This window comes from Sarcophilus harrisii, chromosome 1 (assembly GCF_902635505.1).
Source record: "Sarcophilus harrisii chromosome 1, mSarHar1.11, whole genome shotgun sequence".
NCBI lineage: Eukaryota > Metazoa > Chordata > Mammalia > Dasyuromorphia > Dasyuridae > Sarcophilus > Sarcophilus harrisii.
This window is the reverse complement of record NC_045426.1, coordinates 132,451,575-132,595,753: the sequence shown is the minus strand read 5'-3', so window position 1 is coordinate 132,595,753 and position 144,179 is coordinate 132,451,575. Positions and strand designations below refer to the sequence as shown.

The 144,179-nt window shown below is 34.5% G+C and overlaps 2 protein-coding genes across 4 annotated transcripts; both read left to right on the top strand.

Moving 5' to 3' along the window:
• Nucleotides 1-23,274: 23,274 nt before the first annotated feature.
• Nucleotides 23,275-91,806, top strand: PRKAA1 (protein kinase AMP-activated catalytic subunit alpha 1). Of its 2 annotated transcripts, XM_031964485.1 has the most exons (10): nucleotides 23,359-23,444; nucleotides 24,780-24,900; nucleotides 39,865-40,006; nucleotides 41,359-41,452; nucleotides 54,543-54,687; nucleotides 59,081-59,168; nucleotides 61,542-61,766; nucleotides 79,239-79,725; nucleotides 80,569-80,695; nucleotides 88,798-91,806. In XM_031964485.1, the coding sequence occupies exons 4-10, from the start codon at nucleotides 41,393-41,395 to the stop codon at nucleotides 89,040-89,042; spliced, it is 1,377 nt and encodes a 458-aa protein (XP_031820345.1). In that variant the 5' UTR covers nucleotides 23,359-23,444; nucleotides 24,780-24,900; nucleotides 39,865-40,006; nucleotides 41,359-41,392; the 3' UTR covers nucleotides 89,043-91,806. The 2 variants fall into 2 exon arrangements, with proteins under 2 accessions (XP_003759964.1, XP_031820345.1); XM_003759916.4 differs by lacking the exon at nucleotides 24,780-24,900 and having other exon boundaries at nucleotides 23,275-23,444.
• Nucleotides 91,807-110,258: 18,452 nt separating this feature from the next.
• TTC33 (tetratricopeptide repeat domain 33) lies at nucleotides 110,259-143,666 on the top strand. Of its 2 annotated transcripts, none has more exons than XM_012541420.3 (5): nucleotides 110,259-110,356; nucleotides 112,772-112,993; nucleotides 130,171-130,252; nucleotides 133,950-134,081; nucleotides 141,621-143,666. In XM_012541420.3, exons 2-5 carry the CDS (start codon nucleotides 112,773-112,775, stop codon nucleotides 141,972-141,974), a joined length of 789 nt encoding a protein of 262 aa, XP_012396874.1. In that variant the 5' UTR covers nucleotides 110,259-110,356; nucleotide 112,772; the 3' UTR covers nucleotides 141,975-143,666. The 2 variants fall into 2 exon arrangements, with proteins under 2 accessions (XP_012396874.1, XP_003759966.1); XM_003759918.4 differs by having other exon boundaries at nucleotides 110,286-110,382.
• Nucleotides 143,667-144,179: the final 513 nt, after the last annotated feature.

The window sequence follows — 144,179 nt, the reverse complement described above, 5'->3', positions numbered from 1 at the left end:
TTCATTTAAAACGAACAAAGGAATTATTTATAATGAGTTGGATTGATCAAAAATACATTTTAGAGAAAAGCATTCTTTTTTAATTAGTTCATGTGAATTGTATTAGTAATATTCTCTTATTAAATTAATGTACAGCTCAAGTCATTAACAGAAGAATTGGAGCAGAAAATCAGGAGTAATCTCTGTAACCAATAACAGAAGCAGCAAAAGGAAAATTGTAAGCAGTACAATAACATATTGTCAAGATGACTTGAACACTAAGGGAAGGCAATATACTTATTAAGCACTCTTTCAGCTTTAACTCTTAATCCTTCAAAGTTAAATTAATAATTCTTTTACATACAGAAAATATGGAAATTACTAAGCTTACTGAATGATTTCCTATGATCTAATGATACCTCCTTAACAAACTAGGAGGTAGGAGAGCTGGGAGGGTAGAAAAACTCCTTTTTAATAAAGACAGCCTGGATGTGAAGGAGGTTGAAGGAAGTTACTATCCTTAGTGCTAAGTTGGAAGAGTAACAGTTGAGAAGAGAAAGAAATGGAATTGCCTCAGAAATAACTAACAAGCAGTGCAACCAGGTGGCACAGTGGATAGAGTGCCCAGTCCTAATTTAGGAAGACTCATCTTTCTGAAGTCAAATTTGGTTTCAGATCTTAGCTATGTGATCCCAGGAAAGTCCCTTATCCCTGTTTGCTTCTATTTCCTCATTTGTAAATTGAGATGGAGAAATAAATGGCAAACCACTTCAATATCCTTGCCAAGAAAACTCCTGATCAGTAACAACACAATATCACAGTCTTAACATCACAGGAATGATGGTGTATTATTTTTTCCTTCCTCCTGGAAGATGGGTGGTAGATTTTGGGTACAAAATAAGTTATTTGATGTCAGATATGGCCAATATTTATTTATTTTGATTAACTATACTTTTTTGTTACAAAGGAGGTTTGTTTGTTGTTGTTGTTGTTGTTTTTTTAATTAGAAAGAGGCATTGGAAAGTGATACTTTTATTACTTTAAGAAAACATAATAAAACACTGACTTTAAAAAAAAAAAAAAAGAGAAAGGCTGCTGCTTTCCTCTTCCAGGTATATAGCCTTTCTACCTGAATAATGACCTTTATTCCTGATAACAAAGCTCATTTTCCCTTTCATTTCTACTCCATTTCTTAAACCTTTTCCAAGTTCTTTTACAATAGCAGTTTCTCCTTGCCTGATCAACAATGGTAAATTAATTTTTCTAGTGCCTGATCCACTATCTCTTTTCCTTTGATTTAATCCTTCTGAAGCCTCTTTTATTCTAAGCAAGTTTCTGTGGAACCTGCCTTTCATCCTCTTATTCAAGAACAAGCTCCATTTGTTATCTTTTTAGATAAAGTCAGCTAAGAATTTCAGCTTTCAAAGTGCTTCAGGAGAAATTCCTGTTTACTGTGCCTACAAATTTTTTTTTTTTTTTTTAAAGTTTATTAGCTGAGGCTTGGTTCTTGTTCCACATTTATTACCACAATCAGCACTACTGGGAATAATAGAGTTCCTCTGACTTCAGTTAAACCTGCCACGATTTTACAAAAAGGAAAAAGGGATGATTTAAGTGTCTGCATAAGAGTTCAATCACCATATGGGACTTGGGAAAATACCAGAAGGCAACACTGGATACCATGCTTCATAATCTTCATGGCTTATAATTCCTCTAAATGCCACCTCCTACATGAAGCCTTTCTTAATCCTCAGTTACAAATGCCTCCTCCACAAATGAACTACTTTTTATTTGTTTCTTATATATATTTTATGTATACTGTTATGCTCACATTTCCCCAATATAATACAAGCTAAAATTTTTATAAGGGTGGCTTTTTGGAAGGAAAATTAGAGGGAAGATTTGGGGGCAATGTATAAAAAAAAAAATCAATAAAAATTTGTTTTACAGAAAGGAATAAGCATTTCTATAGTGCGTGCCATGTACCAGGGTCACACAGCTAGTAGATGACCGAAGTTGCATTGAAATAGGTCTTCCTCATTATATATGGCAATAGCAAGATTATATGATGATCAATTCCGTGGACATTGCTTTTGTGAACAATGAGGTTATTCAGGTCAGTTACAATGGTTTTGTGATGAAGAAAGTCATCTGAACCCAGAAAGAGGACAGTGGGAACTAAATATGAATCACAACATAATATTCTCACTCTTTATTGTTGTTTGCTTGCATTTTGTTTTTTTTTTCTCATTTTTTTTCTTTTGAATCTGATTTTTCTTGTGCAGCATGATATTTATGGAAATATATAAAGAGGAATCTCACATTTAATATACATTGGATCACTTGCCATCTGGGAAAGGGGTGAAGGGAAGGGATGGGGAAAAAATAGAACATAGAGTTTTGTAGGGATGAATGTTGAAAATTATCCATGTATATATTTTGAAAATAAAAAGCTTTAATTAAAAGAAAGAAATATAGGTCTTCTTAATTCTGGGGCTAATATTCTGAACAACAAGATTGTAAACTCTTTGTCAAAACTTCAAAATGTGAAGTAACTTTAAGAGTTACATTTTTGTCTCTTAGTACCTAAGATAATGCCAGCACATAATAGAGACTTAATAAGTATTTATTGATTGCTTCAGAAATAAACAAAAGATCCTCATCATAGCCTTAGACTTTTCTTTACCAGTCCTTGACTATACTTTCCATGATTTCACTGGTATCTCCCTCTCCTTCTGGTTGTAATTCTCAAGAATTATTCACTCTATACTTTTTTACATGTAACATTTTTGGAGATTTTTTTTTTTTTTTTAGAAATTGTATGCAACTTAAATGATATCAAGTTCTTTTCCATTCATTGGTCTTTGTTTAGATAACAATTTTAAAAATAGCTTGATAGTATACGAATTCCAAAGAAATATTTTATAGTTCATTATTTAAAAAATAATATCTATTTTCAAGAAATGGGAAAATGCAAATTTTGCTGATAAGGAGAAAGTATTTATATTAAAGCTTTATTTATATCAAAGGTAAACGATTTGATAAGTGACTTCACACTAATGGTTTTTGCACAGAGTTCTCAAAGTTTCAGTCCTTCCTCTACCAATACAGATTGAAAGTACTAGAAAGAGCAGTGATTTTAATCGAATATGGGTTAAAATTCCAGTCCTACTATTTTCTAGCTGTGGGTCCTTTGACAGGTCACTTTATGTAAGCCTTGATTTCCTCATCTTGCAAAATTAGGAGTTAAGATCCTGCTTTCCAGTTATAAATCCTGTTAGTTTACTGTATTGCCTTAGTGGAAAGTTTCCTTTCACCAGAGATGTTTAAACAAAGAATGAATAACTACTTATCAATGTAAACAGGACTGATTATTTGAATAGGACTTTATTTGAATTAAATAAGCTATGAGGTCCTTTCCAACTATAAAATTCTTAATAGGACCAACTCAACCTCTATATGCCTCAGTTTTCTCAGATGTAAAAAAGGGATTAACAATATTTAAACCACCTTGTAAGACTGAGGTGAGGAACAGTAGAAAAGCTGCATAGTGGAAGTGGAAGAAAGAAAGGCTTAGAGAAAAGATTATGCTCTAAAGGCGACTCAGAAGAGGAAAATCATCTATGGCCAAAATTACTTTATTGAAGCCCTTAAATTAGCCATACAGTATAGTAAGTACATTACTTCAGTGTCCCTATCCTTAACTAACTTTGACCTTCACCGTATCCTAAACCCTCAACCTCTACCCTTGAAGAGGGAAAGTCAAAATGAGGGGGAATGGACAATGCCAGGAGAGCCTGCCTAATTCGGAAAGGCAAAACAGCAGCCCTTATCTGAAAAGTTAAGGATCAATTTGTAATTGTTTCTGCAACCAATATGGAAAAGGGATTGCAGGCATTTCAGAGGGGATGTGACTAATCCTGGGAGCATGTCAAAGCCTGAGAGCATCAGTGATCTGGACAATGATTCTGGACAGGTCTTTCCTATATATCACTCCAGCTGCTCTGGGTTTTGAAGCTAGGTTGGAGGAATATGGGAAATGCAAATACTTTTTTTTATTATTATTATTATAGTAACTTTTTATTGACAGAATCCATGCCAGGGTAATTTTTTTACAACATTATCTCTTGCACTTACTTCTGTTCCGATTTTTCCCTCCCACCCTCCACCCTCTCCCCTAGATGGCAAGCTGTCCTATATATGTTGAATATGTCCTAGTATATCCTATACAATATATGTGTGCAGATCCAAACAGTTTTCTTGTTGCACAGGGAGAATTGGATTCAGAAGGTAAAAATAACCCAGGAAGAAAAACAATGTAAACAGTTTACATTCATTTCCCAGTGTTTTTTTTTCTTTGGGTGTAGCTGCTTCTGTCCATCATTGATCAATTGAAACTGAATTAGGTCTCTTTGTCAAAGAAATCCACTTCCATCAGATTACATCTTCATACAGTATCGTTGTTGACATATATAATGATCTCTTGGTTCTGCTCATTTCACTTAGCATCAGTTCATGTAAGTTTCACCAATCCTCTCTGTATTCATCCTGCTGGTCATTTCTTACAGAACAATAACATTCCATAACATCATATACCACAATTTACCCAACCATTCTCCAACTGATGGGCATCCATTCAGTTTCCAGCTTCTAGCCACTACAAACAGGGCTGCCACAAACATTTTGGCACATACTGGTCCCTTTCCTTTCTTTAGTATCTCCTTGGGGTATAAGCCCAGTAGAAACACTGCTGGATCAAAGGGCATGCACAGTTTGATAACTTTTGGGGCGTAATTCCAGATATGCAAATACTTTTAGAAGGAAGACTTTCTTCCTAGATCCCCTCTATGGTTTCATATTTACATAATTCTTTATTCTTATTCTCCCACTCTCTTCCCTCCCCTTTAACTCCTCCTTCTCCACATTCCTCTTTCTCTTTCTTTCTCTCCTTTATCATTTTTCTTCTATCTTCCAGTGTCTATGGCTGAATTCTCCTATTAAATTTACACATAATGTAACTACACTATGAAGAGCAACATCACTACCGGCATCATTCTTTATTGGATAGGGAATTGACTTTGGAGTCAGGTGACCATAGTTGTGTTAATCCTGGGCAAATTACCCATTAGACTCCCTAAATATATATTATACCCCTCTTCTAAAAAAAGAAAAAAACCCCACCACTTTGTTTATGGGAAAAAAAAAATTCCACAAGCCTGTTTCATATCATAGTGAATGGTCCTAAACAGTTGTTTAGACAATAAATTCCTCATCTGTTCATTGACATTGGTAATGAACCTTTCCAATTTTAAATAGATTGATCTACAAACTACCAACTATGATCTATCATCTAGTCTGGGCTTGAAGACTTTCTGGCAGATAAGATCTGTCAGCGACTATGTTGGTATAGCCTTTGGAAATCCAAGGTCACTTCAAATAGTGATGAACCAGAAAAATAAGAATTTTATGCCGTATCAGATGAAAAACAATTTGGCTATTCCATTATTACGCGCACACACACACACACACACACACACACTAACTTTCCAACATTATAAAAAAGAGAAAGTTTTCCTACAATATATTTCACTAGTTTTGCGGCTCAACCCAATCTTTTCAAAAAACAAACAACTGACATCTTTTTTTTCCCTATCACCTACATTTCTCAAGGTGTCCCACTGACCTTTGCTTTTCCGAGGGGGTATAGTGTGTGTTCAGGGAACTGGGGTGAGGGCTGAGCCATTTACAGAGCTGCTTTCTATTTTTGGTGTCCACCTAATCTACCTGTCACCTATGGCTCTAAGAAGTTGTAGCATGAACAGAACTGCACTCTAGTAAGCCATTTTGCCTGCTGGAGTAAATTGGGTCTCAAAATCTATGGTGAGTTAGGGGGTATCTACACCAAGCTTGTAAAGACTTCTTCTAATGGAATGAGTGGATGAAAACAATGGGTGGATGAGAATAATGGCCATGAAGTCAAGTAAAGCAGGTGCTGTGGGGTTCTTAGAGCTTGGGTTAGACACTGAAGACACCAAGCCATCCACTGCATCTTGAATAATCACCAGTTGTCTCTGGTCTTGTCACTGGACAGTTATGACTCTGGAAGATTTAAATCCAATTTGCACACAAATTAAAAGAAATTATCATACCTTTTTATCATTTCTATCCTCAAATCCCTGTGACTACAGGTGAATGAAAAAGCAACAGGGGGCTTTCCTAACAACCCTGCACATAGGTAGCCTAAGCTATATGGTCATCTTCTCACTGGAAGCAGCACAGCAGAGGGATTTGGCAAACCTCTGGATATCTGAGCAGCCTTTTGAGGATCACACTGCTCACCTCCATGTTGAGGAAGGAGCTAGAAAAGGTGCTCTAAAATTGCTTACTTAGCCCTGGCCTGATGGGGATTTGACTCTGTAGCCAAACCACAAAAATATACAAAAACTTCTGCAAAGTTGCTTCTGCTCAACATGGAATGTGCACTCACTTATAGAAGCACAAAATCTAGTAGACCTGAGAGAAGAAAGCTCTTGTTGCTGAGAACTCAACAGATATCACATCCAAATAGCAGTCCTGCTTGAAACAAGGCTGGCAAATGAAGGCCAACTTACTGAAGTAGGAGTTGGATTTTTTTTTTTCTGCAGTGCCTGAAATGAAATGGAGCACCATGAAGCTGGTGTAGGTATTGCCATCAAAACTAATCTAGTATTGACTCAAATTTATAAGAAATCAAGCCATTCTCCAATTGATAAATGGTCAAAGGATATGAACAATTTTCAGATGATGAAAATGAAACTATTTTTACTCATATGAAAGGGTGCTCCAAATTACTGATCAGAGAAATGCAAATTAAGACAACTCTGAAATACCACTACACACCTCTCAGACTGTCTAAGATGACAGGAAAAGATAATGATGAATGTTCTAGGGGATGTGGGAAAACTGGAACACTGATGCATTGTGGCTGGAACTATGAACAAATCTAACCATTCTGGAGAGCAATTTTGAACTATGCTCAAACAGTTATCAAACTGTGCATACCCTTTGATCCAGCAGTGTTTCTACTGGGCTTATATCCCAAAGAGATCTTAAAAGAAGGGAAAGGGACCTGTATTTGCCAAAATGTTTGTGGCAGCCCTTTTTGTAGTGGCTAGAAACTGGAAATTAAATAGATGCCCATCAATTGGAGAATGGCTGAATAAATTATGGTACATGAATGTTATGGAATATTATTGTTCTGTAAGAAATGACCAGCAGGATGAATACAGAAAGTCCTGGAGAGACTTGCATGAACTGATGCTAAGTGAAATGAGCAGAACCAGGAGATCATTATATACTTCAATTCTGATGGATGTGACTCTCTTCAACAATGAGATGATGTGATGAAAAGAATCAGCTACACCCAGAAAGAGAACTATGGGAAATGAGTGTGGACCACAATATAACATTTCCACTCTTTCTGTTATTGTTTGCTTGCATTTTTATTTTCCTTCTCAGGTTTTTTTTTTTTTTTTAACATTCTTTCTAGATCCAATTTTTCTTGAGCAGCAAGATAACTATAAATATGTATACATATATTGTATTTAACACATACTTTAACACATTTAACATGTATTGGACTACCTGCCATCTAAGAGAAGGGGTGGGGAAAAGAGGGAAAAAGTTGGAATAGAAGATTTTGCAAGGGTCACTGTTGAAAAACTACCATGCATATGTTTTGTAAATAAAAAGCTATAATAAAAAAAAGAAAAAAAAACTAATTGAGTAAACAAGTTCATATGCCTTCTAAAAGGAGCGAATGACAGGCTCATGACAATGCAATTGCCACTCATAGGAAAATCCATGCCATAATTGTCAATGCCTAAGCTCTTACCATGACAAATCCTGATGAAGTCAAAGAAAATTTTTATGAAAACCTGGAGACCCTTATAGTTAATTGTCATACGAGGACAAGCTTATAATTCTGGCTGACTTTAAGACTAGAGTAGGTTCAGACTACCAAACATATCAGGAAGTCCTTGGGAGGAATGGAGTTGGAAACAGCAACAGCAATGATTATTTACTATTGAAAACTTGTGTATCTCATGACCTGAGTCAGAACACAAACATATATCTATACTGGCTTGATGAAAATGATGGGGAAATTCAGAAATTGCTAAATGATAAATGATAACTCTATAGGGTGTATTAGTAGAATAGTTCATCTCTAAGAAGGTAGTATTTAATTCCATCAAAAACAAAATACAAGGAACACTTAGAGAGATACAGGATTCTTGATTCAGTAAGAAGGCAGATGAAATTCAGTTTGATGATGATGATAACAATCCAAAGCATTTTTCTGATGCACTGAAGGCTATTCATAGGCCTATGATGCACTAAAGGATATTAATGGGTCAAAGACTTGTGGTTGATCTCAACTACTCAATGCTGACGGTGATAAGGACATGATTCTAGAGAGATTGACTGAACACTTTCATAGTATTCTCAACACACCATCATCAATCAATGCTGAGCTATTGGTGTTTACCTCAAGCTGAAATCACTCCCTAGCTGAAATTCCAGCTGAGGAAGAGATTTTGAAGGCCGTTAGACAACTTTTGTGTGGCAAAGCATCCGGTACTGATTCTATTTCAACTAAAATTTACAAGGTGGAAGGTACATTGTTCATATAAAAGCTAATTAAAAATTTCCAGATTATGTGGCAATTTTCCAGATTATGTGCCCTGGAAGTTTAAGGATGCCTCCATTGTCCATCTTTATAAAGATAAAAGGAATATTTTATTCTGTGATAGACCAAAGGGAAAAATCTCAATCTCTCTCTCTCTGTCTGTCTCTCTGTCTATCTCTGGCAAAATTCTCACCAGAGTCCTTCTCTGGTCCTTCTTAAAGAATAAATACAGGGAATCCTGTACCTGGAAAAAGGTCACCTACCTGAAAACCAATGCAGCTTCAGAACTGGCCAAGGAACAGTCAATATGCTACTTACTACCTGGCAACTCCAGAAGAAATGCCAGGAGCAGAATAGAAGTCAGCATACTAACATTTGTAGATCTGGCCAAGGCTTTTGATACCGTCAGTAGTGGGAGCTTATGAAAAATTATGTCAAAATTTGGTTGCCTGGAGAAGTTTATCAGCATAGTATGCCAATTCCATGCTAGCATGCTTGCCCAGGTTCTGGAAAATGGACAATGCTCTCAATCTTTCCCAGTCACCAAGGGAGTGAAACAAGGCTGTATGCTTGCTCCCATGCTTTGTCAACACCTTTTATGTTGTCAAACACCTTTAATGAGGACAAACATGGAATCAAAGTCAACTACCGTACTGATGGTAAATTCTTCAACTTGAAAAGGCTACAAGCCAAAACTAAAGTGGAGGGAGTGTTAATTCTTGATTTTTTTGTTTGCTCATGATTGTGCACTCAATGCAGCCTCCAAAACTGAGATACTGAATGGATTCTCTGCTGCTTGTGCTAATTTTGTCCTAACAATTAACACTATGAAAACCTTGGAATAACATCCGCTTGCACCAAACCATCCATATGTGGAACCATGAATTAAAGTAAATGGTGAAGTTTTGAGGTTGTGAATGCTATGGATAAGTTCACTTACCTTCCAGGTCTGTCACACACACATTACCAGAGCTAGTTCATTATTTGAGAGGCTCAGAAGGAAAGTGTGGGAAAGGAGAGGTATTAGACTAACTACCAAACTTAAGTCTACAGAGATGTTGAGCTGACTTTTTTGTTATAGGCTTCTGAAACCTGGACAGTATATACCAGTGACATGCCAGGAAACTGAATTGTTTTTCATTTGAATTATCTTAGGAAGATTCTGAAGATCACCTGGCACGACAAGTTAACAGACACTGAGATCCTTTTCTTTCTTTTTTTATGGTAGTAAGTTTATTTTTAATATACATTGCTTTATGAATCATTTTGGGAGAGAAAAATCAGAACCAAAGGGAAAAACCATGGGAAAGACAAAAAAAAAAAAAAAAAAAATACAGAAAAAAGAAGTGAACATAGCATGTGTTTGTTGATTTATTTATATTCTGTCTCAGTTCTTTTTCTGGATGCAAATGGCATTTCCTGCTCAAAGTCTATTGGTATTGTTTTGGATCACTGAACTACAAAGAAGCAAGTCTTTCATAGTTGATCATCACATATTCTTCACCTCCCTCTCCCCCTCCAGCAATTGGGGTTAAGTGACTTGCCAGGGTCACACAGCTAGGAAGTGTCTGAAGCCAGATTTGAACCTGACTTCAGGGCTGGTGTTCTATCCACTGCGCCACCTTAGCTGCCCCTGATCATCACACATTCTTGCTGTTACTGTGTACAATGTATTCCTGGTTCTGCTTGTTTCACTCAGCATCAGTTCATGTAAATCTTTCCAGGACTTTCTATGATCAGCTTCTTCATAATTTTTAATAGAACAATAATATTTCATTACCTTCATGTACCACAACTTGTTTAGCCATTTCCAATTGATGGGTATCTCCTTTTCCAATTCTTTGCTACCACAAAAAGAGCTGCTACAAGCATTTTTGCACACATGGGTCCTTTTTTCCACCTTGATGATTTTCTTGGGGTACAGATCCAGTAATGGCACTGTTGGATCAAAGGGTATGCACAGTTTTATAGCTCTTTGGGCATAGTTCCAGATTGCTCTCCAGAATGGCTGGATCATTTCACAACTCCACCAACAATGTATCAGTATCCCAGTTTTCCCACATCCCTTCCAAAATTTGTCATTATCTTTTCCTCTCATCTTATTCAATCTGATGAATTGATATTAGGTGCAGTGATTAGAACCAAGAGATCATTGACACAGCAACAAGATTATGTCATGATCAACTGATGGACTTGGCTCTTTTCAACAATGAGATGATTCAGGCCAGTTCCAATATACTTGTGACGGAGACAGCCATTTGCATCCAGAGAAAGAACTATGGGGACCAAATGTGGATCACAAAAGTATTTTTACCTTTTGTTGTTTGAATGGTTTTTTTTCTTTCTCATTTTTTCCCCTCTGGATCTGAGTTTTCTTGTGCAACATGATTACTGTGGAAATGTATTTAGAAGAATTGCATATGTTCAGCTTATAGTGAATTACTTGCTGTCTAGTGGAGGAGGGGAAGAAGGGAGAAAAATTTGGAATACAAGGTTTTGTAAGGGGGAATGTTGAAAATTATCTTTGCATGTATTTTGAAAAATAAAAGCTATTATAAAAAAAACATGCTTTACAAAGAATGAAAAAAAATGAGTTAGATAATATAATTGTTTGTTGTTAATGAATCTGAAAACAATCATTCTAAATGTCTTCCAGTATTTTTTCATATCCACATTGTGGTATGTTGGGAAAAGTACTGAATTTGGAACCAAAAGTATCCAGCTTCTCCAACCTACTGCCTGTGTGACCTTGAACAAATCACTTAAACTTTGTGGGCCTCAGTTTACTCAGCTGTAAAATGTTGGGAATAGACTAGATGATATTTAAGGTCCCTTCCAATTCTAAATCTATGATCCTTGATCTAGCAATCACTACGGTATACAAATGGCCAATGTAAACAATATAGTTAGGGAAAAGAATCAAAAGCCCTCATCTTATTTTGAATTAATTATTTGTACTATCGTATGAAGAAGGTTCTTCAAATGAAGGAATACATAAATGTAGAAAAATATAACTTCTTACTACAGCAGAGAAGTGACTTAGATTCTCAAAGGCAATGCTAACACTGCAGAACTATGCCTGGAATGTTCTCTTTTTTAGTCTTATCTTCTTGGTTTCCCTGACTTTCTACAAGAGCCAGTTAAAATCCCACCTTCTACTATTTTTTCCTGAATTTTGCTTGTTTGCTCATAGCTGTTGACAAGTTGACTCTTTCATTAGATTGTTAAGTGACTAAATGAAACTGGGGGGCTAGTTATAGCTTTTTAAGAAAGGGAAAACATAGTTAATGGTGCTTTAAGTTTATGATGTAGAGAGACACTGGAACCCTGAGGGACAATATGGCTTTTGAGTCTCTCAAAGATATACTCACTACACTTGCATTCTCATGCATGAATCTCACCGGGGCAGCTAGGTGGCTCAATGGATAGAGTACCAGCCCTCACCTGAGTTCAAATATCACCTTGGACACTTAACACTTACTTCCTAGCTGTGTGACCCTAGAGAAGTCACTTAACCCCAATTGCCTCAGCAAAAAACTTACATTCTCCACTAGAAATCCACTTAATATTCTTGATGAGATCTAAATTTTGGGGTTCCTGGTCAGGGAACCAAATGATGATATTAGGGTTCCTGGTGGTCAGGGAGTTAAATGATGAGCTAAGTGGCAGGTTTGGGGTTCAGGGAACCAAATAAAGATGTCTGGTTCCCCTAAATCCCCTTAGGATTTGGCACAAGATAGGGAGTTGTGGGAACCCCCCTTCTGGTGGCACAGAGATCCTTTGTAAAGGAATTTACAAAACCGAAAAGCTAGACTGGTAAAAAGAAGTTTATTATTGGCATTGGGAAGTCAGCCTTTGCAATGCATGAATAGAAAGACTGAATTTCTTAGTGTCAAGGTCCTGACAAAGAAGGAAAGTTTCTAGTGGAGAAATCCCAACAGAGAGGTATAAAGTCTTGTTAGGGAAATAGGTGAGGAAGATAAAGAGAGGGTAATGCTGAAAGAGAATATCATTTCATCAGGCAGTGGTTGCTGCTATGCCAGGAAGAGAGATTCCTTGGCATATTAGAACCTTTGCAAGGACTAAGTTTAAAATTGGCTCTTTTTATAATAGAAGCCTTGGCTACAAGCTAGGGTATGCTCTTGATGGGGGCTGGTTTCAGCTTGAGCTGGAATTTGAAGAGAATGTTAGAATTGAGTGTTTCTCACCAAATCTCCAACTCCATGGAGTTAGAATCCCCAACTCCTCAAGTCAACTAGCCCCACCTAGATAACAGAATGAAGCTGTTTGTCCTATTTCCCTTAGGCGGGTTCTTTTACAGAGGCCAGGATTCAAGGAGAATCTGTCCTTCAAGGACTTTTAGAGAGTTTCAGGGTCTCCCCTCATCATTCTGAGTATCTTTTTAAAGAACACTTGTCATTGTGTACTCTGTTTGTTATCCTTAGTCTTGTTACATGACCAGCCCATTTGCTTTTTGGGTCAAAAATTTTTTTTATTTTATTCCATTTCTGATGTTCATTTATTGATGTTAACTTGTTGCAGTCTATTTATGCCCACCAATGTGTTTCTCCTTTGTTTTTTGAGTTATTCATAACTTTAATGTTTTGAAATTCTAGTATTCCATTCCTCACAATCATATAATGCTGCCAAAAAAAAATATTTCTACTAAAAGAAATGGACCTTTGTTTCAGAGAGAAGCTTGGAACTCATTAAAAAGTGCTAGTTTCCCAAAAATGGAATTCAGCTTGCCTTTTGCCTCCTTTCAATTCTAGGTCCAATTCATTGTTCATCAGCAAAGTTTGTCCAAGATATATGCACTAATGGAACATTATATGCTGTCCATCCAACTGTAGAGCAGAATCAAAACAATATGTACTTTTTATCCATTTGATTTTCCTGTGTTTACTCTTCAGACTTTTAAAAGTGCATGTGCATTTTACTTAGGTTTTTTTTAAATTCAATCAATACAAAGTAATCTGAAAAAAGGAATATCTAGAAGATCTTACCAGAAGAAGGATCCTTCTACTAGAACATGTTCCATATTATTGTTAAACATTTTGGGGCAACATATTTTCATCTTTTGCTTTGCTTGATGGTAATGACTAGAATGGTAGATGGTAATGATTATTAATCTCTATTATTACATCATTCAAAGCATATTACAAGATATATGATATGATATGGATATGAATGGATGATGTATGGAAATGCATTTGTGCATCTAATAGGGCAATTAAGTGGTGCAGTCAGTAGAGGGCCAGGCCTGGACTCAGAAAGACTCATATTCCTGAGTTCTCATCTGGCTTTAGACATTAGCTGTGTGACCCTGAGCAAGTCTACTTAATCCTGTTTGTCTCAGTTTTTTAATGTATAAAATAAGTTGGAGAGTCGTGAAGAGTTGGATATGAATGATAAACTACTGAACAGTGGAAAATACCTTGTAGCACTTTGCTCTACCAAATTAAAAAAAAAGTATAGTCAGTAAACAATAAGTATAATGTGACCCTCTATTCTCCACACCTGTCAGTAAATTGTGATTGCAAAAGACACATTTTGCCACATAACATCATTTGCCAAAATCTGCTTGTCGTTTTCCTGTCATACCTTTATCGATGCTATATAGAGGTTATTCTCATAAAGATTTTGTAGAGATGAGAAAGTAAGAATATGGGTTTAGATTTTTCATTGACTTTTTTCCCTTCTGCATGTTTTCTGAAGCAATGTCTGATTTTTTCCCCAGGCATTTCACCTTTTTCCCTTCTTTGAGATTATTTGAAATACCCTAAAAATCTTATTGTGCCCTAAAGTTATATCACTTCCAATACAGTTTCTGTGCAAACTTGATTTGAAACAATAACTCTTCCCACCTTTATTTTCATTAATGCCATTTCTATTTCCATACAATGCAGCCAGCACTTTGAGTTTAGAATTCAAATGTGGTTGGGTGCTGGAGTGTGTGGGTTCCATCATCATTTACAAAGAAAACAACTTGTTAGAAAAATTTTGAGAGGGTTTTTTTTTTTTTTTTTTGTCTGATTGTTTTTCCATTTTCGTACTTAAATACTCTTAGGATGGCTTAATTGTGTTTCATGTCTAGATTTAGATGGAACCTGAAAGCTGTCTTCAAGTATTTGAAGGGCTGTTAAAGAAAAGAGGAATGAGACTTGTTCTGCTTAGTCCCAGAGGGGCAGAATTAAGTGATGGTTAAAAGTTACAAATTTAGGCTGAAGGTAGGAAAAATGTTCCTAACAATTAGAATTGTATGAAAGTAGAATGAACTGTCTTTGGAAGTCATTGGTTTTTTCCTCCCCCAACTCTATCCCCAGCAATGGAAGTTTTCAGGCAGAGGTTAGATAAGCACTTTGGGGGTATGTTGTAGAGATTAAGAAACTGCAGCAAAAAAAGCTACAGTGACTTGCCAAAAGTTACACAGTTATGGTTTCAAAGAAGACCTCACCCTCCTTTGTGGGTTTTTTTTTTTTTTTTTTTTTTTTTGCCTTTGCTTGTTTTTTTGGAAATCAGCAGTGTTGACATTCTGCTGCTGAAAGAATTATTAGCTGGAAGAATAGATTCTTTCACTTTTCATCCTTTACACAAAGCGAATCTCATTATTAAGTTTAATCATTGTTAAATGATCTCTCTAACCCCACACTTAAAAAATTTAACAGAAAATAATCAGCTATGTAGATTTTTAAAATAATTTTATTCTTAGCATTTGGTTATTCAGTCATGTCTGACTCTTCATGATCTCATGAACTATACTGTTCATGGGGTTTTCTTGGCAAAGATAATGGAGTGGTTTGCTATTTTCTTCTCCAATTTCAACTTACTTATTGTCATTATATATCTTCTCCCTACTCAACCAAAAGGTACATGAGTGCAGGGACCATGACTTATCTAAACTTTGTATCATCTTCAGGGCCTTGGAGAGGGCTTTATACACAACAGGTCCTTAATGTTTGTTGAATATTGTAGAGTATTTGCTTTTTCATACAGCTTCAGAAATGATCTTTTTAATGCATAGTTACTAACATATCACTAACTTCAACTGTTTCACATTCTCCTCTCCCTCTCCACCAATAGCCCCCAAACCAAAACCAAAATTCAACTCTTACAGAGTTTCAACCCTTACAGAATTTCTATTGACTATCAGATAAAACATAAACTCCATAGTCTGAAATTAAAGCTCTCCATAATTTTGCTCCAGTTACTTTTCCATTCTTATTTCACATTACTTCCATTCATGTAGTGCATGGAAATTGATAGTTTCTTGTTCTTTAACTTAGCCATCCTCCACGTATGAGATGCATGCCTTTCTCTTCTCAGAAAATCTTTTTCCTTCCATGTTTAATTTCAATGTCACCTTCAGTGTGGTGTTCCTTTCCCCCCCAAGTAGTTCATAGGATTTAGAGTTTAAAATAACTTAGATAGCATTTAGGTCCCTCATTTTACAGATTAGGAAATTGAGGTAAAAGTGATCTTGCTTTTCTCATATTTCCCTATATGTCTCCCTTGTTCCATAACACTTTCATTAAACATGTCAAGATAATAGGTCAATGGCATTTAATAAGTTCCTACTATGTGCCAAGCATTGCACTAAACACTGGGAATGCAAAGAAAGGGAAAAAAAAAACAGTACTTGTTCTCAAAGAACCCATAATTTAATGAGAGAGACAACATGTAAATAACTATGTACAAATAAGATGGATATAGGATAAATTGGAGATAATCTAAAAAAAAAAAAAAAAAAGATAAGATTAAGGATCCCTGAGAAAGACTTCTAGTAAAAAAGAAGAAATTTGTTGTTGTTGGAGGAAGGAAGAAAGGAAAGAAGGAAGGAAGAAAAGTTTCCCAACTGACCAGTTCCAGTTTGTGGGCCAACCCTACTCACAAAGGTTGTTGTTTGTCTTTTGTTCTCAAAGAGAAACATGATACCAGGGAGTTGATGCCATGACACGCAAGTGAATTGGATTTAAGGAAAAGAAGTGCTGTACACATCACTCCCCCTTACATTCCCCTCCAGAGCCATTTGAGTCCAGTGGCCAGATATAGATCAGAATAACTGGAGATAGCTGTGGATGCAATGGGAGACCTTGACTGTTGTGATATGGGAGCCACCTGCCAGTGGCTGCTGGAAGTCTAACTCAGACCTGGTTTCTTATCCCTTTCTTTCCCCGAGGGTTACCCGAAGGAACTCTGGGAGGATTCTACTCGTGAACACTCTTGGGCACTGCTGCTTCTTTGTTTCTTGTGCCCCACATTGGGTGCCATATGTTGTGATATGGGAGCCACCTGCCAGTGCCTGCTTATTTTGTGATACAGGAGCCACCTGACAGGTCTAATTCAGACCTGTAGAATGGATCTCTTCATATGAGAGAATGATGATGATACAAGGAGCCTGAGAGGCAGTTGCTGTTCTCTGACCTCCCTCTCTCCTCTTCCCTCTTGCCTCCAATTTATTTCATTCCCAATCCACAAGGAACATCTGCATTAGTAAAGGCTGCTTAGCAACTCCTTCAAGTGTTATGATTCACAGCTGCAGAGACTCTCAGAGAATTGACCTGCCTCTTCACCTAGGCATGGTCCTTAATACTTGACCTTTTTAAGCTAGCAGGGGTCCTCAAACTTTTTAATAGGGGGCTAGTTCACTGTCCCTCAGCCTGTTGGAGGGCTGGACTATAGTAAAAACAAAAACTTTGTTTTGTGGGCCTTTAAATAAAGGAATTTCATAGCCCTGGATGAGGAGGATAAATGTCCTCAGCTGCTGCATCTGGCCCCCCGGGCTGTAGTTTGAGGACCTCTGATGCTAAAGTCTACAACAGGTCTGAGTTTGACTGAGATTGCACTTATTCAGTTATTAAGGTTAGTTAGCAAATGAGTCAAAGAATCTGCTCTTTCACCTAATTAAAAAAAAAAAAAAGTTAAGAAAGAAGAAATTTAATTAAAAGTGTGAAGGCAGTCAGGAAAGCCAGAAGACAGAGAAGGAGAGAATTCTAAGCATGAGGAAGAGCAGGAAAAAATACCGGTAGTAGAGATGGATTGATCCTGTTGGTGATAGGGAGCCACTGGAGTTTGTTAAATAGGGGAGGAAAGAAATGATCAGGAATGCTTTAAAATCATTTTGACAGCTGAGTAAAGTATGGACTTAAGTAGAAAAGACTTGAAGCAGGGAGACCAGGGGGGAATATCATGGTCAAACGTGCTTTAGGAAGATCACTTTGACAGCTATGTAGAGGATAGACTTAAATGGAAGAGTTAGAGCAGGAAGATCAGCCAAAAGTTTACTGCAATAGTCCAGGCAAGAGGTGATGAGCATAGGCACCAAAATAGTAGTAGTGTCAGAGAGAAGGGGAAATCAAACATTTACTGATTTCCAGTTTTCTTAAAGATAGAATTCATTTGTTGGGGATGTGGAAGTTGGCAACGAGATAAGAAATGGTTGAAACACAATAGGAAGTAGGATTACTTAGTACCAGTACAGTTTCAGATGAGTCTATTTTCCATAAAGGTATTATGTACCTCATATTTGGAGTACTCTCCCTCCTCATCTCCACCTATTAGCTTCCCTGATTTCTTTTAAGTTCTACAAAATTCCAACTTATACAGCCCAGCTTCTAAAACTGTGGCTCGCAACCCCATATGGGATGTCATAACTGAATGTGGAGGTAGCAAAATTATGGTTCATAATCAGTAAATATTTGATTTATACTCACATTTTATATATCTACATGCCTAGGGTCATGTAAAAATTTCTTAAGTGGCAAGAGGTTGTGAATGGAAAAAGTTTAAGCAGTCCTGTTCTACAGAAAACCTTTCCCAATTCCTCTTAATTTTAGAATCTTCCATCTTTTAGTTATTCCTTATTTATCCTCTATATAATTTTTTGTATATATTTGTTGCTTTCTCCATAAGATTATGAGTTCCTTGTGGACTGGGATTATCTTTTATCTCTTTTTATCTTGACAATGTGCCTGGCACATACATTGTTTAATGATAAAGGTATTCTAGGATTGTATCTACTATCTCATTCTAGTGGCAGGGCACAGGTTGTCTTGAGGTATTTAAAAGATTATTATGCAGAAGATGTTTATGCTATAGACTCCAAGAAGATAGCAGTTACAAGGATGCAGGCTTCAGTTCCTCATCAAGAATGAGCTTCCATTATAGCAATCAGAGCTGTTCCACAATGAATTTGATAATGCTATAGATACTTCATTGGAAATATTCAAGCTGCAAGCAGAAGTTCAATGAGCCCCTGTCATGGATCCTATAGATGAAAACCTATGCATTTTGTTGTACTAAATCAGGACTTAAACTTTTTCCACTCTCAATCTCTTTTCACCCCTTGATATAGATATATGGGATTGCAATACAAAGTTGAAGAAGCTTTGGACCAAATGAGCTCTCTAATGAGTATGTAACTTAGTTTTTGATCTTTGTTTTCACAAAATTCTTAGTGGCCATCAGAAAAATATAATTTCAAATGATATCCTGAACTTTTATAAGAGAAATATTAAAAACCTGATTAAATTCTAATTATGAAGGAAAATTTAAGAGGTTATTTCTTCTTCAGGAAGACCAGCTGTAGAAACAAATTAAAAAAAAAAAAACTAGGGAGAAAAGAGAACAGGTAAATTATTTATTTTTTTTACAATTTTGATATATTTTAACACAACAGGTACCCAAATAGACTTTTTAATGATATACTTTCTCTAAAAAAGTTTCTCACTTGTGATAGGACTTATCTTTTAATTCTGACTGTATAGTGATAACATTGCTTGTTGTACTTGTCTAGTTTTGTTTTTATTTTTAGGCCCTTTCCTCATTTCCCCATGTTGATCTTTTGGTGAACTGGTTCAACTTTACACTGTCCTCTTGAGTCCCTTGCTCCAAACATCAGCCTCACTCCCAACATCTGCCATCTTTGTCCAACATACATGCTGCTCAAGAAAACCTCCAATGTCTTCTTCAAACCCTCTTCAAACCTCCCATGTCTTCTTCTCACTCTCTTACTTGAGACCCTTGCCTCATTATTTTATTTACAATTGTAATGGGCTGAGGTTTGAGTTGATGCACTGAGGTCCCAAGTACGTGAGGCTAAATAGTAATTGGGCTATACTCTATTAATATACATGATTGGATAAAGAATGGTTCCTGCCCACTCTCCGTGCAAGTCCTGATGTGTTGTATAGGAAATGACGATTTTGGTGGGTGGAGGCAGAGAGAGAGACAGGAAGAGAAGCTGGGGGAGATTGGGCCTGGGTTCGAGACTCCGAGCTGCTGGTCGTGTGGCTGCTGGTCTGGCTAGCTTCTTGACTCAGCTGCACACATTGCTATCGCCGATTCTCTTCCACCTCCGATCCTTCTTCACTGAGAATAAAGACTACGATTTTCCCCTAACCTGAATTCCTGACTCCTGCCGATTTAAAAATACACGATCCTCACAACAATAAACAACAATAAAACAATAAAAAAAAAATTAAAAAAAATTGAGATCCCTTTCTCCCTTCCTCATTTCATCTGACCCAGATATCTTCAGTCACCATCCCCTCCTTTATTTGCTCATCAGAGGCTGCCCTTACTCAGGCAAACACTAAACTTTTTATATATAAAAGCGATCCATTTCATCTTTCTTTCTTCAGTTTTGTTCCACACTCTCACTTATCTTCAATCTCTGTCTACTGGTTGCTTCCCTGCTGCACACAAAGTCTCCTAAGTCTCTTCCATTTTCCAAAAACAAAAAACCCCAAATAATAATTTGATCCATTCCTATTAGCTATTATCCTGTAACTCCCTCAGTTTTGGCAGTGAACTCCCAGAGTAGGCTATCTATATAACAGATACCTTCACTTCCTTTACTCTCTTCTTAAATGTTTCCAGTTTTATTCCATCAAAAATGCTCCTTGCTGTTACTGACAATCTCTTAAATGCCAAATCTAATGGTCTTTTCTCAATCCTCATCCCTCTTGATCTCTCTGCAATTTTTGACACTTCAATCACTCTTTTTTTAAATTTTCTTCTCTGTGACATTATTCTTTCCTTTTTTTTTTTTAAATACTTGTCTAGTCTCTTTAGCTTCACTAACCAAGAGTGTAACACAGGTTCTGTCCAGGCCCTTCTTCTTTTCTCCCTCTATGCTACTTAAGTTAATTATTTCAAAGATCCACTTATCTTTCTGCAGTAGATTCTCAAATTTACTTATCCTGTCCTAAACCCTCTATTGACTTACAATCTGCATCTCCAACTATCCAATAAACAACTTGAATTGGAAGTCTCATAGATACCTTAAACTCAACGTATCTAACACTAAATTCATTATTCCCTCCAAATCTTCTCCTGTAACTTTCCTTTTTACTGTTGAGAGTACCACCATCATCTCCAATCACCGCGGCTCTCAAGTGAGCATTATCCAGGCCTCAACTTCTTCTCAACTATTCCCCCTTCCCCCCATCCGATAATGTTGCCAAAGTCTGTTATCTCTACATCATATTTCTCAAATACACTTAGTTCTCATTTTTCATACTGCCACCACCCTGCGCTTATCACCTCGTGCCTGCACTACTTTTTTGTTCAGCCTGTCACAAGTCTCTCTGCTCCAGTCCATCTGCTCCACTCCATTCCTATAGTATAATTCTATTAAAACCCCCTTCTATTCCCCATCCTCAAACTCCAGTAGCTCTTTATGACCTCCAAGCATAAAGAAAATTCTCTGATCCGAATTCCTTTTTATTCTGTTGTTCCTTGCCCTTCCTATCTTCTTACATTCCCTGGATTCCTTATTTTTCTCCAAATGAATACTCCACCACCCAACTCTGGGTATTTTCACTAGCTCTTTCTCCTCCACACACTACATTCCCCGTCACCTTACCCCTCCCTTCTCCCCCTGCCCCCACCTCTCATTCCAGCCTTTCAATGCTTTCTAGCCTCAAGGCTTCTAAGTCCCAGTTAATACCCTAACTGCATCAGAAAGCTTTCTCCCATTCCCCTTAATCTAGTCCCTTCCCTCGGTTGATCATTTACAATTTTATCTTATTTAGAGTTTGTGCATAGTTGTTTGAATGCTGCTTCCCCCATTAGATAGAGCTCTTTGAAAAAAAAAGGGAACTTTTTTTTCTGCATTTAAAAAAAAAAAAGTTCGGCGTTCAGCAAAGTATCTGAGCGCGAATGTTTCACTAATATGAACATTCTTGTACAGATAGGGTTGGGTCTTTTTGTTTTTCAGTCAATAACCTTTTTGGAATAATAGTCTCAATAGTGGCATCCCTTTAGGTATCGAAAGATATGACTTGTTCTTGAGTAGCGCGAATCTGTTTTTCAGTGTTTGAATCAATTCATTTTTCCACTAGCAATGAAGTAGCTTAGGGTGCCTGACTTCCCACAGCTGGTTTTTTTTTTTTTTTTTTTTTTTGCATCTTTGATAACTTGTTGATACCTCTGGCTATACCCATTCCTCCCCCACCTTTTAACAGAAATAATTATTTCCTTTCCCTTGTTTTGGATTCTTTCAGCAATTATACGCAATCTTTATTGGAACTGAAGTTCAAATGTTGACTTAAATTTTTTCCTGTAGTTCTACATGTATATTCCGTCATTGCTTTGATAGAAATATTTGCGTTCTTCAGAGATGGTATAATATATATTAAGTTAAATAGCAAATCAAAACTCTACTCAACAAAATGTCAAAAGCAGTGTGGCGTTATTTGCAGTAGGATCTGCTTTTTCGACGGCTTTGAAAGAGGCTCGAGGTGGAAGCTAGGGGGTTTGGCCAGACCATTCCGGTGGGAGAAAAGTTTTCAAAGGATGGGAAAGGAGAGCTTCCACGAGAGACGCCCAGGGGCATTCACCGAAGCTTCTAGACCTCCTGGGGAGAAGGAGACGGGAGGGCTGGGGACGGGAATATGGGTGACTTGAGTACCACCCTCACCCACCCCACCTCCACTCGTCTCCACCCACTCAGACTCAGTTCACTGCAGTTTCAAGCCTATATCCAGATATCTGCAGACGCGCGCGCCGGGAGACTGACCGCTTCCCCTCGCTCCGAGGAGCGCCGCCCGGCCTAGCACCCGGCGGCCCGGCCCCAGCTTCGGGGCGAACCAGTCCGGGGCGCCCTCCCGAGCAGCGAGGAAGGGGCTCCGCCCGGTTACCTGGGCGTGCAACCTCGGGGCTACGCGAGCGGTGGCGGGGGGACTCGTCCATCCCAGAGCCCTCTCGAGCCGCCCTCGCCAGGCCGAGAGTGGTTGGGGCCAGACGGCTGCGACGTGGACGCCCGAGAGGAGGGGACCGACCGCAAAAGGACTCGCGAAAACCCGGGCCGAGCGAACTCCGGCTTCCGAGGGCGGCGCTGACCGCGGCTCACCCGCCGCTTAGCCCCTCCTCTGTCTTCTGCGTTCTTGGGGCGCCGCCTCTCTCTCTCTCTTCCACTCCTCCCCGTCTCTCCCTCCCCACCGGTCCCCCCTTTCTTTCTCTTTCTCCTTCTCCTTCTCCTTCTCCCTCCCCTTCCTTCCGCCACCTTGCCTCCCCTCCCGCTCCTTCGCTCTTCCCCTCCTCCCTCTTGCTTGCCCCTCCCCCTGGATCCTCTCCTCCCTTTCTTTCCCCGCCCTCTCCTTCCTCTCCTTATTTTCTCCTCCCCCTCCCTCCCCTCGCTCTCTCCCTCCCCCCCTCTCGGGCACCATGCGCAGGCTCAGTACCTGGAGGAAGATGGCGGCGGCGGAGAAGCAGAAACACGACGGGCGAGTGAAGATTGGCCACTACATCCTGGGGGACACGCTGGGGGTCGGCACCTTCGGCAAAGTGAAGGGTGAGCGTCCCTAGGGCCGGGCCTTCCCGCTGCCGCGGAGCTGGGAACGCCCCCGCCGCCCCTCCGCGCCGCTTCCCCCTGTTCCTTCGCATCTCTTCATCCCGCTACTCTCCTCTTCCCTCTTCCCCCTTCCCCCTCTCTCCCTCGCGCGCCGGGACCCGGGAACTCCCAGCCGGGGCTGAGGGACATCCCGGGAGGGTCGCCATGGCAACGGGGCGGGGGGAGGGGGCGTAGAGGCGCCCCTTGCTGGTGCTGCTGGCCGGCTCTGCGCGACTGGAACCCGGGTCTTGCCCCTGGGAAGCGAGGCCAGCAGATGCTCGCCGCCCGGCCGGAGGTCCGAGCTGTGGTCTTGGAACGGGTCCCTTTCCCTTCAGGAAGTGAGAGCCCCGGCAAGGTGGGGTCCTCCCGGCTCCCACTGCTTCCTCTTCTGGACCGGGGCCAGCCCGTTGCTCCTCCGGATGCTTAGCTTTGACTGTATCTTCGTCCTCTTAACGAAGCGAACGCATTTGGCTGTGGCCCAACTAATTAGTTAAGGTGACACGAGCCCGACCCCCAGCCTGTCAAGCTCTGGAGGTGCCATATAGCACACGCTACCTGATCTTATTGGAGTGCTGCTCATCTTCGGTGGGGGGTGGGGGTTGAACCGCTCCTCCCATTCTGATGTATTTCAGAGATCTGTGCTTTGACTGTATATTCTATGCCTTTTCACTATTTTTGGACAATCAGTAAGTGTCCTTTATTCCTTGTATGCCATATGTGTTAGCTGGCATGCTTACCCCAAATAAGGCTTTGAGTTTATTGGTAGGTGCTGTTGACAGCATTTACCATATATGATGATACTCACTTTTTTTGAGAAACAAAAATAAAACAAATTATTTCACAACTGATCAGAAAGAAAAACTTACAGGGTTTTCTCCCCAGCTCTCCTGTTTCAACACGATGTTTATGATATGAATTACTAAGGAACTTTCTGTCTCCTATTTTTAACCAAATGCTCAAACATTGCAAAATGGGTGCTGTTTAAACATTTAACATGAGCCACTAGATAGAGTGATAGATAAAACAAGCATGGCATTTATGATAAGTTATAATAGGACATTTGTTTTCCTTTCCTTTAATTTTTGTTATGTTAATTTTCTATCTGTAACATACCTGGTGCATAAGTGCTTAGTATTTGTTTTGATTTGAAAGGGATATAAAAGTTTATATGTAACATACCTGGTGCATAAGTGCTCAGTATTTGTTTTGATTTGAAAGGGATATAAAAGTTTGGTGAAATAACTAAATAATACTTGCTCTTTCAGAGCTAAATAAACATTTTCTGATTTTATCTAGGGATGGGAGAGGAGAACCCTCCTTTCTCTTGCCCTTTCTGAGTCATAGAAGTGGAAAATTGCTGTGTAGCTCACAGGGAGAAACTGCCTAACACTACTTGTGAAAATCAGCAAGGCCAACAGTAAGTTGAATAAATGTAAGGAATTTAAGCACAGTGACAGAATAGGTTAATAATACTTATTAGGGTGGGTCCCTACTAGTTTAGGATTTGTGTGATCTTGATAATAGAGCCTTTGAGTTTATTATTTATTTATTTATTATTTGGGGGAAAAAAATTGTTAGCATTCTAAAAGGATATTAAACTATCCTTGATTATTTTGCCCTGAAATTCTACTTGAATTAAAACTAGGATTATTTACCTAATATTAACATCATATTTCATTTTGTCATTGTTGACAGTTTTCTCTCCCTTCCCCCCAAAAGATTTCAAATTTATTAATATTCACTTAAGATTTGAAAACACCTAAAGTTGAAAGGAAGAAAGAACAAATTGCTTAAACAATTTATTGTAAATTAAGTGAAATCTTTTTGTTTGCTGCTATGGCAGAGGAAAAAAAAGAATCCTTTGGTAACTTTAACTGTATCATTTTGTGAGAAAATACCCTATAGAACATCATTATTAGTGGAAGAGAACTTCTTGCATATAGTAGGTAGATGTTAAATGAATGGATTGTTAAGGATTTCAGACTTTTTTTCCCCTCTCTAACTAATAGGTTGCTTACTTTATTTTTAAATTTTTAATACAGCTAGAACTATTGGAAAAGCATTTTCGTTTTGATATTTTCTTTTATATAAAACTTCATAGTTCACGCAAAGTACTTTTTTTGTTGTTTGATTGCTTAAATTACTATCTCAGATAAGTAGTGCTAGTAATTATTCCTGTTTTACCTATTTATAGGTGAGAAAAACTGAGATTTAGGATTGTTATGGACCTTATTCCAGATTACCGATAGTATCTTAGTAATGACATTTAGCCCTGACACCAGCATAGACCTTCTCAGATATCTAAGTCTTATATAAGTCATTTTCCTCCAAATACCACAGTATTGAATCAATTATTCCTTGAAATTATAATGGCTCCTTTTTGTTCTTGGTTGTTCAGCCATTAATACCAGTAAGAGACAGTCTTTTAATATTGTATGTGTGAGACAGTTATGTGTTATTTCCTGTATTTATATTATTAAAATTTTAATTTCAAGCATTTGAAATTAGGATTAATTCTTAGTTAATGGCATTTTGCCTGAAATGATTAATGTTTCCAAATAAAACCAGTTTCTTAACTTAGGTTAAAATGGATTGCTATAGAAAAATTTTAAATATTTTATTTTAAAATTTATATTTACTAATTCTCTTAAAGTACTCCCTCCCCTCTTTACCCTTAGCATAACTGGGTCACTATCTTATTGTCATTTAGAGCAAGTAGAAGCATTGTAAAATGGAGAGAAGACACATTTTTAGAACAAGTACTAGACAAAAAACTATCTGATATTCTATTTAGAGTCACATTCTGTCAGATTTTAATCTGCTTAAAAATCAAGATTATTCATCTGATCTGGATGTGAAAGCATTTATGAAAGTGTTCTAATGCGTTTAGACATAGTTACTTGTGGAAGAGCTAGAGATAACTTGGTCTTGCTAGTTATTCAGTTGATAGTTTTGCATTTTTGGAAATAGGAAAATTTGAGCTTCAAGACCTTTGTTATGACTTGCAAAACTATCTATGACTGAATAAATATATGCTTTTATCTTTCTTGTTTGGACTCCAAGCCGAGTATTCCAGCTGAGCATTGTCATAAATAAAACCCTTGGGAGCTTTTGGGGATGAGATTTTCAAGTATTGAATAAAATGGGGAGTGCTTAGTGATGCAAATTTCAGATAAAAGTTTTTTCTTAAGTAAGTCTGGGGAGTAGAGCCTTTTAGTCTACTATTTAGTCTACTATTAGTGTGTTATAGATGATTAGAAAAAATTTTAAGCTCACTTTTTATAAAAGTTTGTTTTGATTTGCAATAAAATAACATTGCACTTGTCAGAAAACTTGTATTTAAATCTTGACTTTAAAGCTATGTGAGTTTAGAAAATCAAAGAACTACTCTGGATCTCAGTTTCTTTATCTGTAAATTGAGTATTAGATGACTTATAAGCAAGGAAACAAACATGTGTTAAACACCTATTATGTGTGAGGCCCAGTGATAAGTGCCCTACAAATATTATTTCATTCAGTCTTCATCACAGCCCTGCAGATGCTCTTATTATCTTCTTTTAATAGTTGAGATACTAGAATTTGAATTTAGATCTTCTCCACTCCAGATTGGGTGCTCTATTTACCACAGAGCCACCTGCCTTATCTTATAATAACTCTTCCAGCTTTAAATTGTGGTGACAATGATAAAAGGACCTCCGAGGCCATCTTTTCCCTTCATTGAAGAATTATTATTTATATATTTTGTTTTTATTGCTTATTTTCCCCAGTTTCTCTAATCCTCCCCCCTCCTGAAGACCCATTTCATATAACAGAATATTTTAAGGAAAAAAGATTGAAAAGAAATAAACAAATCAGAAAAGATGTTATGTCAATTGAAAACATTTGTAAATTTATGCAGGGAAAATTATACCTCTGACTGTGTAAAATAGGGGGGAATGACTACTCATCTCTCATCTTTTGGGTCCTTGTTCTTTATAATTTTACAAAATTCATTTTCTATTGGTTGTATCAGCTCCCTTGTTTGCTACAGAAGCCCAGTTAACTAAGTTGCCATTTCTCCAACATAGCGAATAAAATAATAGAACTAGGATTTGAACTAATTTGTAACTCTAACTTCAAATCTAGTGCCTATCATTGGAGAGGCACCATGGCCTGTACTCTAAGTACCTTAGTACTCTAAGCCTCATTTTCTTCTTATGTATTGTTCTAAAATACCTGGTTATCAGATTTCCCATTCCTCAGACAGTGAAAGAAAAAATAATAGTGTCTGTTAAAAGCATAGTTTGAGATGTCCAACAAACAGCTGATGAAAAGGGAGATAGAGGGACAAAAGTTCAGTGGGGCTCTCAAATTTACCATTTAGTACTTTAGAATTTAGCGAGTTCTAAAACAGAACTTTAGCTTTTCTTGCCTCTTCTGACCTTGTGTTATTAATAGTCCAGAGTTGCCTTCTTGCTCAGTTAAATTTTCAACTTCTCCATCATTTTCTCTTCATTATTCTTACTCATGTTATGCGTCATGTCCCAAAAGTCTTAATGCAGTTTATTTGTTTATTCATTCATTTATTTATTTTTGCAGCTAGGAAGTATTAAATGTCTGAGGCCATATTTGAACTCAGGTCCTCCTGAGTTCAGGGCTGGTGTTCTAACCACTATACCACCTAGCTGCCCCTTAATGTAATTTTAATTTATAAAAACTAAAAACTGTTCTGAAACTTTTGGGATATTTTGCACATCTAGTCAGTTGTCAAAATAGTCATCTAGGTGGCACGGTGGATACAGATCATTGTTATAAGAGTCAGGAACACTCACTTGAGTTTAAATCTTACCTCAAATATTAGCTCTGTGACCATGGCAAGCCATTTCCCCTCTTTGTACCTTAATAAATCATTATACTAAGTGCTAGGTACTGTAAAAGGACTGGGGATATAGAAAGAGGCAGAAGACAATTCTTGCCTTCCTAATGAAGGGGACAACATGCAAAGTAATATATAAAAAGCAAGCTATATATAGAATAAATAGGAAATAATTAATAGTATATTATTTTTCCAAATACATGTAAAGATAGTTTTAAATATACATTTTTGTAAACTTCGTGTCTTTTCTCACTCCTTGCCTTAACCTCCCCCTCCCAAAGAAAATACGCAATTTGATAAAATTTAAATATATACAATTCTTTTAAACATATTTCCATGAATAGGAAATAATTAATAGAGGGAAGATACTAGAATTAAGTTTTGGGGAATACATAGTAAATGAAGGGATTTTAGTTGAGACGGAAAGGAAGCTAGGAAGGACATTAGATAGAGTGGAGGAGGAAGAATATTCCAGGCCTGAGGGATCTAGAGAAATGATCAGAATTAAGAGATGGAACATGTTGTTTGTGGAACAGTCAGAAGGCAGTGTCATTGGATCAAAGAGAATGTTGGGGGAATAAAGTGTAAGAAGACTGGAAAGGTAGGAGGGGGCTAGGTTATAAAAGCTTTCAGCTTTGAATGCTAAATAGGGCATTCAGTATTTGAATCTGGAGGCAGTAGGAAGTTGCTGGTATTTATTGAGTAAAGATTGACATGGATAGACCTGTGCTTTAGGGAAATCACTTTGGTGCTTTATTGGAGGATGAGTTGGACTGGGGATAAACTTGAGCTGAATCGATCCCCTAGTTGGGCCATTGCAGTAGCAGTGGCAGTGTCAGAGGAAGAAAGAGCATATGGGAAGAGATGTTACAAAGGTGAAATCGACAGGCTTTGGCAACAGATGGGATGTACAGAGCTAGTGAGGAGTTGGTAATTTGTTATGTTCTGAACTTAAGATCCTGAGAATATATGGTTTTGCTCTCTTCAATATAGTGGAAAGTAGTTTAGGAGTTCGTTTTTTTTTACATTAAGTTTAAGTTGTCTGTTTGGGCATCCAAATTGAGATATCTGAAAGACATTTGGAGATAGAAGATTGGAAGTCAGCAGGGAATTTGGATCTGGATAGCATCACTAGCATAGAGTTGGTAATTAAATCTGTGGGAGCCAATGACATCACCAAGTGAAGTAGTATTGAGGGAGAAGAGGAGAGTTCCAAATAGTACCCTGAGGGACATCTCTGGTTAAACCTGTGTTCTGGAACCTGTTTCCTCATTTATGAAATAGAGTTAATAATAGTACCTACTTCCCAGGATTGTTATGAGGATTAAATGTATAAAGCGCCTTATAAAACATAACACTATCTAAATGCTATCATTATTACTAATGAATTTTGTCATTTTGGTTTTATAGTATTTCTGATATATATTCCCCCTCTTTCCATTCATTCATACAACTATTACCTCACTATAATTTGCCCTCCATGTAGCTTTCAAAGTGATTTTCCTAATGTATAGATCTGACCAAGGTCACACCCCTCTTCAGTAAACCCCATTGGTTTCCTGTTACTCCAGGATCAGATATCAAGTCCTTTGTTTGATATTTGTACTCTTCACCACCAGTACTCTTCTTGACTAAATGCTTTTCTTTATTCTTTTCCTTCCTAATGCTAATGTTCCTTGTACAAAACACTTTCATCTCCTGTCTATATGCCTTAGTACTTTATGTTCTCCATGCCTGGAATGCTGTCCCATCTTCTGTCTTTGAATTTCTGGCTTCCTTTAAGGCTCAACTTAAACATCTACTTTTAAAAAAATTATTATTATAACTTTTTATTGACAGAACCCATGCCAGGGTAATTTTTTACAACATTATCCCTTGCACTCACTTTTGTTCCGATTTTTCCCCTCTCTCCCTCCACCCCCTCCCCTAGATGGCAAGCAGTCCTTTATATGTTAAATATGTCGCAGTATATCCTAGATACAATATATGTGAAGCATCTATTTTCTATAAGAAACCTTTCTCAATCTTAGTCTAGGCAGTGATAGAGTGAGACGTGCATTCTGAAACATGGCCAGTGTTTGACAAAGCATTTTTTAAAAACGCACCCCAAAAATGAGTGGAAGGGGACACAGATGTAGCAATTTTCTTACTACTTTATTAAACTTTTAGTGTATAGTAAGCAGTTAATGCTTGTTGATTTATTTAAAGTAAATACAAAAGTACCAGAAAGAATTTCTTATATAGTTTTCTTGACTGTTCTTTGAACCTTGAAAGATTCACAATCAAAAATAAAACTTAAAAAAACTGTTAGACATGAACTTAATGTAATGATATGTCAAAGGGTAGGTTTTTTTTTTTAAGTTACCTTTTAAAAACACCATGGTCATTTCCCCAAATGCTCCTTTCATTGAATATTGCCATGCAACAAAGAAAAATAGTTGAAAGAAAATTGGCAGACAACATTACTGAGTCTGCATGCATGGTTATATAAGCAGCGTTCTTTGTCTCTAATCCCCCACTTCTACCTAGTGAACAAAGTGTAGTTTATCATATGATTCTTAGGCCTAGGATTGGTTTTTAGAGTTAATTTGGGTCTTGCTGCCTATTGTTTTCATTTATACTAATGTAGTCATTGTGTTTATTACATATTTCCCTGTTTCTCTAAATTTCACATATATTATCTTTGTGTAATGATATTAGATTATGTTTATCATAATTTGTTGTTTTCTTCAGCTGATGATCCCCATTTATTTCTAGATTTTTTGGTGTTATTAATATTGTATTATATATGGGACCACAAAAAATACTATTTTGTAAATTAGTCAAAGAAAGAACAAGTAAGGTTAAATAAAAACAGCCTAATTATATGGGACTTATTAACTCAAGAATAATTTTGTGGGTCTCTCTTAGTTAACAAGTATGTATAACACATGCATATACATTTCCTACTAAGTGAAATTTTTGTGAAATATCTGAAATTCGTGGTATTAAATAAATGAACGAAAGTTTATTATAACTTTGAAAATGACAAACTTTTGATAAAAATGAAATGCTCAGAACTACTTAATAATTCCAATATATTCAACTCCTGATTAGTTATAGACTTTGTAAGGGCTTTATTGTTGATGTAATTTATTGTTGTTGTATTATTGCACATAATAGGGACTTAAGAAATCCTGGTTTGATTGCATTGGGCAGAATTGCACTTACTGCTGACCTCTGTCATACTATAGAAATAGACCTAGCATATTACTATAGTTATTGTCTTTCTGTCACTAACTCTAATTAAGGGAAGCAGTGTATGAGTTTTTTGGATTATGTACATTTTAAAAGATTTCCCTCTGTTAGTTTTGACAGTAACCTCCCTTTGATCAGTAGAAATGTAATTTTATCTTTTGAATCCATAAGAGGAAGTAGGCAAATTACATATTGTCTGTATTTACAACCCACCAACAAGAGTAAATTGGGATTTAAATGTAGTTTGGTAAAATACAGCCAGTAAGTAATACTTTTTTTAAAAATAACTTTTTATTGACAGAACATATGCATTGGTAATTTTTTACAACATTATCCCTTGTACTCACTTCTGTTCCGATTTTTCCTTTCCCTCCCTCCATCTCCTCCCCTAGATGGCAGGCAGTCTTATACATGTTAAATATGTTATTGTATATCCTAGATACAATATATGTGTGCAGAACTATACAGTTCTCTTGTTGCACAAGAAGAGTTTCAGAAGGTAAAAATAACCTGGGAAGAAAAACAAAAATGCAAGTAGTCCACATTTATTTCCCACTATTTCTTCTCTGGGTGTAGCTGATTCTGTCTATCATTGATCAATTGGAACTGAATTAGATCTTCTCTTTGTTGAAAATATCCACTTCCATCAGAATACATCCTTATACAGTATTGTTGTTGAAGTGTATAATAATCTCCTGGTTCTGCTCATTTCACTCAGCCTCAGTTCATGTAAGTTTTTCCAAGCCTCTCTGTATTCATCCTGCTGGTCATTTCTTAAAGAACAATAATATTCCATAACATTCATATACCGAATTTGTATATTTTTTTATATACAAATTTTACCGAATCATTCTCCAATTGATGGGCATCCGGCATCCATTCATTTTCCATATCTAGTCACTACAGAAAGGGCTGCCACAAACATTTTGGCACATACTGATCCCTTTCCATTCTTCAGTATTTCTTTGGGATATAAGCCCAGTAATAACACTGCTGGATCAAAGGGTGTGCATAGTTTGATAACTTTTTGGGCATAATTCCAGATTACTTTCTAGAATGGTTGGATTTGTTCACAACTTCACCTACAATGTATCAGTGTCCCAGTTTTCCTGCATCCCCGCCAACATTCATCATTATTTTTTCCTGTCATCTTAGCCAATCTGACAGGTGTGTAGTGGTATCTCAGAGTTGTCTTAATTTGCATTTCTCTGATCAATAGTGAAATGGAACAAGAGAACTGTATAGTTCTGCACACATATATTGTATCTAGGATATACAATAACATATTTAACATGTATAAGACTGCCTGCCATCTAGGGGAGGAGATGGAGGGAGGGAAAGGAAAAATCGGAACAGAAGTGAGTACAAGGGATAATGTTGTAAAAAATTACCAATGCATATGTTCTGTCAATAAAATATCTCAGAGTTGTCTTAATTTGCATTTCTCTGATCAATAGTGAAAGGGAATACCCTTTCATATGCGTAGAAATAGTTTCAATTTCATCATCTGAAAATTGTCTGTTCATATCCTTTGACCATTTATCAATTGGAGAATGGCTTGATTTCTTATAAATTAGAGTCAATTCTCTTTATATTTTTGAAATGAGGCCTTTATCAGAACCTTTAACTGTAAAAATGTTTTCCCAGTTTGTTGCTTCCTTTCTAATCTTGTTTGCATTAGTTTGTTTGTACAAAGGCTTTTAATTTGATATAATCAAAATTTTCTGTTTTGTGATCAATAATGATCTCTAGTTCTTCTTTGGTCACAAATTCCTTCCTCTTCCACAAGTCTGAGAGGTAAACTGTCCTATGTTCCTCTAATTATTTATAATCTCGTTCTTTATGTCTCAATCATGGACCCATTTGATCTTATCTTGGTGTATGGTGTTAAGTTGGTCCATAAGTAGTACTTTTGATCATGAAAAATCATTTGATCATGATTTGTTTTTTAAATGGATAATGCATTAATCTGTATTTCTAATGAAAAGAAACTGAATTATCAGTCCTATTTGTATGAAAATAAACCCAAAAGCTATTTACAGTGTGAACCAAGGCATATTCAAAAGGTTTTGTTTTTAAGCTAATACTTTTTGCATTCCCTGAAACTTTTACAACTTTATTCCATTTTACAGTTACTACATTTTTCACTGTGACAGGCATACTTTGTTATAAGCAAATCTTGCTACTGGAAAGGTGCATTAATTGGTCAAAATGTCAGTTATTTATTTAGTACAGAAAATATAAGACATATAACATCTAAATTAGGCATGTGTTTCTTCAAAGTTTAACAAAACCTTGCTAACATCTGTACTTTAACATCTAGTGTAACATAACTACTAACTTTCTTACCAAAACTTTTGGCATTTTTCTTATATTTAAGATTGCTACATGAAATATTCATTTAGAAAATAAAAATGGGGGCAGCTAGTTGGTACAATTGATAGAGCACCAACCCTGAAGTCAGGAGGACCAGAGTTCAAATCCCACCTCAGACACTTAACGCTTACTAAGTGTGTGACCCTGGGTAAGTCACTTAACCCCAATTGCCTCACCAAAAAAGCAAATAAATAAAATAAAAATGATAGGAAAAGACCCCCCCCCAAAAAAAAAAAAAAAATTAACAGGCTACAAAACAATGCCCAATATCCCCTTTTATTTTCATGTCATTAAAATACAAAAAGTCAAATGTCCTTCATTCCATGGTTTGCTAAGCTAACCCAGCGGGTTCTGCTGGATTTGTTGGTACTCTCTCAGTGTCCTAGTAGAAAGGAAATTCGTAAGCTTGTGACCACTTTGAGACTGGTTACTTTCTCAAACAGTTACTTAGGCTGTAAAAGTACAAAAGACTAAGTTGTCATACATACAAATCACAAAATTGTGATTCATAATCAAAATATTAATTTATTTAAATAAAATTTAAGTTTATAAATATAAAACAAGGCAAATACTGTTTAATAGTAGTGGCTGGTGGGGGTGGAGGGTGAGGAGTACAACACTGGACCTAAATTATGTAAACAGAAAAAAAATCTTATAGTCAAAAAAAAAACAATAAAAGTATATTTCAATCCACCAAGTAGAAGAGTTTATAATAACTGTGTCTTCCCCCTCAAAGTGGCACTGAATCAGGCATGCAAAGTGAAGCTGGACATATGAATAGTTATTGGTTAAATTTCTGATGTTTGAAGAATGGCTAAAAAAGAAAAAAAAAAGGTAGGGAAAATGCAGTTCTATATTGCAGTTAAAAAAAGCCACTTTGTTTAAAAAAAAAAAAGTTCTCCATCTTCTAAGTAGACATTTCATGGAAAATACTAAAATCCAATATTGCTATACTATCTGCATTAGTTATAGCTGATAAGTAAACTTATTTCATTTTTGTCTTAAACTACTATCAAAGCTATATATGATAGCCAACATATCATGGCTATTATATATAGGATTACATGTTTTTTTTTTCCTTCCGCAGAGAGATTTTTAAAACAATCTGGTGGCCAACATCAGTAAAAGGCTGGTCCACGTTCTCACTTATTTTAAAAGAAAACTTTCACTATAGTAATTTGTACAACCTTTCAAGTAAACATTTCTCTATCTGTATAGAAAAGGGGGAAATGGTTATGTTCATGCCTGTTTTCTATGTTCATGGTAAGAGGTAAAGACAAATGTGGAATGGAAAATCATGGGAAAGAACAGAACCACTATGGCTCATCAGAAAAAAAGGAAAACCAATTTTGAATTATGACTAAATATTTAATTTAAACATTCAGATCATAAGCTAGTAGTAAAGTGGACTCTGAATTGACTTGCAATCAGCTGCCTTATGTGTGTGTGTGTGTGTATATGTGTGTATCTTTCAGTAGGAAGGGAAGTCATAAAATCAAAACCTCTTAAATGTCGGGTTGAGGCTGTATACTTTTTGTTATTATTTGTGTATGTTTCTTACCGTGGAGACACTCTGGATACTCACTGAAGTAAACAAAATAGCCATTTTTCTTTTAAACTGAAACTATAGCCATGGCAGGGGCTTGGGCTGCATTCTGTAGCATTACTTAGCCTTTCAACAGGCTGATGGTGGTAATGTTATTATTCTGAAAGAAACTGAAGATCACAGAGGGCATAAAGCTAAAGAAAAAAAAAAAAGGTTAATCATTTATCCTAATAAGCAGGTGATCATCACAGCTGCCTCAGCAAAAAAGAAAGAAACCCCTTGTGAATCACAAGATGATCATTCAGTAGTTATTATGTAAAGAGTAAATTTCCTAAAGAATAAAAACTGTTTGACTGGGAGAAAAATATATACAGATGTTAACAACAAAAAATTCAAATATTTGTTCATGGAAATTGGATGACTATATTAGAGTCTCATGATTGGGTCTATCAATTACATTACATGTATAATAGTCATTTTTCTAAGCATTAAAAATCTCAAATGATTTTCAAAGTCCATTGGATTGGTGGATATATAGTTTTAGAACTGAATTCACATTGCTTCCATCAGCTGAGAATAGAAACTACCATTGGAGAAATGCTGAGGCCCAACACTTAAAGTCTTCTAATTCTGAAAGACAGACTTTTTAGCTCCTGCTTCAATTGGAAAGTTACATCATGTCCTAGTATAGGCTGTATACAATATTCAAAGCAAAATAGGTATACAAGAAACAAAAAAGCATGATTAGTACGAAAAAGTAAGATCAATTTTAATCATCAAGATTATTTCAGGACAAGAGTCCTTCCTAGGGATTTCTCTTCAGAACCTATTAAATGGCCTAGTCAAGATAGTCCCAAATTTGCACACAATCCTACATACCTTTCTTTGGCAAGGGGAGGAAGCTCTATTGGGATGCTCAGCAGCAGATCATTCTTATGTGTTGAACAAACTGGGAAGTCTTGGTCTGTTGGTGCTACTGAATCCATCCTTTGAGAGTCTTGAAGTACAGAATGTAATTTTAAAACTAATTTACAGTGTTAATTTTTTCATAGTTATTCTTTTAGCAGATTCAGTCTTCAACCAAGAGCCAAATTAAAGGTCAGAAGGTCATTCTGATGCAATGATGTTTGAATTTACAAGGCAAAATTTCTCTAATTGGCAGAAGTCAGTAAGTTAGATCAGATTGGTAAATTGGGTATTTTTATCACCAAGACTGAAGAACCCCTGTCCCTTTTCCTCACAATGTAATATCTGGAAATTTTTGATTTTCTGGTGATGGCACAGTGTGAGTACAAATGCTTTTGGATTACTCTGGGCTATCAACCAAAGAGGAAAAGCCCATTCACAAACCCCTGCAATTTAATAATCCTATGGGATTTTTCCTGAGAGATCCTTCCATGAAACCAGTATTTTGTCTTATAGATCACTGTGCTTAATATAGAAGGGTGGAAGGGACTTTAGCCAAGACTTTCATCCTTGTGCTTCAGCTTTGTTTCCTCCAAATGTGGCCCACTTCCATGGCTGTGCTCTGAGCTTCAACGGAGTTCTCAAACATTTTTCCTGTTTGGCTGGAAAAGTTCATTGCTGTGAGAGAGTTCTCTGACACATTACACATTGGAGTTGAGAAGTGGAAAAGCCAGACTTTCCTCTGTAATTCTTATAGAAGAACATGCTATATTTGAGGAGCCTAAATGCTGTCATTCAGCACAGTCTGCTCGTTCATCTTCAGCACAAAGTAACTGCAGGTCTTTTGTCTCATTTCTTACTTCGTTTGGCTTGTTAAAAAATTCATAGTCTATAGAGATTGATGCTTCTTGCCTGCTATCAAAGAAAAGATATTGCTGTCTTCCAGGTCATTCAGTAACTGCAATTGCCTTGGCTCCTTTAAAGTTCCTTTGGAACAATTTGAACTTTACAAATATACATATAATTTTTTCTGGGACGTCCTGCCAAGCCCCCTTCTTCCCCAATGTTGAATTTTAGAACAACTTCTGGAGCTTAAAAAATTCTTTAAAAGTTGAGTTTGGGGAATATTGCCATTTGATTGGTAACACTATCTGTTCTGGAAAGAAATTCACAGGATTTTTGAAAAATTAATTTTGCATAATTATTTCTGAATAAAAATTACTTTCACTTCCTGTCTCACTTACCTCTTGGACCACTAACTCATAGTCTATCAAGCACCTTTCTTCTCCTAGGTGAAGATGATACTCCACTAGGGCTCAGCTTTTGTTACTCAAAAATGTCAATGAGCAGTTGGCAGAGGTCCCTGGCCTTCCTGTCTGTTAGAATCTCCACCATTTTGTTCCATCTTTACTAAAGATTTTTAACATCCAGATTATTAACTGGCTGATTCTGAGGTAAAGAGTTTGCTGTGAAAAATGGGGGAATTAGTGGGACCACCAAAGCTCAAGAAATGGATTTAGTATGGTGCACAGAGACAAGATTCTAAATTGCTGTTCTTCCTGAAGGCATCTGACTGCTAGAATGTGCATGGGTTGAGAGCACTGAACTTTGTGTTTTGGGGACACTTGCTGATGGAGGGCCCTTGTTCTTGAGATTGGCAACTGCTATTTAAATTTATTTAAAAAATAAATTACAGTTATGTTGACCTTTTTGAAGAGGAGGAGCAGTTTCTGATTGCATTGGTTCTTGCTTTTTTTCAAATTACATTTACTGTGGAAATGGACCAGTCGTGGTTTTGTCCAGTTTGATTGTTTTCTGGTTTCATTCAGTCAGGCGAGGATAGACAACCTTAATATTAGTCAAAACTGCCAGTGAGTCAGTGGGACATCTTTTCTTAGCACTGAGTTTACCCCCCAATACCATCTCAGGAAGCTCCAAACCTGTTGCTGATAGTAGGTTTGCTGCTGCCTTCCTCTTCAGCATTGTCCCTGGACCCCTTCCTCACGCACAGCTGGTTCCAGGGGTCCATCTGATTTGCACTTTCGATTGAGGGTTGTGGCAAGGTGCATTGAAGCAGGGAGAAAGACAAAAGGTGGGGTGGTTTACTTTTGGCTCAAGAAAGCAGAACTGGGGATTCACTAGTTGCCCAGTTGGTCCACAGAAGACTCGTATGTCTATGCACATACGAGTATGGAGCAAGTCTGTAACCCTGTGTTTAAAGTGATGATTTAGACAGAAGAATTGTTTTCCCTAATGTATTTTTCCATTTGGAATATAATAAAAATACTTAAGGTTTTTGTTTTGTTCTTTTTTTTCCCTCCCTTTTTTAAGGGAAAAAAAAGACATTTTGAAGGGGAATTTTTTTTTAAACATCACTGTAGTTTTTCAGTAGAATCCTCCCTTTTGATGAACAAAAGGATTTTTTACATTGTTTTCTTTGCCTTGATAGTATCTACGTCATTTTATTTCTATCTGCAGCCCTATCATCTCTTTAATGAGTGGAGAGTTACATTTTTCTATTAGCCTTCTAGAGACCATTTGATCTGATTTTTGTTGTTTAATGTGTTTTTTTTTTTTTATTGTTGTGAGCATTGAATACATGTTTTCTTGGTTAGTCTTAATTATGCTCAGCCATCAGTTCATTCAGTTCTTGTCAGATTTTTCTCAATTATTCATATGTACTGTTTCTGATAGCACAAAAATATTTTTATATTCGTTTACTATAATTTTTTCAGCTGTTCAATCATGTAATTTCTTTTTTTTTTTTTATTGTCATAAAAAGTGCTGCTATAAATATTTTCGTATATATGGGACTTTTCTTTCTGTCTGTGACCTTGGGGTAAATGTTTTCTCTTGGTATCTCTGGATCAGAGTACTGTTTAGAAACTTTTAAAACATAACTTTAAAAAAAATTGTTGAGAGACATGAGCATTTCCATATACAGAGGACAGAAAAAGAATTGTTTATGAAAATTGTGCAACTACTATGTATAGTTTGTTTTTCTTTAATAAACATAGTTTGTTAATTTTAATCTGGGGCAACTAGATGGCTCAGTAGATAGAGTGCTGGCCTGGGGTCAGGAAGACTTGAGTTCAAATACTAGGCTACTGGTTCCTTTGTTTGTGAATCTTGTTTTATGCATGAATGCATGAATTTTGCAGTGTTGGCATACTACAGTTGCTAAATTTAAGTCATAATTAGCTAATATTATTATACTAATGTATAATTTCTACCTTTTCTTCACCTATCATACTTTGAAATGAAAAGAAAATGATTTTCTTTTCTTGAGAAATGAAAGCCTTGAAGCATTTTAAAACTGATACAAAATTATTTGAGGAAGTAGGTCAATAAAAGAAGATCCTTCAGTAGTCTTTCTGACTCCTTGGTCCTTGTGGAACGTGACTAACAGAATTATTAGTTCAACTAAACCTTAATTTTCTCAAATTTTATTTTTTCTACAGTTGGCAAGCATGAGTTGACTGGGCACAAAGTTGCTGTGAAGATCTTAAATCGACAGAAAATTCGAAGTCTTGATGTGGTAGGGAAAATTCGCAGAGAAATTCAAAACCTTAAGCTTTTCAGACATCCTCATATCATTAAGCTGTAAGTAAGGATTGTGTTAAATTAGATCCACTCTTATTTGTCATTTTTTGTAATTTTTTTTATTGTTTAAAAAGTAAGAGAAATGATTAAAATTCCTTCTTTTTTGTCTTTGTTTTTTCATTCATTAATATTTTACATTTCTGTAAGACTTTTCTGGGCTCAAAGAACTTTAATATAGATTTGTGAGGAAAGCAGAACATGGATTAGGCTCATTTTACCAATGAAGAGATTGAAGCTCAGAGAATTGGGTGGATATAGATAATAAAGACCTGAAGGAGCCAGAACTTGAGGTGAAGGATATCTGATCTGAAGCCTCATGCAATGGTTTCCAGACCAGAGATCTCATTATGTTCTGGTCACATGGTTTTGTACTGGTTGTTCCACATGCCTTACCTCTGAATCTCAGAATCCTTGGCTTTGAAACTTCCAGATTCAGCTGTACTGCCAGATTCCTCACTTTTCCTGAATACCCTATCCTAGTTTCTTATCCTTTCTTAAATCACCTTGTATCAAATTTGTATATACTTACATATAGCTCTGCCAAAGTGCTACATATGCATTTCCCCAAAGCCCTGCTCTGTATCACACATTAGCAACTACAGTTTATGAGGTAAATGGGGTTTGGGGCCTAACACTCAAAAACTCTGTTGCTGACACTTAAAAAAAAAAGATAAGAATCTTTTGAATCATCATAGTTTTACACATGATAAATGGTGATAAATACACAAATACTATCATAGTGGCCTTTTCTGTGGCTTCAGGCTCCTGTTGTTCCTGGAACAAATTGGGCTGGTCTCAGACTATGGGCTTCAGGCCTAGAGACCCTGGAAGAAAGAAATAAAATTGGGACAGGCCAGCCTTACTGCATCAGAAAATATAGGATGACACTTTACAAAGATCTGAAGTTTAGTTGTGAAAGTGGTTATTGGAAGAGTTGCAACTTGTGAGTAATTATGAAGTAGTGTGATTTTCTGATTACTGTTATTGTTTATTGCAGAAAAAATTACATAGAATGCCAGCTGGAGGAAATTCACATTATACTCAAAATACTCCCTAATATATCAGCCTCATTGGAACAAATTCTCCAGCTAGATTGTAAGCTCTTTGAGAATAGGAACTATTTCACTTTTTTCTTTGTATCTCCAGTACCTACTGACACAATATGATGCTTAAGAAATGATGAACTATTTTCATCATGAAACATTATTGTGTTTTTAAAAGTGTAGTTTAGTAACTGGTAACATTAATTACTAAAAGATGCCGTTATACTGTTAAACATTTTGAAGTCTATTTTGTGAAACTTTAATTTCCTATTCGTTTTGAATTTAACGAGATAATATTTCTCTCATCAGGTACCAGGTCATTAGTACACCATCTGACATTTTCATGGTGATGGAATATGTCTCTGGGGGAGAACTATTTGATTATATCTGTAAAAATGGCAGGGTAAGTGATTCTAACTTCATACTGCAATGGCATGTTTTTTTGATTTTTTTTTTTTTTTTGGTAAATTTTTAAATTTTTTGTTAAAGCTCCACAAAACACTTTATTTACATATTATATTGTTTTTTGTTAAACCATTTATATTTAGAGTCCCAATTCTAATTACTTAGCTTGTATGTGGCACTGCTCTGCATGGGAAAAAGTTGGAATGGAAGTGGAGGGCAAGGAAAAGTAGTATATACAGCTCTACTTCCTGTGCCTTGAGTACAAGATTAACTATAGCATAGCAATGCAGCAGTTTGGGAAACTATGACTAGGATATAGTGTGTAACCCCTGTATAGTGAACAGAAGACCTCAATTTTAGTTAGTGTGAAACTGGGCAGATCACTAAAGGTCCCATATAAGACTATCCATTACAGAGCAGTTGCTATTCTATGTCAGGGAAGGGACTTTCTATACTGTAAATACTGTATTTGCTTTTTTTTTTTAAATTAAAGCTTTTTATTTTTCAGAACATATGCATGGACAATTCTTTAACATTAGCCCTTGCAAAATCTTGTGTTCCAATTTCCCCTCTCTTCCCCTACGCCTTCCCCTAGATGACAAGTAGTCCTAGTATATGTTAAATATGGTAAAAATATATGTTAAATCCAATATATGCATACATATTTATATAATTATCATGCCGCACAAAAAAATCAAATGAGTAAAAAAGGAAAAAGTGAAGCAAAAGAAAATGCAAGCAAAATAAAAAAAGTAACAAAAAGAGTGAGAATGCTATGTTGTGAACCACATTCAGTTCCCACTGTCCTTTCTCTGGGTGTAGATGGCTCTCTTCATCACTAAATGATTGGAATTGGTTTGAATCATTTCATTTTTGAGGAGAGCCACATCCATCACAATTGGTTCTCTTTTGGTCTTCTTGTTGCTGTGTATAATGATCTCCTGGTGCTGCTCATTTCACTTAGCATCAGTTCATGTAAGTCTCTCCAGGAATCTCTGAAATCATCCTGTTGTTTCTTACAGAACAGTAATATTCTATGACATCCATATACTACAATTTATTCAGCCATTCTCCAGTTGATGGGTATCCACTCAGTTTCCATTTTCTTGAATGGCACGTTTTGTAATTATACCGTAGAAGTATAAAAGTCTATTAGAGAGGGTTGGCTTTTTTGTTTGTTCACTTTTTTCATGATAGGTTGATTTAACTTGAGTACTGTATCATTTAATCTCAGCCATACCCTTTGTTGGCATCATGGTGTCATGCAGTTTTTAGAACTGGAAGGATCTTGGAATTTAGTTCTTAGCGATGCTGACTTGCCCAGGGTCTTTTATATATATAAATATATGTATATATATAATATATATATAACATAAATTATATATATATATCTTAGATCTTTATCTATAAATGTGTACACACCATTCATTAGTAGCAGAATCGGATTGTTTTCCTCCTTTCTTTCTTCCTTTATTATTATTTCCTTTTTCTTCTCATCTTCTCCTTTCTACCCTTGTGTGAGGGCCCTACTCCCAGTGCAATGCTTTTTGTCCAGTTTATTACAGATAGGTTTGAGAAATTAGAAATGAGATGGCCTACAATAAATAATAGAGGTGAGATTTGGAATCATAGAATTTTTAATTGAAGGGACCCTAGAAATCATCCTTTCTAAACACAATTTATAGATGAAGAAAGATTAAATGATTTGCGTAAAATCATACACTCATTTTGTTAATATGTATTTTTACAGGTTTCATTTTAGATTTGTTTTCAGGTCTTATCTGCATCAGTAGATTTGGGGGAGTGGAGTAAGTCTGTAATTGTTTGGGTGTGGTACTACAATAATGGTTACCACAGTGTTACAAAGTAAAATGGGCTCTAAGAATTAAATTACTTATAGGAAAGCATATTAAAAGTGAAATCATATGCAGTTTTGTATACATATATATGTGAGTGTATGTATGTGTGTGTGTGTGTATATATATATATATATATATAAATAATATGAGGTAAATATTGAAGAAATCGTCTTTCATAGAAAATAAGCAATTAAAATAAATTTTAAAACTGAATTTAAATTTTTATTTTCAAGTCAATGTTAAACTTTTGAAAGAATTTGAAATAAATAATTCCTATCAAAACTAATTTAAGATATTTAAGACATTAAAAATGTCACCAAATTCTAGAAGTAAAATTAATATTATCATGCATATTTTTCTGTTACTAACAACTTTCTTTGACTCTGGGTTAAAATAAGCAAGAAGTTGACTTTTTCATGGATTCTTTCTTGCTTTGGTGTTTCTAATCAATCCTCTCCAAGAAGAACTTGGAAATATTTCCTATTTTGTATTTTAAGCTTTAGGAAAATTCCCTTCCATTTGAGGCAGTCCAGTGACTCAGTATGAATAGAACCCTGGACCTGAAATAAGGAAGACATGAATTCAAATCTAGCTTCAGAAACTTTCTAGTTTTCATCCTGGGCAAGCCACTTAACCTTCTTTGCCTTACAGATGAGTTTCCTCATCTGTAAATTGAGCTCAGATTGCTACTATCTAAGTCTTTATTTGCTTTCTGTAACTTTTGTCTTGTTTTCCATTTGGACCAAATAGGATTAATATACTTGAATGTACTTAATGTATTTGAAAACAACTATCTTTTCTTCTCTAAATCTTTTCTTTAGGCTAAACATTTAGAATTCCTTCAACTGGAACCTATATGGAATAATTTTGAGGCCTGTTAACCTTTGATTGCCTTTGTTTAGTTACTTTCTAGTTTATTGTACTTCCTAAAATGTAGCACCTAGAACTGAACATAATCCAAATCTTGCCTGATTATGACAGAGTATAACAGGAGCATTGTTTAGTCCTGGATAGTCTCTCTTATTAGTTGCAGTCTCAGATAACATAACCTTTTGGATTGCTGTATTATAGTGTTGATTCATTGAACTTTTACTTCCACTAAATCTTCAGTAAAATCATTTTACTTTGTAACACTGTGGTAACCATTATTGTAGTACCACACCCAAACAAGAACAATCTTCTATTATTGAGTGTGAATGTGTGTATGTGTGTGTGACATTTCCAATGAGTCATATTGGGAAAGAAAAATCAGAACAAAAGGGAACTTGAGAAAGGAAAAAAAACAAAGAAAACAAGGTGAAAATAGTATCTTTTGATCTACATTCATCTCCATAGTTGTTTCTTTTTACATCCAAAGTTTATTGTAATTGCTTTCGATCACTGAATTGCTGAGAAGAGCTAAGTATATTACATTTGATCATCACACAATCTTGCTGTTGCTAGATACAGAGATTTCCTGGTTTGCTCATTTCATTCAGCATCAATTCACATAAGTCTTTCCAGGATTCTCTGAAATCAGCCTGTGCATCATTTCTTATAGAACAATAGTATTCCATTATATTCATATACCATAACTTATTCCAGTCATTCTTCAGTTGTTGGGCATGCACTCATTTTCTAATGCTTTGCAACCACAAAAAGAGTTACTACAATTACTTTTGCACATGTGAGTCTTGTGAAACTCTTTTATGATCTCTTTGGGATACAAACCCAGTAATGCCATTGCTGGATTAAAGGGTATGCCGTTTTATCATTCTTCTGGCATAGTTCCAAATTGCTCTTCAGAATGACCTGGATCAGTGCATAACTCCATGAACAATTTTCCATATTGTCTCCAAAATTTATCATTATCTTTGCCTGTTGTCTTAGCCAATCTGATAGATGTGAGATGGTACTTCAGAATGGTATTAATTTGCATTTCTCTAATCAATACTGATTTAGAGAATTCTTCACATGATTATAGATGGCTTTAATTTCTTCAACTGAAAGTTGTTCTTATCTTTTTGTCATTTATCAGTTGGAGAATGACTTGTATTTTTATAAATTTTAGAAATGAAGCCTTTATCAGAAACACTGGCTCTGAAAATTGTTTCCTTTCTAATCTTGGCTACATTAGTTTTGTTTGTGCAGAAACCTTTTAATTTAATGTAATCAAAATTATCTATTTTGTATTTCATTATGCTCTCTATTTCTTGTTTGGTTATAAATTCCTTCCTTCTCCAAAGATTTGACAGGTAAACTATCCCTTATTCTTCTAATCTGCTTATAGTATCACCTATTTTATCTAAATCTTGTAGCCATTTTGACTTTATCTTGGTATAGGGTGTGAGATGTTGTAAACTTCCCAGATTTCAGACAGACTGTTGTCTAACCATACCTTCTATATTTTATATTTTTGAAGTAAGACTTTTTTGAACCCAAGTAAGTTTTTGTGTTTATCCTTACTTAAGAGTTTCAGCCCTATATTCTGATCTATTGAGATCTTGAATTGAACCCTGATTCTTATACATTACTTTAGCTCACTATCTTAACTTTGCATTATTGGCAGCTATTTAAGCTTTGATTAAAAAATTAAATAGTCTAGAATGTATATCCTTGGGACACTGCCCTGAAGACTTGCTTCCAATTGATATTCAGCCAATTATGATAACTCTTTGGGTCAAACTACCTAAATGTATTATTGACTAGCCTGTATCTCACCTCCAATTTGCTTAAAAGAGTAGAATGAGTGAACTTTGTCAAGAGCTTTGCTAAAATCCAGGTAGAATATATCTTTAACATTCCTTTGGTTATCAGTCTAGTAACTATCAGAAAAAAAAAAATGAAGACAAGTTGAGATGATCTGTACTTGAAGAAGTCCTTTATGATAACTTTTTTCTTGGATGATCACTATTGTTGTGTTCTGCTTTCTAGGGCCCCCAAGTTGGGGTGACAAAATGTACCGTTGCTTTCTAGAGCCCCCATACCGAGGTGATCAAAATATCCTGCTTTGTAGTAGAGAAGTGATGATGTAGGACTTCTGAGGATGGTGGAAAAATGGAGTCCTTTTATTATAAGGACTTTCCTCTTTTTTATACCCTTACGCTCAGAATATACTGTACAGGTGGGATCACATAAACAACTCACTATTGTATGTAGTTTGCCAACTGGTATCACTCTGCTTCAATCACAACACAGGTTGTTACCACCCTCTGACTTCTCAGGAAGATAAAGAGCCCTTGGGGGGGAGATGGGGAGCCGAACCAGACATTGTTAGCAGATTCCCTCTGGGCTGAAGGGTCTTGTACCTCACCCAGAGTTCCCCCACTGTCTGTGACCCTCTACACACTATCTCATCAATGATACATTCTAGAATTTTACTAGGAATCAAAGTTAAGCTCACTGCTATATAGTTTATTAGTATTTCCAACCTATCCCATCCCATTCCATCCTTAAGCTGCCCTGCCTTTTCCTGTTTTCTTTCTTCCCTCCCTCTTTCTTCATTCCTCCTTTCTTTCCTGATTCTACTTGCCTCTACCCACTTTTTTCTTGGGAATTGGAAACTTTTGCCTTGGTTAGCTTCTCCCCACCTTCCTTTCTCCCCCCCCGCCCCCCAACTTAAATTGGCCTACATCAGGGTATAGTTTTTTTTTTTTTTTTTTTTAACCTTCATCCCCTTGAAGTCTGGATTAATTTTAGAGAGGCATTAACTTGGATAGGTGAAAATTACATCTTTATTTTCATTAACCTCTAACTGAAATTTAACATTTTCTTTAATTATTAATGTAGTTATTGAAACATTATAAGGAATAGATGCCATAAAAAAAAAAAAAAAAACAACCTCCCAAACCTAAGAATTTCTGGTCTTTGAATTCTCTATGTACCTACATTGATCTCTTTAGGCAGTTTTCTCTTTTTTCTTCATCAGGATTATTTCTTCAAAATTTCATTCTTTAGAACTTCCCATCCTACTGGTCTATTTCACCTGTAGAATTGGAATCCTATTACCTCTCCTCTTTCTATTTTTATAATGAAAGCAAGTATTCAGTGTCCTTGGTTATAAAGTACTTATTCTCTTTTGACCTTTACAACAACTTCATAAGCTAAGTAGTATAAACATTATCTTCATTTTCCACATGGTGAAATTGAGTTATTTAAAACTACATCTTAACTCAGTAACTTCATAATCATACAATTAGGAAATGGAAGCGTTAGGACTAAAATTCAGAATATTTAACTGCAAATCCAGTATAATTTTTACTACACCAAAGTTCCTTTCCAATCTGATGAAAATTAATCAGCAATTTAATATAATATCTGATTTGTGTATATTGTAGATAGATACATACATGCATAGTGCTTTTTACTTTACATCTCTTATCAATCCTGGGGAGTTCCTTGTAGGCAAGGACTATTTTCTTTTTTGTCTTTAAGTCCTCAGGTTTGGCTCAAAGTATGAATGCTTAATGAATTGAATCAAATTGTGTCCTTTCTAGTATCCTTTTTCTAGTATCCTTTTAATAGTGGATGGAGGTAGGTGTTTTCTGCATTTGTCATAAGAGGAAACTAAACAGATATTTGAACAATGTCAGCAAGGTAGTATTTAGATGATGAATTCAGAACTCTAGACTCTCCCTCCACCCAGTCAGTGTTCTTTTCACTGTTTTGGCAAAGTGCAAAAACGGCATTTGATTTAAATTACTATACTTATTCCAAGTTTGACAATTGGACGTACTAGCATATTTAACCAATTATATTATTTTGTTTTATCTATTTCCTTTTTAATTTCTAGGTCTGATGTCATTAAAAATTATTATGCCTACTATGTATCAGCATCCAAATGCTCCATTTCTCAGCCATCAGTTAGTTATATTTTGTCTGGATAATTTTCACATTTGTAATTTCATTGATAAAAAATTTTTGAAATGGAGAAAACATAGTGCCTCACTTCATTTTTCAGGCACCTTCTCAATTCTGTGTTAACTTTCAGAAATATAACTTTTTTTTTTTTTTTTTTAATTTAATAGCCTTTTATTTACAGGTTATATGTATGGGTAACTTTATAGCACTGACAATTGTCAAACCTCTTGTTCCAATTTTTCCCCTCCTTTCCCCCACTCCCTACCCCAGATGGCAGAATGACCACTAGATGTTAAATATATTAAAATATAAATTAGATACTCAATAAGTATACATGACCAAACCGTTATTTTGCTGTACAAAAAGAATCGGACTCTGAAATATTGTACAATTAGCCTGTGAAGGAAATCCAAAATGCAGGTAGGCAAAAATATAGGGATTGGGAATTCAATGTAATGGTTTTTAGTCATCACCCAGAGTTCTTTCACTGGGCATAGCTGGTTCAGTTCATTACTGCTCCATTGGAAATGATTTGGTTGATCTCATTGTTGATGGTGGCCAGGTCCATCAGAATTGGTCATCATATAGTATTGTTGTTGAAGTATATAATGATCTCTTGGCCCTGCTCATTTCACTCAGCATCAGTTCATGTAAGTCTCTCCAGGCCTTTCTGAAATCATCCTGTTGGTCATTTCTTACAGAACAATAATATTCCATAATATTCATATACCACAATTTATTCAGTCATTCTCCAGTTGATGGGCATCCTACTCAGTTTCCAGTTTCTAGCCACTACAAAGAGGGCTGCCACAAACATTCATGCACATACAGGTCCCTTTCCCTTCTTTATGATCTCTTTGGGATAGAGGCCCAGTAGTAACACTGCTGGATCAAAGGGTATGCACAGTTTGATAACTTTTTGAGCATAGTTCCATCTTTTGCTTCCCTACTGCCTTACTATATAATATGTATTAGATTTTTATTAAATGTTTATTGAATTGAATATTTCTTTTTCTTTTTCTTTTCTTTTGTTTTTTTTCCTTTTCTTTATGATTTTTCTTTTTCCATTGGATCATACTTTTCCTTTTATGACATAATACCTATTTTTTAATAGATATTTTTTCCTAGTTAGCTCTCTTTTGGGGAATTCTTTAATCTTTCCACCTAGATATGAGGAGAGCTTTTTCCTGTATGTTTTAAAATGGTCAATTTTTCATTTCTTAGAATGCAGTGTTACTTAAAGATAGTCTTTTTAGGAAAAAGAGATAATTCATTCTTTGTTTTCTTCTTTAAAATTAATGACCTAGTTTTATTGTTTTTTTTTTAATAATTTTTTATTTTTCAAAATACTTGCAAAGACAGTTTTCAACATTCACCCTTGCAGATTCTTGTGCTCCATATTTTTCTCCACCTCCACTCCTATATAGCAAGTAATCCAATGTAGGTTAAACATGTGCAGTTCTTCTAAACATATTTCCATTGTGCTGCACTAGAAAAACAAGCAAGCAAACAACAGTTCTTGTTTTCAAATTTCAGACGGTTTAACATGGGAAAGTCTGTATTTCAAATATTTAACATGTTGACTTATTTAAGAATATGCTTCCTGAATAGAACAGGGAGATCGCTATACATGGCAGCAAGATTATACAAAGATCAATTCTGATGGTCGTGGCTCTTTTCAACAGTGGGATAATTGAGGTTGGTTCTAATGATCTTGTGATATGTATAGAAGAATTGTACATGTTTAATATATACTGGATTACTTGCTGTCTCAGGAAGGGAGTAGGGGTCAGAGGAAGGGGGGAAAATTTGTAACACAAAGTTTTGCAAGGGTCACTGCTGAAAAATTATGTTTTGAAAATAAAAGCTTTAATTTTAAAAAATGGGGAAAAAAGGAATATACTTCGCTTGGGAAGAGGAAGCTTAATAGATTATTTATTAAATGGTACATCATAGTAGCAGTCATGATCCAGCAGTCAATATCACAGATAAATTTGTGGGGAAATTTTGGTAAACCAGGAAATGTGAATAGATGAGAAGAAATTTCCAATTAGTAACTATTTTATAATATATATTTAACATTTTCTGCATTTAGATTAGAAAGAATATACACAGATTTTTTATTATATATGTATATAATAATAATAATAATAACTATAAAGAAATAGATACTAGTGAAAAGTACCATTATAATTCTTTCTAGGTTTCCTAAAACAATTACTTAATTTTTGAATTAGTAATGTCACTTTCTAATAAGTCTTTCTATTTAAATGTTTCTATAGAGCATCTTAAAGGGGGGGGGGGGTGTTGATGCTTTAAAAAACAAACCAATGATGCTGTGATTTCCCATTTTCTACCAGTTGAACTTTCTCTTGTAACTAAGAGATAGAATTAAAAGAAATTGACACACTGACATATTGACTTGATAGAGTTTCCTATTTCATAGTCAGTGGAAAGTATGGCACAAAATAGTAAAAGTCTTGCTAATAAAATGAAGTCAGGAGATATAAAAAATTTTGAGCCTTTAAAAACATTTGCATACTTTGCACTCTTCCCTCATTGCAGTTTTTAGTCCATATTTCCCATCAGCACCCTTGTAATGTGCTATAAGTAAAGCATTCTTTAATAAGTTGGCTTAGGACTGTTTTTTCATTAAAAGGCATAATGGGAACAATTAGCAACTACAAATGTTTCCACAGTGTAAAGAAAATGCTGTTTTAATTGTCTTTTAACTTGGTATCCTTTTTTTTTTTTTTTTTTTTTTTGCTTTCAATTATATAATGAATTTATCAATTCTAGATTCTTAGTTATTCACTGTAACTGGACCATTTAAACATTGATAGTATTATTGCTGCCTTTTTTTTTTTTTTTTTAACATTGCATTCATTTATGAATATACCTCTCCTTCATCACCTCCCTGTGTAACAAAGATTAAAAAACAGTCACAAACCACTTTAGTAAGATCATCCTACATAAGATTACAATATATGAAATATTCCACATTGACATTTCCTAATTTTTTCATCAGAAAGAGAGGTACGTTTTCTTATCTCTTTTGATGCCAGATCTAATCATTCTAATTAATGTTCAGTTTCATTTTTCCCCCTATTTAGTTGTTGTCATTGTGCATATTGTTTTCCTTCTTTTGTTAATTTTGCTCCCTGTCAGTTTCCTGATGTTTCTCTGAATTTCTCATATTTGTGTCTTCTTTTGACATAGCAATATTCTATTACATTTATATCCTACAGTTTGTTTAGGCATTTCCCTCTTTGTTATCACAAAGAATGCTTTGGTGGATAGTTTTGTGTAAATGGGAATTTTCTGTCTTTACCTTGATGGAGAATATATATACCTAGCAGTTAGATCTTTGAATCAAAGGGTATTTTTTTTTTTTTTTTTTTTGCTTCTCCTCTCCCCCCATATAATTCCAGATTGTTTGCCAAAATGGAAAGAACATTTATAGCTCCAGGGGTATGTCAGTGTGCTTGTCTTCTTGCTGTCCTTCCAAGATTGACTATTTTAATCTTTTGTCATTTTTGCCAATTTGTTTGGTGTGAAATGAAAGCCCAGAGTTTTAATTTTTATTTCTGTTATTAGTGATTTGAAAAAAAAATTTGTGATTGCTAGTACTATTCAGTTTTCCTTTTGAGGATTGTTTATGTGCAATTTTTTTCCTAGTTGAGTTTTCCTTTTTATCCTAGTTTCATTGGTTTTATTTAATTTCAGGAAATTGAAATTTAGGTTTTATTTTTTCTGATTAAGAATCTATCTCTGATTAAGATTCTATTAACTATCATTTTGAAAAATAGCTTTTTCAACTTTCCTGAGCTTAAAAAAAAAGGAACTTTTATATGTGGATCTCATATCCATTTGGAACTTTTTGAGGTATGTTGTGTAGTATTTATTATCAATTTTCCCAGCACTTCTATAAAAATTAGTCCTTCCTCAATTAATTTGGTTACTTTAAAAGGATTGAGGGTTGTTTTGCTGAAAAGTATAGTTTTTTATTTTTGTGGATAATTTACATCTTATGATTTTTGTTTCTGTCTCATAATTTTGAGATAAAACATCTTAATCAAATCATTGAGTTCATTGAGATCCAGAAGGCTCTAGTGTTTATGTGACTATTTTGGCTGTAGGGTCAGTGTTATAGAGAGTTAACAGATATTTTTCCAGATTCACAAAATTCTTTCTATCAGCTTGCCTGATTCCTTGAAGAATTAATGAGTAATGTTTTATTTCCTATTTATATTTATTTTTTACTAATAAAATAAGTACAATCATCCTTTTTTATTGCTTATCACAAATTAATGCTGATCACAGACATGTGGGCAAAATAGATTACTTGGTAATATAAACTTTGTTTAGTCATTGTTATTTTGTATAAGATAGTGATATTTAAGAAATAGTCCCACTACCAAATAGGATCATAAAGAATTGCTCTTAACTAGTAAACTTATATTTTTATTTTTGGCTAATAATACTTTTCCCTTGCCAAATTCAAGGCAGTTTTATTAGCTTGTGTCTTTGAAGATAGCAACATTAAGTAATATTATAAAAGTATATGAAAAGAATATGAATAAAAGTATATGAATTTTTCCGACAGGAAAAATTTAGATTTCTTGATAATCCAAATAGTGATTCCATAGTACTGTTTTATATTTTTTATATCTTGAAACAAAAACAGCCTAATTAAATTTTTCATAACACAAATATATTGTCATTTTACATTCTTTTCTTTATTTGGGGTGGGGTTGGAGACATTTAATAATTATAACTGTTCAGTTGAATGAAATAAACAGTTGGTTTTGCTAAGTTGTATTTTTTTGGTTCTCTAAAGAAATTGTTAGAGGAGGTTCATGGGGGGGAAAGATATTTGGAAATAAGTCTTATAAAAACAATTTTTTTTTTTTTAAAGAATTAGATCTTTAATAGATTTCTGCCATGAAAAGGGCAATGTTTGAAGTGCTAGAAATACAAAGATAAAATAATTAGCTCCTTACCCTTAATGTATTCCTTTCTCATAGGAAAATGTGATATATACATAGATAGCATAAATAGAGAATAGTGATTCAAAGGAAATCTAGTTAGAAAAGTTTCAGGAAATTTTGGAGAGATTTATGGATTACTTAACATGTGAATCTTTTTTTTTTTTATTATAGCTTTTTATTTGCAAGATATATGCATGGGTAATTTTTCAGCATTGGCAATTGCAAAACCTTTTGTTTCAACTTTTCCCCTTTTTTCCTCCTACTCCTTCCCCCAAATGGCAGGTTGACCAATACATGTTAAATTGAACATGTGAATCTTGAAGTGAATGAAAGATTCTGAAAGTTAAGATATGAAGAAAGGAATGTGTTGGCCATGGGGGGGAGGAGAGAAATTGGGATTTATCAATACAAAAAGCAGGTTTGTTTTTTTTTCCTGAGGCAATTGGAGTTAAGTGACTTGCCCAGGGTCACACAGCTAGGAAGTGGTAAGTGAGATAATATTTGAACTCAGATCCTCCTGACTTCAAGGCTGGTGCTTCATCCACTGCACCACCTGGCTGCCCCAAAAAGCAGTTTTCAGTAAAGTAGGAGACAGAGTTAGCTGCTGGAGAGAAGAATGTGAGGGTTCAACTGGGAACAAGTTGATAGAAGGTTTGGAAGAGTTGCTATAGAGAGCGTGACATAGTTGAGCCTAGGTGGATATATAATTTTATTCACCAAAAATTTAGAATCTATGACTGCTAAAATGAATGTTTGTCAGATTCTTAGAGTGCTTACCTCACAGGGTTGTTGTGAAGATAAATTTATAAATTATGAATGAAAGCTGTTATTTGCTCTTTCTTTTTACATTGTAATTCATGGAGGACAAAGATAATGTCATTTTAAATCTTTTTATCCCTAACATTGGCATGATGCAATGCCTATATTAGAGGTGTTTAGTAATAAATGTTGATTGACCCTATATTTATGCACACCTGCATTTTTTGATTTTCTTCACAAGCTAATTGTACAATATTTCAGAGTCTGATTCTTTTTGTACAGCAAAATAACGTTTTGGTCATGTATGTATACTTATTGTGTATCTAATTTATATTTTAACATATTTAACATCTACTGGTCCTGGCCTTGGATCCCCCTTGGGGGGGGGGGGGGGGGGGGGGGGGGGGGTAAGAGGTAAAAAATTGGAACAAGAGGTTTGGCAATTGTTAATGCTGTAAAGTTACCCCATGCATATATCCTGTAAATAAAAGGCTATTAAATTAAAAAAAAAAAAATGTTGATTGAATTGAAATTATTTATGTGCCTGCTTCTTATTAGAAGTATATATGGAAAGAGTCATATTATTTGGTAATTTTCTTTCGGAAGTGATCCCTTAAAATGCTTTTTTCTTTTTCTTTAGCTGGATGAGAAAGAGAGTCGGCGTTTATTTCAACAAATCCTTTCTGGTGTGGATTATTGTCACAGGCACATGGTTGTCCATAGAGACTTGAAACCTGAAAATGTTTTGCTTGATGCACACATGAATGCAAAAATAGCTGATTTTGGTAAGAATGTTTTAAAATTTAAAATGTCCACTCTATTATTTATTTATGCTGTTTTAGATTACTTTTGCTCATTTGTACCATCCAAGATCATAATCTGTCTCCTCACTTGTCAACCAGTTAAGAGAGAAGTCAAAAGGAGTTTTTCTCTCCTAATGTTAAGTTTTATAATCCTTAAAAACTTGAATTTTTAAGTTGTGTATTATAAGTTTATTCTGTGACAGTCGTTTGACAGGAATTTTTATGAAATTATATTTTCAAAAAATTCAAAACTGTAAGCTAAATATATTTATTTAGTTCCTGTTTTTCTTTATAATGCTGTTATAAGAATCTTTTAAATTGAGTACTCTTATGGCATATTCAGTTATTTGTCTCACATAACCTTTTAAATAATTTCTTACTTAATAGTAGGAATTTTCTCATTCTTGATACAGAGAGCAGAAGAGATAACTCAGTTTGTTTTGATTTTATTGTTCAATATTTGATTAGAAATGTTCTGCTTAACAAACTTAACTATTTTTACTTCAATGATTTCTTATTTTAACTTTTTTTTTTTTTTTTTTTTGCAGTAAAATTTATACAGGGTATCCCAAAAGTCTTAGTGCAATTTTAAGCTATTAAAACTATTTAAGCTTAAAACTGCACCAAGATTTTTGGGACTCCCAGTATGCATCAATTTAGACAATTTGATGTATTAAAAATATTTTAAAATATATTTTGTATAGTTATCTTTTGGGTGTACTAATGTGACTTTATTTAAATTTTTTTTTTAAGTGAATTCTAAAGAGATGAAACAATAGGTACTGTACTTTTGTAACATGTTCTACCATAATATTTCTGCTGGATGTTTTCTTATAATATCTTTCATCTTTACAGAAAAAAAATTTTAAATTGCATAAATGAAGTACAACACATATTTAGAATAATAACTGTACACTGATGTTTTCTTCAGATAATTTACATGTATTCCAGTGTACATATTCTTCCTCAAGAGAATTTATAGCACTATACAACAAGCACATTATGTCCAGTGATTGTTATTGTTAACATATGTAATTCTATCTTCTCAATTCCATCTCTGTAGCATCATTGGAATTCATCTCTTCCTTCTTGATTCTCACTGTTACTACTTTTATACAAACTTTCATTACCATCTGTCTGGACTGTTATAGTAGCCTTTTAATTAGTCTTTCTGTTTCTTCTTCCCTTCTCCCACTCCATAGTCTTTTCTTCATCTTGTGAGCAACATAATTTTCTTATAGATGCATTTGGCCATAACATTTCCACTCAGATTTTCTCCCTGGCCTCCTGAGTTAGTTCAGATTCCTTTTCTGGGGATTCAACGCTTTACATATCCTGTTACCACCCTACTTTTAGTTTGAGCTATATTTATTTTCCTCCATGTTTCAGTTAATTGAGGAGGGAATCCCTTTAACCTGGAAATTAAGGGAATCATGGATTACTAGGTGTTTGAGCCTTGAATTGAGAAAGATTAATTAAGAGAAGAGGGGGGGAAAAAGCATTCTGGGCATTAGAAGGGGAAAATGGAGTTTTGTCAATACAAAAAACATGGCAATAACTCAATTTTTTGAACACTCACTGCTCTCGTATCTGTACTCAGATGTTTACTGTCTGCTTTCTTTGCTTTGTTAAATTCCCACTCATCCTTTCAAGACCCACTCAATTCCATCCCCTCTATAAAACTTCCCTTAATTACTGTTATTAGTAGCAATCTTCCTCTTCAGTTGCTACAATAGCACTTTATTTTTTAACTTTTATATACTTACTGTATCCTATTATGTATACTATAGATGGTGGGTATCTTTTCTGTCTCCTAGAGTGTAAACTTCTTGAAGACAAGGACTGTGTTTTGCAATAGTGGCCCGTGCACAATAAGTACTTGAAAATATTTTTATAAAACAGAAAGCAATATTGGTGAAGGGATGGTGTGTGTGTGTGTGTGTGTGTGTGTTATCTACTGATGCAATGAAAATAGGAAGAAGAGAGAATATATTAATGAGCAGATTTTTGAGTATTAAGTGTTATTTTTTAAACAGCCACCATTGATAACAGAAAGGAAGAAACCGTTTTTTTCCCTTTCTGTGTCTTTACTTATTGAGACCATAAAGAGAAAGGTCATAGATATAGTAGGATACAGGTCAAAATGTATGTCACCATTTTGGAGAGAATTATATTTATTGCAAAGAATACTTTGTTAGGAATAACTGAATGTATTTAAGAAAGCATTCAAATCCAAGAGCATGCTAAAGTATTTTCTTTAGTTTTGAACTGTAAAACTTTAAAAATGAAGTGAGGGTGAACCAGCATGAGTTAGTAAGAATGGAAGCACACAGGGTATTTTGGAGATAGATTGAATGAAGGGGAATGACAGGAAAAAAAGTGGGAAAGAGTGGAATAATTTGTAGAAGAACTTTGAATGCCAAGTAGAAAAGATCAGACTTTATTTGGTAAACAGTAGGCAGCTATTGAATTTTTTTTCCATAGCCAGAACTGTGGCATCAATAGGCATTGTCCTAAGTAATGGAGATGACCATTTATGTTTGTCTGGACCAGATATTCCAGAGATTTAAATTCTCCATGCCATGTAATCACATGGACATCAAGTTGGAATATAAATCATTGTTTTACAGAACTGGGCTTTAGATGAACTTAGAAAAGCAAAAAATCTAAAGAAAATATAATTGTATTCAAGTATGAAAAGGAATTGTCAAAGTAAAGGGCCCTTGGATTTCTTCTACATGGTCCTGGAATGCACTCCTAGAAATAATAGAAGAAAATTATCATGCAACTAAAGTCCAATATAACTTTAAAATATCCTAACAGCTATCCTAAAGTGGAGTGCATTTGCTTGAGAAAGTTGCATGTTCCCTCTTCAAAGAACATCTGCAAGTGGAAGCTAGATAATCATTTATTGGAAATGTTATTTATGTTCTGATTAGATGACTTCTGAGGTCCCCTTCATTTCTGAGTCTGACAATCTAGCAGTGATTTCTTGATTAATAACCTATAATTTGGGCCACTGTTACTTAATTTCCTTGTGCTTCAATTTATTTTATAAAACCATTTTATGTGTGCATAGTATGATAATTATGGTAGGAGGTAGAAATCAAATTTAGAAAAGAAAAAATCCTTGTCTTCATGGAGTTTATAGTTTAATGATGGGACAAAATAATGATATAATACAATAAAAATTATAAAGATTGCATACTAGTTAGGCTTCATGCAGAAACTTGAAATAAACTTTAAAAGGAACATTATAGAAGACAGGTGAAAAGACAGTACATTCTGAATATGAAAAATAGCCTGTGAAAAGTCAAGTAGATCAGATATTGGATATCGTTCTCTGAGAAACAGCAAGAAACTCAGTCTGGATATATTTCAGAAGACAGGAAGGAGGAATAATGCACGAGAAACCTGGAAAGGTAGATTGGAGCCAAATTGTGAAGGAATTTAAATGTCAAAACAGATCTTAGAGGTACTAGAAAGCCACTGGAGTTTATTGATCAGGGGACTGTGGTCGTAAGATCTGTGGCTTATTATTGTCAGCTGTGTAGCAGGTGGATTAGATTTGGGGGGAGATTTGAAGCAAGGATTCCAGGGGAAAGGTGATGAGGATTTGGATTAGGATGGTGTCCTTGTGGGTGAAAAGAAGGGGACAAGTTTGAAACATACTGTGAAGATAGAATTATAAGACTTGGTAACTAATTGGCTACATGAGATAAAGAATGTAGGATAACTGACCTTGTGGACCTCTGTGACTGAAGGTGGTGGTACCCCCAATAGAAATAGGAAGGTTCACAAGAGGGGTGGGTTTGTGGGGAACATAATCCATTCACTTTTGAATGTACTGAATTTGAGAAGTCTGTAGTACATCTAGTTGTTGTACTTGTTGCTTTGTGATCCCAAACTTGATATATAAATCTAGATCATTGAGATGGTAATAATAATAATAATAATGCATGGGAGCTGATGAGATCACTGAGAGAGAGATACAGTTTCTTATGAGAATTAGGAGAGTGTTAATAGATACATTTGAATTTCCATTCTTATGTTCAGCTTTTCTGGATTCCTATTTTTCTGGTCTTTTCTTGATTGATAAACTTTTTGCTTACACGGTATATACTATTAACCAAAATAACCAATAGCTTACATGTATATTATTTAAATATTAGCTTTACATTCAAGGTAAAACTATCATGTTGCATGTTGAAATGATTAAATGTTTTAAATGTTTGGGGATTGTAGTTCCAATAATTGATTTTGTTGAAGCAGAGTACAGGATGAAGCTTTAGTCATTAAATGCAAACCCTCAGTTGTTAAAAACAATTTGGTGCCACTGGGAAATCCTTGAGTAGCTGCTTTTGTGCACTTTCAGGTCTTTCAAATATGATGTCAGATGGCGAATTTTTAAGAACAAGCTGTGGCTCTCCCAACTATGCTGCACCAGAAGTAATTTCAGGAAGGTAGTGTTTCCTTTTTGTTGTTGTTGTTACAGCCCCTATCCTTTAGACTTTTGTTAGTTTACAAATGTCATATTCCCAGTGAAGGAGAAGATAGTAGTGAGAATTTTCATTTTTTTTCAAATCTGTTAACTTGAAATGCTTTTAGTTATATTGTATATAACAATATATAGTAATATGTACCTTATTTTATGATATAATAAGGCTTTATAGAATGTTTGATAAGTTTAATAATCTTATTCATGGTAATATGCATTAAGGTACAAGTTAAAATTCTGCTAATGTAAATATAGTGTGTATTTTAGTTTTCATTATTTTTCTCTAATGAAAAAACACTAAGCCATGAAGGAATGGTTATTTAAAAAAAAAATACATTGAGGCATAAGAATGATAATGCAGACCTAAATCATGTATTAGAAAAGTTTTTCTTAGTCATGATATGAAGAATCAAATAAAAATGAAGTTCAAATTCAAAGCATTTTTATGAGCATTAATTAAGCTTTATGAAACTTTACTTGATAGAGAAATTGCTTTAATTGTTGAGTAAAACTTGCAACAGTTAAAGTGCCTTTTCATTTACTTTTGAACAAATCACTTCACTTCTGTGGACCTCAGTATTGTTTATCTGTAAAATGACAGGGTTAGACTATATTATTTCTAAGGTCCATTCTAGTCTAAATCCAGTGAGCCCAAGTCCACAAGTGCCACAGCATCAAAAACAATCCCCGTTAAATATTGTTCAGGATTCTTGCTTTGTTCTTAGCAGATGAAATTGTTTTTAATAGATTAGAAGGCAGAGAACATGAAATTAAAAATGATGGATGTGAAACTAGTTTTTTTCCTGTTGATTTTTAGTAATCTTTCTAAAATATATTTTTATTTTTATAACCTTAATTGACAATTTAAACAGTCTCTTGTGTTCTAGCTCTTCAGAAATTGTTGTGGCAGTATTTTGACTTAAATCACTGAGGAAGAGTAGTTGAATGAATAATATTTATATCCCTAGTTTGTCCAGAGAAATGGTATTTGCGTGATTGCCCTTCTTTGAATATAGAAGGTGGATGTAATTTTAAACCTATCAAGCTTCATCACCTCCTCTTTATAGCAACATGATGTGCAAAATCCCCAACTCCTTTTTCCCTGGCTTTCATTTGTGTTTGTCTCTTGTCTGTTGTCTATTGCAGTTTGTTATAGTGTAACCATGTTTTGGAAGGACAGTGGTGGTTAGGACCTATTCAAAATGGACATTTAATATTAAATAATTGACTTTTATCATATTAAAAATGAGATACCTATGCTAGGAAATATTACTGGAATCTTTTCCCTCTGTCCTTGGACAGGTTCCTTCTGCCAAGCCTGAAATGAATAGTGGTTATGACTAGCAACATTTAAAAACTTGTCAATTTTTGTGAAAGAACATTTTAATAAGTGGAATAATTAAACTTAATCAGTTGAAATAGAGAGAAACCATTTTACAATGTTAATGAATTGCTCTTGGGAGGAAAAAAATTTTATGAAACTAAAAGTAGTAAAAATGACTGGTTTTAATAATTTAATAATAATGAATTTGACATGTTTATTAAATCCCTACCATATGCTAATAAAGTAGTATTCATAACAAGATATGTCATGTTTATCTTAGTCTGTTACTAATTAGCTCAAATCTTTAGAATATTAACTTGCTGATTCCAAATTCTTAGATTCAACCCCCTGTATGCTAATTAGGTTTTCTTTATTTCTTTAGCAGTGACAACACCATTAATCTTGTATAATCTGTCAAGCAGGGATGATAACAACACCTACCTCTCAGGGTGATTGTGAAGATAAAATGAGATCATTTTAAAGTACCATGTGAATGCTTATTATTAATCCTGGTCTGCTTGGCCTGGAACTCTTTGGTCACAAAGGAACTTAAGAGAGAATATGGCTATGAAAAATTCAAGAAAGTCATCATGAGTAAAAAAAAAAAAAAAATAAAGCACATTCTTTATTTTTGATGTGTCTCTAATGGCATTTTTGTTGTTGAAGGGTGAACTTTGGTGCTCTAAGTTCACTACTTTAAAGTAAAAACATTGCTGGTAAACATAATTTGTCTCAGGTTTAAAAGGCTTGTCAGATTGAGTTTATGTGAAGACAATCAGATTATTTAAACAGTTTATAAGTTTATTATATTGATATTGCTTTGTTTAAAAAAAAAAACTGAGAATATGGATAGTAATTATGTTCTTCTATTTGATGTGTGACTACAAAGATCTTTTGACTAATATATTTTTTTCCGTACAGTGCAAACTTAAAAATTATGAGTGATTCTCTTTTAGATAATAATTAAAACAAATACACCAAATTCCATATTATTTAATGGTATATTTTTTCCAGGTTATATGCAGGTCCAGAGGTAGATATTTGGAGCAGTGGTGTTATTCTTTATGCTCTGTTATGTGGCACCCTTCCATTTGATGATGATCATGTGCCAACTCTTTTTAAGAAGATATGTGATGGGATCTTTTATACTCCTCAGTACTTGAATCCTTCTGTGATTAGCCTTCTGAAACATATGCTGCAGGTGGATCCCATGAAGAGAGCCACAATCAAAGATATCAGGTAAAAAAGTAACATTTGTGTTTCCTTAACAGGTTTTAAGTTCTTTGTTAATATTTTACTGTTATTGAGTACTATCATCTTTTTTTTTTTTTTTTTTAAGAAATAAAGATAATTTTTATTATCCAGATTCTCACTTGGGATAGAGGAAGGTATCTTAAGTTGATAGTTAAATGCTACTATAATGTCCAAATACACAAGAAGTGGAATTAAAGATTTAATCCACTAAAATATTCAAAGAATTAGGAGATTGGTGGGAGTTTCACACTACCACCTTAGAGGTGAAGGCATATATTAGAAAGCTCCTCATTCCAAGTATGAAAACAGCCAGTCTTCTTTCCTTACCTTATGGTGAAAACGACTTATTTGGGTAGGCAGTTGATGATGAGATCTTGCCAGGGATGGCCAGAGGTACAAAGTTCATAGAGTAGCTCTATGAGAGACATATATTCTTTTTGTCCTTCAGCACTTCATTCCTCTGTCAGCTTCTAGACCTCTCCATTTTGAGGTGTTTTCTTGCTCCAAGCTCTCCCAATTCCTCATGAAATTTGTCAGCTTTTTGAGTCTGTCTCCTGACTTCTCTGAGCAGCAACTCTTTTTTTGTTTTCTGCATCTCTCTGATCATCATTCTTTGGACTTTGTAGCTGTTGTCAGTTTATGTAAGTAGAGACATATTTCTCTAGGATGCTGTTGATGACTGGGAACCCTTTTGACAGGGTTCCGTTCTCACGTACCATTTTCCAGTAGGGCATGAATACACAGCTTCTTGGGAGCCATTATTATCTTTAAAATAAGGACCCTGAGCTAGCTCTACTTCTTTAATTCTAAGATTCTTTTATTTTGCAAATTGACGGGAGTATGGAAGAGAATCACAAGTTTTTTTTTTTGTCTTCAAGCAAATATTGTGGCAAAATTGTGATTAGATACAACTTTACAAGAAGAATATCTATTCTTTAGTTCTAAAATTCTTTTATTTTTCAAATTGATGGGAGTTTGGAAGAGAATCACAGTTTTTTTTTTTTTTTAATCTCCAAGCAAATTGTGGCAAAATTGTGATTAGATACAGCTTTACAGGAGGCTTTCTAAGAAAAGTGTAAGTTAAATGATAGAACATTTCTTTTAATTCTTTGATTTAGTTCTTAGATCCTTGTTTTAATGGGAGAATGAATTCTGCTGATAAAGGTCTCAATTGTCACACAATTCCTATGTATGCAGTTCTTGCCCATCTATTACTTCATTATCTTTATATGATTGATGTATCTTTTTTTCTAGAGGGGTATAAATAGACATCAGGATGTTTCTAACAACTTTCACATGAGAAGTCTTTTTCAAAATATTTGAATGTATATACTGTACTTTTTTGAGACTAGATAAAAGACTGTTGGATTCTTAATTATTTAATACTAAATACTATATCCACTGATGAACTCAAGACATTAATGTGCTACCCTTCAGTAATTGACATAGTTTTATCATTTATGGTCATCTGGTAGTAAAAATAAATTGAGAGATCTACCTTCCCCAAATTTGGAAATATCATACTTAAAGTAAGACTTAAAATAGAATTGGAGTTTTAAGTTCTTAAAATGTGTATAATAAATTGAAACCAATATTTACTTTAGAATCAAAAGTTCTGGATCATGACTTTTTCCAAATAAAAGCTAGTAAAAATGTGATCATTTCTATAGCTAAAAAGGTGATGATATCACTTCTGACTTTGGAAAGGCTATGGACACCCAGCCTCAGAAGTGTATAGAGGAAGTTTTCATAGCCTTTAGAGAAAAAATGGTCAAAAGTAGAAAACAGCCAGAAATAAGATAGAGCACTGGAAGTTGAAAGGCATTAAGTCTAGGGTCACGTATAGATTTAGATTCTAACTGAACAATGAACAGCTTTATATAAATATATAATAGCCATTTGCTATCAAGGCCTCTGAGTTCACATAATTCAAGATTACTTTATGATTACGAGAAACTGGAAAAAAGAATGAAATATAATATTCTTCCCTTTCCCTCTTCAAAAAAAGTAAGTCAAGTTGCAAAAGTAGTATAACCTGCAGATCTGAATATATTCATTAATGAACAATGATGCTCTTTCAGAGGGAAAAAAGGAATTTAAGAAATTACTCTGAAACAGAACAAAGGAAGCATAACATTCATATTGCAAACCTTTTAAGTAAGAGAAACATAAGAAAATAATATCTAGAGAAGATTTAAATAATAAAACAATCATGTTCTTAGGTTATTTTTAAAAGAAAGAAAAAAATAGGATTGAGGGGTAAAAGAAGAAAGATCTAAGTAGGGAATGATTTAACAATAGAGAGACTACTGGAATTAAAGGCATAGGACCTGGGGGAAAATAATATAATCATGATTATTAAAAAAAAAAACCAAAACAACTAAAACTGTACCCTCTCCCAAACTGCGTGATTATATCATTAGAGTTAAAATGCTTTGACACATGGACATAAAATAACATTATTTTTAATAGAATTGGCAAAAGTATATATAAAACTGGAAGCTAATGTGATTTTCAAAGGAAAAATATTAGATTTCCTAATAAATATAGGAGTAAAGCAAGGATATCATCTTTTACTAGTTATTTTACTAGAAATACTAGTAATTGTGATTCAAGAGGAAGAAATTAAAGGCATGAATATTAGCAAAGAGAAAATAAAATAATATTTACATATTACAATGAATTATTTATAAAACCCCAGAAGATCAGTGAAGAACTTGAGATACTACTTAAGTTAAAACGCATACAAAACCAAAAATGTCATCAGCATTTCTATATAGCAAAAATATTACAGTACAGAGATCAGGAAGAACTAATACAGAAATTTCATTCAATATAATTATAAGATTCATAAATTATCTAGGGAGGCAGTCTTCCAAGTAACATTTAACATTTCTGTAAGTATTATTCTCTGATGTTCTTTACAGAAGTAAAATAATTGGAAGGGTATTTATTGATCATGTTTGGGCCATGCTAGTATAAATTTTTTTTTCATAATACCAGTTTCATTTTATTTTCAATTCCACATTCTCTCCATCCACCCAGTAAAAAGCAAGAAAAACAACCCCCCCCACACATATATGTATATATAATATATACATATATATGTGTGTGTATGTATAGATAACACACACCGTTATACAAAATAGATTCCCCTATTGTAAAAATGTCCAGAAGAAAAGAGAAAATGTTTAAATATGCATTGAGTCTTTTAGTTCCCTAACTACTCCAGTATAATTAAAATGATGATACAAACTAAATTAATATACATATCTCAAGTGCTTTGCAAGTCAGATTCCAAAGGGTTACTTTGTAGAGAGCTAAATGAAATAACAACATTCATGTGGAAAAAGAAAAGGCCTAAAATCTCAAATTAAAATAACTCCCAAGTTTTATCTCATATCCAGCAAATTGACAAAGGTGAAAAAAAAGAAAAAAAAAGAAATGTCTATTTATGAGGGGAAATAGTAACTAAACTGTTGGAGTTATGAAGTGGGCCAGCCATTTTGATAAATAATTTGGAATTATGTTTATTTTTTGAAGACTAAAATAAGCTTTGATTTAGAAATCCCATTGGAGGGCCACAATCTCAAAGAAGATAAAAAAGCCCATATATTTCAAAATAGTTATTATTAACCCTTTTGTGGTACCAAAAAACTAGAAATTCTATGGTCCCTACCAATTGTAGAATGGTTAAATTGTGGAATATGAATGTAATGGCGCAATATTGTTCTGTAAGAAATAATCACTTTGAAGAATTCAGCAAAACTTGGGAAAGCTTATATGGGTTTTAATTTTTTTTTTTTTTTTAATGTGTGGTAGAATTCACTTGTGAACCCATCTGGTTTTGGGGATTTTTTTCTTTAAAAGCTCATTAATGACTTGCTTAATTTCTTTTCTAAAATAGGGTTATTTAAATATTTCAATTCTTCTGTTAATGTGGACAAAGTTTTTTTGAATTTTAGGAAATAATGTTTTGTCTTTGTTACACAGTTGAGCTCTTTGGATAGGAGAGTGAGTAGAGATTTATATGGCATATATAAAAAACAAAAGGCATCAATACAACTTTTAAAAAATAAGATATGGGTCAATGATAGATAACATTAGTCAACATTAATGTAGTGGCAATTTCTGTGTTGAGTTCAGAATTCTAAGGTTCCTTACAGTTTTTAAGATTCTTAGTTTTAAGCTTTCTCCATATATTACCATATATTCTGTTAGGATTCTTAGAAGGTGCTAAGTCACTGGAATTGATAGGCACTCTGAGAGATTCACAAGTCAGGATTCAGTTGGGAGATTCATAAGTCCAGGAGATTCACAAGCCAGGAAGGACAAGCCCACTAACCCATAAGCCCACTCTCGGAGGAGGAGTCAACCTTTGAGTTCACACCTCTAAAAAAGCATATAAAAGGACAAGTTCACTAGAAGCTCTTGAAACCTCAGCCTGGAAGTACTCGGGGAGATTGAGAAGCCAGGATTCGGAAGAAGAGAGGCTGAAGCGGCAGAGACAGAAGACTAGCTGCAAGAACTCTTGGAACCAAGAAGGGAGATAGGCCTCTAAGAAAACTAATTGGGCTATTTTGAAGAAGACAATAAAGGATTTGGATTTTAACTCCTGGCTGCATTTGAGGTGATTATTGATCTGAACTGAAAGGAAGGCTGCCTCCAGAAGCCCCCCCAAGAAACCAGCTCACAGAGCATGATCACTACATTACTCCTTGCTATCTTTTTATCATCCTCTGCTCAACCATTTTACTGACAAATCTTTCACTTCTATTGTTTTATAAGAAATTTCTTGTGCTAGTATAAGACTTCCTTTCATTTTTTTTTATCACATCCACTAGCCATATTGAAAATAGTGCTACAATTTGGACCTGTACTCAAAAAGTTATCAAACTGTGCCTACTCTTTGACCCAACAGTGTTTCTACTGGGCTTATATTCCAAAGAAATCTTAAAGGAGGGGAAGGGACCCACATGTGCAAGAATGTTTGTGTCAGCCCTCTTTGTAGTGGAAACTGAGTGGATGTCCATCAATTGGAGAAGGGCTGAATAAGTTATGGCATATGAATGTTATGGAATATTATTGTTCTGTAAGAAACTATCAGCAGGATGATTTCAGAGAGACCTGGAGAGACTTACATGAACTGATGTGAGCAGAATCAGGAGATAATTATACATGGCAACAAGAAGATTATACAGTGATCAATTCTGATGGACATGACTCTTTTCAACAATGAGATGATTCAAACCACTTCCAGTTGTTCAGTGATGAAGATAGCCATCTATATCCAGAGAGAGGACTGTGGGAACTGAGTGGTTCACAACATAGCATTTTCACCCTTAATTGTTGCTTGCTTGCATTTTATTCTGCTTCTTTTTTTTTTTTTAAACTGGTTTGATTTGATTTTTCTTGTGCAACACAATAATTCTATAAATATGCATGCATATATTGGTTTTAACATATATTTCTACCATGTTTAACATATATTGGACTATTTGCTCTCTAGGGGAAGGCGTGAGGGAAAGGGGAAATAGGAAAGAATTGGCACACTAAGTTTTGCAAGGATTAATGTTAAAGAATTGTCCGTGTGTTTGTTTTGAAAAATAAAAGGCTGTAATAAAAAGTGTTATATTATTAATAATCATTGTAACAGAATACTACTTCCATAATTTGAATCAAAGCCATTGTACATCTTAAATTTAATTAGAAACCTTTATCTTCTATAAAGATTGTAGAATCATAAAGTATGGGTTGTAAGGGTTATTAGCAATCATTTGCCCAACTTCTCTCTACTTAAGCACAAATCCCTCTATGACATCCCTGACAAAGAATTATCTGCTTCAGGCATCCAAATATTGGGAACTCCCTGCCTTGTGAGGCCAAGCAGATAAGCCTTAGGATATTAAGATCATAGACTTGGGGTTTGGTAGGAACCTCAGAAGCATCTTATATAACTCATTTTGCAAATGAAAAAACTCATGTTCTTAAAGCTAAAAGTGACTTTAAAATGTCACATTGGAGGTAAATGGCAGCGTCAGGATTCAAATTCAGGTCCAGTCATTCTAGCCTGTCATGTTAGATTTTGAATTTCTTGAAGTCAAAGATTGCCTTTTGATTCTTTTTGTTTGCCCAGTTTGCACAATACCTAGAACATAGTAAACATTTAATAACTGTATTTGCAAGTTGTTATCTTGTTCTTCAGAAGATATATTTGTTCCTTATTAGTAGTCTAATCACTTATATTGTCTCCTTATTTAACAGCTCCTCTTTTTTAAGCTGAAAAGTTCAAGTTCCCTTTATCTTAAAAAAAAAAAAATCCTTCTTTTAATTGTACTATTTTTTTTTTTTTATGTTCTTGTCCTCTATCTTTCTTTACTTTTATAGTAAAAGTTCTAGAAAAATTTGTCTGTACCTAATGTCTTCATCCTTCTCTAAACTTCACGTTTTCTGATGAGAGGTAATCATCCTTTCATTTATGTAACTTGTATTTTTTATTAAGCTTTTGCTTTATGTTAGGTCTAAGCTAAGTGCTGGGGATATAAACATAGAAGAAAGAACAGTTCATACTTTTAAGAAGCTCACATTCCATTGGGAACATATAAAATATATATTTATATGTGTAGATTTATGTTTGATAGAATATGAAGAATAAGTGTAAAATCATTAAATTCAAAGTATGGAGAAAGGGCATTAGAAGTTGTGGTATCAGGAAAGATTTTATGTCTTAAGGTGGTGTTTTAGCATGTCTTGAAGGAAGAGAGGTTTCTATGAGCTGCAGGTATGGAGAACATTTCAGTACAAAAGCATGAAGATGGGCACTAGAGTGCTATATGTGAGGAATTGAGAGAAAAGGCCAGTTTGGCTAAATTGCAGTGTATGAGAGGAGGCATTACATACATTGAGACTGAAAAAGTATACTGGGGGCAAATTCTGAAAGGCTTTAAAAGTTAAACAGAAGCATTTATATTTTGCCCTAAAGGCAATGGGGAGATACTGGAATTTATTAGAAGGACAGTGATATCTGCATATTATTTTGACAGTTGTATGGAGGGTATAGTTTGAAATGAGGAAAGGATGGGAGCATGGAGACCAATTAGGATATTGTAATAATACAGCTGAAAATTATGGAAGTCTTGAATTAAGGTGGTAGTTGTATAATCAGGGTTCCAGATCAGATGCAAAAAATGTCATAGAGATAGGAAACTGCCAAGATTTGTCAGTTGTTTGGATGTGTGTAGTAAGGGACAGTGATCTCAGTCAGGTTCACAAATTTTAAGAATCATCTTTAACTCTTTATTCTCACTGAAAGTCTCATCAAGTCAATTGCAAGTCTTGTAAATTCTATCTCTAGTTTACCTTTATTTCATTTTTTAATTTTCACTAATTTAACTGTCACCCTAGTTCGTCATTTTTCACATTTGAACTAAATAACTGTCTCCTAATTTGACTTTTGGCTTTCAGCCCTTTACACACACTTGACTGAATTATTTAAGATGAATGTAATCAAACAGAACATCTTGAAGATAATTGTTATCATTACTGTTCAAGAGCCTTCAAACCAAGTCAGTACAATCTATATCTTGATGCTTGATGACTTCATTAAATAGGCACAGGATTAATCATAACTTTCTTTCACATAGTATCTTTGATATAACTTCTTTGATTATTTTCCTCCTTCCCCTTTTGATTCTCTTGTTACTCCATTCTTGGGTCTCATATTTCCAGGTCTCTTTAGTAACCATGGGTTAATACTTGACTCATTGCTCTAAGATCTGAAGTTGATCTTGTTTATTTTATTACTTTGTTCTGCTCAATTCTATATAAATAAGGAATCTTGTGAGCCCAATTTCCCCCTCTCTTCCCATGTATTTTCTTTAAAGCACTGAACCACTTCTTTTGTTTTTCTTTTTTCTAGTTTGCATACTTTTTATTTTTTAATCTCATTTAGGAGTTCTTTGTGGTCATTTTTCTCTCTTCCTCTTTCATTTCCTGTCTAAAGCCGTCTAATCAGATAAGGAATATTTAGGATAAATTACATTGTCCCTTACCTTTATTGTATTCATTCTGCCCTTGTACAAGAATCTGTCATTTTTGTATCTTGATCATGGTCCAGAAAGTGAATTATCTATGGAAATATATTAAAAATTATTGTGTGTATGTGAGTATATTTATATAGCCTATATCAGATTGCTTGCTGTATTACGAATGAGGGAGGGAGAAAAAAATTTGGAACTTAAAATCTTACAAAAGTGAATGTTGAAAAGTATCTTTACATATAATTAGAAAAATAAAATATTATTTATGGGGAAAAAAGTGAATTATCATCTTCTGATACTGTCTTCTTAGCTAACATTCTTTTCCATTGTTTTCCTTTGTTATATAAAATCTTTACTGAAATGGAAAATAGTGGGTAAAGACCAACTGTATCATAGCATCTTTCAGTTGCCTGCTAAAAGCTTCATATTCCTTAGAGGTTATTTTTAAATTGTTTACTGCAATATCATTTATTCCTACAATAATCTCAAGAAGTACATAACAGCAAATTTGAAAAATTCCCGGTCATGTCACATTTGACAATTCTATATTTGTATTTTGTAATATAATGCTAATACCAACTTTAAAATGAACATCGTACAAGATTATCTAAATGTACAAATGATTGCCACATTCCCCTTCTCCACATTTAACTTCCTCCCAAATATGGAGGATTGTGAAAGAATTTGTGTCTATTTGAGAGTTAAAGTCTATAGAAATAATGAAAGAGAAGAATTTATATGAAGCATAAAAAAACCTTAAGAGATGTTACTCTGAGGCAGACTGCTATATAGAACTGACCTTTTAAAAATTTTTTTAATAGTACTTGATTTTTCCAATTACATGTAAAAGATAGTTTTCAACATTGATTTTTTAAAAGATTTTAAATTTCATTTTTTTTTTCTCCCTCCTTTCCTTACATTTCCCCCCACTCTGCAAGACAGCAAGCAATCTGGTATAGGTTATACATACCCTGTTTCCCCGATCATAAGACACTGTCTTATTATTATTATTATTATTATTATTATTATTATTATTATTATTATTTTTGGACAGAAAAACACCAGGGGGCTTATTTTTGGGGGAGGGCATATTTTAATGAACATTGACAGCACAACCAAGGCCTTTGCTCTCCTGTCAGCAATCCATTCACCAATGAGGATCTCCAAGTCAGGATATAAGGGTTGCTGACTTGATCCAGACCTGCGCTTTTTTCCTTTTCTCTCATCCACCTGTTGATTGAGGTTATTATAATCTGCTCTCCATTTTCTGACCATTCGAAGATCCAAAAGTTTTTCTTTACAGAAAACTGCAAGATTCTTACCATGTGACTCCTCTACAATAGCTTTCTTGTCCTCAACAGTATAGCTCTTCCTTTTTGTACTCATGTCTGGGGGTCAAAACAGACAGAATAATAAAATTATGACCATCAGTCCTTCTTTTCACTCCATCATGCCCCTCAATAATGTTTTAACCCCATCATGCTCCTTGTGTGCTCCTTCTATCCTCCATGATGCCTCCTGAGTTCTTCTTTTATCCTCCGTCATATATAAACTAATGCATATTCTATTTGTTACCGATTCAGATCACAGTTTGTTTATGACTTAGATAATGGATTAATGACCAAAAGAATTATTCTCTCAGAAACCGTCTTTCTGGTGTTGTCTCTTTGAGGTGGGTCCTTAAATTATAGTTCATCAAGGGGGACTATCCTTTATTTTTTTTTTTCTGTTCAATACAACTTTATATTCCCCTGGCAAAACCTATAAGAATTCAAGAGTGACATCTGTATGAAGTGAAGGATTATAATAGGACTTTTTATATTACTTAAAAATTTAGGAATTAAAGATAAACCAGATAAATTAAATTAAATTAAAGATAAATTCATCCTAGAGGATTAATAATCTTTGAGCTGAAACAGATTTCCCTCTTCCAAACTCATAGTAGAGTAGGTACAGTGAAAGGAAAATTGTTTGGTTGTGTAGTAAAAAGAGAGGTATAGGATTTAGAGACAGAGAGTGTCTTTCAGTATGGGTTTAGGCAAGCCTAGGTATTGAATCAGTGGGAAGGTTCTAGAGCAGGGGAATTTATTTTCTCCCATGGGTCATTTGAACATTTATAAAATCATTTGAGGATCATACGAAATTATCAATTTATAAAATTCAAGCAGTGGGTGACTGTTTCTACCTAGCTTTCAACTTATCATCACCTATAGTTAATTATACAAATGATTTTTCAGGCTTCCATCCCTGCTTTATAGTAGCATGGTAGTTCTGGAAACTTAGAGGAGAATGACTCAAAGAAGAAGGGAAGGAGGTATATAAAAGGGAATAAGAGAGTGCTTAAAGTAGACATCACTACTTTCATAATTTTTGCTTGAGTATGAATCTACTCCCAATCAAAAACAGTTTCTTGTTGCAGCTTGGTGGTACAATGGTTAGAGCACCAGCCCTGAAGTCAGGGGGGATCTGAGTTCAAATGTGACCTCACACACTTAACACTTCCTAATTGTGTGATCCTAGGCAAGTCACTTAACCCCAATTGCCTCAGTAAACAAAAAAAAACAAAATAAAACAGTTTTTTCCTTCTCTCTCCTAACCTCTTAAAGTTTAGTACTCCTAGGACTCTAGAATACAATCTAATGGTATTAGTGTTATAGTTCAGCAATATTGCTTTATCAGTTTGTTTTTTGTTTTGTTTTAGTTTTCTCTTTTGTTTGTTTATTTATTTAATGGTCTCCACCCCCACCCAGTTATATTCAAAACACTTTTTTTAAAACAATTTTTTGGAAGATTTTTGAGTTCTAGATTCTTTTGCTTATCTTCATACACAGTTAAATCATATGTGAAGTTAGACAGATATTTCCATAAAAGTCAAAATTGTGAAGGAAAAAAAAACATATTTACTACTCTAATGAAAATAAAAACCTCAAGAAAAAGTAAGTTTATTTAAAAATAGAGAAGAAAGAGAGAAATAGAGAATGCTTTGATCTCTATTCAGATACAATCAGTTCCTTCTCTAGGTATAGATAGGATCATCTTAAGTCCTTCAGAGTAATTGTGGATGAATGTGCTACTGAGAATAACAAAATCATTTATAGCTGGTCATACCAGAACATGACTATTATTTTGTATACAGTATATTTCACTTTGTCAATGGAGGACTTTCCAATTTTCTTTTTCCCCTGAGAATATCCTGCTTATCATTTCCCCAAGAACAATAATATTCCATCAGAGAAACTTGCTTTGAAAAAATTTTTAAAATTATTATTGCTAATTGTATTTTTTCCTCTTTATTCTATCTTTCCTTTCATCCTGTTGCTCCTCAAAAGTGTCTTTGCTACTGACTACTTCGTTCCCCAATATGCTTTCTCTTTTACCCCCCCTCTTTTCCCATATTCCATTCCTCTCCTATTTTCCTGCAGGGTAAGATAGATTTCTATACTCCTATTGAGTAGGTACATTCTTATTTTTGCCAATTCTGATGAGAGTAAGAGTTCCCTCACTCCCCCTTCCTTTTCCCCTCCTTTGTAAAAGCTTTTTCTTGCCTCTTTTTTTTTGGCAAATAATTTTCACCATTCTACTTCTCCCTTTCCCTCACTACATTACTCTCTAACCCTTAAATTTCATCTTTTTAAAAAAAACCATATTATTCCTTCATATTAAACTCCACACCCATGTTCTTTGTCTATATATACTCCTTTTAACTTCCATAATAATGAGAAGGTTCGAATGAGTTACAGGTATCATCCTCCTAGGTAGGAATGTAAATAGATAAGTCTTATTAAGTCCCTTATTTTATCACTTTTCTGATTACCTCATGTTTCTCCAGAGACTTATATTTGAAAACAAATTTTCCATTCAGCTCTGGTCTTTTCATCATGAATTCTTGAAAATTTTGTTTCATTGAATAACCATCTTTTTCTCTGAAGGATTATGCTGATTATACTCAGTTTCCTGGGTAAGTGATTCTTGGTTGTAATCCTAGCTCCATTGCTCTCCAGAATATCATATTCCAGACCCTTTGGTCCTTTAATCTTATATTTATCCTGATTGTGGCTCCACTGTACTTGAATTGTTTCTTTTTGAATGCTTGCAATATTTTCTCCTTAACTTGGGAACTTGGGAATTTGGGAATTACTGACAGTTTTTATTGTTGCATCTCTTTTAGGAGGTGCTCAGTAGATTCTTTCAATTTCTATTTTAAAAATCCTCTGGTTCTAGAATATCAATTTTCCTTGATAATTTCTTGAAAGATGATGTCCAGACTCTTTTTCTGATCATGATTTTCAGGTAGACCAATAATTTAAAAAATTATCTCTCCTGGATCTATTTTCCAGGTCATTTGTTTTTATAATGAGACATTGAACATTTTTTTTCCTATTTTTTCATTTTTTTGGTTTTGCTTCATTGTATCTTAATTTCTCATAAAGTCATTAGCTTCCAGAGAGTCACTTTTGAGCTCATCTATGGCCTGAGCCTAATTATTATTTTTCTTGTAGGTTTTGGATGTAGGAGCTTCAACTTTGTTATTTTTTGAGTGTGTGTTTTGATCTTCCTTGTCACCATAATAACTTTAAATAGTCAGAAACAATTTTTTTGGTTTTCTGCTCATTTTGCTAGCTTATTACTCAGCTTTTAACTCTTTGTTAAAATAGGACTTTGTTTCCAGGGATGGGGGTGCACTGTCCCAAGCTTTAGGAATTTTGTCCTTTCTGATGTCCTTGGAGAGGTTTGGAAGCCTCCAGCACTGCTGCTGATTCAGAGGTCCTGCCTCACTGATGCTGGGATAGGCCAGAGCTGGGCTGGGCCGGGCTGGGATTGCCCGGTAGGCTCCCACTCTGGTTCCACAGATCTTTTCTGGTGATCTTCCAGCTCCTCTTTGGTGTCTCTGGGCTGAGAGATCTGGAAGCCACCAGCACTGCCACTGATTCAGAGGTGGGCCTGGTTTAGGGCAGAGCTGCACCAGGACTGAATGCTGTATTTCTACTCTGGTGTCACAAACCTTTTCTGCTGAGTTTTTAAGTTGCTTTCGGCTGGAAATGTTGTACTGTGTCCTTTTGGGTGTTCTGATGCTCTAAAATTTGTTTAGGGATTTGGACCAATTTGGGGGGAGAGATTGGGTAAGTTCCTGCCTTTACTCTGCCATTTTGACTGCACCTGGCTTTATCCTTTTTTTTTTTGGTTTGTGGGGTTTTTTTTTCCCCTAGGCTGAGAACATGCCTGAGTTTTTAGCATTTTGATACTTTAAAATGTATGTGTTTTTTACTGATGCTGACCACCATTTATGACATTGTCATTTTGAGATAGCTCATAAATGAAGTTTTAGAATATAACTCATTTGAAATTTGACAGGGAGTCTACTTCTGGAAAAGTCATAATGATGTGTGAAATAAGATCCTTGCAAGGAGATTAGAGCACTAATAAATATTGATTTAACTACATGATAAATAGGAGACTTTTATTTTTTTCTCTGATTGCTTACCCTTGGTGGATATTTTTGCTCCTTTGCTGAAAGTACACAGTGAGAAGCAGTTCTATAATGGCTCTTAGAACTTCTTGAAATCACCATTGCCTCGATGTTGGTCCCTCCACTTTAGTTTAAGAAGATTGATCTAGAGGACTCTGACTTTGAGTTTCAAAAGGCCAGGAGGGCCAGTCTCTGGAATTCTGGTAATTTATGCTGATGCTAGGTTTTACAGCCAGTATTGATGCAGAATGTGAATTTCAAGACCCAGATTAGTGGCAACTGAAATAGAGGAGTATCTGGATGTGAACTTTAATGGGAATATAAGAGAGTGTGCACCCCCAAGGTTTTGGGGAAAATATTTATATATTAGTTTTTACTATACCTTTGAAGTAAATATCTCTTTGTAAAAGGTAATTAATGTTAAGTGTTTAAGTGGAACTGCAGTGATATTGCAGACTAACAGTAAAAGCAATACAACCAGTAAGGACTCCAGCAGGTGGCATTAGAAAAAATGCTTTGTAAAATCTTTACAACCTGACTTCCTCCTATCGTTTTAGCCTCCTTTTCATAACTTCCCCTCTTATAACAACCCTTCTTCACACACACACACACTCCAGCCAAACTGGCCTTCCGGTTTTCACACACAATAATCCATCTCAAATCTTTGAGCCTTTACACTGCTCTATGTATCCCACATATATTCAAGGTATGGGATTATACCTGCTCACCTCTTTTTCAAAGCATCCCTTTTTTCCTTTGAGCTATAATTCATATACCAACTTCTCTCCAAAATCATTCTTTGTACCTCAACTACTAGTGCCCCTAACTTCTTGCATTTCTTTTGTTTATTCTGCATGAATTTATATATATACATGTTGTATCCCATGATAAAACATAAGCTTCTCAAGAGTAGATTTTTTTTTTTAATTCTTTGTGTAGTCTATTTTCCCTCTATTCCCGTCTCATCTTTCTCCTCTAATAATGTCTTCCTCATTAATCTTTCTAAGTAAGAATAATTGTTTCTTTAGAAAAATTAAAGGAGTAGAGAAAAGTTTTGTCCAGGGTTGGAAGGAATGAATAGGCTAGTGTTGCAGAGACATGAATGGAAAGAGAAAAGTATTCCGTTCCATTAACGTCTTGGAGCTGCCTTAGTTTTCTTATCTTATCAGACTAAGTAGGAGTAATGACAGTTGTAGGACATATCTCCTGGAGTTATAATAGCTAGAATTTATATAGTGCTTTTAAGATTTGCAGAGCACTTTACATGTGCTATTTATTTTTATCCTGACTACAACTTTGAGAGATAAGTTCTAATCCTCGTTTTGTTGATGGGGAAATTGAGTCACTTAAGTGACTTGTTGAAGATCACACAATTACTAACAGGGTCTTCTTTAGTCCACGTCCAGGTATTTAGTTGTTGTAAGACTAATTTAATTTATTTTAAATGTTTAAAAAGTGCTATGTTGTAATGTTCTCTGTTGAGGTTTTCTTGGGGTCTCTGGAGACAGCCTTCGTTTCAGTTCAGTAATCACCAAAAGTGCAGCCAGGCGTTAAAGTCCATATCCTTTATTGTCTACTTCAAAGTCTTGTCTCCTTTCCTGGGGCCCGGTTAGCTTTCCTATAGTCCAGATCTTTTATTATCTCCTTCCTGGGACTGGGCTTTCTGGAGAGCCTTTCAGTCTGGCCTTGGTCCTTAGTGGGGGAAGTGCAGGAGTCCAGGCCAGCCATTGAAGATCGAATTGAATTTCTCCCCTTGGTTCTGAAAGCTTGAGCTCCTTCCTGCCTTCTCTGGCTTCTGAATCTCCCTGGTTGAGGCTTCAAGCTTATATGCCCCACACTGAGTACAAACCAATCATTATATCACTGGGAAACCATTATTTGTTATAGGATTAAATCAATGCTAAACTAGATTTAACCATTGTCTCCTCAGTTTTACTTAGTACCTAGTTTCAAGTTCTGGCCCATAATATCTCTTTGTTTGGGTTAAATCAGTCATACTGAACCATGCTAAATTAGATAACTATTATCTCTATCAATTCCACTGATTTAGTACCTTGTAAGAATCCTTTGTTTCAGGTTAAGAGTTCTGGCCCATAACACTATGTTATTATCAGTTGGTATTATCTTGGGAAAATTAAAAATAATAGTTCTTTAAAATGAGTATTTTTAAAATCTCAATTAAAAGGATAGTGTTTTTTTTTAGCATTCAGAAACCATATCTTAGTTTTAAAAGAGTTGTATCTGAAATGGGTTCATGACCTAGGCATAAAGAATGAAATTATTAATAAATTAGAGGAACATAGGATAGTTTACCTCTCAGACCTGTGGAAGGGGAAGGTCTTTATGACCAAAGCAGAACTAGAGATCATTACTGATCACAAAATAGAAAATTTCGATTATACCAAACTGAAAAGTTTTTGTACAAACAAAACTAATGCAGACAAGATTAGAAGGGAAGCAATAAACTGGGAAAATATTTTTACAGTCAAAGGTTCTGATAAAGGCCTCATTTCCAAAATATATAGAGAATTAACTCTAATTTATAAAAAATCAAGCCATTCTCCAATTGAAAAATGATCAAAGGATATGAACAGACAATTCTCAGATGAAGAAATTGAAACTATTTCTAGTCATATGAAAAGATGCTCCAAGTCATTATTAATCAGAGAAATGCAAATTAAGACAACTCTAAGATACCACTACACACCTGTCAGATTGGCTAAGATGACAGGAAAAATAATGATGATTGTTGGAGGGGATGCGGGAAAACTGGGACATTGATGCATTGTTGGTGGAGCTGTGAACGAATCCAACCATTTTGGAGAGTAGTTTGGAACTATGCTCAAGAAGTTATCAAACTGTGCATACCCTTTGATCCAGCAGTGTTACTACTGGGATTATATCCCAAAGAGATTATAAAGAAGGGAAAGGGACCTGTATGTCACGAATGTTTGTGGCAGCCCTTTTTGTAGTGGCTAAAAACTGGAAACTGAATGGATGTCCATCCGTTGGAGAATGGTTGAATAAATTGTGGTATATGAAAATTATGGAATATTACTGTTCTGTAAGAAATGACCAACAGGATAATTTCAGAAAGGCCTGGAGAGACTTACACGAACTGATGCTGAGTGAAATGAGCAGGACCAGGAGATCATTATATACTTCAACAACAATACTAGATGATGACCAGTTCTGATGGATCAGGCCATCCTCAGCAATGAGATCAACCAAATCATTTCTAATGGAGCAGTAATGAACTGAACTAGCTATGCCCAGAAAAAGAACTCTGGGAGATGACTAAAAACCATTACATTGAATTCCCAATCCCTGTATTTATGCACACCTGCATTTTTGATTTCCTTCACAAGCTAATTGTACAATATTTCAGAGTCTGATTCTTTTTCTACAGCAAAATAACGTTTTGGTCAGGTATACTTATTGTGTATCTAATTTATATTTTAATATATTTAACATCTACTGGTCATCCTGCCATCTAGGGGAGGGGGTGGGGGGGGTAAGAGGTGAAAAATTGGAACAAGAGGTTTGGCAATTGTTAATGCTGCAAAGTTACCCATGTATATATCCTGTAAATAAAAGGCTATTAAATTAAAAAAAAAAAAAAAAAAAAAAGAGTTGGATCTGATCAGTTCCTAACGGCTTTGCTCTTTTAAAACATGTAGTTCTTTGTAAAGAATAAAAAAGATTATTTTGCTTTTTTCATTGTATTTAAATTGTGTATATTTCAACTTTTCCAAAATCACTATTTTCCCATTCCAAATAGAACACAGAAGCATTTTCTTTGAACGTATTGTGAAATTTATATTTTAAAAAATGTAATTGCTCTTTATGATTAACCCTTTATGTTTGAAATGATCCCAAATCATTATTTGTATTCCATGAAAACTATTCAGAATCTTCGAGCCTATGATTTTTGTTCTTTTTCTTATACAGGGAACATGAGTGGTTTAAACAAGATCTTCCAAAGTATCTCTTTCCTGAGGATCCATCATATAGTTCAACCATGATTGATGATGAAGCCTTAAAAGAAGTATGTGAAAAATTTGAATGTACAGAGGAAGAGGTTCTCAGCTGTCTGTATAGCAGAAACCACCAGGACCCTTTGGCAGTTGCTTATCACCTCATAATAGATAATAGGAGAATAATGAATGAGGCCAAAGATTTCTATTTAGCTACAAGCCCACCAGATTCTTTCTTAGATGATCACCATTTTTCTCGTCCACATCCTGAAAGAGTGCCATTCTTGGTTGCGGAAACACCAAGGTCACGCCATACATTGGATGAATTAAATCCTCAAAAATCCAAACACCAGGGTGTAAGGAGGGCAAAATGGCATTTGGGAATTCGAAGTCAAAGTAGACCAAATGACATCATGGCAGAAGTTTGTCGCTCAATTAAACAATTGGATTATGAATGGAAGGTGAGAGGATTTTTTAAAAAGCTATTTGTGATTTGTTTTAAAAATATACAGAGATAATAACAAAATCATGCTTTTTTATTTTTTTCCCTTATGACCTTTCTTTATATATATCTGAATATTGTTATGGTCTATATGTAGTTGTAGTCAGTATATATTTTCTTTTGGTTCTTTCATTTCTTTGCTGTATCACTTCATGTATCTTGTATTTCTTTATTTTCATATTTGTTATTTCTCCTGACCCAGTATATTTTCCTTTGATTCAAATACTACATTTCATTTGTTCTTGGTAGTGATTGTTTAGTCATTTAGTTGTATCCAACTCTTTGTGATCTTGTAGGACCATACATAGTGTCCAAGGGATTTTCTTGGCAAAAATACTGAAGTAGATTGCCATTTCCTTTTTCAGTTGATTAAGACAAAGGTTAAGAGTCTTGCCCAAGGTCACCAAATCAGCTGCTAAATGTCTGACGCTGGATGTGAATTCAGGTATTCTAGATTCTAAGCGCAGTATTCTAGCCACCGTGCAATCCAGCTTCCCAATAATGGGTACATAGGATATTCACAATGGTTTGCTACTATGCTTAGTGTTGTTTGGAATACTTTTGGACATATATGATTTTTATTCTACTATTAACATCTTACTAGACGCACTGAGTCAAAGGATGTAATCAGCTTTATAGCTCCATTTAGATAATTTTGTATTGTTGGCAAAACATTTTCTGTTAAGTTTTGATGCCCCAACAATGTATAGAAACTGTATATTTTTTGGGCCTAATAAAATATACAAATTGTCTTCATGAGTAATTGTACATGATTATTTTTCCTCTTCATTTGGTATGCTAGGTTGTAAACCCATATTATTTGCGTGTTCGAAGGAAGAATCCAGTGACAAGCACTTATTCAAAAATGAGTCTACAGTTATACCAGGTGGACAGTAGAACTTACTTATTGGATTTCCGAAGCATTGATGGTATGTAGTTCAAAGTAAATGATGTGGGTGTCCAGATCTATTGTGACTTAAAGTTTGGATTCTTCTATACAACAACAGAAAAAATAGCATTTAGAATTTTCTCATTTCAACACCTATAACTCATTTGATAATATAAAAATCTCATACTTCTGCTCTATGAAAATTATCTTTTCTTGTAGAAGCTTATATTCAATTGTAATTTGATCTAAGTGTGAATTTTCTGTTGGATTTTTGTTTTTAGGCAGAAACTTTATTGGCTGTGGTAAATTGTTGTCTGTGCTTACAGATTACTATTACTACTGGCTTTTTCTCTCTTCCATGTTGACTTGTGAATGTATTTCTCCTTCTGCAGCCAGTTGCTTTAGGATTACTACCAATTAAGTCCTTTTTTAGATCATTGAAGAGAATGGTAAGGAAGAAAAGAGAACGGGGGTAAGCTTTGGGGACTTTCTAGGTGAGAGACTTTACTCCACATAAATCTCAAATGTTAGCAGTTCTTTGTGACTTTAATTTACAGTATAGGTTTCAAAAGTGGAAAAATCATTATATTTTAGCAGAGGAAAGGAAAGAATGAACTGTCCTGTTAAAGGGAGAACCTGTTGTGACCAACAAATTTCTCCTGGAATTTTTTTTGCTTCTTGGTAATCTGATAATAGTTAAAAGCTAGCATTATTTTAAGGTTTTGCATGTTTTAAAGTTTACAACATGATTTATAAATTGTCTTCCTGTGACTTAGATCTCCTACTTTAGAAACTACTAAAAATAGTGTAGATCCGGGAGTCAGCCATAGCAGAAAAAGAAGGAGCTTTTCTATCAAACTGCAAGGTACAGCATATACTTCTTGCATTATTCCATGTTGGAAATTTGTTTTGTAGATGTGTCAATGTTTAAAATATGTTTATTGAATGAATTTTTAAAAATAAACATTACACATGGTAATTAGTTTCCTTACTACTAATAGTCAATGCAGAATAGTTCAGATATGTTATGTAAGCTTGACCTGAGAATCCAGTAATTATATTTGACATTTATTCTTATGGAAAAGTAAATTCCAAGTTCCAAACAATTATAAATTTCAAAATCCTTTGGAAAATTTGGGGATTAGTGGAATAAAATGTTATGTTCTCCATGTCTTGTATATAACTTTGAATATTTTAGTATATTTTGCTATACCGATTTAATTTTTTTTTTAAATTGTTTTCCCTTTTTTCAAGACTTTCATAGAAATTCTAACTTATGGAACTAGATGAAATGGTAGTGTAGCTATAATTGATTAACTCCTATATTCAAGAGCTATTTGCCATCTAGGATTTTTTTGGAGGGAACTAATATGAAGAAGGATTTTTAGTTGGGAATTTCCTCTGGTCATTTTTTTTCCTTTTGGATCTTTAAGCTCAGGAAAATAATAAGTAAATAAACAATTCATCAATTACTTTAACCCATGGATTTCTTAACCTGGGGTCCCTAACCTTTTAATATTTTTGTAACTATATTTCAGTATAATTGGTATCTTGCCAACCCTTCCAGCAGTACCAATGGTTCTATCCTCTGCCAACTCCTTCAGCAGATTGGCCACACCATACTATCATTTTCTTTTTTTTCTTTTTGGAGGCAATTGAGGTTAAGCGACTTGCCCAAGTTCACACAGCTAGCAAGTGTTAAGTGTCTGAGGCCAGACTTGTACTTAGATCCTCCTGATTTCATGTCCAGTCCTCTGCATCATCTAGATTTCCCCACACTATTATCTTCAGCCTCTTTCCTATTGCCTACAAATATATCCTTATTTCTTCCATTAGTCAATTCTACCCTACCTCTCAGCTATTATCTGATATCACTCATTTTTTTTTTTTTTTTAAGAGTAAACTCTCTGAGAAAACTGCCTACATTCAGGTTTTACACTTCTCAACTCAAAATAGAATTACTGCAATTTGACTTCCAACTTCATTATTAAATTGAAGCCATCCTCTTCAAAGTTACCAGTCATCTCGTAATTGTCATATCTAATGGCTTGGTCTCCTTTCTCTATAGGATTTAACAGTGGTCATCATCCTCCTCTCATATATTCTCTCCTATTTTTACTCTTGCCTTCTTCACTGTTCTACTGTTCTTCAGTTGCTTTTGCTGGATGTTCATCCATGTTCTGCCTGCTAAGCATTGGCATCCCTTGATTCTTTGACCTGGGCTCTCTTCACCTTTTTCTACTCTTTCCCTTGGATTCCCATAGAATCCCTCCTATGGATTCAATTATCATTTTCTGAGGTCTTTATATCTATCATAATCTGTGTCTTTAAGCTACTTTCATGTATCACTGACTGCTTTATATGCATGTTAAACTCAGCATTTTCAGAATAGAATTCATTATCTTTTCCTTCAAACTCTCACCCATTCTGAACTTTTGTTTTATTGTCTAGGGTACCACTCTTTTGGTGTCCCATACTTTTTAACCTCATAGTTTTCCTCAACTCTTTGATCATCAGTTACATGTAACCAGTCTTTTGTCACAGTTTGCCATTTCTATGTTTAGAGCATCTCTTGTTCTCTCAATTCACACAGTCATAACCCTAGTCCAGAATATCACATTTCACCTGAACTAATTCAGTATCCTTCTAAAAAGTTTCCCTGCCTCATGTCTTTCATCACCCTAATCTATTCTCTGTTTAGGTTCCAGGGTGACTTTAAAATTTTTTCCAAATATATGAAAAAATGGTTTTAACATTCACCTTTGCAAAACCTTGTGTTCCAAATTTTTTCCCCTCTCCTTCTGTCTTTCCTTTAACTAAAAGAGCAAGCAGTCTGATATAAGTTGAACACATACAGTTCTTCTAAACATATTTCCATATTTGCCATGCTACACACACACACACACACACACACACACAATCAGAAAAAAATATAGAAAAGGGGGGAAAAAACCCAAACAATAACAACAATAAAAAGGTGAAAATACTATGCTTTGTTCCACAGTCTCCATAGTCTTTCTCTCCATGTGGATGACACTCTCTATCTCAAGTGTATTGTAATTGCCTTGGATCACTACATTGCTGACAAGAGCCAAGTCCATCACAGTTGACCATCACATAATCTTGTTATTGTGCACAATGTTTTCTTGGTTTTGCTCACTTCACTTAGCATCGGTTCACATATGTCTTTATAGATTTGTGGAAGCCTGTTCATCATTTCTTATAGAACAATACCATTCCATTACATTCAAATACCATATATTCTTATCTTTTCCTATTAGCCAATCTGACCAATATGAAGTGGTACCTTAGAGTGACCTTAATTTGTATTTCTTTAATCAATAGTGATTTAGAACATTTTTTCATATGACTAGAAATAGCTTTAATTACTTTGTCTGAAAATTGTTCATATCTTTTGACCATTTATTATTTGGGGATTAGTTTGTATTCTTATAAATGTAAGTTCTTTTATATATTTTAGAAATGAGGCTCTTGTCAGAAAAACTGACTGTAAAATTTTTTCCCCAGCTTTCTGCTTTCCTGCTAGTTTTGGTTGCATTGGTTTTGTTTGTGCAAAATCTTTTTAATTTAATGTAATCAAAATTATCCACTATGTATTTCATAATATTCTCTAGTTCTTCTTTGTCCATAAATTCCTTCTCCACAAATCTGAAAGGTAGACTATCCCTTGTTCTAATTTCAGGATGATTTTTCTAAAGCATATATGTATGTTTAGGGAACTCCAGTAGCCCCTTTTTAGTTCCAAAATAAACTATAAATCCCTCAGCTTGGCATTTAAAGCTCTTCATAACTTGGTCCCTTCCTGCCTTTCCCTCCACAAACTATGATCTAGCTTCACTGGCCTGTAGTTAGTTCCTTGAACACAACATTCCACCTCCTATCTCCATGCTTTTGCACTTGCCACCCAAAATTCCTGGAATTCACTCATTCTTTACCTGTACTGCTTGATTTCTCTGGCTTTCTTTAAGACCCAGTCCAAGTCCCAACTATTATAAGATGCCTTTCCCAGTCCTTTTTCCCCTCTTAGATTGCCTTTTATCCAGACCCTTTAGATCTCATATCAAGTAATCTTCATATGTCTCTTCCATTAAGATATGAACTTTTGGAGGACAGGGACTGATTTGACGTTTCTTTCTATTCACAATGCCTGGCACTTAGTAGTTCTTAATAAATATTTTGTTGAATGATTGACAGAACTGAGGGAGAGCATAGGTTTATTTACTGCTTAGAATCTTCATGCCTCAACATTATGAATAGTTTCTTCAAGAGGAGTGTTGGAAAGTGATGGATACATTGATTTCCAAATGGTACCATTAAAAAAATGCAATTGACTAAGTCAGAATAATAATAATTAAAATTTTAAAAAATCTTCATGCTGTGGAAGGTGCTTTCCTTATATCATTTAATAGGGAAACAGTTGTGCAAGCTATCAACTATTTAGGGTAAAGTAAAAGCAAAATTAGAAAGATTAAAGATAAGAAGGTAGCCATAAGAGTGTAACAGCCATTGACCTTAAAAAATGGGAAATCAACAAAAGTAAAACTATATAGATTCAAGTTATTATTTATTAAAGAATTTGACTATTGTAAAACATTATTTGCAATATTATTTTTTTGGAGAGCAAAAGTTCTGTGGTTGCTAATGGAAGTATGGGATTATTGCCTAGATTTTTAAAATTTGTTGCAGCCAAAAGAGTAAGAACATAATAATACAAAACTAAACAGAACATTAGATTTAAAACAAAGCAATCCCTACCCTCAAAAGAACTTACATTTTTCCCCCTCAGTAGTATTTTATTTTTTTTAAATATATGTAAAAATAGTTTTAAACATTCATTTTTGTAAGATTTTGTGTTCCAGATTTTTTCTTCCTCCTTCCCTTATTTCCCCCTTCCCAAGAAGCAAGCAATCTGGTATAGGTTATGTATACATTTTAAACATATTTCCCTTTGTAGTCCAAGAAAAATCAGATCAAAAGGGAAGAAACCACAAGAAAGGAAAAGCCAAAAAAATTATGGTGTGCTTCTGTTCACACTCTATCTCCATAGTTCTCTTTCTGAATGTGGATGACATTTTCCTAACCGAGTCTATTGGAATTGTCTTGGATCATTATATTGCTGAGAAGAGCCAAGTTTATCATACTTGATCATTACATAATCTTGGTACTGTGTACAGTGTTCTTTTGGTTCTGCTCACATTGCTCAATATTTAGTTCATGTAATGTAAGTTTTTCTAAGGTTTTCTGAAGTCATTCTGTTGATCATTTCTTATAGAACAATAATATTTCATTATATTCATATACTGTAAGTTATTCAGCCATTTCCTCAACTGATGGTCATCCACAGTCAGTTTCCAGTTCCTTGTCACTACAAAAAGAGCTGCTGTAAATATTTTTGCACATGTGAATCCTTTTCCCTCTTTTATGATCTCTTTGGGATACAGACCCAGTAGAGATATTGCTGGATTAAAGAATATGCACAGTTTGCTAGCTCTTTGGGCATAGAAGAATTTATATTCTAATGGAGGATATCGTAGTTTTGAGAGAAAAAATATGTGCAGTTGGAGAAATGAGGATGGGTAAAATGTAGAGGATAGTGTCTGAAAGAAGTTTGAAGGAAACCAGGGATTTCAAGAGATGTGAGATTGATACACTGGGGACAGACAGGTGATAAAGTATCCTCTGCCAGCGTGGCAGCCATTGTTATTAGACCATAGAATATTTGGAGAGAAGTAATGTGTAAGAAGACTGGAAAGGTAGAAAGTGGCCAGCTTATAAGGACTTTTAGATGCTAAAGAAATTCAAGTTATATTCTTGAGGTAATAGGGAGTCACTGAAATTTATTAAATGGAGCTTTTGGGGAATTACCTTGGGGATTATACAGAAGACAAATTAGAACGGGGAGAGACCTGGGGAAGGGAGACCAAAAGAAGCTGTTGAAATAAATGTCTGTAAGAGGTAGAGGAGAGGTAGCTTAGATGATTGAGGGTAAGGGTTGAGGATTGTTACCATAGTTGTAAATGTGGTAGTGCCCACAACAATAGGGAGTTTGGAAGAAGGGTAGGCTGGAAGAAAAGGGGAATAAATTCTGTCTTGGCTGTGCTGTATTTGATATGCCTATGGAATATTCAGGAGAGAGACAGAGTTTGGTAGTGTTGTCCTTTGTTCTCAAAGAGGACCAAAATGACATCAGTTGAGTTACAGTGTACCCTGCTGTGGCTGATTAGACCAACACGAGCTTGGTGGACTCTCTTAACTTTTCATATCTTGTGTTTATTCTGAGCTCAATTCTGCTCTGCTCATAGGGCATGCCATGCTGGACAGTTCTGTGCCAGTGTTTCCCATATCATAAAATCACTTCTAAAATTCTAAAGACCAGGTAGGAGTATATGTGTGTATACCAGGATATCATCTGACAATTGAATCCATGGAAAATGGTGAGATTACTAAGTGAGAAAATTAGAAAAGCAAAAAGTTCCCAGAAGAGAAAGTTGAAATACAGTGAAATTTAGAGGGCAAAAGAAGAGTAAATGGTTGATTATCCATTAATAGAAACAGGTGTATGGAGAGAGAATCTTCAATTGAGTGATGTTAAGCTAGATTTCTGTAGATTTAGAAGAGAATCACAAAAGAAATTGAAGCACTGTGTATAGATGTCTTTTTTCAAGGCTGATGAAGGCAAATGAGATAAAAAACAGTTGCTAGCAGTGATGGTAAAATCTTGAGAGGGTTTTTCTTTTTTTTTTTTTTAAAGTTGGGGAGACCCAGACATGTTTGTGGGTATAAGAACAAGAACCAATAAATAAGGAAATATTGAAGATTAGAGACAGAAAGAATGGAAGTGTAGGTGTTATAATTTGAGGGGGTTAAGGGAGTGCCTAATTAATAATTATTTCTTTTTTCATGGTAAAATATTAGGTAATATACAAAAGGGTGGGAAATGTATATTGTATGAGACTTGAATAGAAGAAGTTTGGAGTAGCTTTTGTGAGGATAGAGAATTAATTAGGGAATTGCTTTGTTGGAGTGAAGCTTCAGTAACTTTGTAGTGGAAGTATTCCCACATAGTGGGAATAATCTAGGATTAGAATTTGGCAAGAGGTAAATCGCAATAGGAAAAGGGAGCTAGGGTTTTAGGAATAGAAAATAGAGTAAAGTTGAACTTGGGAAATTATTGGGAAGGAAAATTAGTGTCAGAGGTGGGATTTGAATTTAGGTTCTCCTGATTGTCCAACAGTTTAATCCTCCAAACTTGTTTCTGTAATTGGTCTGTAGATAATAGATTTTGTCTTCTATCTTAAACATTATAAAGATGTTTTTAATGTTTACATGTTCCTACATAGTCCCATCAGTTGAAAATGTAAAATTTTCATGAACCAATTAATATTTGAAAAGACACGATCAAATGCCCTTTTCTAAGCCTGTATAGGATTGCTAAATGATAAATATATATTTTATGTTATAGAAATGTTCAGTCATTTCTGTGAATGTTTTACACTGGTAATCTACTATCAGTAGGCTATGATCTTTAAATTATATTATGGTAGGGTTATTGGGTTGTGATCTAGTCATCTGTTTATTTTACATTATATTAGATGATCCATCTAAGGAATGATGTAAACAGTAAATGACTTTTCCCTCCTGTTTTTCATTCTCACCCTGAACTTAAATTTGATTAGGAACAGGTGGGTGAATAAATATGAAATTGAATTGCTAGTGATTGTTTTGTTTTAAATTATATTTCTTATTTTTATATTTTCTTTAATTCATTTAAGTTAAAATCAGAATTTTCTTACAATGAAAATGATTTTACTGCTGTCTAGCAATGTTCAAGAATTCATTTGGTGCTAATGAAACCAAAGTATGTGTTCAATTCTGGTTAGCTTTGTGTAGAACAGAACTACTCTCTAGTTACAGACTACACTTGGCTCTGACTAGTGATTACAAAAGTGCATTTCATGATCATAAATGGGAACTATGAGTGGGCTGAGGATTACTTGCCTTAAAAAATATTTTTTTTTAAATCAAAAGCATATATTTTTCTGACAAACTTGTCAAGTGTAATCTTAATATATAAAACTTTTTCATTTTCAAAATGTGATGAATTGAAATTTCTTTTTCTAGATGAAATTACTGAAGCCAAATCTGGAACTACTACTCCACAAAGATCAGGTTCTGTGAGCAATTATCGATCTTGCCAAAAGAATGACTCAGATGCTGAAGCCCAAGGAAGATCCTCGGATGTTTCCCTTACCTCATCAGTGACTTCACTTGACTCTTCTACAGTTGACTTAACCCCAAGGCCAGGAAGTCACACAATAGAGTTTTTTGAGATGTGTGCAAATCTTATTAAAATTCTTGCACAGTAAACATAAAAGTTTGCTTATTTCTTTAATTGCAATAAGCATGCAGAAATCATAGCCAAATGCTTCCATTTGTAATCAAATTATAATCATGGCACTGAGAACAATAGCCCTTTCTGAATGCAATTTGCACAGAGATTGGAACGTGATTAATAGGCTAATATGAAGAAGTGAATTGTGATTATTTTATTGTCCATTTTTCAACATTTATATGGTATATAATGCAAAAGACACAATGAATTCTAAGTCTCTCAAGCTCACTTGAGTTTTGAATATTTTACTGCACACTGGGCTTTGTAGAATATTATTGTTTTACCTCAAAAGCCTTTATATTTCTGTTTTGTTAAATTTTTGATTTAGAATTTGAGTTAATAAATACTTGCTTGTTACTCCCTAGAAAAAAGTGATTAACTCCTATAAATGCTTGTTCTTTAATCATCCAACAATTTTAACAATCTGAAAGACTATCCCTTACATTATCTTATAACTGAAACTTGTTACTTCAGACATAAAAATGTAAACACATTTTAGTTAAGTTTGAGAAGTCTAAGTACAATAGTGCTTCTGCATTCAGATATCTTTAACGCTGAATTCTTATAGCAAGTGCTAATACTTTCTATATATAAATTGCTCTTTCTGTCATAAGGGATGAGTTGGCATACACTGTAAATAAAACATTGGGCAATGCTTTCCAATTTTAAAAATATTCCACCTTTTGTAACATCTTGACAATTCATTATTAAATTAAGCATGATTCTTTAGCCAATTGATTATGTATCTGTTTTAAATTGGTAATGCAGATAACATTTACAGAGTATTTAACTGCCCAGATATTTGGGATTTTTGTTTCTGTGATGAAAATTAGCATGGAAAATTCAGTCCTTTAAAGGATCACATTTCCCCAATTAGCTTTAGGTTTTGATTAATTTTTTAAATAGTGTTATATAAACTGAAGAAAATGCTAACCACCTCAAGATCTGATTTTGAGAGACTTGTTTCTATAGCTGGAAGTATTCTTTTTTTTTTTTTCCTCCAGTAACAGTGTCATATAGCTCTGGTAAATACAAATTTAAAGCCATTTTAGAGGAATTTAATATTATGTGTATGCTAATAAATATAAACAAATTATGAATCTAATATTCTTGCCTTATATATGTTACTTTCAGTTTTATTTGTTTTATGAATAATATAGCACTGTTCCTTATCCCCAAATATTTCTTTCCTTTATTTAGATATCTTTACTTATTAGGTTTGTATTAGGCAAATACAATGCATTTTTGCCTAATCAGATGATAGTGTGTCCATTTGAATATCATGGCAACTTACATAAAGAGTTACTGTAGTTGTGAGTTCTGCTACAACAACTTAGTAACTACACTGGTTTGAAAAGAAGCATAACACTGCTTTATGTCTGGAGTTGTACGTTACTTTAAATGTGGAGTTTGTACATAGCATTAATATATCTACTTAATATAAATTTAAAAAATTTAAAAATTTTTTTTCTTTATGATCCTTCATATTTAGAATTGTATTTTGACACATTCTCTTCAAGTAAAACATAACGTCCCTGGAGGTTAGTAAAAGATTGTATTTTTTAAAGTTGAAGATTTTGGGGTGTGTATATTGTATAGAGGACATTACTATAATGTCTATTATATGTTGAGGAAGAAGAACCAATTAAATAGAACTTTCTAAAATACTTTATTAATCTTACAAAATTCAATTCTGATATATTCTTCTAAGTTATTGTGATCCCTTCTAGAAACTGAGTTTTATTTTGAAGATGTTTTAATATTGTACTTGTACAAATAGTATAATAAACGCACAGACTTTATTGCAGTATATTGCTTTTTAAGCTGGGATCTTTTTGAAATGAAATGAACTTTTGGTTGTATTTGTCAAGGTTGAATCAAAATTTTCACAATCTGTTGTAGTATGCAAATTCTAACTAATATTGAAGACCTTCAAGAAGTCAAGATGAAAATGGTTTTTAATCTTTTTTTATATCTTTTCAGCAATTTATATTTTTTTGTGCTTTAATGCAACCATGTTTTTTACTTTGTCTTGACAGCTGGAAGATGTATAGGTTTTTGCCACAAATGTATACATAGTTTTGAATACAATGCAGATTTTTCTGGCATGTAAAGATTTTGACATTAAAATAGATGATTTCTCATTGAGAGGAATTTTTTACTGGGATTGGGGGGAAAGAAGCTTATACTACTTACCTAATTTAAATGTGATTTCATTAAGATATGACTCCATCTTTTATTTGTTCCATTTTTTTTTTTTTTTTTCTTGAAATGTGTGTAGTTCAAGATTTTGGAAGATTTTTTTAACAGTGATTTCCCCCTTTTATACATTGTTGTCTTTGATATCATAGTGATGTCATGCATGTTGAATTGATGCCATGATAATGTGGAGAAAGTAGCAGGCTTCACTAAACTTCAGAAAACTGATTAGCAGTTTGGGGAATGAAAACAGAAAAGATTTGGTCAGGTATATGTTGTTTGTATCTTTTCCTTACTTTCCCTCTTCCAAGTTTTCACTAGTGTGAAAGCATTCTGACAGATCTTTCCTTTTTATTATTTCTCATATTCACTAATAAATTGAAATTCTACATGCAACATTTTATAAATTGGTAGTAAGATAGAAATCGATCTTTGTGGTGCAATATTCTGAGAATTTTCATGTATGTTTTGACTGGAGTGTATTTTCAGCACAAATTTTCAAATAAACTATTTACTCTGCTTTAGAGCCACTGTACATAGCACAGTGATCTTTTTTTATTTTTTTTGTAAGAATATTGTGCCTAATTCCTTTAACAATATTTGGCAGTAGCAAATGGGGGGGGGGGGGGATACTTGTTTGTAGTTGTGCAGCTTTAATTTTAAAAAAATATATATATCTAAATATAAAATACTTTATTATTTTTAGGTTTTAATGTGTGCAAATGATTTTGTTCTTTGTAACTAAATTAGTAAATGTTTAATTCATTTGATGTTAAAGCAGTTTAAAACAGAAATATATATATTTATAAAATGAAATTACACTAACTACATTAATTGCTAACTACTAGTACTTACATAGTATATTTTTAATAATCATTGAATATGTTGTTTTATTAGTACTTCCTAATGGAGTCTGCTAATTAGTTATAAGACATAATTTTGGAAATTATAATCTTTTGACTTTTATCAAGATTTGTTCTATATAGACTGTCATGTCTAACATGGAATACCAACCTTTTAACTTTATGGCAACTTTTAAGTTGCTATATTTATCTTAACCTTTCAGAATTAAGATTAATTTAGTCTATGAACAGGAAGAATGTGAATTGTATTTTTAAAATTGATTTTAATGGCTGTTAAATATTTAATTTACAAAAGTTTTAGCGTGGTTCAGTTTCTTAAAACTGAGCTAAGACCTGGGACAAGTTATATATTGTCTCCAGTTTTAGAATCAATCACCTTTGAATGCTGTGGATATCTAACATGTGTTGGATGACTAGGTCAGATAGATTTGTAAACAATCTCTATCTCTATGCACACACATACTTTTTGTTTTCACGTAATATAAACAATATATATATATATATATATATATTGTTAGATACATTTCAAATGTTTGCCTTTTTAAAGTTTATTATTCATAACAATAGTACTTTTATGCATTTTTATGTGAGAGGTTTGCGTGAAGATATCACTAATTTTTTATCAAAGTAGATTTGAGTTAAATGTTATTTTACAGGAATTTAAATGGGCATTTTTTAATATGCCACTGAACTTTTATCCAAGATGTGAAAGAGTGACACCCAGGTTTAAAAAGAATTTATTCAAAATTAATTTTTATGTCATTGCATTTGAGTCCTACCTTTTTGCTTTTCTTGCTAATGATAATGAAAAAAAAAAACTCCAATTTTCTAAGTTAAAATTTGGAGAATAGTATGTAGTAAACATGGTGTCCTTAAATTTATTCAGTAGGTAGAATGTAGTCTAAGAAAAATAGTCATTAGTTCCACATTTAGTGCACAAGAATCATAACTGGTAATAGTGTGAAGGATTGAGGTGGAGGAAAGAGAAGAGGCAGGAAAATTATTAGAAAACTTTTTGTTGTTATCCATATTGGTTATGAGGGATTGCCATTTCAAAGACCACAGGGGATTAATCATTATTCATCTTTACATGGTGAGCTTTTTTCAATCAAAATATGTTAGAAGAAAAAAGTATAGAGGTTAATGTAGTTATATATAAGATTGACCTTTATTAACTTATACTATTCCAAAGTATATTCAATTGCTTTAAAGTAGTGTTCTTCAATAGAACAAAACATGTAGTTATCCCATAAGAAAATCCTCTTATGAAGAAGCTATAGTCAGTCATCCAAGTCTGTATTTGAAGCCATTCCAGCTTGGTATGGTGTGTTTTCTGAAGTTTATGCTCTACTGGACCAGCTCTGAAAGGTCACTTTAATGCCATGATGATATATTGACATAGCAAATCCAAATACTGCCACAAATAAGAATTGTGTATGTGCCAAAGTCAGTTTACCATTAACTTGTAATTTATGTTGAAGACTTCCTTACTTTCCCTATAACATAAGGTTATCTTTTCTCAAAAAAGGAAAGAGAATTTCAACCTTCAAATTAGTGATTTGTTTTTGAGATTTTAGAGAAAAGATGACAGCTTGTTTCACTGTAGAGTCTTTGTTGTCAATAAGATGACAATCTATTTTGTAATGTCTCTAAATTTAAACAAATTACTTTTCTTAACAGGATGATGCTTAAAGTTTGAAGTCTTAAAGCCACTCCTTTGAGTAAGGCTGACAAATAAGTCTTGGTTTTATCCATTAGATTATATTCAAATTCTATTTAGATTATGCTTTGATTTTCTTTTCAATGAGTGGAAAAAATCATCTCTCCTACTTGCACACATATCCTCTCTCCCCATTGAGAAAGGGGAAAAAAAATTACAAATGATGTACAATCAAAACAAATTACTGCATTGGTGACTGATCCCACTCCTAGCCAAATTTCACCATTTAAAGTCCATCTACCTTTCTGTAAAGAAGTAGGTAACATGCTTCATGAATTTTCTGGACTAATGGTGTCAAACTTAAGATAGAAATAGATTTATGCTGGCATGTTGGCTTAGAACTACACTCATTTATATCTATCCTGTGCTGTGTTTTTGTTTTATATATTTTTTTAATGTTTCCCAATTAAATTTTAACAAGGTTCTGCCTGTACTCAGGATTTGTATAGGCTAGTTTGACATCTCTGCTCTGGAATCATGGAAAATCATAGCATTTATCATAGTTTTTAAGTTTTTCAAAGTTGTTTTGTACAATACTATTGAAAAAATGGTAGTTCTGCTTCACTCTATATCAGTTGATACAGGTTTCTCTAAAATTTCTTGTAGTGCAATAGCATTCTATCCATTTATTATGGTTCATATTACCCTAACTTGTTCAATTATTCCTCAGTTGATGGATACCCACTCAGATTCAAGTTCTTTGCCATCACAAAAAGAGCTGCTAGCAGCATTTTTGTACATAGGGGTGTTTTTCTTCATTCATTGATATCTTTGTGTTGTAACATCTCCAGTGTTATAAGTGAATCAAAAATTATGCACAGCTTAATAATTTTTTGAACATTATTCCAAATTGATCCCGAGAATACTGTATCTGTTAACAGCTATATCAGAAGTTCATTAATGAACTTATTTTCTCATACTTTTGCTAGCATTTATTTCCCTTTTTTCGTGAGTTTTGCTTATCTGATGAGCAAAAGATAGAATCTTAGTTTTAATTTCCAGATCTTTATTCATAATTTAGAACTTTTTTAAAAAATATGGTTATTCATATTTAACATGTATTGGTCATCCTGCCATCTAGGGAAAAGGGTGGGGAGAAGTAGAGGAAAATTGGAATAAAAGGTTTGGCAATTGTCAATGCTATTAAATTACCCATGCATATAACTTGTAAATAAAAATCTATTTTAAAAAATATATATATAGTTGTTAATAACATTACATTTCTTTCCTGGAGAAGAAGAAAATTTTGTCACAGCTTTCATTTTCGTTTGTTTTTGGTTAAATATGTAGTCCAGATATTCCTTTTCTTCTGTATTCTATTTTTAAATAAAATATTGTTAAGTGTTTGTTGTATTTCTCATTTATTTCTTCCTCTTCCTAGAGAGATCAAAATAGTTTGATCATTCCACTTCAATTTAATTTGTTTTCCTTTTTAATTATATGTATTTTACTTTCTGTATTTAAAAACGCTATTCAGAGGAGTCCCATAGGTTTCACCTTATTGTCAAACCTACCCATGCCACAAATAGTAAAATGATGAAATAGAATGATAAAACTATTTTGATAAGCCAAGTTCACAGACTTCAGGTTAAGAACTATTATAAAAAATTTCTCTAAGAGGAAGAGGAGGAAATAATTGAGAAATGCATTTGATATAAAAACAAACACACTCTGCATTTTGTTATTATCTGGACGACATATTTAAATAAACTATTAGGTCTTTTGATAATCCCTATTGTGAGGAAATTCCTTAGATCCTTAACCCTAAGAATTCTCCTTATACCTCACATTAAAGGTTTTTTCCCCCTCAAAGGGAGGCCAATATGTTCCCCACTCTAAACTGGTACTTGTAGATATATATTCTCGCAATCCTTTAACAAACTCTCTTTAAAGTTCATATTTAATAGACCTTTGTGACCACATTTCATGGATGTGAGTGTATAATTAAACTTCCCTACTATTTCTCTATTCACTTTCTCCAATACAAATATCCCATCTTCATAGAAAATAAGTATTGTGAAGCAAAACATCACAGATTTCCACTGTTTCATTCTGTATAGTAGTATAGAATGTCATCATCTGTCTGCTAAAAAGGTAGGAATTAGACTTCATCATCAATCATCTGGAAATAATAATTGGTTATTGCATTAATCTAAATTGGGTCTTTGAAAGTTGTCCTTTACGTATAGTTTTCTAATTTTTGCTTACTTTGCAGCAGTTCATAAATCATCCCTATTATAATTTCTTAAGTATATTTCATTATATTCACATACAATATTCAGACATTCCCCAATTGATGGACACCCACATTGTTTCTCTTTTTGTTATCATTAAAAGTGCTGCTATATTTTTGTAAATATTTTCCTTTCTCACCTCTTTAAGGTATATACTTAGTAGTAGTATACACAATTTAGTGCTTTCCAAGAATGGTTGAACCAATTCAAATGTCATTTACCAACAATTCTTATTCTACATCTCTCCTCAATGACAATTGCCATTTTGTTCTCTAATGTCAATCTGTTGTGAGGTTATCTCAGAGTAGCTTTAATTTGCATTTCTCTGGTAATTGATTATTTGGAAAAATTTCCCCCCTTAATACTTGTTGATCTCTTATACTTCTTCATTTGAAAATAGTCTTTTTTTTCCTTTAGCCATTTATCTATTGGGAATGACTCTTGTATCTTAGATCTGATCATTATCAGAAAACTTAACTCCCACGACTCTCCCCACCCACTCTTTCCAGTTAATAGTCCCTTAACATTCTAATTATATTGACTTGTATAAATTCCACTTGTCTAATGAGTTCTGCATCTCAGTTGTCTTTTTCACCTCATCCTTTTGGGGTGATTTCAATATCTATGTTGATATTCCTTTCTATATCTTCTAGCTTTCTGACCTCCCTGTATTAAAACATGCCTTTTTCAACCCTATCATTAGATTCTTTCTCTTCCTCTAAAATTTTTCCCCTCCTTGATCTTATGGTTCTCCTGATCCTACTTTTACTATCCCCTTGTTGACTGACAACCCTGCTTACTCACTCTGCTGTCACCAGTTCAGTAATAAACAAAAAGTATAGTTTTATGGAATTTCAGTTGTTTTTGCTTTGCTAACTTCAAGGGAGGCTAACAAATAACTTGTGCTCATGTTTTGGTTGACTCATTAGATTATACATTTAGTCACCTTCAGCCTCGCATAAACTTTTCTTTTGCCTATTTTAGGATTCTTTTTAGGTTGTATTTTTGTGACTTTTAAGTTGTTACTTTATTGGGGAACCAGAATTTAGAGTGGAAATGCACCTTTTTTATTGTTCAGCCCCATCAGTTTATAGATGAGAAAACTGAAAGAAAAAATCATAGGAAAATAACGATGTGAAAGAAAATTATAATGATGAAATATACCAAAATTTCTGGGATGCAGCTAAAGCCATCAGCAAACATAAATATTAACAAACTAGGAAAAGGATCAGTGAACTGTGCAATTTAAATGAAAAAAAAAGGAAACCTAAAAAGCATGAAAGGATATTTTGAAATTGAAGGAGGAATAAACTTAAGACTCCAGAAATGAGAAAGCTAAAAGCAGGTTCTTTGAAAAAACTGATACAATTGCCAGTCTGATTAAAATAATTGAGTAATGTAAAGTAAGGAAAATTAAAAATAGTTAAAAATGTGTTATGCAGTTAGGTGGTAATAAAAATGAGAACATGAAAGAAATTGAAGGATACTTTCTAAAAAATCAAAATACTCAAATTAGCAGACGACCAGTTATAGAGATCTTAAATAATCCTATCTCAAGAAAGGAAATAGAACTAGCTGTAAAGGGAGGGGGGAAAATGCCTGGTCCTGATGAATTCACAAGAGAATTCTAAAATACTTAAGAACAATTAGGACATGTGCTTTACAAGTTATTCTCAAAAACAGGGAAGGAAAGCATTTTACCAGATTTCTTTTTTGAGACATGTGGTGAACATGAACCAGGGAAGGATAAAGCTCATGGGAACTATAGACATACCATTAATGAGAAATTTAAATACAGTCATTATTAAAGAAGTTATTGCTTTCAGCCAAGTTGTATTTATATCTGGGTTTCAAGGATGATTCATCATTAGAAAAATAATGTTTTTCCGTACAAAAAACAAACCACATGACTATCTCAATAAATGTGGGGAAAGCCTTTAAATGAAATAAAACATTAATTTATGCTAAAAACTTGCAAGGTATAGTCAGACAAATTTTTTTTAGACTTTTTCTTACTATACTTACTATAAAAAGTTTTAAGGCAAAGTGAGTCATGTGCAGTAGATACAATGCAACCTTTCTCTGTATATGTATAGTTGTAAACAAAGATGTCTATGGACTTTTAAAAAATATAATTCTGGAAATGCTATCAATAGTGGTAAGTTGAGAAAGAAAGGCATAAAAATGGAAAGAGGGGGTAAAACTTTTTATTTGTTGGTGATGAAGTGATTTACTTGCAAAATCTTAAGGGAATTAACAGACATTGAGACAACAGCTTTAGCAGTTATATCCCATTTTAGATAATTTGGATAAGTACAGGAATTATCTGGGGACCAATTTACCAGAGCACCCAAAGGGCTTTTATTGATCTAATTACAAAGTGCTCCTGAAAGAAAGAATAATAAGTTAATCTCTCTTCCAAAATCACAAGTCCTCAGCAAAGAAAGCCTCATAATGGAAACCAAACTATACCCCTTTTGGTCTTTTTAAAAAGACAGTTCCCCTATCCAACTAATATTAGAGAAATTCCTACATCATTTTTCAGATGCAGTTGATTCAACATCTTCGTTGGACAGAATCTGAAATTCAGGTCCTGGGAAAGGTTGTTGAAATAACTATACAAAGTAGAGGGTGTGATCCTTGAATCAGATTTCTTGCTTTGACTTTTAGCTGCACTAGCACAAATGCAATATTTGTCTGGTTTTGTGCAGTCATGTGGTTAATTTGTTCATGTACTATCTAGTTCAATAGACATCAGTGTATCTTAAGTGAGCTTTGTCTACAAAACTGAGTTTTTGCATGAGGAATAAGTATTACTCTGGTTCTGAAAGAATTCTTCAAAGTAGAAAAGCACTGATAGTGTTATTAAGGCCTGGGAAAGTTCTGAAAAAAAACTTCAAGGCCCTGGTCATAACATGGATGCTCTTTTATTCTACACTATCCAGATCCAGCAGCCCTCATCGGGGGGCTGTGATTAGTAGAAATTATTGTTCCTTTTCTTTTATGTCAGAAAGCTTCTGTATTGCAGCTAAGTTCTCATTCATAAATGTCATCTATATCCAGACCTTTCTGTTAGGGCAGTGTGTCTGTCAGTTAAACACTTGGTCTCAAAGAAGTTTCACAGTTGCAGGTTCTGCAATTCTCTTTGCTAACATCTTGTTCCCTAACAAGGTTATAATATTTCCTGGACTGTTTCAAACTATGTTATAGCCACTCTGGTCTCCTTTGCCTGGAACTCATATTCTACCCCTGAAAATGTGGGGGCCCTTCACTTTCCATCTGTAGCTCTACTTGGTTTGAAATCCAGGAGACAAGGTGCACCTCCCAGGATAAACTGATTACTTAAAATCTCATCATCATGTTGCTAATTCAGCCTTGGATAATTGACATCTTTCCAACTCCTTTAGCCTACTTGGTCTACTCTGATGGAGGATGGCACCAAACTCTCACAGTTTTCCATTATACAGGGTAGGATTTGGACTTTTTAGTGCACACTCCATTTTGTGTTTGCACTTATGTCTTGGTTTGAACTGCATGGAATAAGATACTCCATGGTTTTCCATCACTGCTTTTCAGCTTCCTTTTATGTATTGTCTTCTCTCATTAGATTGTAAGCTCCTTGGTGGCAGGGACTCCTTTTTTATTTGTATCTCTAGCACTTAGATGGAGGTTGTCTTACATTAACCTTTTGTGCCTTCCATCCCTTAGGAACTCTACCTCCCCAAGGGGAATAGAATTGTGCAATGATCTATGTCTTATTTAATTGTTCCAGCTGGTAATTGGGGCTCAGCAATGGTGGTTCTGTTGTCCTGCCTCACTTTTGTGGCCCATTCTTGAGAAAACCTGGATCCTTTTGGACTATATTGATCCTTAAATATTAGGAGTACCCTCACTTCATTGTTGGCTGTGGTTTCTGTGTCTGCATAATTCTGAAAACATCAGCCACATGAGAGTCATGTACCAATCTCTGGAATGATTTCTGTGGTGTAATTTTCCCTGCATTTTCAGGATCCAGTATCTGTTTTAAGTCTTATCACTCTGTGCTCCACTCTGAGAATTAACTCAATAGGCTTTTCTCTTTTATGCTGCATGTATTAAAGAGAAATTTTAGTATAGGAATCTTCTGATGCAGCCCTCTTAAACATATGAGCCAAAATTTGTTTATATTTTTGTCGGTGTCATCTGGCCTTGCTAATACCTCTGCAGCTATGTCCCTTAAGCATTTGTCAGATCCATCACTTTGGCTGACTCAGGAGACTTCCAGTGTTTCTTGCCTATCCAATGCAAGTTTCCCAAGATTATTCTCTTGGGAGTCGGGTGGTTTATGTCCAGAGTTTGAAACCTGTGATATTTGCATACAATAGGAGGTATGACTTATTATTAGATGATAGAGATTCTGATTAAATTATGACATTCAGTCTTTCCACAGGATTAGAATCCTGCCTCTTTAAACTGTTCCTCATCCTTAGAGGTGGACAAGCCTGAAATTCATGATCAAAATTCTGAGGCAGGATTAGAATTGTTTTATCTGCCTTAACCTGTACTTGTATACTCTCTTAATCCTTCTTTTTTTCTCCCCATAACCTTAACAATGTCTTCACTCTTAAGGTTTGGGTCTATTGGTAAGACCTTTATGATTTTCAACTGCAAAAGCTATCTTTTCTTTTTTATTTCTTTGCTGAAGCAGTTGGGGTTAAGTGACTTGCTCAGGGTTACACAGCTAGGAAGTGTGAGACTAGATTTGAACTCGGGTCCTCCTGAATTCAGGGCTGGTACTCTATGCACTGTACTATCTAGCTGCCCCTAAAATAAATCTTTTCTAAAGATTCCTCCACAGGTGTTTTATTTGTAGAAAATAATTCCTATTTAAACTCATTCCAAGCCAGGAAAAGTACAATCAAACTTAAACAATGAGCCTTATAGAATTGAACCAAGTAGTTATAAAAAAAAGTGTATTTCTCAAGTAGTCCCATTCAGAAACAATGAACTGAACCTCAGGAGGAGAAAAAAGTGTCCAAATTATCTTAAAAAAAAAAAAAAAAGCAAGAAACCAAAATTTCTTGCAAAAATAAGCAACCAAAAATTCTATTTTTGCAGATTTCCCACATGTAAAGAATCTGTCTTCCACTTATACTATGGAGTAGTATTTATTATTTTGTAGCTGGAAAGGAGGCAAAATAGACATGATTTGCTGCTGCTTCCCATTTTTCTCCAGGGGAGATTAATTTCCTGTCAGAAGTAGGGAAGTGGAAGGCAGAGTTTGGCCATTGGGCTCTCCTAAGTGTGAGAGAGTACTGGACCTCTTTCTGAGATTCCAAGCTCATCTCTATTCATTATGCAACTTACCCTTCTCATTCAGCACTTGAATTCCCAACTAATACCATTTCCTGATGAATATATACAGCAAGTAGCAAGAAACCTGTTAATTCAAGTAGATAGCAAAACAGAAAATGGAAAAAGTATATATTAGATACTATATAATACAGAGTTAAAGAATTCTCTTATTGGGAGTGTGTGAGACAATAGCCACCACAAAAACAGACACTCTCAAAGTAAGAAAAAGCAAAAAAGGGTTTATTATGATCTTGCGAGAAAGGGTATCCCTCATTTGACAAGATGTTTGTCAGTAAAAGGAGTGCAAAGTATGAACTACAAAACACAAGATTAAATAAAACAAGTCCTCCCCCACTTTGACCTCCCATTGTTTGGGGGAGTCCAGGCTTATACTTTAAACATGGAAATCTACGCCAAAAACAACAATAAATTGCTTTAATAAAAAAAAAAAAGTACTTAAATGCTAATTAAGAGTTGGTGAGAAACAGGAGGGGGATGTTCATTTAAGACAATTGAACACCTGCAGCTTTTTAGCTATAGCTCAACTTGCTATTGCAAAAGTATCAAGTCACAGTTAGGGAATAGTTTAAGGCCATATTCCCATGACAAGGTCTACACTCAGTTTATTCCACACAATCCCTCCTTTTATTTATTATCTTTTGACAACCTCATACCATTCTTGGTATATTTCCTCAGTCACCAATCCCTCTGGACCAGGTTTGTTATTTTTCCTCTACTGGGGTCCAACCTTATCTAACTGGACTTCACTCTCCAGCTTGCTCAGTATTTCTTCTGTAAAAATTCCAATCAAATCCCTGACTAATTTTCTCTATAAAACCTACTTATGGGCCATCCCATGGCTGCTACCTTTCTTTGGGTCAGTCTACCACAACATTCTGTCTTGTGAGGTCTTTTCCCTTCCCCCATACCATATGGTATCTGTCCTAATTCCACTATGTTTTCTGACCCCTCTTCTCCTTACAGTTAACTCTTTTAAGGTGCTAAGTCCCTTTCAGGATTTAGCCTGCCAGCTAAAGCATGTTCCAACCTCAGAGACACTCTCTTTTTACTGGGAAATTGCGAGTTCAACCAAGGAACTTATAAAAGCCCTTTCCTTGCTAACTATATGCTCTCTCAAATCTATAACAAATCCAGTGCCTTTGTCATCTGATTAGTAATTATTTTGACCATGGCCTGAAGTTTAATGGGCCCACAAACATACAAATTGGGATCTGTGCCCCCTAATTCTCATCTGAGGCCATCTATCACTCCAACCATTTGTATTCCCAGTAATTTGAGTAGGTAACCTTTCATAAATAAAAATGTCTATCATGAAAGTCAGCAATAACAAAAATGCTAAAAGAAACAGATATATGCATCTAGCAACAGATAGGCCAAATGCTTATTTAGGATATAATAACCATATATTTTCAGAGAGGAAACTTCAAGATCTTACATTTACTGAACACTTGCTGATTATAGAAATTTGCTATTATAAGAGGAAAAAGCAGGGACATGATTATAATAAAAACTGGTCCTTCAGGTCTCAAGCCTGAGAGTACATACATGACAGGATAAAGCATCCTTAGCTCAGTTTAACAATTACATCTTATAGCCAGACTGAGGAATAATCAGGCAGGTTCTTACACTGCTGGAAAACTGAGTCAGAAGGATCCTCCCTTAAGGGGAGGCCAAGGTAATCCTCTCAACTTTTGCCCAGATACTAACCTCCATCTGTAATAATTTGGAATCACATTCCTCTGAATAGCTTGTGGCATATTTCTTTCAGATGGTGGATTACTGGCTTGATAATCCATCAGATAATCATATCTGAATTCAAAACTCAAAATAATATCAGTTGCAGTCCCATGAGATTTTATCTCAAATAGCAAGTCTCATTAATCAAAGCTTCAGGTGAATTTAGTTCTCAAGGATCACATATCCTAAATAAGTATTAACTATAACTACTTACATTGATAATAGTAAGAGATTCATCCTAGAAAATTCACAGCTTATTTTCAAATCTAAGTAGATGAGTTTTAAATTCAACATTAGAGAAATCATTTTACTTTAAGATGCTCAATAACCAACCTATATCAAAACATGTTTGGGTATTAATCATGTTCAAAAGGACAAAGATATAAACTACACTTCTCATTATCTCCTTAAACAATGGGAACAGCTTTAAAATGATTCAACACAACTAATTAAAACTCACATAGAATATGAAATATCCTAATTTCACATTAAAGAATCCTATCAGAACTAACATTAGTAATTTCTTCATCCTAAAAAATGTTAATTCAACTTCCTCCAATTGAGGAGTCCCTTTAAACTTTTCTGGAAACATAAATAACAGGTACAACTTCAATATTGTCAAAATTCCTCTAAATACAATTATTTTCCCCTCCAAAAATATTCCTAAATTCAAGGTTAATTTTAAAAATTATAAATTGTCCTTAAAAGTCCATTCTTGAGGTTCCTCCATGGGTCCTTTAAACTTTGTGTTCTCACTCTCCAGACTGCAGTCTCATTCATCTGTAACATCTGCTTCTTCCAGGATTTAGCAAACTCTCACCCCTACAAACTGCAAACTTCTAAAGTATTCTGGATCAGCAATCTTTGTTTCCTATGGGCTAAAAAGGAATGAGGAGATGGCAAGTATATAATTTCTTAAAAACTTATCCTTTGTTTCAAAAGAGGGTATTTCCCCTTTTTTTCCCCCCAAATAAAAGTAAATTAAAAGTAAAAAGCATCTCATATGGAAAAAGTCTCAGATCACTTTTGGGAACAGTCCTAATTCTTTTAACAAAGCATAGGCAAACATTTGGTCCAAGGCAATTTAGTTTTTGACATCAATTTAGTAATCCATTTCTTTTTTGTTTTTTTTTTAATAGCCTTTTATTTACAGGATATATGCATGGGTAACTTTATAGCATTAACAATTGCCAAACCTCTTGTTCCAATTTTTCACCTCTTACCCCCCATCCCCTCCCCCAGATGGCAGGATGACCAGTAGATGTTAAATATATTAAAATATAAATTAGATACACAATAAGTATACATGACCAAACCGTTATTTTGCTGTACAAAAAGAATCAGAGTCTGCAATATTGTACAATTAGCTTGTGAAGGAAATAAAAAATGCAGGTGGGCATAAATATAGGGATTGGGAATTCAATGTAATGGTTTTTAGTCATCTCCCAGAGTTCTTTCTCTGGGCGTAGCTGGTTCAGTTCATAGTAATCCATTTCTTAAGAAAATGATTCATTCTTTCCAATTTCCCAGATAATAGCAGATGCCTAGGTATATGGAATTGCCACTCAATTTGCAGTCTCTCCCCATTATTTCTTCTAAAACCTTAGAAGTAAAGTATGTTCCATTATCAGAATCGGTAGTCTCTACAATCCATTCAATTTGTTCCATTGTTTTTCCATTTAATCTCTCTTAAAGCAGCATAGCTCAGGAGAAAACTTCCACTCATCCTCTATATCTCTGTTTTCTCATTGGAGTCGGTTCATCAAAACTTAACCTAAATATTCTGGAGTTGGGTTCCCTCACTCTGGAGGGACATATCCTCAATACCTTCTTATTTATCTTTAGACATATTACATACTTTTCAGATATAATTTGTTTTACAATTACACATATCCCTAAATGCCAGATTTTCTTGCTTTTACTTCTTTGTTAAAGGAAGAAAGCAAGGTAAACTTTAAGATTCAGAATATAGGTAATATCTAAATAACTTTGGGCCAAATTTCATAAAATTTATACTACACATCCAGTGGGCTGACAAAATGTTAAAGCATAGCTCATACAATTTTTACAAATTCCCCAATATATAATTTAGCAAGCAATATAGCAGCTTAAATATATTTCATTTAATTAGGAGATACAAACATGTGACCTCTTTAGCTAAATTACCAGAGAACCTAAATGTTTAATTTAAATATAGATTTAAATTGCTAGTAACAATACTTCAGTATCAATGTAAACATATTTCTAAAATCTTATACCAGAATAAAAAAGTTCACTATTTTAGCACACTAGTGTAATTCTCATACAATTTCAGAATCAGAATTCCAATTTAAACACACACAACCCCAAAATTTAAAGTGGTAGAAAACTGCCCTTTCATGTCAGTCCCCAGGGCTTTAAGAAATCAGGGGACTTTAGGATCCTGAGGAAGAAAGTTGGAGAAATATGGACCCAAGTGTCAGTCTACATGTCTATGGCCCAGTGACTAGTCCACTCTCCATGTCAGAAATGCTGGAGGAGCCATGTAAAAGATGTTGGTGCACCAGTGCAAACTCCAGAAGAATTCAGGTCAGTCAGGGACACCTCCCTAGTCAAGATAGATTCCACAAACCTGAAAAGCTTGGAAAATTCCAGATAGGGCTGTTTTTTGTTTTGATTTTGTTTCCTTCTGCAGTTTCTTTCCTCTCCCCCAACCCCACCCTCCCCATATGAAAGTCTCAAGTTCTCAGAAGGCATTTAATCATGTAAATTAAGCCTACTTAAAAATATAATAGACCAACTCAGCTTAGCTGATAGAGCCAATCAACTTAAACTTTATTCTCAAAAAACCCAGAATCTGTTAAAATGTTTTAATAGTACTGAAAAGTTTTTGTACAAACAAAACTAATGCAGACAAGATTAGAAGGGAAGCAATAAACTGGGAAAATATTTTTACAGTCAAAGGTTCTGATAAAGGCCTCATTTCCAAAATATATAGAGAATTAACTCCAATTTATAAAAAATCAAGCAATTCTCCAATTGAAAAATGGTCAAAGGATATGAACAGACAATTCTCAGATGAAGAAATTGAAACTATTTCTAGTCATATGAAAAGATGCTCCAAGTCATTATTAATCAGAGAAATGCAAATTAAGACAACTCTAAGATACCACTACACACCTGTCAGATTGGCTAAGATGACAGGAAAAATAATGATGATTGTTGGAGGGGATGCGGGAAAACTGGGACATTGATGCATTGTTGGTGGAGCTGTGAACGAATCCAACCATTTTGGAGAGTAGTTTGGCACTATGCTCAAAAAGTTATCAAACTGTGCATACCCTTTGATCCAGCAGTGTTACTACTGGGATTATATCCCAAAGAGATTATAAAGAAGGGAAAGGGACCTGTATGTGCACGAATGTTTGTGGCAGCCCTGTTTGTAGTGGCTAGAAACTGGAAACCGAATGGATGTCCATCAGTTGGAGAATGGCTGAATAAATTGTGGTATATGAATATTATGGAATATTACTGTTCTGTAAGAAATGACCAACAAGATGATTTCAGAAAGGCCTGGAGAGACTTACACGAACTGATGCTGAGTGAAATGAGCAGGACCAGGAGATCATTATATACTTCAACAACAATACTAGATGATGACCAGTTCTGATGGATCAGGCCATCCTCAGCAACGAGATCAACCAAATCATTTCTAATGGAGCAGTAAGGAACTGAACTAGCTATGCCCAGAAAAAGAACTCTGGGAGATGACTAAAACCATTACATTGAATTCCCAATCCCTATATTTATGCACACCTGCATTTTTGATTTCCTTCACAAGCTAATTGTACAATATTTCAGAGTCTGATTCTTTTTGTACAGCAAAATAACGGTTTGGTCATGTATACTTATTGTGTATCTAATTTATATTTTAATATATTTAACATCTACTGGTCATCCTGCCATCTGGGGGAGGGGGTGGGGGGGGTTATAAGAGGTGAAAAATTGGAACAAGAGGTTTGGCAATTGTTAATGCTGTAAAGTTACCCATGCATATATCCTGTAAATAAAAGGCTATTAAATAAAAAAAAATGTTTTAATAGTTCTATAACTTTATTTCTTCAGCTCCAAATTGACCAGTTTTAGATCCACAAAAATGTCAGGTTTTTTTTTTTTTTTTTTTTTTTTTTTTGGTGTGGCAGTTAAAAACTTTTCCTATTTCAGAACTTGTCCCTTCCTGTCTAACTGAAAGGTATTTGCATAAATCCAAATAGGTACAAAATAGCCACTTTTTAAATCCCCAATAGCCAGCTCCTTTTCCTTTGTAATTTTGCTGATTAGGAGAAACACAGAAGACACACACACACACACACACACACACAGAGACACACACAGTTTTTCTAAATCAATCAAGCTCTCATTCTTAGCCCCACCTTAAGAGTAGAAGCAAGAAGGGGAGTTCTGGAGCTGGAGAAATTGAGGCAAGATAGAGATTAGAGAGTTTTAAATATTCTGAATGGGACTCAAGTTTCAACAAGTGAAGAATTCCAGGGATTCTTCTCTTTATAGGACTCTAGAGATCAGGAGAGACAAAAGCAGAGAGGGTTGGGGGTAGAGCATTGGTCAGTGGACCATAGAGTCTGTTCTGACAGGTTGAGGGTGAGGCCCATAAATTCTTCTTTTTGTTGTTGTTGAGGCAATTGGTGTTGTGATTTCCCCAGGGTCCCACAGCTAGGAAGTGTTAAGTTTCTGAGGTCACATTTGAACTCAGGTCCTCCTGACTTCAGGGCTGGTGCTCTATCCCCTGCACCACCTAGCTGTCCCTGGAGTGTAAATTCTTTATAACTTAGGAGGACTTAGGAACCAGGATGTCTGAAATAGAAGATCTCCCCCTTATCTGAGATTAAACATTTACAGTTTATGACCCTAGAGTAGCCAGCCCTAAGTTATATCAGTCCTAATGATCAGAAAGGAGGCTTGCAACTGGGGGACTGAGGCAGAACAATTAAAGGAAACTGTGGCATAACAGGAGCCTGGCAGGCTGGATATTGAAGGCTCCTTTGAATTTATACCTAACCCCGTGGGGATGGACAGTTCCTCAGAGCAAACTAAGTCACCTGCCCCCCAAAAACAACAGTATTTCTCTATACACTTAGGTTGCTACTTTATCCCAATTCTTCCTAAAGAGCTATCTTCCCAAGACATTAGGTAGGTTTATAGACAATTATCTTTCTTTTCCAAGGTTCACAGTATTGTCCAGAGGATTCATTTGATTTTACCAGAGGAAAATAGGAAAATTGTTATGGACACAAACTGCTTAGGATTTTCCCATTGGCAATGGGAAATGGGAAACTTTTACAGACTCCAACAGCCTACATTTTCCCGCTGCCAATCCCAGTCACCCAGGTGGCTCACCAATTGCTTGGCAGAGGAAAGTCTTCTTTTGGATAATCTCTTCCCCACCACCCCACCCCCCATCTCCCAAGTTCCTGCTCATCCAGGCTGTGCTGTGCAATTTACTTGTCAAACTTTTCTCAGCGGGCTTACCTCCTAGCCAAAATAATCCTCTATCTTTGCTAGCCTATTTCCATTTTTTGCTTTCTCTTAGGGTCTCTCTTAGGGAGTTTACTCAATCAGAACAGACGTTCCTGACCCAAGTCCAAGGGCTGAGGTTGGGAAAGGACCCCAAAAGTTTGGGGGTTGCAGACTGATGTTGCAATGTGTCTCAAAAGAATTTTCAGGCTTGAATCCATCTCCAAAGGGCAAAGTTTATTGTAATTGTAATGCCAGTTGAAGAGGGCTAAATTTCAAAAGAAGCTAGCAAAGAACCAGGAACAAGAAGATAAATTTAAAGGAAAGGACAAGAGATCTGGTTCTTCATGTTGCTGATAGGCTGATTTTATGGCCCAGAGGTAGAACTGAGGAGTGGTGTGGTACGCTTTCCGCCATTTGTCTCAGAAACTCTTATCGCAGACCAACAGATTGCTTATCTGACAATCTGCATTATCTGTGGAACTAGCAACTGCCAAGACCTGGTGGCCTCAGGGATATGTTGGTGTTTCTTTTCCCAAAACACAGCCAGGTGATAAAAGTTTAGATCTTTTATTGTGTCCTTCAATATAGCCCAGACCTATCTCTCTGCTTGGTTCTAAGATCTCTTGCAGCTTTGCCCTTGGCTTCTGCCTCTGCTTTCTTCAGCCTCCAGCCAGAACCAAGTTGGAAGATGCAATGAATCTCTTGCCTCCAAGATAAGGCTTGTGGGCTTCCTCCCAGAATGCTCCTCTCCAACCCCTGGCAATGTTCCCCAGAAACTCTCTCAATAAAACTTTCTCAAGTAACTCTCCCCTGCAAAAAAAAAAAAAAAACAAAAAAAAAACCTCCTTCCAAGAAACCTCTCTCAAGTAACTAACTCCAAGCTCTAAGCGCTTCCTGTTATATATGATCTCCCAAAGGTTAACTCCGCCTTCTGGAGAGAGAGGGATTCTGGGTTATCTCCCAGCATGCTCTCTGGCCCTAAGGGAGGCGTGAGTTCTGTGTTTCTTTCTAAACCCTGAACTCTCCCAAACGTGTGAACTCCATTGAGTACTTAGATACTTATGAGCTCTCTCAAGGTGTGAACACAAGCATTGTTTCCATCAGTATTAACAACTTATCACCTTGTAAGGATTCGCTCTAAGGTGTGAACCAATAAGCACCGTATCAGTTCTATTGGGTTAACACCAGGATTCTGACAGAGACTCCCTTGAGTTTTCACCTTGTTTCAAGATCAGTTGACACTAGGATTCCAACAGGGATTCAGCCACATTTCCCCAGAAATTGTATCCCATCATTAGGAAGGGAGGATTTTTTGGGCTTGGCCATAGGTGGGAACCTGGTGGTCTATTCCCAGCAGATAGGAACCCCAAAACTTTGTAGCACGTGTATAGAATTTCCTGCTTGAATCCAGTTTAGGGGGAATTCCCCCGCTCTCTCCCTGCTCTTTTCCCCCTCCCCTGTCCCCCCCAACCCCAGCAGGGGGCCAGCCGTGAGGCTCACGGGCACCTGACTTCCGTTTCCTAGGAGACCTCATGACGCTTCTAAAGAGCTCCTCCCCCCACCTCGCCTTGTCTAGCGAGACGGAAGTGCGAGCTGAACGACTTCCGCTTCCGGTGGAAAGGTGTGCAGTGGAACGTAAACACAAGTAGTAGGGAGCAGTCGCCAGGTAACTCGCGCTCTCGGAGTGACAGGGTAGGTGGGGGGCAGAGAGCGCCCGATTTTTGTGAGTCGGATTCTCTGTGGGGTGTGGGCGGACTTCAGCCCTGTGGGTTGGCCTCTGAAGTTGAGGGGGAGGCCGGTCCGGCCCCTCGCAGGCTGGGCCCCTCTGCCCTTTTGGGTTCCTAGTCCCATTTTTTTCCCCCGGAGAGGGGAAGAGGGAGCGTAGGCTCTTGTCTGCCCCTCCCCCCTTTCTCCTCCCTTCCTACCCCTCCCCCCCTCCCCCTCGCACCGGTGTTGGGGTCGGAAGGGCGGTTTGGTGGATTTCGGGCCAAGTGAGATCACCTGATTAGCACCCCCTTTCTGGCGTCCTTGGGCATGTCTTATCCAGACCTCGACCCCCGCCGGGTGTGGGGAGGGGCACAATCGCTGAGCCTGTTCTCTTCACAAGGACACTACCGTCTGTACATCAGGGCACTGAAAGGATAAGGAGCTCTAGTTTTGTTCACGGGTGCCTACGTTTTGGGGTGAGGGAATGCATTCCTAAGCGACGCCCTCCTATAGTCTATAAAAAGGGGAAAAAAATGCCATATTTCAGGCACGAAATAGAACGTGTCAGGGCAATGACAGACCAGTCAATAAATATTCATTAAGCACCTACCTTATGCCAGGCTCTGAGCTCAATATTGGAGATACAAAGGAAGATAAAAAACAACTCCGCTCCGCGTTTATCTTTCTTGGTATTTAAGGGGCATCAAGTAAAGGCAAAAGGCCTCGATGGTCAGAATTTATTTGGAAATTGAGGAAGTGTTGTACTATTTTGGGGAAAAAAAACCCAACTTCGTTAATTAAAAGAATGAGAGTGGAGGAAAAAAGTTGTAGTATGTCTAGGAATTCTTTTAGTTAAAAAACTGAAAACTATAAAGTATTAAAATCAATGGAAATTGACATTTCTAATTTCTGTAAATTTGTGAACTTTATAACTTTTGGGAATTCCATTAGAATGTAAGTTCCTTGAAGGTAGGGATTGTTTCTCTTATATTACTAGTGCTTAGCTCCCTGAGAGTTAAATGACCCACTCATACATAGTCACATAGATAGTAAGAGTCAGAGGAACCCATATCTTCATGGTTTCTAGACTATTCCTCAGTGAATTATACCATGCTGCTTGACACGTTTTTAGATGACTAATAAAATCTTGTTGATTAAAGGCTATATAGTCTGTCCTCTACCTATTTTTTCTTCACCCTAATTTATTTCCCAAATATGCTTTATATTTTTTAGCTTCATTATTCATACATACACATTTAAATCATTAATATCTTTCTGTGTGCCTGGAAAGTCTCAGACTCCTGTTGTATGTTGAAGGATTTGAATTGAATTTCTTCAGGTATTGAAATTCCTTAAAAAATTAACAAATAAGATGTTATCCTCCAGAGAGAAAACTGATGAACTTTTTTTTTTTTTTTTTTTTTTTTTTAATAATTTCTCACTTGGGAAAAAAGATATTCAAACTTTAAGTTGTGATAAGTGAAATTTGGGCTATGGGTGGGGGATTTTGCATGTACTGTCAGATATGGTTGCTTTTCTAAGCTAGTCATTTAAAAAAAAATCTTTTAAGTAAAGAATAGGTTGTTAAGTAGGAGGGGAGGAAAGGGTAGCTTCAATAATAATAAAAACAACAATAAAAATAACATTAATGTGTGCTGTTCTTCATACATGAAGATGGCACAACTGATCTACAATTAGGACATACATTCATTATTACATGGACCCAATTACACTTTTCTGGTTGATGTGATCACTAATGCCTATTTGTAAATCAGCCATCTGAGGTTGAATGGAACTCAAGATATGAATTGTTGCTTTGGGCTAGTCTTTATCCTAATAGCAAATTGTAATGAGTCAAGGCTTCTCTAGCAATCTATTAGTAGATCTCAATGCACTTTATCTTAGGGATTCCCAATCTTTTTCACTCTTTTTAGTGTCAAGTCTAGTAGTAACTCAATTTAATTTTAGGGTCAGAGATCACAGGGCTTGTTGGAATTAAAGAAGAAAAATAATAGTATTTGATATGCACGTGAATTCTCAGACTGCCTTGTAATAATTCAGTGGCTCTTTAAAAAGTCCTTAATTAAGTAACTGAGATGTACTGTTTTAACTCAAACCAGTTGCCTTTGCTTAGCATGCAGTCTGTACTCTTTGAAGATTCTCATCAGGGAGGGAAATGTAGCAGATGGCTGTTTTTCTGCTGTCTGCTTAAGGGCTTTACTGCCAGATTTTTAATGTCCTTCCACTTCTTCCTCATTCCTCCCATTGCTCTTCAGTCTTGAAGACATCACTGTCAGCAAGTCATTCACCACCATTTCAGGCAATTTTAAAGTTTTTGGAAAATGATTAAAACTGGTTATTTCTAATTTTCTAGAATGGCTTCCTTTGGATGGAAGAGGAAAATTGGTGAAAAGGTCTCAAAAGTCACATCTCAGCAGTTTGAAGCAGAAGCTGCTGATGAGAAAGGCTTAGTAGAGAATGATGAAGTTAACTGGCTTCATGCAATTAAACGAAAGAAAGCAATTCTCCTAGAAGACTGTGCAGAGAAGAGTAAACAGTTAAAGGATGAAGGTGCAATTTTGGCAGAAAATAGGAGGTATGTTGTATATTTTTTTGTGTTTAATTTTTTGACCCTGTAATCATTAGATGAAAATTTTTATATTCTCTCATTTAAAATTTATAAGATTAAATAATAGGTTGCTAAGGTGAACCTCCTTATTTAGATTAAAATTTTTTATTTTGGTTATATTATTTCACAGGTTCAGAACTGTTCTTCAGTTTTACTCTCCCACCACTTAAAGCTTCATTTAGAAAGGTAGCTTTATACATAAGAATTATTTCTCCCAGAATGTTGACTTATGGGAACTTTCTTATGACATTAAATCAGTATTAGGGAAGTTATGCATTCTTTATAATGGCTTTGGGAGTATATACTTTCATTTTAATGCTTCTTCTAGTTTGAAGGCATCTCCAGATGAGGGATTCCATTATAGCATTCCTTGAAGAGTTATAATATACTCTTTGAAAATTTTGATTTGGTAATTAAAAAAAAAACTTTAGCAGAATGGGGAATTAAATTATTTTATTTAGGGCCAGGATGTTTTCAGACATGGAGTGGCATCTGAGATAGATAGGTTTTAGTGGCTAACTACCACTCCACTGTCTCTTGTCTTTTTTTCCTTTTTTTCTTCTGTTTCTTTTCTTACTCTTTATTCTTTGTTCTTATTCTCCTATCTTATTTCTTTTTCTGTTCTCATTTTATCTTGCTGATTTTTACCAGTAGTAGTCCTTCCATGGCCATTATTTGTATCACCAGGGCCTTTGTGTCTAAATGTCCTAAGTTGTAAAAAGATTTGATTGTAGTGAGTGATATTTAAGGACTTTTCTAAATCCAGATTTTTTTTTTTTTTTTTTTTTGCTTCAATGTAGTTTGTCCTAGAAAACTTGCTGTCTCCAGCTATAAGATGTCTGTATCTGATTTCATCCAAGAATAGTGTAGTTGATAGCTAAAGAGTACAAGATACTCATCTGTATCTTCATTCACAGGTTCTATAAGAAGCTCTAAATCTGAACTGGGAAACCCAATGACCTAATAACATTTCCAGATGACTATTGGGGAATAGCTAGATTATTATCTAATGATTAATTTTTTTTTCCTTCCGTAATCAGAGGATACAAGATTAAGAACAGTAACAGAAGTATATGTATGTGTGACTGGGCAAATCACACAGCCCTGTTTCCTTGTTTCCTCCTCGCTAAAATGAGTTGGGAAAAAAAAATGGAAAAATAGTCCAGTGTCTTTGCCAAGAAAATTCCAGTTGGGGTTATAAAGAGTCAAACATCACTAAAACAACTAAATAACAATAACTAAGATACTTACAGTCTCCCTGCTAGAATAACCAGTAGGACTTGAATTTTACTTTTAATTGTCCAGCCAAAATTTGAAGTTTTAAGTGAATTTTAGTAATTGGTCCCTGGTTTAAGAGTTTATACCATTCCCTTTTGTTGGTGATATGTTTTATTTTGGTGATTAAAAAAAAGCAAGGAAGGAGTTATTTTCTAAGTTATAACTAATGGAGAGTTAGATTACAAAATGTAGCATCACATGCTTATAATCATTGCTACTACAGGCTAAGCCTGATGGATCTCTTGAGTTTGGGAGTTTTGAACTAGAGAGCTAAGCCAATTAAGTCTGGTATCAATGTAATAGGAGCAAGAGGCCACCAGGGTGTGAAAGGAGTGAGGAACTAGCCCACTGTAAAAGGCTGAAACTCTGAATAGGTGCACTGGAATAAAATAACCGAGCACTTAAGGCGGACAATATTCTATTAGCATATGCTTGGAAAAACGGTCCTTTTCACTAGTCTATGCTGGCTTGATCTTTTGGTGTATACAGATAATTGTAGGAGGGATTAGGGGGTGGAGTAAGACAAGCCAGAGTCACTTGGGAGAAGAACAAAGAGAAGGGAGATCCGTAGGTGGAGAGCTTGTGGCAGTTTTTCCATCTTCTCTACTTCTCCTCCTAAAGACTAAGGATTTTTGCTGATCCTGACTCTGGCTGATCCTGAGGTCAACAGTATGCTAACCCAGACTTCACAACCCACACTGGAAATTGAGGAGATCAGAACTCTTTAGCTAGTCAGTAATAGAATTAAGCTCATGAGTAACTATTGTGTGTTAGCCTGAGTAACATAGGGACATCCAGACTTTAAATCTAAGATGTATATTTTTATTATGTTTTCTAAGAATGCTACTGTTATGCTTCTTAATTTTTTTATGACTTCAAAGCTACTTTTTTCTCTTTACAATGCTTTTTTTTTTTTTTTTTTTTTAAATTAGAGCGGAAGGAGATGGAGGAGTTATGACAGTCAAAAGAAGTCAAAAGATTAAATAGAAGTTTTAGTATCTAGGCAAGTTTTTAAGAATTGTACCATCCCCCATTGTGAACTATAATTAGCATTTCCTTTCATGTTTCTAATCCTATCATCTCCCCTCTACTGTCACTACTCATTCCCCTTTCATTCTCAGACCTAGATCTCTTAGAGTTCTGATATTTTGTTTGTTTCAAATAAACTAAGGGAGTGTATTATATGGAATTTTTGCCATAGTTAGTCTTCCTCATTATTTCAATAACTCTTTCCCTAGTATTTTCTATTTTTGTACTTTCTTCCACCAGTAGTAAAATTGGAGAGTGTTTGGTCTGTGTTGCAGTTTCAACTATTCTTAGAATTGTCTGGATAGAATTGCCATATATCCCAAATCTCTTTAATAAGGTGACTCATATTCAAGACAATTCCAAAAGACTTTTGTTGGAAAATGCCATCCACATCCACAGAACTGTGGAATTTGAATGCAGATCAAACATCTTTTTACTTTTTTAAATTTGTTTTTTGTTTTTATGTTTTTTCTCTTTTGTTCTGATTCTTTGTTTACAACATGACTAATATGAAAATATATTTAATATGATTGATTGCATATGTCTAGCCTGTATTGAGATTGCTTGTTATCTTGGAGAGGAGGGAGTGAAGGAGAAAAAATTGGAACTCACAATCTTACAAAAACGAATGTTGAAAAATTATCTTTACATATAATTGGGGGAAAAATTAGGCCAGTTCCTCACTCCTTTGACACTCCTATGGCCTCTTGCTCCCATTATGTTGCTACCAGATTTAACTGCTTAGCTTTCTAGTTGCTCTCAAAGAGCTTAAGAGATCCTTCAGGCTTAGTCTATACTAGCAGTGATTATAAGCATGTGACACTACATCTTGTAATCCAACTCTCCTTTAGTTGTATTTGGTAGAGTATCTTTTCTCTATTTAAAAAAAAAAAAAAGGCACAGAGATGTGAATTGTCTTGCCCAGGGTCATGTAATTAGTTTGAAATGGAATTAAGTTTAGTAGCCTAGTTTCCCAATTTCTAGTCTTGTTCTGAAACTTTAGTTAGTGGTACTGGTTGAGTATGACCTTGGGATGTGTAGGTTGGGAACAAAAAAATTTTTATAAGTTTAGGTGGCATGTGATTGAATCAGTTTCATCTATTATGTCTCATAAGAAATAAAAAGATGTGTAAGTCATAGTCCTTGCTTTAAATGAGTTTACAATTTAGCAGATATTTATATAAGATATAATTATAAAAAAAATAGTATAGAAGTGTAGATGGTGAAAACCAACCACTCTGGAGATACCATAATATTGAAGCGATGAGTGTGGCTCCAGTCTTTGCTGCTTAATGAGAAAGAACTATCCATATACATAGAAGAGTGATTTTATGGTTAAGAGTTTGGAAGGAATATGTGAATGCTGGAACTTCCCTGAGAGCAGCTTCTAGCTGGTAGATATATTTTGTGCTTTCCTCCCATGATGCCACTCTATTCTACTGAAGAAATACATACGATAATAAGAGTGTAGAGAGGGTAAAATAATGGAGGGAGTAGAATTAGAACATTGGATGAGTTGAAGAGTTCAAGAAGATCCTCAATAACAGAAAATGAGAAGAGGAGAATAAAATCAGGTCCATCTTTGTTCTCTGATGATTATGTTGTTCTTGCCATAATTCTACCTTCCTTAGCATTTTTTCACTACTATATCTAATGTTATAGCAACCTTTTTACTCCTTAACATTAGCACTAAGTTATATTTAGAAGGAGACTTATAGGCAAATATTTGATGAAAGAGGTTTGGTTTATCCTCATGGCTGACTCACATATTCCAGCTTGCTATTGAGGCTATTAGAAATTGAACTAATTCATGTTCTTTTAATGTTCATGATGTTTGGTATCTATTGACAATGGAGGGATAGGATCTATTCCTTTGATTTCAGGGATAGGATCTATTCCTTTGATTTCATCAATATAGAGAATTCTCTGGATGAAGAAATAGCCTCTTCTAGTGTAGATTGGTGTCTTTCCCACAACTTATGATACTATAGAATTTCCCCAGAGCATATAGAGAGCTTTAGCACAAAGAGCCTAGAATCTACTCAGGCAGTGTTTGTCAGAGGTGAGACTTGAACTCATATCTTCATGGTTTTCAAAGTTGAGTTGCTAGCTACTATACCTAGTTGTCACTCCTGAAGAGAAAATCTCTCTAAAAAAGTCATTTTGATAGGCTGAGAAAATTGTAACATTCCTGCATTAATCATTTGTGGGTTGTAGCACTAGAAGCATCAAAGATGTATTAAGAAATTTTTTGGGGGAGGGATTGTCTCTATTTAAATTTTTGAGTAGGAGACGCTCTTTTGTAAAATTCTAATATAAACAAAAAAACAGATTCTTAGTTTAAACATTACTATACGTAGAATAAACAGAAACTCCCAGGTTAATATGTTTGAATTAACAGCCTAATATAAAAACATTCCTCCTATAGAATTTTATGGAGTTGATTGTTGTCTTGAGCACAGTAAAGGGGCTATCTGTAAATTTCCATATTTATGAAATCACTTAAACAGAACATTAGGAATTTTTGTTAGTGCCATTTAATAACTTACTATTATTTTTTTTTCTTTAAACTGCAAAAGAGGGAAGAAATCAAAGGCAAGTTAGTCATTACTATGATATCCCCCCACATTTCCTGTGCATAGTTGTAAGAAAATGTAGTCATATAAACAAAATGTATACTACCTGCCCACGTAGTACCCAGATATTGTTAATTCAGTGAAAAATGAGTCAGACCTCTTGTTTGACGTCAAATAAAGAAAATGACCAGGTATTTCACTGAATTTTTTTTCCAGTCATTTGTTTTGGCATAATGTATACATGACTTCATAGAATAATTAAACTTTAATTAGAGCCTAGTAAAATAGACTAGTTTGGCTGCTGCCAGATGAACAAAATTTGAAATAGTTGCTTGCAAATATATGACAAAGGTACCATCAAAGCAAAAAAGAAATTTTTACCTTGGTACAAAGTTATGTAAATTAGAAGAATGAGATTCAATTAAGAAAATAAGTTTTTATCTTAAAGAGGGGAATACTCTGTTAATTAAGCCTTATTATGAACTAGATTCTGAAGGAAAAGCAAGAGAAGCTACATTTTTTAAGGTTATTTGTTAAATTGGATAAAGCATTAGATGACATGATAAACAACTTTTTTTTTCTGATTTCCATAAATTAATCTTATAGAAATAGAAAAAAATGGAAAAATATTTTTAGATAGATTTTTAGTTTCATAAGTAGAGCACAAAACAAAAAAAATCTATAAATATACAAATATTAAGAAAAGCAAAAAAAGGTGACTTCATCTTTTTCTTTATATAAAGTCATGCTGCTTATACACACTCATGTGATTAGGCAAGAATCTCAACTTTTGAGTGCTCTAGACAACTTTCTAAGGCAATAAATGACAAAGTGCAAAACCTTCATTAATAGATGGAATTTCCTCTTGTGAAGTTCTCTTTATATCTATGGAGTATTAAAAATTGCATTGTAGTTGAAATCTAAGATTGCTCCAGCATAGAGAATTTGAGATTTGGAATAGAGTGGTTGGTTAATTGGTAGAAGATGGAGGTGGAGGTAGGTAGCCAACATGGATTAATATCTGCCTTGGGCTGATGGAAAAGATGCCTTAGAGTTAAAGGAAATTATATATATATCATTGACTTTCAGCATTCAAAGTAAACATAAATAAAACTTTTCTAAATTTTATCATTTAAAAAAAATTAGTTGCTAGTATGATAGCCATATTATTTTCTATAATTTCTCATTGAAAGAATGCTTTGTTATGGGTTAAATATAGACTTTTGTGGCTACTATAGAAACTTAACCATCATTTATAGTATCGCTTTTATGGGAAAATTGTTTCCAAATTCCAAATGATGTTATTTATACTAAAATTTGATTGCAAAAATTTGCTTTTGTTGTTGATCAGCTATTATTATTTCCATATTAACTAATGATAATAAATTCATATAAAATTATGTGTCCAGCAGGAGTTTCTAATTTTTTTTACTAGAAATACGTTAATGATGATCATGTCCTTGATATTATCTCCTTCCCCACAATTAGAAATATTTTTAGTTACGGGGAATGAGTAACAATGTTAAGAATTGTCATTACCTCTATATTAGACTAGACTGAAATTAATTCTTTGGAAACTACTATCTGAAACATTCTTTAGATAAAACATTAGAAAGGGTGTCTGATATTCAATAACATTTGAATATTTAGTGCAAAATGATTATAAAAGTCAGTTTAGTGTTATTGAAAACCAGATTAAAATAAATAGAAAATAACTGGTTGAATAAATGCAACATTCTTCCCTACATGTATTTAGTATTCCCTTTGCCAAAAAAAAAAAAAAAAAAAAGTGGTTTATTTAGTGGCGAATAACTTTATGTAACAAATCTGTGATTCAAATAATAGTTAATTTATTTTAACAAATGGTAAGAAAAATGCATATAATCTCTATTTACAACCTACCTTGTAGAATTGTTCAAAAAGCACTTTGTAAACTGCTAAAAATCTGAGCTTTTAAAATCTAGATTATTTTGGGTATTAAAATAGTAGGAAGTCAGTGCTTTGTAATGTACAGAGCCACTCATATAGGTCTGGCACCTCCTTTTACACTGATGCACACTTCTCGAACCTGGGCAGTGGAGTACTGCCATTGTGTTCCTTCTTAACCCCATTGCTGGTGTCAGCAGACCTTTCTGTCTCCTTGTGCTGAGTTGGGCCTGATAAGCATTCACTTGAATATTTTCTGGATTTTCCCAATAGGATTTGAGCTAGTGAATTTTTTAGGTCTATATGAAAAGTTTTTGTGGATGGGAGTCTGCCGACTACTTTGCTTACCGCTGCTCCATCTTCCTGATCTCTTGTATTTTAAAAGGGTATTTTTAAAGAGGGAAAAAGTCTAAAATACAAAGATTGTTAATTTATTGTGGTTGAATTTCAGATATGATGGGCTAGGTTGACCTCTACAATACAAAGTATCACTTAAATTATACCACAGTTAGTTGCCTACTCATAAGGCTCAATCCCAATTCTAGTATGTTACCTTTTTTGCGTGTTTTATATATTTTACTTAAAGATAAAAATTTTACATCCTTTAGTAACCGTCTAGTGTAATTGTCACATCATTTTTCCTCTTATATTCTAGATTATTTATAGGCATTTATAAATTAATAATAATAATGAGTAGGGTATCTTGATATTTTTGATTAAAAGAAATGACAAGAGAAATGAATAGACATCAAATTCTCAAGTACCTAGATTCAAAGTGGAGAAGTTTAAAGTAAGATCCATTTAAAAAAATATTTTGTTTCTCTCAGTTACATGTAAAACAATTTTTAGCATTTGTATTTTAAACTTTGAATTCCAAATTCTCTCGCTTTTCCTCCACCCCATTGAGAAGGCACATGTGAAGTTATGCAAAATATTTCCATGAACGTCATGTTGTGAAAGAAAACATAGATTTTCCCCTACACTCCTAACCCTCCCATAAAAGTATGCTTCAGTCTGTATTTTGACACAATCAGTTCTTTCTCTTGAGTATGGATAGGATTTTTCATCATAAGTCCTTTCATCATAAGCCTAATGAATATAGGGGTAAAGTAGAATGTGACTTGATTGTACTTAATGACTTGCATGCAGAGATAATTAGTAGAGTTGGATCTTTTGTGTACCTTAAGCTTGTTCCCTATACTTTTTTTTATTTTTTGGCTGAGGCAATTGGAGTTAAATGACTTGCCCATGGTCATACAGCTAGGAAGTGTTAAGTGTCTGAGGCCAGATTTGATCTCGGGTCCTTCTGACTTCAGGCTGGTGCTCTATATTGTGCCACCTAGCTCCCCCTTCCCTATACTTTTTAATTGAAGCCATGTATAGTCATTGAAATACTTAGATATCTGTAGGTTTTCTTTTAAGGTAAATTGTAACCTCAGAAGACCACAGCTGTTGGAAAGGATTTGGGAGCGAATAATTGGGGACAATTAACTGTGTTTCAGAAGTTCTATCATACAAATAGATGTGTATAGGAAAAACCAAACATTGGCATGAAAGATCAAGATAGGATCTTCTTAGGGGTGGGGTGGGGTGGGGTGGAGGATCTGAAAATCAATTATCATGGCATTTAAGTTGAGCCTTAAAGAATAGAATTAAAAATATCTAAATGTGATGTGTTCTGTTCTTAGTGGCAAAAAACAGTTAAGTACTTCTTGTTCTTTCTAGAAGTAACAGAACTAGTACAACAACAGCAAGAACTAGTTTCTTGCTGCAGGAGCCTGTGTGTGACATCCCTGCTATTATAGGTGCTGCAAATTAGGGGAAGAGATCTCTCACATTTCCTTTCAGTTAGATCTTATTTTAGAGCTGTGACTTATGTTCTGGAATAGCCTATATTTTGATCAGTGTTGTAATTCCATTTTATTTATAGTTATCATTCATTTTCAAAAAAAATCTGTTATTTTAATTTATTTTGAATTCATTTAAGTTACAAATTTTGTGAAATTTCTATTATTTATTTATAGTATATTAAAACTGGGAGAGACCTTAGAGATCATGTAGTCTAATCCCCTTATAGATGAAGAAGAAACTAATGACATTTGGCTTTTTTTTTTTTCCAGTTATTTTCTATTTGAGGGAGATAAACACTAGATAATCTAGATAGTTGGTTTAATTTGGAAGAAAAATTTTGGTTTCCATTTGACTTTTTAATTTGGAATTTTAATTTACTGCTTTAAAAGGAGATAATTTTTGCTAAAACAATTTTTTTTTAATCATAGAAAAACTCATTTGGTTGACTCTTATCATAGGAAAAGAAATACATGAAAGAGTACTTTCAGTACTATACATCTCCATGATAACCACTGTATAATTGAAAAAGTAAACAGCTTTCAAATACTGCTGTAATAAGAGAAATCCATCTTTAAGAGGCAGAATATAAATGAGTCAGAAAGGCTATTTGTCATTAAATTTTCATTAATAAGTTTATTAGACAATGTTATGAAAGATAAAACATGAACTCCTAAGAAAATTATTGGCCATAAACTTGGAAACACCTAAATAAGGTCACTTGAGATTTGAAAATATTTAATAGAAGGAAATGAAATGCTGGACCTTTATAATCTTTATTGTTTTCCTGTAAATTTAACTGGATGATAGTTTTAAATTTTATTTTCATAATTTGCAATTTGTAGCTAATTGAACGAAGAATATGTATTGCAGACTGTGGAAGGGGAGTCTTTTTGTTTAGCTATCCTTGACAATATTAGAATCATCAGTAGAGATAATAATGTTCCTTTTCCAACTTGATTTCCATAAAAATAGTTGGTTATGTGACTGAATGAAATAGCAGCTTTTTAAAATTTTTATTTCATTTAAAAACAGTTGGATTTCCTCAGTTAACCTGCCCCTAAAAAAAGAGCACCATCCTTTTGACAGAGAACTTGATCTGAAAATGTGATTGTGTAATCAAACCTCAGGCAAACTCAAACTTACTGAGGAGCAAATGAGAACCACTGAGAGAGGGACATAGGCTTCTTCTATGCCCTTCATCTCTTTTCTCTGTTGGCTAGGTAGATAAAGTTATTACTCTGTCTCTGTAGCAGAATTCTCTCTCTCTCTTTTTTTTTTTCACCATTTTTTTTTTTTAAAATTTAATAGCCTTTTATTTACAGGATAAAGTTACATGGGTAACTTAACAGCATTAACAATTGCCAAACCTCTTGTTCCAATTTTTCACCTCTTACCCCCCCCCTCCCCTAGATGGCAGGATGACCAGTAGATGTTAAATATATTAAAATATAAATTAGATACACAATAAGTATACCTGACCAAAACGTTATTTTGCTGTACAAAAAGAATCAGACTCTGAAATATTGTACAATTAGCTTGTGAAGGAAATCAAAAATGCAGGTGTGCATAAATATAGGGATTGGGAATTCAATGTAATGGTTTTTAGTCATCTCCCAGAGTTCTTTTTCTGGGCATAGCTGGTTCAGTTCATTACTGCTCCATTGGAAATGATTTGGTTGATCTCGTTGCAGCAGAATTCTCAAACACACTTCTACTGTGTATTTCCTCATGATCTTTTTTTTAATTAATTTTTTTTTCAGCCAATAAAAATCTACCCTCTTTTTCTTTCTTCCTCTCCCCACTTGAGAAAGAAACAAAAACAAAACCTTTTATAAACATGTACAGTCAAGCAAAACAAATTCCTATATTAACCACAATAAAAAAAAAATTCCTTGATTTGTACTCTTGAGTCATGTCTCTATTAAGAGATAGTTTTCATGTGAGTCCTCTTCAGTCACAGTTAATCATTTCATTGATGAAAGTTCCTAAGTTTTTCAGAATTGTTTTACAATATTGTTATCATTTTGTAAACTGTTCTCCTGATTCTGCTCATCTCACGTCATATCAATTCATATAAGTTTTGCTAGGTTTTTCTGAAACTATCCCTTTCATCATTTCTTTAGTATGATAATACTTTATCACATTTACATACCATAACTAGTTGTGTTATCCCCTAATTGGTGGCACCCCTTTCAATTTACAATTTTTTTGCTACTACCAAAACAGCTGCTGTATATACTTTTGCATTCCTTTTTTAGAACTTTTTTCCCCTAAGGATTAAACTCTCTTTTAATTTGTCTTTTTATTTCTTTTTTCTCCCTTCTCTTCCTCCTCTTTTCCCTCTTGAGTGAAATGTATTTCTGAACCTGATAGAAATGGATGAGTATGCATATTTTTTCTCCTTCAACCAGTCATATGTACTTGGGACTTACTGTTAGGTTGGACTCTACACATTTCTAGAGCAGATTTATAGGCTGATACTGCTGCTTCTTTCTTAAGCTATTAAATATATTATTTTGGGATCTTGGTCACAGATCACTGAGGATGTGCAAACTTTCAGCGCTTCCAAAGTGGTTTGATCTAGAATAAAGACTGAAGACTGCCCTGCTGATCTGAGCTCTGCAAATTTCTATCTAGTAATGTCTATGGATGTGTGCCACAAGTCTGAAGACAATTATTCCTGGTTATCTTTTTAGTAGATTATTGCTAAACTTAGCTGCTATTAGCGTTCTAGTTGACTACCAGTTTAGTGCTACAGTAGTGTAAACTCCCCTTTGCTTTGGTTTTCGTGAGCTGATTATCCTATTGCAGAGTGTGCTGGATGCTGGAACTGAGACCATGCTCCATTCCTGGGGTTAGAACCAATATCTTGCTTTGGAAATGAGAAGCTTGAGAACTTGCTTCAGAATTTGCTCCTTGCTTTTATACACAGTTACCATGACCACTTCTCAACCTGGAATGTCACCTGTGTGGGCTAGTTCCTTCTTCAGTCTCTATGACCTTGAACTGGGTAGTTAGCAACAGAGTAGTCAGATGGTACCCATTGCTACACCCTTAACAAATTTGGCTTTTTTGTGCTGGATTGGGGACTTTTGTTGCACTGGTGCCTAGGTTCTCCTTGCCTTGAAATGCTCTGTGCAGTCATTATTGGCTAGATTCTATCCTCACTTCTCTCCATCTTATCTCCCAAAGTCAACTTTGGCTGGGAAAATGACTCACTGTTTTTTTTTTTTTTCCCTTGGATTTCCCAAAGTCAGGGTTTTTTCCAATGAGTCCTGTCTTCTCATTATGTGATCAAAGTATTTAAGTTTCAGCTTCAGTATTTGTCCTTCCAATAAGCAGTCTGAATTATTTTCTTTTAAATATTGACTGATTTGATCTCTTTGCTGTCCAAGTGACTCTCAGAGTCTTCCCCAGCACCACAACTTGAAAGTGTTGATTTTGAGATACTCAGCTTTCCTTGTAGCTCTCACAAGTATACATTGCTACTGAAAAAAATCATAGCTCTGATTATGCAGATTATTGTTGGCAAGGTGATATCTCTGCTTTTTAGTGTGCTGTCCAGATTTTCATAGTTTTCATTCCAAGGGGTATCTTTTAATTTCCTGGCTACAGTTGCCATTTGTAGTGATCTTTGAATCCAGCAATATAAAATCTGACACGGCTTCTCTTTCTTCTTCTATTTACTGGGAAGTGATGTGATCACTTAATAAGATCATCATCTTCTTTGATGTTAAGCTTCAAGCTGGGTTTTACATTGTACTATTTTAGCCTCATCAACAGGCTTCTTTAAAAGCACAGTGCCTTCTTTGATACAGGCATGCCATTGTGGGTGATCCTGTTGCCAGTGTTTTCCTATGTCTTATAGTCAGTTCTAAAGTTTTTCAGAGAAAATGTCCTTATACTGCTTCTTTTGACCTTTTTGTGAGTTCTTACTTTGTGCAAGTTGTCCATAAAATAGTCTTTTAGGTAAATGTGTATTTGGCATTTGTCCTTTGGTCAGCCCATCAAAGGTTAGAATGCTTGGCAGTTGAGTTCAAAAAATGTCCTCAGATTCTTGTACTTTTTCTTTTCAAGTAATCTTAAGAATCTTTCTAAGGCAATTCAAATGGAAGTGATTCAGTTTTCTGGCATGTCAGTGATAAACTGTTGGGGTTTCATAAGCATACAACAGTGAAATCAGCACAACGGTTCTGTAGGCCTTCAGTTTTGGTTTGCAGCCTAATATCTCTTCTCTTCCATACATTTTCTTTTGGAGTCTCCCAAACACAGAACTATTTCTGATATGTGTGTGACAACTTCATCATCTGTGTGAACATCCCTGGAAAATATATTGCCAAGGTAAGTGAACTTATCTATAGCATTCAAAATTTCTTCATTTGCTATAACCAATGGTTCTATACATGGATGATATGGTACTGGCTGGTAGAGTGACTCTTTTTTTAATGTTGTCAGGTTAAAATTAGCATAAGTAGCAGAGAACTGATCAATGTTATATTATGTCTCAGCCTCTTGACTACGTTGGAAGACAATCATCTGTGAACAAATTGTCATGTACCAGCTCTACCTCCACTTTAGTCTTGACTTTTGTAGCCTTTTCAAATTAAATTCAAATTAAATAGTTTCAATGAACTTGATGCTACCAGCAAGGTGATAATATATAGCTTTGTCATACTCCTTTTCCAGTCATAAACCAATCAGTTGTTACTTTCTAACTGTTGGGTTTTGGTCTGCATATTGATCCTCAGGAGAAAAATACTCCCATATTTGAGGACTTGTCACATTTTGTTGTATTCCACACAAAGATTTTATTGTAGTCAATGAAGCAGAAGTACATATTTTTCTGGAATTCCTTTGCTTTTCCCACATTCCAGTGAATGTTGGCAATTTGGTTTCTAGTTTTACTTCCTTTTTGAAAACCAGCCTGCTCTTTTGGCAATTCTCAGTTCACATATTGCTAAAGCCTAGTTTATAGATTCTTAAACATAATCTATTGATATGTGAACTGAGCTCAAATGTTCAGTAATTTGTACATTCCTCGGTATTGCCTATCTTTCGGATTAAGATGTAAACCGATTTTTTTCCAATCAAGTAGCCACTGTTGAGTTTTCAAATTTGTTGGCATATTGAGTTTACCACTTACACAGTATCGTCGTTTAGGACTTTAAATAGCTCAGCTAGAGTTCTGTCATCTCTGCTAGTCTTATTATTAGCAGGGCTTCTTAAGGCCTACTTGATTTCATTTTTCAGGTTGTCTGGCTCTAGTAGATGATTGTGGTTATTGATAAATATATTCTTGCTAACTCTTATTAATCTCTTCTATTTAAGTTTCTATGATTTTTGTCTTTTATCATGCACATTTTTCATGACATATTCATTTGATAACTCTAATTTTCTTGAAAAGACCTTTTGTCTTTTCTATTCTATTGTTTTCTTCTATTTCTTTGTATGGTTCATCTGGGAAAACCTTTTATATCCTTGTTTTTTCCTGGAATTTTGAATTTAGTTGGGTATATTATTCCCTTTTTCTTTTCCCTTTTGCTTTTCTTAATTACTTAGCTATTTGTAAAGCCATTTTGCTTTCCTACTCTTTTTCTTTAGAAAGCTTTTTGTTGTTACTTTCTATACAATATTGCAAACATGTGTTCATAGTTCTTCAGGCACTCTACTTACTCTAATCACTTAAATCTATTTATCACTTGTACTTTATATTCATAAGGTTTATGTGAAATTTTGTTGTACTTGTATTGCCTTTTGAAATTCGGTTTAGCCAGTAGATTGCTAGTGCTAATTGCCTTATTTCAATTTTGACAGGAAATTATGTTCTTGTAGCAGTTCTCAGCAGATTTTAGTAGAAAGTGAACCTAATAGTATGAGCAATTTATTTTCATTTTATTTTCTCACTGGCTTTTTCTTAATGTTGGGAATCATGAGAATATTCCATTCTTTCAGGATGGTGTCATTTATCTGTCTTTGAAAGTGATGATATTATAGGAGAGTTTTCTTTTTAAAAAATTTTAATAGTATTTTATTTTCTCGAAAAGATAGTTTTCAGCATTCATCTTTGCAATAACTTGTGTTCCAAATTTTTCTCCTCTCCTCTCCTTCCCTCCAACAACAGATATAGATTAAACATGTTCAATTCTTCTAAATATATTTCCATATTCATCCTGCTGAATGAAATGAGGTGAGATCTCTTAGGACAGTTGTGAAAATCGAGTAAGACTTCATTTATTTCAGAGTTGGAGTAGGCCTGAAGGTCCTTGAGCGTTGACTTAAGGGCACACTTAAGTCCCCTTCCTGCTATCCTCCCATGACATCATTTTCTCCTTACTTCAGTCAAATATGGGCAACTATGTATGTACTATGTACTGGCCAAGTTCAATTTCTTGGGTAGTTCTCCAGTTTAGAATGTAAGACCCTTAGCCAATGAAGGTGATGGTCAGTGGTGGGAGGGGTATTTGCATTAGGGACTATTTAAGTGTCAAACCAATTCTAAAAGGTGCCTCCTCCCTTGCTGCTTGATGGGTGGGATGTCTGATTCTTGCGAGAATGTACAGTAAACTTTTGATTTGCTCCTAGAGATCTCTTCAGCTTTTTAAAAAAATAGTGACCCCTCACCATTTCTGAGCATCACACTGCTGTGCAAAAAAAAAAAAAAAAAAAATCAAAATTTGTTTAGGGAGTTCTGGATACCTTCTTTTGATTACAGTATGTCCTTTGGTGGCATTTAAAAAGTATTGAAGCAGGGAGGAATTACTAGATGACAGAATCAAGGTTTAGAAAGATCTAATTAGTCCGGGATGATCTGCAACAAACAAGGTGAAATAGGTACTTTTTTCCCCTCTGAATTCAATATCTTACTGGAGCAAAGTACATACAATTGTTGCTTCCTGAAATTCTCTCTTCTCATTTATATTTCCTGGATTCCCTGGCTTCTTTTAAGTCTTAGCTAAAATCCTTATCTTTAAAAGCAAGTAGTCTTTCCTCCTTTAGTTAGTGCTTTGCCTTTGAATTTACCTTCTATTTACTTTGTATTTAATTTGTTTGTACATAGTACATGCTGTCATTTTAAAAATGTGTATTTGAATGATTGTTATGTAGAAGAGGGAGTCCCCTTCCTTTGAGTATCTCCAAAGGCATAACTAAAACTAGTTTTGATTCCTTCTTTCACTTCCGTTGTTACCTTAGAAAAAGCATTCAACCTCTCCTAGCCTCAGTTTCATCTTTGAAAGGAGGATGATTTTGTTGATCAAATGAGATGTGGAAAAATGCTTTGCAGTCTTTAAAGCATCTTATAAATGCTAGCAGTGAGGATGATATCGATTCTAGCCATATTATCCCCAGATCCTCTTCAGAGGCTTCCTTTTGCCTCTAGGATAAAATCCTCTGTTTGGTATTTAATCTCTTTTATAACCCTTCTTTCCAGAATGTTTTCCTATTGCTCATCTTACCTTCCTGCCAAAATGTCTTCCTTACTAGTTCCCACCTCTGTGCCTTTGTGCCAACTGTTTCTCAGGCCTGGAAGATACTCTTTTCTCTCTGTAGTTTCGAGTCCCTAACTTCCTTCAAGCCTTGGCTGAAATGTCAGTTGCTACATCCTGAAGGCCTTTCCTGCTATTCTGAGGTATTAGTGATCTCTTTTTATTGAACTTATTTTGATTATATTTATATTTATCTGTATATTGTTTTCCCTTAGTAAACTAAAATTCTTATGAACAGTAACTGTTTTCTTTTTGTTCTTGTATCTCCAGAGTTTAGCACCTCGTATGCACTAAATATAAATGTTTGTTCAATTGAATTGAATTGAATTTCATTGCACTAAGGAGAATTTATGAACAGTTTTATCAGCCTAGTAAAGTAATTAGTGTCTTGTTCCTGCATGCATTTGGGCTTCCTGAGTACTTCTGTAATGAAGGGCTTTTTAAATGGAGCTACTCCTTGAGAAGTGAGAGAGAAAACCCCTAAAGGACCCACTGGAACTGGGTCCTCTAGGATAGTTCCTAGAGAGAATCATTCTAACTTAAAGATTCTGTGGCTCCTGTAGAGATGGTTGGAACAGAGAGGAGTCTTTCCCGGGAGCATATGGGGATGTTATTTGGGGATTTGATCAATCTAAACCTGCCTAGCAGTTCTGAGAAAATAGTGGTTCCTTTAATAAGTGCTTATTGATTGAAATTGCCGGAAAAACCTAACCAAAGTGTTTCAGACTTCTTACCTTGAAAACAGTCCTATGTTTTCCTTTTTTACAGTAGTCTTAGGTTTCTTAACTCCTACATTTTAATATAAAATTTGGTCGAACGGTAGAAAGAGAGAGTTGCAAGGTTCTTTGCCTGTTTTTACCTATATCACCTCTCTTCTGTGCTCTTTATTTTCTCATTTCCAGAATAATCTTATCCATTCATATTTCTTAATTCTTATTTAATAGTATCAGTGAACTTTGAGGGACCTAGTGAAATTATAATGTTATTTTAATAACCACAGGTACTGGGAGGCAATTCACAAATGGGATGAAGCACTTCAGTTAACTCCAGATGATGCTACCCTGTATGAGATGAAATCACAGGTAATACTTGTACTCTTAGAATTTTAAAATAGTAACAAGTGAAGAAAATGGGTAGTCCTGGAAATTGGATTTGAACTTGAAAAAGTTATTTTTTGTGTGTAATATTATTATTTGAAGTGGATGGAAAACAGCCCTACTCTGAATCTCTTTTAAACTATCTTTGTCTCTTTTACAATTTCCTATATCGTCTGGCGAAGAGGTACAATTTATGTAATTTAATGATGTATTGTGCTTTAACTCTTTCACGATTCATTCTAGTTTCATCTCATTTGATTCTCCAGGTATTTCAGATATGATCTCCTTTGACAGATAAGGAACTTGAGGCACAAAGAGAATTAATATTTTATCTAAGGTAGCTTAGTTGCTAAGATTATGCATAGATAATGCTAAATAAGAGTTGGTTCTCAGTTATGTTTTTTCCAGAGAATAACATTCTCAGAGTTAACATTCTTAGGCAAACTCATTAGAGTTTTTTCTTGTCCCTTTCAACCCATCTTATACTCCTATCTTCTCCAAAAAGGATAATTATTGAGAAAACTTTGTTTTTTCTCCCTCAAGAAATAAAGAACTTCAGAGAGTTAAGTTACTTGAAGTCATGCAGTCAGTGTTGCTGTTATTGTCATGTCAGCAACATGATATTTGAGATATTATTATTGAGATATTTATTATTGATATAATACTGAGATATTTATTAGGTATTTGAGACTGACAACTTTAAATCTCTGCCTTATTGAGGCCCATTTCACATAAAAGTCAAAGACCATAGAGTGAACAATAACAACAGCAACTTGGTAGAGAAATTAAACAAAGCCTTAAAAGATCTTATGTAGTAGTTATGAAACTACCTGAATTCACTATTGTGAAACAGTTAAAAGCATACTACAGCATAGCATGATAGTTTGATAGCATGCCTTACTGTATAGGCTAGGATGACTATCTCTTGGATTGATTTATACCACTGGTCTGTAAAGTGCTTTTTTCCTCTTAAGGTCATTCATTTACTGATCTCAGAATTCATAAGAGGTGGGTTGTGGGAAGATTAAATTTTGGGGTGAAAGGCCTACACTTTGCTGATGACTTCCAAAGGAAGAAGAAATAACTGCAATTTCTTATTTGTTATTTTGGCAAGTATTTATTATATTGTTACTTTGTGCTCAGATTCTGTTGCCTTCCAATTCCTAAAAGTTGCTTTCATAGAAAACTTCTTAATCAAAAATTCTGGATTATTAATTTGTATTTTTGCTGGATTCTCAAATTTACTCTGAAGTATTGATTGGGACTCCTTAGATGGAAGTGAAAATTATTTTGAATTCCTTTATGAGACTTTTAAATATTCATCTGTAGTCTATGTGTATTTAATTTTTCATGTACACATATTTCCCAGTTTTTTTTTTTTTGATATCTCATTGAATGCATTTTAAAATCATAGGATCATATTAGCACATTATTAATCATACTGAGAATGCATGTATTCTTTGTTTTAGAAGTATAATATCAAAATTTATGATGACACCTGCTGGAATTGATTACGTTAACTCCAGTCTTTATTTGATAGGGTAAGGTAAATTAATCATATTTTCTGCCTTTTTTGTTCAAAAATAACTTGCAGAATTGTTTTTTTACTAAGCATAAACAAGAATTTCACAGGATGGGCATTATGATATGCATTATTAGAAAGAATGCCCACATCAATGAGTTTATGGATCCATTGTATAATTGAAGTATTCTCCTATTAAACTTATGTGATAAGTATTTTCGTCATGAGTCAGGTAGGTAGTGCAGTGGGTGAGAATGCTGCCTATTGAGTCAGGAAGACCTGAATTCATATCTTGCCTTATACTTAGTAGTTGAATGTCTTTTTTTGAGCCTCTGTTTCCTCTTCTGTAAAGTGGGATAATAACAGTACCTACCTCACAGGGTTGTTGTGAGGATTAGATAAGATAATATATCACAATGATTTGCAAAACTTGAAGTGCTTTATAGATGATAATGATGATGATGATGATGATGAAGAATCCCCACAGTATTTCTTTGGTGTCTCAAATTAAATTCTGATGGCAATTTTGTTCGTATTTTATCATTTTAAAAACAATTTCATTTGGAAAATAATTAAAGTACATTTCAGTTTTTCATGAATTATTTTTGGTTTTCTGGACCTTTGATTTAATTGGTAATGGAAACTTCCAGTGCTAGGACATAATGATACTTGCTTTTCAACTTCTGGTCTTTGAGAGTTAGTGACTTGAAGTACAGAGAGAAAATTTGCCAAAAGCCTGGCAACTAATGTGTATTAATAGTGAGATTTGAACCCAAGGGTTCCTGGCTCTATGTTTACTCCGTTACAGTGCTTCTGCTTATGAATAAAAGTTAAGAAATTTTTAAAATTTTAATTTAAATCAATTATCCTTAAAAACTAATTATGGCTGTATTATGAGGCAGCTAGATTTCTCTTGGTAAGAGTTATCAATGTTCTTTTTTTAAAAAATAATTTTAAACTAGGAATATTCTTTAGGAACTGGCTGTGCTACATTTGGCATATAGTTTCATTGCCCTCAAGATAGTAATTATCATTGGTTCCTGATTATCAGGTTAACTCTGAATAAAATATACTCAAAAATATTTATGAATAATTTAAAAATGATACTCATCTTTAAATATTTCACATATGTGGGAAAATCAGACAGAAGTGAAAACTTCTTGTTGTGGCTGGCTTGATGGGATCGAAATAGGAACTCAATCATTCCTAAAAGATTTGAAAGCCTCAAATAAAACAGCGAAAATAAGAAACATTTTTGTTAGGGAATAGCAGTAAAACATCATTAAAGTGAATTGTTAACACACACATGTGTGCCCGTATATATGAAGATCTGAAATGTTATAAACTTTTTTGGATAATCAGGGAAAATATAAATAAAAATTTATCTGTACATTATAGGGAACCTTATTTTATATTTCAGGTTTTGCTTTAAGTCTTCTATGTACACTAAATTGGGATTTGTGGCCATCTGTGTAAAATGAGCTCTAGAATCTGCCAGTGGCTCTGAATTATTTGAGTTTCCTAATATCTAAGGAGAATTTGAGCTTATAGACCCTAAAAATGTGCTCTGCTAGATTTCTTGACCTTGTGTGGGACATTGTAGAACTTCTTAATTTTGCTGGCTTAGTGGAATTGAAATAGGGATTCATTAATTCCTTTAAAAAAAGCACTCTAGGGAATTTTAATATTTACTTTATTTCCCCCTCCTCCTCTTCCCAAAAGAGAAGAGACTTCATATGTTAGAATAGGAAAGTTGCTGATCCACAACTGTGACTCAAAGGAAGTGTTTTAGCTTAGGTAACTCTTAGCACTAGCAACACTATTTTGGAAATATGGTTATGGAAATCACATTACATTTTATCTTTTATGGTTATAAGGATTTTTAATTAGAAGAAGAAAGGTGTGATATGTGTTAAATGTTTATTTAAGTAAAAGATTTCTAGTTACTAGGGGTGGAGATGTGGGTGTCTCCTAATTTGAAACATAAAATGAGAGAGGAGGGGAACAAAAGTTAAAATGACACCATTCAGACAGAGAAAAGTGAAAAAGGTGCTTTGGTTTTTGTTACTTTTTTTTTTAGGGGACAAAATAATTGTTAATTTTTGACACCAATTGATTGGTTGGTTCTTTTTTCTTCTTTTCTCTTTTCTTTTGTTGTAGGTTCTGATGTCTCTTCATGAAATGTTCCCTGCAGTTCATGCAGCAGAAATGGCTGTTCAGAGAAATCCACATTCATGGGAAGCTTGGCAAACTCTAGGACGTGCCCAGCTTGGATTAGGGGAGATTGTCTTGGTAAGAAAACATTATCCAAATTCTGAAGACTTGTATTTATTGAAGTTAAATTGGTTGGATAGGTCTGAAGATACAAGCCCATTAATTTATGTAACTCATATGAATTGTTCACAGGATCATATTTCTTCTCTAAGTTCTGGTAGCTTCTTCCATGCTGAAAAAACTCCAGGTACATTTTTGGAAACAGACTCTTCTCTGAGGACCAGTGTATTAAGTTTGGAGACTCTTATCACTAATAAGCTAGCCACCTAGAATCTTTGGCCTGGATAATCAGTGAAAAATACAACAAGGTTACCCTAAATTAACTTTTGTAGGAACAATCATAGAGTGATAGAGAAGCAATTTTGTGGTGTTGGAACTTTAAATTTCATAATTTTGGTCCACTGACTGAAGGAATTTCAATTCCTTCATATTGGAATTGTCATATCAGCCTTGGCATTTTATGTATAAAAAAGAGGCTTTATCTTAATGCAAGTATAGCTCAAGTACCTTCCTGGAGAGAGAAATAAAGGAGTTAGAGGAAAAGTTGTTGTTGTTGTTGAATACAATTTTAATGCTGTCTTTTCTTTCTTTCTTTCTTTCTTTCTTTCTTTCTTTCTTTCTTTCTTTCTTCCTTTCTTCCTTTCTTCCTTTCTTCCTTTCTTCCTTTCTTCCTTTCTTCCTTTCTTCCTTTCTTCCTTTCTTCCTTTCTTCCTTTCTTCCTTTCTTCCTTTCTTCCTTTCTTCCTTTCTTCCTTTCTTCCTTTCTTCCTTTCTTCCTTTCTTCCTTTCTTCCTTTCTTCCTTTCTTCCTTTCTTCCTTTCTTCCTTTCTTCCTTTCTTCCTTTCTTCCTTTCTTCCTTTCTTCCTTTCTTCCTTTCTTCCTTTCTTCCTTTCTTCCTTTCTTCCTTTCTTCCTTTCTTCCTTTCTTCCTTTCTTCCTTTCTTCCTTTCTTCCTTTCTTCCTTTCTTCCTTTCTTCCTTTCTTCCTTTCTTCCTTTTCCTTTCTTCCTTTCTTCCTTTCTTCCTTTCTTCCTTTCTTCCTTTCTTCCTTTCTTCCTTTCTTCCTTTCTTCCTTTCTTCCTTTCTTCCTTTCTTCCTTCCTTTCCCCTTCCTTTCCCCTTCCTTTCCCCTTCCTTTCTTTCTTCCTTTCTTTCTTCCTTTCTTTCTTCCTTTCTTGTTAAGTGACTTGCCCAGGGTCACACAGCTAGGAAGTGTTAAGTGTCTGAGACCAAATTTGAACTCGAGTCCTCCTAACTTCAAGGGCTGGTGCTCTGTTCACTGTATCACCTAGCTGCCCCTAGTGCCATCTTTTCTATGTTTTGATGTTGATATCAAAATAACAGTTAACATTGTCATTACATTGCCAAATTTCTCTTAGTATTACTTTCTTCGTTTCTTCCAAAGAGCCATAACATATAATAATAATTTGTTGAAGAAAAAAAGAGGAAGAGGAAAATAGCAAGACTGATCAATATATAAAAAGCTCTGCAGTAAAGTAGAACATGGGGAGATGTCTTCTGTTTTACAAAGACTGCTTATTTTTTGTAGTTTTGCCCTAATCATTTTTGATTGTGTTGTGGTTCTTTCTATTTATATTATGATAGTTATTGTGTTTTTTGTTTACTTGGGTCCCATTCATATAAGCCTATGCTTTTTTCATCATATTTGGAGTAATTAATATTACCATTTATCCAAAGACAATAGGAAACATTACCTCATGGGACACTGGCTGTTATGTATTGTAGTGCTTAAACTGAGTGTTAAGAACAACAACCGAAAAAACCACTGTGAAAATAATTGTATTTATGAAACTATATTTTTTGCAAAAGGATGAAAAATTAGAGGAACTTCTGGAGAATTTGATAAGATTCTCCAAATCAAATCAACATTTACTTTGATACTTATTAATCTGAATCAAAGGTGAGTCATACACACACAAAAAATGTCACAGTGAAAAATAAATTGGGAAATAATAGTTCAAGAATAATGAATGAAAAAGACCCAAAACTTGAAGAATATATAGAGGTGTCATGCCTATCATAAATGTTATTTGAGAAAAATAAACGTTAGACTCTGGACATGACAAGCCCCAAATAACATCACATAAAATGAAGTTAATTGTACCTTAATGACACTCTTCCCCCAAGCAATTAACCTCTCTAGTTCCTTCCATTCACCACTTTCTGGATCTTTCCACATCACCTGTCAATTATCTAAAGATAGTGGAGCTGTTTGCACTGGACACTGCCCTTCTAGTTAGGTTGTGAAACCTGTGTGCTGGAGCCAGTGCATCTCCATCAAAAATCAAAAAATGAATAAGCTTAAAAGTTCTCTAGGGTTACCTGTGACTCCCCCTTTCTTTTGTTTTTGGAGGAGCATCTTGATGTCTCTGTTTCTCTTCTCTACTATTGCCTGTCCTTGAGAATTAAAAAATGTGCCAGTGGTGTGCAAAATCTGATACTGTGCACAAAAGTGTGCAAAATGTTTAGAAATATATGTAGGTCCATTATCTGTTTTTATTGCTTATGGCACACCCATAATTACAAAAGCTTGTATGAGGAATTCAGTGACTACTTGCTCTGTCTCTTTTGCTGCTGGTATTGCAAAAGTAAATCCTGAAAAGATGTTTACTACAACATTGATAAAAGACAGACAACCAAAAGATTTATAATGGGTCACATCCATTTGCCAAATTTCATTGGGTCTCTAAACCATAAGGGTTCTTCCATAGAGGGAGCATAAGAGCGTGGAAAGTAAAGCAAGCTGTGCAGGCTTTTACTATGCTCTTAGCTTCCTCTTTTGTTATCCCAAGTGGCAAACATAAAGCTCAAGCAGCCTGATGATATTTAGAATGAGATTCTTGGGCTTCCTGAAATAAAGGAGTATTGGCCAACATGGTTAAAAGGCTATCTGCCTTTGAATTTCCATCAAAAATAGGACCTGGAAGTCCACTATGAGAGTGGACATGCAAGATATAAATCTTAATGATATTCATAATGTTGCAACCCTACATTCAGTTATGAGACCACATATAACCACAGTTCAAAAAGCTGGGGTCTAGACTGATATGCTGCTAAGTGGATGATAAAGAGAGCTTATCCATCATATTTATTTTTTAGATGAGATACTTCATATCAGGTGGTCTTACCTTGTTTTGTGTCATGAATACCTTTGATTGTGAGATCTGCAATAATTTTAAATAAATTAAAATAAATAATTTTAATAATAACTAAAAATTTAAAAATAATAGTTTTTAAAAAATGACTCCAAACAAATACTATCTGTTTAATACCAATATTTTTCTGTTTTTTTTTTTCATGGAACTATAATCTCTATAAAGAATTGAAATTGAGGATAGCCGTGAGCAAACTGAAGTAAATTTTATATGGGGAATTAAAAAAAAGCAGTGTGAAGAATGCCATCAAAGAAATATTTGATTGAAAAAGATGGTCTCATTAAGTGATGAAAGTTAGAGACAGTCAGTGTGGATAGGCTGTTCATTGATGTACTGATGATGTCCAGAGAGATGAGTGAGGAAACAAAAACCCAAAATTTAATAGAATAAAAAGCTTCAAGTTGCATGTTAGATAGTATCAAAAAATATCTAGTATGCTGGATGGATCTTTTGTAGTGAACAGATAGTATCACAAATTATCTAGTATGCTGGATGGATCCTTTGTGGTGAACATATAGTATCAAAAAATATTTAGTAGGGGCAGCTAAGTGGAGCAGTGGTAAACTCAGAGGAGTTGATGAGATTAGTAAGGGAAAAGATTTAGATTGAGAATAGAAGATGACTGAGGATTGAGCACCTGAAAGTGGTGTTGCTCATACTTAGGTATCAGGGAATGTGTATGATGACCTAGTATAGAGTGGGATTAGTAAGAAATGAGAACAAAAGGAGGAGGATGTATGCAGGGGAAAGTTATCAGCAGTAGTTCAAAACAAAACAAAACCCAAAACACCTCAAGTAAGATGAGGACTGAGAAGAGGCTTAAGAAATTGATTATAATCTTTGTAAAAGTACTTTTAGTTGAATGTTTGGATCAGAAACTAGATTGCAAGTGGTTTAGGGGTGGATGGCAGAAGGAGAGGCAAATAAGTGTAAGTAGCTTTTTCTAGGAATTTGTGAATGATAGTTGAGGGTCAAATGAATTTTTTTTTTTAAAGGAATGGAAGTGTTAGTAATGTTTGTAGTTAGTGGATGAGGAACTAGTAAAATTAGGAAAAGGAAAGATGAAATGGAAGGGGAATTATCAAAGGAGCAAGTGCTGTTGGAAAATGGGAGGATATGTGATCAAGGACCCCCCAAAAAATAGAGTTGATCTTGACAAGAAGGGCTGTTCCTTCTGAGGCCAGATCAAAAGGGGAAATGGTAAAGACAAATTTAAAAGTCTGGAGCAGAGAAAATTAAAGAGTGAATTTTTTTTTAAACTTCAATTTAGTTTTTTCCCCTCAATTACATGTAAAGAAAAACTTTTAAAAAGTAGGGGCACCTACATAGCACAGTGGATAGAGCACCAGTCCTGAAGTCAGGGGGACCTGAATTCAAATATGATGTCCAACACTTAATAATTCCTAGCTGTGTGACCCTGGGCAAGTTGCTTTATCCCAATTGCCTCAGGAAAAAAAAAAAGTATGCTTCAAACTGCATTCAGACTCCATCAGATCTTTCTTTAGACCTGGATACCATTTTTCATCATGAGTCCTTTGAAATTCTCTTGAGTCATTTTATTGGTGAGAATAGATAAGTCATTCACTGTCAGTGCCAAGTCACTGTCAGTCATTCTACAATATTGCTGTTACTGTGTACATTGTTCTTTTAGTTCTGCTCATTTCACTTTGTATCATTTCATGAAAGGGTTCATTTTGGATGGTCTGCTTTCCCAAGAAAAACAAGGAGGCAAGGTCCTCTGCTGTTTGAAAGGTGAAAGTAGTATGGGAGGCTGGAGAGAAGAAGGTTTGAAACAGTCACTGTGGGAATGTGATAGAGGCCAGTTGAGGAAGAATAAAAGGATTATTGTACAAAGTGAGGGCTATGCAGAGCACTGTTGTGTGACTTAATAGAATCAATAGATGAGGAGAAGGGAAGGTGAAGAGAGGGAGTTACCGTTAGGCAAAGCTTGTTAAGAAACAATTACTAAGGATTTAAGAATAGACAATAACATAGTTGGATTGGTCAAAGCAGTGAAAGGAGGAAAGGTAAAGTCAGGGTGGGGGTATACCACAGGTTCTGATGAGTGTGAAGTTACAGTGAAATACAAAGATTAGATTTAGGTGAACTGAGAAAGAGAGGTAAAAAAAGCTAGGGTTTAAATTCATGAAGCCCAGCAAAATTGGCACTTATGTTGGATTGTAGAACCCTTCAAGGACCTTTTGTGTTAAACCTTAATATGCTTCTAAAAAATGTAAAAATTAGTTTATTAGTGAAATTATAAGTATGGCAAAACTTGTTTAGCCAATGATGTGTCTTCAGAAGCCTTAAAAATAAGCATCTTCAGACTGAAGAAAAAATAATTTCTGTGAAAATAATAGCTAGTATTTATATAGACCTACTATATACAAGGAAATGTGCTAAACTGTTTTCAGATATCTCATTTGATCTTTACAATAACTCTGGGAGGCAGGCAGGTGCGATTATTATCACCGCTTTACAGTTGAGGAAATGCTTACAAACAGGTAAAGTGACTGATCCCAAGGTCATACAGCTGTGAACGTTATTGTAATGGGTTCATATAACAAATTCTATCACATAACTTTCCACAAATAAAAAGATTTTTAGCATTATGAAAAAATACTAAATTATAGATTAATGGCTGCCTCTGGAAATTCTTTCTAGGTCTCAACTAAGCTAAAAAGAAAGCACACTAAAAAAATTTTATAGTTACATTTATTGAATAATTGTTCAGGAATAAAAATTGAAATATAAGTAGATGTTACTAGTTTTATAGGGGAAAAATTCTTGACTGCAAGATAAATTTGCTATTTTGATAAGGGAACCATTTTCTCTAAATCTTTTTCTTAAACTATAATAATCTTTCCTGAAAATGTCAGTGGTTTTTTTTTCCTATCAAATTCTGTCTACTAACCTTAATTACATCTAAAAGATACTAAGCTAGTCCAATTGCATAATTTACTTTCTTTTTTAATAGTTTGATTATAAATCTTTATTATAATTTCATGGTTAAGAGAGCCCCCAAAATGCTATAATTTGGAAAGAAATACTGTTTTTTACATACTCAGATGAGTTATAATAGAGTTGGACATTGATAGTCTTTGTAATATGTGCAGCACATGATAGTACATTGCAGAATATTCAGCTGTCAGAAGTTTTGGTAGTACAAATCATTGAATGAAGATATGTTATCCGTAAGGTAAACACACTTAAATCTGTGCTCACAGTTATCTGTATAGCACTTACTCAAAATCATATTCATTTTTCTTATAGCAGATATTTGAATTTATCAAGTTATTTTGAACTATAACTTTGCCTCACACAAAACTGTGATTAAACTCAGTTTTCCCTCCCTTTGTGAGTCAAAATTTTTTTTTTTTAAAGAAATTCTTGTTTTCACTAAATTTTTTGAAAATACTTAAATATGTCGAAAGAATAAAAAAAAAAGGAAGGGAATCACAAGTTCAGAGTGTTTCTGTTGGGTATTGGTTTTGATTTTTAAAAAATTTTCTCCTGATTTATCCTGCTTTTCTAATTTTCTTAGATCAATTAGAATGGTTTTTGTCAAACTTTCAAAGCATACTTTTTTTGTTGGCCTTCATTTTTTTTTAAAGAAGCATTCATTGAAAAGTCCTTGTGCCATCTAAATTTCTTTACATTTTTCTCAACTCATTACCTCCTATTATTCTGTACTGATAAAATGTGAATATACCAAAGGATTTTTGATATTAAAGCCATCAGTTTTTAGGTTCTGTAGGAAAATCATTTGGAAAATAAATTATACATTTTCTGTTGAGAATTCATCTTATCTTCTTCTTCTTTTTTTTTTTTTTTTTTTTTTTTTTACAAATTTAAACAGTATAATTATTAATACTGAAGTTTCCTCTTGAGCTTCAGATAGATACCTCAGGTAAGATTTCTTGGCAGAAGAGGTTGAGGCACTTTTTGCCCAGATATTCTTTACAATGTGAGAAGGGCTGATCCTTATATAAGGCAAATGATTACAGCTGCTGCACTTTTTTATTTCCTTTTTAGTGATAGTGGAGATTAGGGAAGTGAGTGAATAAAAGGAGAGTATGCATTAATAGAAGTCAGAAGAGTTGCTGGCTTTATCCTAGCTGCTCTGTTTGTCCCATCATTCGTCAATGCCTTTTCTCTATATTTCAGTGCAGAAGACTTTGATGAGAAGTATCAGTAGCAATTACCAAAGCCCTAGCCAGTCACTGGTTTACATCCTGGGAAGTGTTATCAACAAATAATATTTTTTATATAAGGCAATAAATTGTCCTCAGTAAACTCATTTAAAACAAAAATAGGAAATATGGAAAGGATATAGCTAATATTAAATAGACTGACTTGAACATCTTTAACCTCTTTTTGTGTAGGCAATTAGAAGTTTCCAAGTGGCCTTGCATATTTATCCAATGAATCCTGAAATATGGAAAGAAGATCTTTCCTGGGCAAGAACATTGCAAAAGCAACAGAAGGAAGCACAGAGGGTTAAAAGAACTGAAACACCAGCTGAAGAAATAAAATTTTCACCAAAATCGATTCCAGACTATGATTTTGAAAGTGATGAGATTGTTGCTGTTTGTGCAGCTATCGCAGAAAAGCAGAAGACGGTTTCAGCAAATAAAACAATGGTGATTGTGTCAGCATCTGGGACTGTAGAGACCATAACTGAAAAGGAAGAAGGTGCCACAGTTCCTGATGGTTCTGTTTTTATCAAAGCTCGATAAAATAATGCATGACACTTCAATCTAGCTTGTTGAGCATCACTTAAAAAGTTTTAGCAGCAGAGAAATCCATCCTTAAGAAATAGGGTGAAACCAATATTTTTGAGATGAGAGATTTGAGAACTTAAAGGTAGAATCATTGCATAATGTCTGGTCAGCATTTTGATGACTTATGAATTAGAATTGCAGCCTCAAGAAATGTGAGTAAAATGTTGTGTGATTAACACATTTTGTTTAATTTTTGTAAGTAAAAGCATCATTTTATTAATGCATAGCTTGAAAAGCAAAATCTTGTTGAAAATACTACAAGGTCCCCTTTGTCATTTGTGCATTGATTTGAAGACCTTTGTTGTGAATTGGCTTTTCAAATTGATATTTATTTTTGAAATCGGAAAAAATGGCAACCTTCCCCTCCCTCTTCAAAATATATATTGTTATTGAGATGAAAAGATTGTATCCAAGGACCTAAAAATATTTAGATATTGTAACAAAAAAGGAGCGTTAATAGTCAAATAGTATCATTAGAAATATGAAATACAGGAATTCCAGTAGGACCTTGGAAATTTCAGCAAAAAACATATGCATGTCTATAAGCAATTTCTGATACTTCTCTTAACTCTGATTCGTACTTTTGATTTTGATTTTAATATTAGAAAAGCAAAAAAATTATTGTTCTGTTAAGAAGTTTCTTCAGCATTTATCAGATGTGTCAAATTAATAAGAAAAAGCATTATTTTGACATCAAAATGTTTTTGTTGTAAGGAAAAAAAAGGATTCCCTGCCACTAATGAATCATTTTAAAAGTGTAAACTTTTAAAATTATTATAAATGTTGGTTTTTTAAAAGAGTACAACAATATGCATATCCTTTTCCATTTAAATTTTATATTTCCTTAATTGTAAAGCTCAAGTTATCTTTATAGTTATTTTAAATGTAATGTTTAAGATGGTAGATTTTTATTTTCAGCCTATGGAACTTAATAGGGGTGCCTCAATTGGATAAGAAGATGGCTTACCATTAAAAATAGATAGATTCTGTCCTTAAAAATGAGGATGAAATTCTTAGTTCTTAGGTCACTAACTTATTGTCATGTCTATAACTTCAAATTTAAAAGTTCATTCTTTATATTGCTAACCATCAGGAATTACAGAAGATATCTCTGAATGAAAACTAGAAAGTACATATAAAAATAAATATCTTTGCTAATACAAGTTGATTTTATACTCTACTAGTATAATATACCATAAAGTAGAAGTTTTATTCTCAAACTCTGAAAGATATTTTTTGTTTTTAGATTAAGTACCTTGGAACTGGAATTAGAGTAATCTGCTTCATAATGTAGATTTTTTTTTTTTTTAAATTCTCTTCTACATTGGAGGCAGATCATTTGATGTTTTTTGACAGGACCTTTGAGTGCATTAATCAGAGATGAAGAAATCAGCAGATTAACTTTGCTGTAGAAAGTATTGTACTGTGTATTTGATCAGGGAGGTGGTTCCAGTTAGAATGGTAAGTTTTAATGTAGTCTAAAACACAATACTTAGTGTTTTAAATAATAATTACAGATTGATTGGGTAAGTATAGATATGAGCAGTCTTGTAATTTAACATTGTTTTGTGTGTTGGATGTATATGTTTTTTTGCTTATTGTAAAATTCATGTATAAATAAAGTTGTTGGGCATTCTGCAATGTCAAGTTTTTAATTTTACTCGGTGTGGTAGATTTTTAAAAATAGTGCAATAAACTTGTTTCATTTATGTGCCTTCTTTCTTAGGAGATAATTTAAATTCTTTTGTAGATGTTTAAGCCCTATATATACATTTTTTTTCTGGTTTTGGAAAGTGATGTAAAGACAAAAGGTAAACAGTTAAATTGCTTTATAATCTTTGCTTCACATGAAGGTGAAACCTCTGCCAACCTCTGCCAGGATATATGGTTTTTTATATAAGTTATTAACCTATGAAGCTGCTGTATGACAACTAGAATCTTAAAAAATTAGCCCCAAACTTAATTTTTCATTTGTTTTCTAGGCATACAAACCAGACTAGTTTTCCCTGTTAGCCAAATAAAGTCTCATACTAATGCTTCCATTTTCTCTCTGCATGTGTGATTCCATATAATCTGAGATAGGATAATGTGAATAAACAAGATGAAGAAGAACTGGGAGGGATTGGACAACCAAAACTATTATTTTACTTCCATGTTTAG

Bases quoted from the DNA above. Each gene is read 5' to 3' on its own strand.
- TTC33 (XM_012541420.3), top strand. From the start codon at position 112,773: ATGGCTTCCTTTGGATGGAAGAGGAAAATTGGTGAAAAGGTCTCAAAA. The intron at 112,994-130,170 runs GTATGTTGTATA...TAATAACCACAG, and splicing joins ATTTTGGCAGAAAATAGGAG to GTACTGGGAGGCAATTCACA. The intron at 130,253-133,949 runs GTAATACTTGTA...CTTTTGTTGTAG, and splicing joins TGTATGAGATGAAATCACAG to GTTCTGATGTCTCTTCATGA.
- PRKAA1 (XM_003759916.4), top strand. From the start codon at position 23,318: ATGCGCAGGCTCAGTACCTGGAGGAAGATGGCGGCGGCGGAGAAGCAG. The intron at 59,169-61,541 runs GTAGTGTTTCCT...TATTTTTTCCAG, and splicing joins CCAGAAGTAATTTCAGGAAG to GTTATATGCAGGTCCAGAGG. The intron at 61,767-79,238 runs GTAAAAAAGTAA...TTTCTTATACAG, and splicing joins GCCACAATCAAAGATATCAG to GGAACATGAGTGGTTTAAAC.